At 33.8% G+C, this 144,179-nt stretch overlaps 11 protein-coding genes, 1 long non-coding RNA gene and 1 other non-coding gene across 15 annotated transcripts; 1 reads left to right on the plus strand and 12 right to left on the minus strand.

Annotated features, from left to right (window-relative positions):
- Positions 1 to 6,162: 6,162 nt before the first annotated feature.
- LOC144842048 (carbohydrate sulfotransferase 11-like) lies at positions 6,163 to 16,269 on the minus strand. 2 transcript variants are annotated; one of them, XM_078698395.1, is made up of 4 exons: positions 16,167 to 16,269; positions 9,079 to 9,190; positions 8,596 to 8,627; positions 6,163 to 7,594 (listed from the first exon to the last, which is right to left on the minus strand). In XM_078698395.1, the coding sequence occupies exons 2-4, from the start codon at positions 9,164 to 9,166 to the stop codon at positions 6,746 to 6,748; spliced, it is 969 nt and encodes a 322-aa protein (XP_078554521.1). In that variant the 5' UTR covers positions 9,167 to 9,190; positions 16,167 to 16,269; the 3' UTR covers positions 6,163 to 6,745. The 2 variants fall into 2 exon arrangements, with proteins under 2 accessions (XP_078554521.1, XP_078554520.1); XM_078698394.1 differs by lacking the exon at positions 16,167 to 16,269 and adding an exon at positions 14,648 to 14,683.
- Positions 16,270 to 16,807: 538 nt separating this feature from the next.
- Positions 16,808 to 17,832, minus strand: LOC144843533 (uncharacterized). Its single transcript, XR_013612264.1, has 2 exons — positions 17,698 to 17,832; positions 16,808 to 17,468 (listed from the first exon to the last, which is right to left on the minus strand). It is a non-coding gene; the product is annotated as an uncharacterized LOC144843533 (long non-coding RNA).
- Positions 17,833 to 18,255: 423 nt separating this feature from the next.
- Positions 18,256 to 33,367, minus strand: LOC144842039 (ATP-binding cassette sub-family C member 5-like). Its single transcript, XM_078698380.1, has 23 exons — positions 33,271 to 33,367; positions 31,562 to 31,706; positions 31,126 to 31,356; positions 30,513 to 30,686; positions 28,589 to 28,736; positions 27,970 to 28,118; positions 27,491 to 27,598; positions 26,708 to 26,917; positions 26,119 to 26,388; positions 25,669 to 25,872; positions 24,839 to 25,082; positions 24,506 to 24,690; positions 23,842 to 23,982; positions 23,113 to 23,242; positions 22,458 to 22,740; positions 22,117 to 22,303; positions 21,598 to 21,690; positions 21,015 to 21,198; positions 20,481 to 20,640; positions 20,092 to 20,170; positions 19,857 to 19,970; positions 19,541 to 19,705; positions 18,256 to 19,126 (listed from the first exon to the last, which is right to left on the minus strand). The coding sequence occupies exons 3-23, from the start codon at positions 31,351 to 31,353 to the stop codon at positions 19,028 to 19,030; spliced, it is 3,555 nt and encodes a 1,184-aa protein (XP_078554506.1). The 5' UTR covers positions 31,354 to 31,356; positions 31,562 to 31,706; positions 33,271 to 33,367; the 3' UTR covers positions 18,256 to 19,027.
- LOC144842591 (uncharacterized) lies at positions 32,015 to 32,685 on the minus strand. The gene is made up of 2 exons (XM_078699042.1): positions 32,494 to 32,685; positions 32,015 to 32,359 (listed from the first exon to the last, which is right to left on the minus strand). The coding sequence occupies exons 1-2, from the start codon at positions 32,604 to 32,606 to the stop codon at positions 32,092 to 32,094; spliced, it is 381 nt and encodes a 126-aa protein (XP_078555168.1). The 5' UTR covers positions 32,607 to 32,685; the 3' UTR covers positions 32,015 to 32,091.
- Positions 33,368 to 36,852: 3,485 nt separating the features above from the next.
- LOC144842040 (importin-5-like) lies at positions 36,853 to 58,715 on the minus strand. The gene is made up of 24 exons (XM_078698381.1): positions 58,526 to 58,715; positions 57,422 to 57,502; positions 56,815 to 57,007; positions 56,172 to 56,274; positions 55,442 to 55,538; positions 52,375 to 52,479; positions 51,715 to 51,840; positions 49,672 to 49,792; positions 49,032 to 49,226; positions 48,325 to 48,449; positions 47,650 to 47,739; positions 46,569 to 46,742; positions 45,823 to 46,041; positions 45,031 to 45,247; positions 44,816 to 44,877; positions 44,262 to 44,418; positions 43,420 to 43,592; positions 43,029 to 43,140; positions 42,654 to 42,709; positions 42,286 to 42,483; positions 41,869 to 42,013; positions 41,337 to 41,565; positions 40,823 to 40,964; positions 36,853 to 40,058 (listed from the first exon to the last, which is right to left on the minus strand). The coding sequence occupies exons 1-24, from the start codon at positions 58,604 to 58,606 to the stop codon at positions 39,969 to 39,971; spliced, it is 3,291 nt and encodes a 1,096-aa protein (XP_078554507.1). The 5' UTR covers positions 58,607 to 58,715; the 3' UTR covers positions 36,853 to 39,968.
- Positions 58,716 to 58,976: 261 nt separating this feature from the next.
- LOC144842085 (uncharacterized) lies at positions 58,977 to 79,176 on the plus strand. Of its 2 annotated transcripts, XR_013612076.1 has the most exons (17): positions 58,977 to 59,097; positions 60,974 to 61,183; positions 69,031 to 69,099; positions 69,279 to 69,541; positions 69,694 to 70,953; positions 71,455 to 71,548; positions 71,719 to 71,900; positions 72,275 to 72,985; positions 73,436 to 73,477; positions 73,789 to 73,926; positions 74,893 to 75,021; positions 75,340 to 75,569; positions 75,770 to 75,886; positions 76,168 to 76,322; positions 76,435 to 76,578; positions 77,180 to 78,247; positions 78,407 to 79,176. XR_013612076.1 is itself a non-coding variant. In XM_078698446.1 (16 exons), exons 2-16 carry the CDS (start codon positions 60,982 to 60,984, stop codon positions 77,443 to 77,445), a joined length of 4,002 nt encoding a protein of 1,333 aa, XP_078554572.1. In that variant the 5' UTR covers positions 58,977 to 59,097; positions 60,974 to 60,981; the 3' UTR covers positions 77,446 to 79,176. The 2 variants fall into 2 exon arrangements, 1 of the variants encoding a protein (XP_078554572.1); XM_078698446.1 differs by having other exon boundaries at positions 77,180 to 79,176.
- A 2,146-nt stretch (positions 79,177 to 81,322) lies between these two features.
- On the minus strand, positions 81,323 to 82,439 carry LOC144843163 (galactosylceramide sulfotransferase-like). The gene has a single exon (XM_078699887.1). It carries the CDS (start codon positions 82,391 to 82,393, stop codon positions 81,323 to 81,325), a length of 1,071 nt encoding a protein of 356 aa, XP_078556013.1. The 5' UTR covers positions 82,394 to 82,439.
- Positions 82,440 to 85,495: 3,056 nt separating this feature from the next.
- Positions 85,496 to 90,820, minus strand: LOC144842044 (uncharacterized). The gene is made up of 2 exons (XM_078698385.1): positions 90,447 to 90,820; positions 85,496 to 87,796 (listed from the first exon to the last, which is right to left on the minus strand). The coding sequence occupies exon 2, from the start codon at positions 87,763 to 87,765 to the stop codon at positions 86,410 to 86,412; it is 1,356 nt and encodes a 451-aa protein (XP_078554511.1). The 5' UTR covers positions 87,766 to 87,796; positions 90,447 to 90,820; the 3' UTR covers positions 85,496 to 86,409.
- Positions 90,821 to 91,680: 860 nt separating this feature from the next.
- LOC144842042 (uncharacterized) lies at positions 91,681 to 97,017 on the minus strand. Its single transcript, XM_078698383.1, has 14 exons — positions 96,928 to 97,017; positions 96,193 to 96,461; positions 95,553 to 96,100; positions 95,376 to 95,459; positions 95,104 to 95,291; positions 94,768 to 94,977; positions 94,418 to 94,663; positions 94,097 to 94,320; positions 93,825 to 94,003; positions 93,507 to 93,653; positions 93,239 to 93,418; positions 92,992 to 93,150; positions 92,704 to 92,887; positions 91,681 to 92,592 (listed from the first exon to the last, which is right to left on the minus strand). The coding sequence occupies exons 2-14, from the start codon at positions 96,455 to 96,457 to the stop codon at positions 92,279 to 92,281; spliced, it is 2,928 nt and encodes a 975-aa protein (XP_078554509.1). The 5' UTR covers positions 96,458 to 96,461; positions 96,928 to 97,017; the 3' UTR covers positions 91,681 to 92,278.
- Positions 97,018 to 121,943: 24,926 nt separating this feature from the next.
- LOC144843422 (uncharacterized) lies at positions 121,944 to 123,857 on the minus strand. The gene has a single exon (XM_078700207.1). It carries the CDS (start codon positions 123,855 to 123,857, stop codon positions 121,944 to 121,946), a length of 1,914 nt encoding a protein of 637 aa, XP_078556333.1.
- Positions 123,858 to 128,884: 5,027 nt separating this feature from the next.
- LOC144842049 (general transcription factor IIF subunit 2-like) lies at positions 128,885 to 134,894 on the minus strand. The gene is made up of 7 exons (XM_078698396.1): positions 134,785 to 134,894; positions 134,128 to 134,201; positions 133,866 to 134,023; positions 133,154 to 133,235; positions 132,582 to 132,678; positions 131,465 to 131,608; positions 128,885 to 130,027 (listed from the first exon to the last, which is right to left on the minus strand). The coding sequence occupies exons 1-7, from the start codon at positions 134,842 to 134,844 to the stop codon at positions 129,911 to 129,913; spliced, it is 732 nt and encodes a 243-aa protein (XP_078554522.1). The 5' UTR covers positions 134,845 to 134,894; the 3' UTR covers positions 128,885 to 129,910.
- A 317-nt stretch (positions 134,895 to 135,211) lies between these two features.
- LOC144843847 (nuclear cap-binding protein subunit 2-like) lies at positions 135,212 to 138,199 on the minus strand. Its single transcript, XM_078700810.1, has 4 exons — positions 138,087 to 138,199; positions 137,356 to 137,537; positions 136,751 to 136,889; positions 135,212 to 135,955 (listed from the first exon to the last, which is right to left on the minus strand). The coding sequence occupies exons 1-4, from the start codon at positions 138,144 to 138,146 to the stop codon at positions 135,860 to 135,862; spliced, it is 477 nt and encodes a 158-aa protein (XP_078556936.1). The 5' UTR covers positions 138,147 to 138,199; the 3' UTR covers positions 135,212 to 135,859.
- A 5,615-nt stretch (positions 138,200 to 143,814) lies between these two features.
- Trnaq-uug (transfer RNA glutamine (anticodon UUG)) lies at positions 143,815 to 143,886 on the minus strand. The gene has a single exon. It is a non-coding gene; the product is annotated as a tRNA-Gln (tRNA).
- Positions 143,887 to 144,179: the final 293 nt, after the last annotated feature.

A 144,179-nucleotide genomic window follows, 5' to 3' on the forward strand; every position in this document is an offset into this window, starting at 1 on the left:
ATATTTTTCCATAACTGGAAATTTGACTTGAATTTGACCAATTCTATTAATTTATCAATGCCATAAATGATGCAGGAATCTTTTTAAAATATTTCAATTTACTATAATAGTATAGTGTTGTCATTCGTAATAGATCTGTGCCACACAGGGCATGCGCATTCAACATGTCACACTCTACATACATTCTTTAAGCTTAGCCAAACTGGTAGACTGATCACTCTGAATCAAAACATTAAACGTTGCCGACAATCATTTGTTTATAATTATATTCACGTTTTAATAATAAGTTCGTAAGATCTCTTTAGATTCATTTGTTAAACGCCTTTTTTTGTATTCATTGAATATCGTATGTTAATCAAAATGTAAACCAACCAAGAAAATTTAATTTGTACCTTGTTGTTAAAATGAAAACAAATAATATCGTATCGTAGGCCTATGTCGTATGTAACAGTGTACTGTGATGTTTAGTAGATTGAAATGTTCTACATTGATGAAGGGGGCTAAGCATACTGTACTTCGTAAACAGTAGGCCTACAGTAGGCTTAGCATCATATCTAACGTTAGTAATGAAGTGATTTTATTAAAACGTTTACCATAACTATAAACATTTTAATAATTATGATTTTAACTGTTTGTGTGCACGTCTTAGTTTTCACTGTTATTATTATAGCTGAGGAGCACAGTTCATCACGGTGTAATTTATATACCGTTATATGCCTTTGTAAAATTTCATAAGATAAAAATATTAAGTAACTAATACTAACTCCACAATAACTCAACAGAGTTAAGTTATATAAATTGACTGTAATTCAATTCAAATTATACAATAATATCTTCTTTGTAATATTATTTACCGTCTTTATAGTAAGGCTATAAAAAAGTGAATAATTTGAGACAACAAAGAAACCGTGAGTTCAATTAGTTGGGTTTGGCCCGAGGAATCAAATAATTAACGTTCATATTTTTTATTAAATGTAGGCCTAATTTAGATTGGATAATTTATTATCATTAGGATATTACCAACAACTGATAAGACAATAGCACGGTCAGTAGCAGACACTAGTATTAGTTACGTACGGTAGTGGTATTATTATTCACGAAAAGCGTGGCATAAGCTTCGACATGACAGCAAACTTAATTGTTGCATTGTATAAGTTTGGATGTCAGAATATATCCAATTGCTGCCAACAGTTCGAAACGTATATTTAATAATAAATTCATGATCGGTTATTTGATACGAATGTTATATTTGTGAAGGTACCATCCAGAATTCATTAAGTATCAAGACAAGAAATCGGTGAGCACCATGTTACAATAAGCAGAATTCGTTTCTTCTTCGACTTAATTTAATTCAATATTTGGATTCAATTCTTTTGATATGTCATTCCCAGAGTGGCAATTCGATTTGACTACATATCAACATCGTGCCTGTATCTTTCACTCTCCGTGTTGACGATATGTATCTATATTACAACATATACATCTGTGGGCACTTATAAGAGTTATTTTTAAACATTTCAAAACATTGAGGCAGCCTAAGAATTGGCCGACGATGTAGGCATAATGTACCCCAGTTTTTAATATATTGATTTAGTGTTTTGAGAGAAATGTTTTCGTTTAACAAACGGTAAGATACGAAAGCATTCCAAATTACACGGTCCGCTTACCAATCTGTAATAGAAAATGTAATTTTTATTTTATTGTCCGTTATCTGTTTACGAGAAGTTTCAACAATTAGGCCTACTTGTCTAAGTAATACATTGTTTTGCTCTATTTTCAATTAATAAGCCTATTAGACATTAAATTCAAATTCAAATTATTTAATACATCAAAACAAATTTGATAAAATTAACATCAAGATAAATGATAAAAACAAGGAACATACAACAAAGAGAAAGAACGAAAACAAAGTTAATTATGTCTCCTAAAAAAGGCGGAGTGCACAAACTTAATAACAGGTAAAATAATGTCAAAATCTTGAGCGCCCATAAGAAATATAAATTTATCATTATTGTTAAGGAGATCAAAATGAGTTGCACCCTCTCTAACTTCTCTATTCAAATCATAACGTAAATCCGAATAATATGAACAATTGATTAGAATTTTTCCGATTTTAGAATTGTATTAAATAGAATTACGAGAGACGTAACGATAACTTCGTAATTAAAATTTAAAAATTTATCATCATCGTTACCAACAAAGTCATTGCATGTACGGGCGTTCAGATCCACAGCAATAATACAATACCCTACTTTGGTGAATTTAGCTATGTCAGACTCAATTGAGTCAAATATATTTTCCATACGAGCTGTGTAGGTGGATTTTTTTAGGCTAATATAAGTAAAGCATAAATAAATATCACGATCTGTATTGAAAAACTTATGACTAATTTTAAACAGATGTATTCAATAGATTTGCATTTAATTTCGGAGATACCCTTTATAATATCAAGTTTGATACCTATCGAGGATGCGGGGCTCTTGAGGCCATGGGTTTCAGTTTATGAATAAAGGAAAAGCCATGCATATGAATTTTGTAAGTATCACTATATTAAAATGGGTCTCAATTAAACAGACAATATCACAGTCTTTTAAAACGGTTATAATATCATTAAAATCAAGTTTACATTCACGGAATTCACCGATTCTACAATGAAGCCAGTCAATGTTCCACGAACCAAAAATGATTTATACGTAAACATAAATAAATATTCAAACTATCAAAGAAAATAATGTAGTATATCAAAGATATGTAACATTAAAAGCCTAAAGTGTAAAATACTTAGCTATAAATACGTACGCCCCTGTTACCATAGGTAATAGGTAATTCATTCTTTCAAAACGTAATTATATAATTTGATGTGTTCGTCGTCTACGCATCCTGTATCTCTCCGCTTACAAAGGAATGCAAAACAAAATCGCTAGCGTATTCCTAATTTAGGTCAACATTATCTACAGGACATTTTATCGTACATTTAAAATTGAGCCTGTAATCTTACAGTCATCTCTCATGATTTTATGTTTACGGTAATTCAGTATTTAAATAAAATAAAATACTTACAGTTCAGTATTCAATACAGAGTATGTTCTTTCGCTCAAACATAAAGGTTCAGGGACGATTCGGCCCTGAGACGATTCGGCCCGGGACTAAGTAGGCTTAGATAACAATAAAGTCTAAATAACAATATTAGGTACTGAATTATATTGTACTCAATGTATTGTTGATATTAAAAAGAAGTTTATCGAAGCAGAAAGAGGTAGGTCTACTATAAGACGAATAGCTAGAATTCCATTACAGCAGCCTCTGATATTTAATTCTTACTGAATTTCCTGATAGAGTACTTTTTTTTGTCTCTTTCGTGGGGGTCACCCACATTTATTCATTCTCTTACAAGGTACCTTTTACAAATATATATATCGTTCTTACGGTTTACTGAACCGTAAGAACGAGTTAGTCTTTACTTGTAGACATAGGAAAAATTTCTTACTAAATTGCAGATCCAAATAGTTTATCTAAATCTAAAACAATAGGCTATTGTATACGGCTTCCTGATGACTCACTTCTATTAAGCACTATGAGACAACTGTGTCACTTATGTTTTACATTTCACCTGAAGAGTGCGGCCAGCTACATGCTGGTCGTACGAAACAAATTTGTAGTGATTAAAACAATGAAGTAACCAAGTTTTCTGCTGTTATTTTATTTATGCTCTACCTTGGTATTGAGCACTCTATCCTAACGGTCTGATAATTTCAACCTGAGTATATATATATATATTAACCACCATTTTAGCTTTTTTTAGTTCCAGTCCAAAATTGTTTATATCTCTACCAAGCTACCTTCTTTGTTTTCTACTCTTATTCAGTCTCCACCCACTATTCAACACGCTGTTTCTATTGTTATATTTCTTTTATTCCTGTCCACCCAGGCAGCACTTGCCAACTCATATGCTATGACTTTATCCAAATTCCCTCACTTGCACTGATGAAGGGCTAGTGTTGCCCGAAGGCTCTGCTAACTTTTCTGGCTGTTTACTTTATCGTTTTGATTTAGCTTTTCGCTTTTTTTATTTGTATCTCCATTGAGATCCAGCCACTGATACCCACAGCATTGTCATTTTTTTCAGTAATTTGCCTTTGGATTTATATATATATATATATATATATATAAATCCAAAGGCAAATTACTGAAAAAAATGACTTTTTTTTTTGTATCTCCATTGTATATATATAAATCCAAAGGCAAATTACTGAAAAAAATGACAATGCTGTGGGTATCAGTGGCTGGATCTCAATGGAGATACCAAAAAAAAAGCGAAAAGCTAAATCAAAACGATAAAGTAAACAGCCAGAAAAGTTAGCAGAGCTTTCGGGCATATATATATATATATATATAAATCCAAAGGCAAATTACTGAAAAAATGACAATGATGACACATCAGGCAAAGCACATTAATTCTAAACCGCCCAGTGATATACTGAAATTTAATCAATTTTGATATAATAATAACTGGTGTAATATTAATAATGATACACTATTCCTGTTTTAGTAGGCTAGGTATATTACGAACGATTTTTCAGGGGCGCAGCCAGTGGGCGGGTTACGGGGATCCTGACACCCCCTTTTTTTTAGAAAAAAAATAAAAACATGAGACAACAATACAGATCAAATCATCATGGAGACACTGTGATTACTACCGAGCAGTATTACCAATTCAACTTCTTGATCATTTACAAACCGAGTTAAAAACCCGTTTTTCCACCGATAACAGGCCATGCTTTAAAATATTTGGCGTAGCACCCGAGTCTATCGTGAAGTGTAATGTTGAAGAAGTCTTCAAAGAACTTGAATTTGGTACGATGATCTGCCAAGACACGAACATCTTCATTCCGAGCTTCAGTGATGGAAGCGACTGTGTAAAATTAGCGGATCATGTTCCCGATGTGTGCGTGCACTTCTTCTAATCGCATGTATAGGCCTACTGCCCGTAACGTCTGCTGAAGCTGAGCCTGAGTTTTTCGACTTTATGGAGAATGAAAACCTGTTTGCGAAATCACATGTCTTATGAGCAGCTTTCGGGATTGTGCCTCATGAACATACACTTTAACATAATTAATACAGAGAATGTCATTCACGAATTCTTTCTCCAAAAGCCAAGAAGAATGTATGATAATAGTAATTTTAGAAGTTAGTTATTAGAATTATGTATAAGCTATCACCTATAATAGCAATGCAAATCCACCCATTTTAATGGAACACTTGGCCTCACTCACCATGGCCTTCATATAACGACCAACGTTTCTCCTTAGTTGTTTTATACCTTCATGCGATTAACCATGTACATCTCATGATTTTTACATGATCGGCATATGGCATTCCATCCATTGTTTCAAACATTTTATGAAACTTCTCCTCAACTTCCTTTAATAAAATAAATGTTTTCATTTACAAGCTATAGCAGCAATTAGTTATTCTTATAATATTTTATTTCCCATTCTGATTTGAATATGTCTAACCGACAATTAAAACCTTATACTTGATTGACTTTTAGGACATACGCTATTTAATTTTTATTACTAAGTATCGGTTTAAATAATTAACTTTATTGTTTATTTGTGTTACATGATCTTGTTGAAAGTAAGCACTTTCTTATCAGTGGTGGAATTACACACATGTTGTAAATAGGGAGGCATTTTAAATATACTATAAACAAATAAACTGTGTGGTAAAAAAATCAGATGGCTTAATATAGGTAATATAACTTGAATTTTACGTTTCTGGTGTTTTTATTAAATTTCAGATTTTTATTTTCGTGCTATAGCAAAAATTATCCACCGTATATCCACCATCTATTTAGACTCTACAGTTCACTATCTTTGTCGGTTGGTCAGTAAACATTAACTTGAGCACGCGACTGCAGCCATGTATATGGCCTTGTTAAATAACGTGAAATAAAATTGTAAACATAACAAAATAATTAATTAAACTCACAAAGTATACATTTTATTTATTTATTTATTCAAGATCCAACAGTGTAAAGAAAAAACACCAATACAGGATCGCCATAAAATATACATTTGATTTACCCAAAAAAAGAACAACGAAAACAAACAGATTTATATATTATTAAAAATGACATTAAAAGCAGAAGTATTACTACTAAAAATATCGATGTAAGGAAACATTTGAACTAAACTATTATATGAATGAGCAACCCGACAAAAAATACCGTTTTTACAAACATTAACACGAGAAAACTGCACATTTAAAAGATTATTAATCTTAATAATTATTACACGAAAATGAAATTTAGAGACAAATTCACAATCAAACTTTGAATTTAAGCATTTAAAAAGAAAAATCATGTCGGTTGGTGTGCGTCTAGTACTTGGCAAGAATTTACTGGTGTTGAGAGAACTGGCTGCTGGGCAGAGGAACTTTATGAATTTAAATCAGTTAAAAACACTTTGACATTCATGTATAAAAAAGGTCAATATCATAATATAAGAAAAGCAACATACATATTCAATCAATTGTATTTACATCTTTGAATAATATTATAAAATCATTATGAATTGATGCTTACATATTTTTACCCAATAAGCGGCAATTATTTAAGGAAAAATAAATTTAGGCATAATCATTTATTTTGTAATGTTTTCAAGTGATTTTGGAAAATTATTATTCCATTTATTTTTGGCGAAATTGATTTTAGTTGGAGGACATCTTTAAGATATTGCAGCTGTCAAGGCATGTCTTGTTCATATCCAAACAGCAAAAAATCAAGTTTGTATTTTCTATAAATACTCTTCATATCTGATCGTGGAATTGTAGCATAACTTTGTTTAATCTTAGCATGGTGCGAGCTGTTTGTAAAATGTGTTCCTGTCGATTTAGGAAATCTTATATCACTTCCCACATGTCTTAATATATAATTTGAATCCTCTTCGATATGTTCAAATCTACCAATAATGTCGTATCTAATATCACATGGAAAACATATTTGGTGCATATTCCTCCAATGAATATTATTAATGGACTCGGTAGAAACAATCATTCTTATAAATTCACTCAATGTCGGGTCATATTGTCCAGAAACATTTCCTGTTCTGAACTCTTGTAGAATTTGTGTACTTAATTGGCGTTGAAATGACAAATTGTAATCACTTTTATTCTTCGCCACTGCTTTGTCATTGAATGCTGATAAGAGTCTTGTTAACGGATTTCGCACGATCATAATTTTTGTATAATTTGACAAAATTTCTTTTTGTTTTGCGGGTGTAAACTGTGACAACTTAGATACATGTTTCTTCCAGGCAGCACTCACATTGCTCACGTCCATTTTCAAAACTTCTGTATAGTTTTTATATCCTGAAAGAACCAAAAATAGTTTACACCAGCTGTCTGTTTCTGCTTTAGGTGTTTGACAATAGACAAGTTTATGCTTTTCATCAACAAGCAAAATTGGAGATTTTTTCATCTTTGGTAATTCCTTACGATGCCTATCACACTGTGCTTTTACATAATCTGTGCGGTTTTTGTGCAAAGTGGTGTACCTATCCAAAACACTTTGAACAATCAGTCTGTATGACGGCTGTAAAACAAAATAATTAATTTCTATATAAAAATTGAAACGAACTAACGATAATGTTTGCATCACCATTCCGTGAAGAGTGGTATATTTAACAGTAATTTCCTAAACTATATACGTTCTTACGCTTCCGACGTATGGTATATCCATATTTAAATGGACTTTTGTAATACTTTCACCATAAAGACGTACAACAATTTGATTTCGCCATGCAAACCTTCAAACAATATGTTTTATATATCGTTATATTCTATGTAGCACGTGATGCAACTACCAACGTAAGTCAAAATCGCAAAAAGTTATGATATTTCCGTAAATCTCAATTTTAATGGTGAACCAGCCATCTTTTTAGTCGTAATTCAAGTAACGTACAACATTGGAATTGTCACATCTGACAATCATAATTAATATTTTCGAGGTACAGCGCTTACTGAGGTACTTACATCAAAGAATACATTATTCATATCCATTAAAGATGTATTGTCCCCCTGAAAAAATAATTCTTAAAAAAATTTTTGTTGAATATTCCATTTTAATGTAACATAATAGTTACCCACTTTGACCAAAAATTGGATCGAAAAAAAATGTATTTACCTGAGAAAAATTTAATTTAAAGCAAAAAATGGTCAAATTGGCTGCCAGCCAATGGATTTTTGGTTGAATTTAACCATTTATTTTGTCATTTTATAAGTGAAAACATTTTTTTTTTTCGTTTTTTTTCTATGGAAGTGATTAACTTGATTAAAACTACAAAATAACATATTCAAAGTCTGATTTAATTAATCTTCATTTTTCATGTTTTTGGGGGACAATACATCTTTAACTCTTGTTGATAAAGGTAAAAACAACAACAAGTAAAATGATGCGCGAGTTGTGCGCGGCTTATCTAATCTTCCAATGTTGTAACCCTACGATATAGTGTTACCCACGCAGCAATATAACCCAACTATTATGCATTATATTTAAGGGCAATACGGTAATATTGTATCTTGATAAGACCTTACCTTTCCTGCCGACTGCCTTCCTACGACATCTTCTATAAATATAAATAATTTCATAGTTGCAGTATATAATAATTATTACATATAATTTACAAAATTAATTATGTTTTATTTTTTAAGGACACTTAAAAACAACAAACACATCAAGTAAATATGAATGTATGTAAAACATATTTCAACAAACAATTTTTCTGTGCTGATCTAACAATGGCGTTTTACTACGGTTTATTTACCAGTCTGTCTGTTTGTCTATTTCTTTGTTGTCTGTCATGACTGCGGGGCGACACCCTACCCATTCAGTTCTCAAACCACGGTTTGTAAAATACAAAACAATTGTAAAAAAAAAAAGACAAACTGTGGTTTGTAAAAGATAAACATGGTTTGTAAACTATCCGTTTCTTTTTACTGTTGCCAGATGTCTTAGGCCTAATTGTTACGGTGCACAATCATCGATAAAGAGTAAACTAAAATCATATACGTACTGACCTGTGTAAGGATACCAAAGCATGATAGAATAGGTAATAACCGCGAAGGTAGCGAATCCAAAAAATAAGCTTGCTGAAATCCTAGCCATGAGGCCCGAACCTACAAATTACATCTGAAATACCGTAAAGAATAATGATAATAAGGAAGGAATTCATAATATAAAAAGATGAGAGGAAAAGACAAACATATTATAATCTAGGACAAAAATCTGAAAAAAAGCTTATAAATCAATTTGTTACAGCTTGTCAACAACAAGCCAAATATCCTAATTAATCAGACCTAAATAAGATAGATGCAAGATCTTGGTGTCTAAACACATGACACTTCTATTCAGTCTTTGCCTTGTATTGCAATGATAGCTTATTGTCTCTGTGACATGGTGTATCCTATACGTTGTTGTCTATTATTTGGAGTTCTTTTTTATAGACATTTCAAAATTATATAAAATTTGCTTCAATACGAGGCAAAATATTAAGTTTCAACAAGGTCTAGAGTGGTCAGAAGGGATTAATTACGATATCTGGTTATGTTGACTGCCTCTAACATTCCACTCCTCCCTCTAACGCTAATTTTGTGTCCACATTTTTTGCCTAGACTAATACGGTATTAGTCATAATGGATGTTTAATACAGCTATTAAGTTGAGACAATGTATGTGTATACATGTATTATTCGCACCATATCAATATTCATATAAAATAATAATATATCAAATAAAATCATATGTTTATACAGAATGGTAACTAAACATATCGTATAATTAACATAAACTAGATGGTACGCTCGCTTCGCTCGTGTACCATCTAGGTCGTGCCCACAGATGGTTCTCGAATACATAGTAATTTCAGCGTAAAAGAACTGGCAATTTCAAATGTACGTACCGCAGGACTATAAAACATTGTCGTTTACAGAAACAAATAAATAGACATAATGATTTATGTAGTCAACCAAAATTACTTCCCAAAGAGAAACTTGTCACAAAATGAATCCAAATTTTTGATTTGGATTTATTTAAACAAACCCAATTTGTATTTTGTATCTAACATTAGGGTTGGGGGTTGGGGATGAGGATAGGTACAGAGAGGAACAATTTTTTAATATATTCTTTATATTAAATTATTCTTTATATTTCTTTATTATCCACTCAGTAACAAAATATTTTTTTATAGGCCTATAAATAATATACGGTACCACTAAATAGAGTAAAACATTTCCGATTTAATACTTTGTTAAAACTGTCACTGTCATAGTCGATTGAAATAGTAAAGTACATGTAACGATACACTTGTAATTATTAATTAATACAAACGTTGAGAAGCAACTGTCAGTAAAAAAGTATTATTATGTGTTTATAATCTAAAAGTAGGGGCTACCCACACTCACAGTAATAAAGTTTATTAGTATATTTGTTTATATTATATCTAACAGTACAAACACACACAATAAGAAATTTGCGATTCAAATGGCGATCAAAAGTGGTTAATACCTATTTACAGTATTGTATAGGATTACAATACTATTTATGTTTATTCTCCAAGGGTCCATAAATTTACCTACTTTTGTTAAACCATGGAGGTATGCAAGCATGGTTAAATAAAATAATTTGGAATGTTCCATTCATTGTAAATCAATACATTTGTATAAACGTATATTAAATCTATCAAAATACCGTAGTATTTTTTAAAGAAAATCGGCCTGTCTGCAACATTATGATGCTGTACTCGAGCTGTTCAACCGGTTTTCAGCCATTAAAAATAATTATCGTAGGAGGAGATAGGAAAATGCGAAGCATCCTCGTATTATTGTATGCGGGTATTTTTGAAGATGGACATGCATTGGACAGTTTATACCACGATCGGAAAACATCCCTATTTGGGGCAAATCGTTGAACCTAAATTCGTTTTAATTGTCAATAACTAATCATCGAACTCAATTTAGTTAGTAATCAGGTGGTTAAAATCAGTATCGAAAGTACGAACCAACTTTATATACCATCGAGTAAACATTCTAGAAATAACGCGCGATTGACCGAATTTTGTCCTTACGTAAATTTATATATAGATAAATTGAGATGAATATCACAGCGAAATAAATTTCGGTGAACTGGAGGGTAAGAATACAGTAATGTAGATAGTTTAAAAAGACGTTAAGCTGTGGTTCTCGTGTTTTAGATTGCACACGGGAATAAAGAGTACACTTAGCTTATTGATAATATCTATAATATGCTTGAATAGGTACAATCCTTCACCATCCCAAATGTTTAAAATGCCGATCTTAAAAAAAAAATGTATTCTGTGACGAATTCATCATTGTAAAATAATCTTTAATCTTTAAAATATGTCTTTTTCTTCCCCTTATCCCAGACATTTCCAAAAACATAGGTGAATAAAAGAAATCTTGCCTATACTGTATATTAGTCAATGTTCTTCTATACAGTTAAGGAAATAAAAATAATGCTGTAAATAAATACAATAAATGACTGTATGTAATTTTATAAATATTTTTCTTATTTCATCACCAGGTTAAGGAACCCGCTGAAACAAACAAGTTCTCTTATTTCTGCATCTTTCAGTTTGCTTGCGAGGTGGTATACATTAGCCTATGTCCAATTCAGGGACGGAGAGAGGAGAGTTTAGAGAGGACCAGCTCTAGCTAAATTAGGAATGTATTATGTTTCTGCTCGGAGACTCTGCGGAAATTAACGAAGTCTAGTAAAACAATAACACAAATACAACCAAGTTTCTGACTCAAATTGTTTTAACTAGTAAATGAACATATACCTGTGTAAACTCTGCACATAAAAAGTTGTCAGAAAATAATGTAATATGATTAATAATTCCAATTTCTTTTTCTCGAAGAGCAAACTCGTATATATTTTCCCAGGGACTTCCTGGTTTCTTAAAACAACCGAGGTGGTGATAATTAGGCCTACCAGTGATAAGCTAATACTAAATTGGCTTATGGCACCAAAAAGATGTCCTTTAATCGCAAAAATACATACAAATCAAAGATAGTTCTTTAATTATGAATCACATGCCCATTTAAAAATGGTCAATTTTGAACTTTAATGTGCTGTGTGTGTGTGACCTCAACATGTAGGCATGCAACTGAATACCCTCTAGAGACAACGTGACTTCACGGCGGTACAAGTGAGAAATTCTTCCCAGTCTGTTGATTCGCGTCAACCAATCAAAGGGCGAGAATCCAAAATCGTTCAAACGTGAGCCTCATAGACTCTCTTTTCCCAGACGTTTTTTGGGTCCAGCAGCTGGGATCTATAAATTATAGTCGAGTTTACAAAGTCGCAAAACTTTCGGCCTTAGATACTATAACTGCTGCTTACTTTAGCTTCTGAATGAGTAGTCCTCGTGGGACGTAGCTGGCTAGAGCAGCAGCGTGAAAAAACGAAGTCTGTCTTATTGTGGAGCAATCACATGAATATTTGAATAATACTTGAAAGTTGATTGAAATTCAGTACTCTAGCTATGGTGTTGTGGTATTGGCTTCCTTTTAGCAGCTGTTCTTTAATTATTTTTTCCGTGCAAAAATACAATGTTTGAATTGTGTACAGGCTGTAGGCAATACACAACATTATGTTAGACGGCGGAGTCGTTCTCTTCAGAAGGAATTTGATGTTACGTTACGTTACGTTCCTTGATCCAATGCGCTGCCGAGCATTAACTAATTAGTAGAAGGGGTCGAATACTGCAGTGGCGAATCCAGAGGGGGATGCACCCTTCGCACGCCACCACCCCCCCACCCTATAAATCTGGAGAAATAAAAATTATTCTACCATAAGGAAAACAAAATTGGGAAAAAAGCGTAAAAAAAGAGTAAAGTACTTTCATTTTTGATTAAAACACATTGTTTCAGCGCTGTGCTAATTTACTTTTTATTAGAGGTCACCATTGCCGTAGCTGTCTGTTAATTTCTAAGAGTTGCGAAATGAATTGCCTATTTTTTTCACCTGAAAAATAAACGCATTTTGGTCCCTGGATGTAACATGATATTGACGCGTGTATTGCACCCATACTCGGGGCACGAACGATTCGTACAAAGGACAACGGCCCGTAGGCCTACCTATTGTTTAGATCTCTGGCAATCAGCAAGCATAAATAAAAGTATATATCCGTCTTAAATGGAACGCCGTGGTTACCTAGCTACAGATCATCATCATAGAGGATATGTTGATAATAATATAGTACACTAACTGTGGTAACTGTGTACTGTAGTATACATTATAGCAACCGATTTTTTTTCTAGGCCACCCACCCAACTGTATCAATACCTATTTACATTTATATATTTAATTTCTTCAACAAATTAATGTAAATAAATATTGAGCTATAATAAGCATTACATTTTGCACTTTTTTCGGGGCTTCCCCTAGATGTACGTTCGCATTGAACTTGAACGCAACGCAATCAAAACTAAATACTGAGTGAATGAAGTCGGCAACAAAATGTTATATCGTCCTGTAATTAGATAATCACGTGTGTTTATTGGAGTGAAAAAGTATGATGATTTATTATGAATTTTATGTGCGAGAGTACCATTTCCAGTCAATTAAAAAAGTTCTCTTCGCCACAGGTCCAGTCGACGGCCCTGGACAAGCACCTTTATCCGCCATGTGCAAACGCTGACTTGCGCGAAGCGCTCTGTTTTGATGCTTTTACTCAAAATAGGCCTATGGGGAAAATATCACCCTTTAATTAATAGGCTAGTACCTCAGTTTTTATATTTAAAATATCAATTGTTAATACATTTATAATAACGTGAGAGTGCCATTTCCGACCACCTAGAGGTGTTATATTTTCAAAAATCGCCTTAACTCAGCCCCAACCATTGAGGTTGATAGGGGAGGGTCTTGGCGTGGGAACTACGCACTTGCATCTGGGTATGGTTTCACCAGAAGCAAACGGAATACATGCAGTATTTTGAAATGCAAACTAAATTACTAGATACTAAAATATGTCTTATTGAAAACTAAAGAATTAAATCAACAACATTCAACAACTGGACCATGCATGGTCTTTTCGTTCATTGATTGTTTTGTGATTGGTTGTGATGTAATTAATGGTAATAGATTATTACAATTTGTAGTACTACCAATAAGACCAGTATAACTCTTAACACTGCCTATATGTCCTATTGGTATGAGAAAAAACTATGATGAGAATAGTTTCTCGAAACATGTCACATTTACATTTTAAGACAGTTTGCCTTTTTATTAAATGCCTCGCTATAGTCATCTTAACACTACTACTTTTTAACTGCAGTGCGTTCATCCCAACATTAATTATTGTGTGAAACCATATGTGTTCTCAGTCTTTGAGTGGGAGTGGTATATTCTATACATACGTATCATACAGTTTGCCTATTATTCTATTGCGTTATTGCGTACCATATTGTTTCACATGCCCGCAATTCTATTTTGTTATAATGTGCTATGCCTATAAAACACAAACGAAACTGAAGCTACGGAAACAGGAATACAATACATTTCATTTCATCTAAAGCGAAATTAAGACGATAAATCCGCCTAGCCTTTGTACTATCAGATGACTTACCAACCTTCTTGTACAGAAATCAAATCAGCAGCAAGCTTACTCATGGACAATGATGCCATAAACAATCATTCGAGTTGTTTATAAAATTACCCTCAGTTCTAGACTTGCCCCAAGTCTGTAGTTATTTCGAGGCTTTTCGATGTTTGTCTGAGCCTGAATCGGGCCTGAAATACAGACTTGTAATAAGACGCGTATAGAAATCGATTTGCAGACCGCAAACAAACATGAGATAAGAATGACATAGATTAACATATACCATATTTGGGTCTATAGGGCAGGCCGTATGTTAAATAAAGAGTAGGCTACTTGACGATCGAGTCGAGTAAGACTTTTAGTTGAACTGAAACAACAATTGTCGAAATATAAACTGTGGCAGGTATTATAAAAGTATGTTGCCCAGTGTTTGTGGTGTTTGTTACAATAACAAGTCTAGACCCGCCTACGGTCGTACTCGTATGAGCGAACTGGCAACTAAAACGTCAATATGGGCCTAGGCACTAGGTATACATGCCACCGCCGGCAATAATTACCACGCAGGGCAGGATGGATCTGCCTGGGTGGGAATTAATGATAACAATATAAGATACAGTTTTCCTTTTCTGGTGGAAAATCATATTACTCCGTAAACTGTTACACACGCGTGTGTGTCTGCACATCGTCAAAACGTAATATGGCGCATTCGCATAATCGCATCATCTTAGTTGTTCAATCTTTGACATTTCCAAAAATGCATATTCAAATATTTCCGAGTGACTAGCCAATCGTATGCGTCTGAAACTATTAAACCGGATACTGTATGTACTAAGAATTCTTGGTGTCAAACCAACCACGTGACTCGGTTAACGCTAAGAAAGCGATAGAGGAGGGCACCGCATACTTTACCGATGGCTAAATGACGACGAGGAAGTTATTACACATACTAAGCCTTGATCTTGATTACACTGTCTAAACTACAATAAGAAGTGTAAACTCTATATCACTAATTAAATAAGCTAAAATTATTAACGTTACTAGTAGTTATAGTAATGCGTATGTTGGGCATAGTGTAGCCTACCAGAAAAAAAAGTAGAAAAAACTGGATGGAGAGGTGAAGTAAAGTATTTAACAGATTTCACCAAATTAATGATTTCGCTTTGAAAAATCAACAAAAATATTACAGACCTCCCAACTTGGGAGATTTTCTGAAACTATAGATGGCGCATAATATTTTTAAATACATCAAACCATAGAGGGCACTATTTTAAAAACAATCGTAACGATATTGGCATCTAACAGTAAACATGGTATGTCAGGCGTGCCAAAAGCGGAAAATGTGATGCAACTCAGTTCACTCATTACAGTATTAGGACGCATGAATTCATTTATAAACATTTTACGGACCGATGATGGTAGGCCTACAGTATTCTACTCTCTTGTTTTTATCTATAGATAGAACAAATTCCAAATCGCCCTGTGATATACTGAAAATGTATTAATTAATTTGAAACGATAAGATGAGGAAATCAACCTAAATACGAACCCGGAACCTTCTGCTTGATATACAGATGTCCTAACCATTTAGACCACAAACTTTCATAGTATTGTTAAAACTCGATTGGATAGCGACTCTTTAACACTCTCGGCGTGGTACGGCGGAACTGCACTTCTAGCCCTTTATTGTACGCACCTGCACCATAGAGATCAAATTGATACGCCCTCATCTTTTAGTATTTTTATTCTATATTTCATCCAAAATATCGGGAAAAATTGCATGTTGGCAGGTGAGTGTGAGGACGTGACACGAAGTATATCGAGACTCCCACTTTAACTGTAATTAGATATAACCCCAGAACTTATTGACTTCCAGACAGGCAATGGAGTTCCGTTTAAAAAAGTATTTTTTTTCATATCAAACCTACGGACTCTGATATAGGAAGATAAAGGGAAGATGGACAGGAATTGAAAGGAAAAAACTAATCTGTAAAGTTTGCAAATGTAATGAGGTTGAAAATGAATATCACTTGGTTTTAGTATGTCCATACTACAACGAAATTTTTAAAACCTTATCATTTTAATCAACCAACAAATAAAAAGTTTATTTTACTAATGAAAAAAGTAATCAATAGCCTGGTAGAGATTTGCCTTAAATGAATAAATGAATGAATGATACAAACAAATATCTACCGTACTGTAATTGAAAAGGTTTATTGTGTGAACCGATCAACATAACAACATCGTTTCAGGCCAAACGTAATAGCACTGTTTTCGCGGGCTTCCAGGTCCCGTATATAAATTCCATTTTAAATTCTGGCAGAATATGCCTATGCGATTATCCCATAATAATAGTAAAAGTATGTAGAGTTATATAATATTCAAGTAGATTGTTTAAATATTTGAATGTATATTAATAATAATCTTTATCAACAGAAAGTGAATTTCAAAGTAAAGTTTCCTCGAAGTTTAAGTTCCAATTATAAACTTCATACTGCCGATACATGTTCTGTTCGTGAAATTATGTTACACCATGAAATCCATGGTTGCACCTGATGTATAAGTTAGAAAATAGATAGCCTACTCCATCTATGACGATGCACAAGCACCACCTGGGCTTAAACAATAGACCAAGGTGGCTTCCACTATTGGGCTTCCAAGACATGACAGGCAAGAAATAGGTACATCACACGTGGTACAGACCGGTGTGCACTTGCCAGAATGCAGGTCCATCAATGCGATACAGCTCAGACATGCTTGCTTTTGCGTTGCACCTTCCAGACTGCTACTGCAGGAATATGCATGTACCTTGCATGCATTGAGCTTCGATATGGGGATTTGTCCAGAGCAACTGAAATAATAGAATGATTTACACTTAAATACATGTGCGTTACTTTCATCATGTTCGTGTCCTCATTGCACAGGGTACAGAATCAGTACAGCTATACAGTATTTTAAAAATAAGAAAATTAGTGTTTAACTAACAAAATAAATTGTAACTGTATTGACCTCTGTACATTGCCTTAGTGAGGTACAATATTATTATTGGAACATTTTGAATTATTTTAGTAAATACTTACATAGGGCCGGTTTTGTCCGAGATCTTTTCTTTGCTGTATATGCCATCTATGTTGATAATGTACGTAACAAGCGTGAAGATGATAATGCGCATGTTTGCAGAATACAGGTCGAATAGGCTTACTACTGGCAGTGTGCCTCAAATAGTTGTGGCAATGAATAACCAGATTCCATTTATATGAAAGTCATGTTCCCATTAAGATGCTAAAAAGGTGAATGTTTAGTCATGACGGCGTCACTAATAACTGTAGAGTCTAGCTAAAAAGCATCCATTTTAATTGCATACAATTATTATAAGTAATTACTTTTTTTATATTGGTATTTAAAATTGTAAACATAAATAAGCAAGTTTTAGTTGTAACTCTTCTATGATACCAACCCATCCCCTCCGCATACGTACTGTATTCATCAAAACACATTTGGTTGAAATTCAAACAATAATGTTTGAAAAGACAAACAAGTATGCTATAATAAACAAAATCAATAGCTATCATCAACTGCGCATGAATAAAAAAAAAGAAAATGGTCAACAAAAAAAGAGAAAGACATTTACAACACGATTAAAGAGCTAAATTATTATTTTATAATTATATGTACAAAATGTGTAAAATGTTTATATTTATATATATTCGTATATATAATAAAACACACTTATGGACCTACTTAATAAACGTTCTACAGAGAATTCGCTGACTTATCACCAATTGTGATTAACAACTTTAGGCAACAATACTTAATACTACTGTAATATTAACTGATGTGGTGTTTTAAGTATTTCTCTTGATGTTTCAGAGTGGCTGGTTTAGTAATAATTATACTAATAATGAATAATACCAACTGGTATTCCTTGAAATGCGTATAATGAATTCGACAATTGGGCGACGCACAGATAGAAGTTTAAATATCTAATTAAACTCGTGTCTTGATCACTTCGAATAGTTCGGCAATTGGTCTAGTAGGCCTAATATAATTAATTTTAGGAAACGTTACAAAAAACGTTCACACTAAAAGTTCAGTTTAGAGAAGTGTGAAAAAAGGTTGTCTTTCTCTGTTCATGGTTTTTGTTGTATGATTTTTGGTTGATCTTAATAGCCAAGTTGACAAGTTGATTTTCCTTATACCGAAAAGTACCGTAATTATGTTCAGTGACATCTGTAAAATCTTTTGTAGGAGATGTATATTTGGGTTTTTTTTGGTCGAGTTTTAATTGTCGGAAACATCTTCATTATTCATAAAGTAATCCCTGTCGATCTTCACTGTCTTCTAGCGAAATGAAAACGGCCTGTTTATAAGTCTAGTAATATGACAGTTTACACCAATACGGTATTATTTTCACTCATTGTATACGGTGTCTAAGTACGACTTATTCAGTTTATTTAGGACAGAGTTACTGTTGGCAAGTAGCACATCAGGATTACCCATTTCAGCAACCTGAAGAACAAAATATGATAATAAAATGATGAACATAAAAACATAAACATGAATATTATAACATACGCATATTTTTTTCTGCTAAAAAATAATTTGAGATGAGATTTTTATAAACCATAATGGTAAATTATACCATATTATGTTGTGCTTTGATAAATAATATTAATCTCTACTTTCGTGTGTACATTATTGATTAAAAGTAGAAGTTTACAGTATGCTGTAAGGCAAAAAACGTAAATGTTAATACACTAGATGCATTGGTACGCTTATATTAGGTGGTTAAAATCAGTAACATAGGTATGTACCACTTTTCTATCATTAGTAAATATTCTAGAATGTTGCCATTATGTAAATTTGTTTATAGATAAAATAATATAATGCAATCAGTAATAAAGTAGTACCAATGTTACTTACACGGCCACCGTCCATCACCAGTATAGTATCGCAGTCAAGAACTGTGTTGAGTCTATGTGCTATAATGAGCAGCGTACAATTTGTGAAACACTCGCGAATCGTTTGCTGAATCTTGCTGTCCGTTTCCGTGTCAATAGCCGCGGTAGCTTCATCTAATATCAAGATCTGATTGTTGAAAAAATGAGTAGCATTAGCTAACAGTAAAATAGATGTAGGTAAAATTGCAATACAATATACTTGAGTGTATTGCACACAGTTAAAGCTCGTTTAAAACTGTTTTTGAAACAAAACAACTAATGGTGGGCCTACAACGAACCTTATTTTTACGAAGTAATGCTCTCGCCATACATATTAGTTGACGCTCTCCCACAGAAAAGTTTTCGCCGTTTTCAATGACCGGGGCCGCGAGTTGCTCTCCTAAACTACAAATCTAAAAAAAATATAATAGATGTTGATGATTTGTTTTGGTAGTTTCTAAAATTAGCGATTTTCAGTGAAATTAAATATTGTTCTAATTATTGTTAAAACATACTTAAAAAATAATAATTTACCAATTCTTTTACGTGCGTTTTTTCAAAAGCTTGCCAAATCTCGTCATCGCTAAATTCGTTGAACGGATCCAGATTGTATCTGAGGAAAATTACGGTTAATAATGTGTTTGTAACAAGTCCGTTATGTTTATCATTGTCTTTGTCGGCACCGTCAGCATTAGGCTATGACATCGTCGATCATCATCAGTGTTATATTGTCACCATCGTCATCGTGTTCATAACCAATGTAATTTTAGTATTCAAGACAAAGTTTTTTAGGCTAGAAAGGAACAGTATGTCTGCACTTGAAAAGTAGAATAAACATCAATATATTGCTCCTCCTCCTAATCAACATCATAAAATCAAGCCGGCATCATCGCTTTACCAAAGTAAATATTGTTTACACGTACCTTACTGTGCCAGCAAACAATACAGGGTCTTGTGGAATAATTGAAATTCTTCTTCGTAAATCTTTCAGTTTTATTTCATGAATTTCAGTATCATCAATTGTAATGGAACCTTCTATTCGGTCTGCCAGTCGATATAATGCAACTCCAAGAGAAGATTTACCTGAAATAAAAGATCATGTATTAACACAACCCCATGGGAAAATGGATACAACAATATACAACATATTTTTATTGTGAATTTTGAACAAAAGTAAAGTACAGAAGTAACCTTCTTTTTAAGTTTCCATAAATACAAACTAATTAATACAATACAAAAAAAAATAAAAACGTAATTTTTCATAAAGATATCAAAGACACATCCCATTATTCACAAGTAAACAATGCCTTAAAGATTTCCAAAGTTAGATTAGATAGACTATTTTCAATTTTAAAAATAACGATTTCAACAAGTAAATTGATACTTGAAGCTGCCAATGACACCTCACGTTTAGAAAGGTAGCTACTAGATTTAAGACACTTCGTAAATAATTGTACCTGAACCCGTCCTTCCAACAATTCCAACCTTTTCCCCAGCATCGAATGTGATCGTGATGTCACTCAAACTTGCTGGTACGTTTTCTCTGTACCGCATGCTGTAACCGTTAAACTGTATTCTTCCATCAACAATCCAGTCGGCTGGTTTACTGTGAACATTCAGTGTTTCCTCTGGCTTGACATTCTATATACAAGATGCACAATAATCAAAATGTTGAATGTGGAATACGCTGCCCATTTAGGCCTATTTTGGGTGTTATTTTTCAAAGAGAGTACAGCTCGTATAGTGGTTTTATCACTTTTATACAATCTGCCAGACTGTATTAAATGTTTGTTGTGCATAAAATAATAATAATCTTTCTATAAAATAAATAGCAAGGCTAATGACGTTATTTTGATTTTGCATTATTTTTATCAATACAACAATATCAAAATGAGTGCGATTGCCATTGAGGAGGTACCACCAATTAAAAACAGCTTTCAGCAAAACCCAATTTGGTATTTTAAAAAGGAAGTTGATGTCACGTTTCAATTTGCTGTCAGGTATTTTAAAATACGAATAATATATCAAAACTGAACGTACTTGAATATATTCTTCAACCCTTTCAACTGATATAAGCCTAAGAGATATTTGCAGAAAGAATTGTAACACCAACAAAGACAATCCTGTAGTCGTCTATAAAACAGAAAAATACAATATTTGTTATTTCTGCTGGTACAAAGTAAACATGTTTGATCAATGACAACATCTTTCTCTACATAGGTAAATATCAATAACATATCACAGCTCTAAATAAGATAAATAACAGTAATATGAAAGTTATAAACAATATCAGTATGTTTATTTGCAACATAAGCCTGTGACCAAATCCTATGACTCACAGAATTCAACTGTTCGGCCTACACTTAGGCCTAACTCTCCCCTGATACCTGGTAGTTTGGAACACCGCATTCATGAGGCTCGTCTCCCAAACAAAGTCAATAAGGATATCGTCCCATTTATTTAAAGTTATCCTCCTGTCCACTTATCATGTGTTCACTTGTTAAGTTTACTTTATTATTATTAACGTCAATGAAATAATATTATAAATTACATTCTTACAATGAATGATAGTGTGAGGAGAAGACCAGCCACAGATGGCGAGATTGTTCCCTGATTGAATACAACGAAGAGTGCAGTCGAAAACAGGCTAATCACCGTAAGGACCTCCAGTCGAAACCACGTCCACAGCAATGACGCCCTTTTCAGATGTACAGACGTGGTATTATCTGAGAGAAGTTTCTCAAACCTAAATGCAGAGAATACAATAATTAGTATTTTCAATGGCGGTCAATGGCAGAAATAGCCATTCCTGCCATGTATACAGTAGGCAAGATTTAAATACAGAAACTATATTAGCAACTATATGCATTATGATATTTTAAACACACAGAATTACTTACTTTCTTTGAAATTGTTCAATTTTGTTATAAGCTTGAATAGTGGCACTTCCTTGCACAGTGGCTGTTACGTGTGAAACCGTCAACGACGATGTTGTATTTTCTAGACGTTTTAAATTGAAATAACCAGGACTGAAAAATCGCGTATACATAATATACGCTGTGACCAAACACAATAGTATACATATGTATAAATTCCAGATATAAGAAATTACGAACAGAAACCCAAGTGATGTGAAGGCGAAACTGACGAAGTAGTCGATATCTCCAGGCAGACTATTGTCAACTGTAAAAACAGAATACAAACGTTGGTTAATAACGAATATAATTCATTTAGTTTGTGAAACAATGCACAAAATATAAAAATAACACCAAAACAATAAAAAAAGGCCTACATACACCCCTCATCATATATTCCGCACTGATTACATATACTTGGTAACACGACGATATTCAGAAAATATGTAGAAAATTGTAGTTTTTATTGATTGTTCAAAAACAATAAATGAAAGATTTAGTGCTAGTAAGTTACCATTATGTTTACTACGGAGGTTGGAAAAGACTTGTTTACGTTAATTAAAAGCGAAATTAAACTTAAATTTTCTAATTGCAAGACATTTGGCATTTTTTCTTCTGCTTTCAATATTATTATTCTTACTTTCGTCCATATCTTTAGAAAATCTGTTTAGTATCCGACCAACTGGAGTTGTATCAAAAAACTTCATCTTTGCACGAATTATCTTTTTGAACATTCTGCTGTGCAATTTAGTAGACGCTTTATGAAAAATCTGAAACAAATGTTACATATTGTATATACATTATTAAAATTTACTATTGAATTATTTGTAACACTTGGTAAAAAAAATGATGGGCATCATATCTGTATCTGTAATACTCCTAATTTGGATAACAAGAAGATAACAATTTTTAAACTACTTTGCTCATACTGGCTTGTTGGATAAACTTAAAACTCAGTTTTCTAAAATTAGAAAATGTGTTTAATGTATTATAGTGTATACCATCAACAGATTATCGGTAGGTATCTACAGGTCTCCATTATCATTAGGGATATTCGGTAATATAGCATTACATGTGTTTCATGTAGTATCAAAGGCCATAACCTAATACTAACCTTACATGATACACGCAACACATGTGATACAAATGAGATTCTATGAAATGCCTGTGGTACTAGGCAAAATTGTCACATTTGATATTATAAGGGTTTCACCGATGAGAATGTGGTAATAATACGGTAACTTTTATAAAATGTTTAGATTCATTCCTTAAATTTGAAAGATCAGAATTATCTATGTATTACTATAAATTATATAATAACAGTTTTATATTAAATTATGTATTTCACTTATTAAACCTTAAAACTAACCGTAATATTATATATTGTTCCAACAATACCAAAAACAAAGATAGAAATAAAAGCAACACAGTAAGCCGTCAAATATTTTGGAAAATCTGGATTGAGATGAAGGTCGCCACTACTGTAGTTGGTTCCACTTGTATTAAAACTCTTAGGGAAAAATTTATATCAAAAGTTTACAAGTAAAGCAAGTAAAAACAAGTAAAGGTATACAAATATCTACGTTTACTCAATTTTATGTTGAATAAAGATAATAAGATTAATTAGCTATAGAAGAGCATCTTCCCTTTTCTCAATGTTCTAAACTATCTGCTCTCCCACTCATGAGGCCGATCGAAACATGGGGATCGAAACGTCAAGAAGATCAAAACTTCTCTCCATAATTATATACGTAGTGTAGCCTTCTACCGCATACTATATATCAACAACTTGATTTTCGCTATGCGAACTTTTAAACAATATAGAAACTAATACCTATTAAACGTTAGTTTATTATTCATGAAAAGGAAATATAGTTTACTAATACTTACTCCTCAAAAGATATCCGTGTGGTGATGCATAATATACAGATTTTAAAGTATTTGGAAGTGTTTCAAAATCGAGTATTTAATACAGTAGTTTAGTAAAAAGTGTAGAACACAGCAGCCTTATTATTTTGTCCATGTGCACTTACCCCTGTACCCGCATCTATCCACACTGTTAATGTTAAATTAACAGCTAGAGTTGTAGAAGAAGCAGCTACACTCAACAGTATGAAAATAACTAGCGCAGGTACACCGCCAGAATAGTTGATATATTTCCAAAGGTATGACAATTTTCCAGCTCCGAATCCCGCGTCTTCTTTCGCTATTAGTTTACCTGGATGACAATACCATGTAATAATTAATCAACTTGTTATGTAATAATGTGTATAATTATAAATAACTAGCAAACTGAACGCCACATAATCCAGCTAATACCACCGATAAATAACGTTTTATTGGTGCATGAAATAAAAACAACAAACCTAATTCAGCCGGTGAATCTAGGCTTACTTGACTATTTCTTAAATTTTCAAGATAAACATGTCCATCTGAATGAGTCTTATTATTCGTTGATTGTTGTTCTTTGGTTGAAGTGTCAGCATTACTGTAATGGGCTTGTATGAGTTTCTTGTATTCTGTGTCTCTTCCCATCAGGTCTTCATGTGAACCATGCTCAGAAACTCGACCAGATCGTATATGGAAAATTTCATCGCAATACTGAAGGTACTATAGATAGATAATAAGTAATTCAATGTGAAACTTTACCTAATAACTATGCCATCTCATTTCTTCTTTAAGATAAGTCGCAGAAAAATGATAATTGAAACAGTTGGGGAAAAAACACAATAGTTCCAAATAATGAAATGCGAAGACATTAACTTTAGGCCTATTCTTTCTCTATTTCAAATCAGACCAACCAAGCGAATCATCATCATTGACTGGCTGGTATAAAACATAACTACAAAGATTATGTATTGGCAATCATAGCCTTTGACCTGGACAATTGTTTGTGGTATAGGCCTAATACGATTTTGTCATTGTGTTTTGCTTTCTTGACTTTTTCTTCCAAAGGACCCCATTGGAATTGGGTTATCCCTCTGGCTTTGCTATTTAATTATTTTGTTATTATGTTTCGATCTATGTTTCATGTATATATTAATTATTTTGTATCTGTAATTGTTTGCATGATGTTGAAATAAATCAAATTAAATCAACTTAAACCCATTTATAGTTTCAACTAATTTATAGGCATACAGTAAAAAATACATGAGTCGAAGGTAATTTCTGAGGATATAAATCAAATATCACTTACTTGCAACTGGTGAGTTATAAGAACAACAGTTTTGTCCTTCATCAACCCTCTTATACAGTGATTAAAAATGTGTTTTCCAACATGTGCGTCAACCGCACTCATCGGATCGTCCAATAGCATGATATCCCCTCCAGAATATAGAGCTCTTGCAAGATTTACACGCTGTTTCTGACCGCCACTAAGATTTATACCTCGTTCACCAATCTGTAAAATTAAGAATGTTAACCAATATTACGTGAGCGATTGAGGCAGTCGCACCGCAAATCACAGCCAGGCCGCCACGTGCACTCGGCCATAGTTTTCTGGTGGTTATAGAACCAGCCTTCTATGGTGAAAAGTTAACAAAACACTATTATCAAACTAGTTTAATAGAACGAAGAGGGTAAACTAAATTAGATAAATAAAGACACGTATTTGCGAAGCTTTAAATCATACGGTACGTTTCATCACCTCGGTTTTGTCACCCAGCTCAAGAACTGCCAAATCGTCTGTCAGACAACACGCTTCAATGATTTCAGCGTACCTGATTGGTTCAAAGTCTTCATTAAATGTTATATTTTCGCGAATAGTCGCATTCATGATCCACGCTTGCTGCGGTACATAACAAAACCGACCTGTAGCAGCAACATGTCCATTGACGATAGGTAACTGTCCCAAAAGTGCGTTCAACAAGGAGGTTTTTCCACTTCCTATTGGTCCGCAGATCCCAATCAACGAAGACTATGTTAGAAAAAAAATGGTGCATTTATCAACATTTAGAATTTGAATTGTTTTATTTGATGCAAAATGACATTTAATATGATTACTGTATAGCATAGAAAGCCTTAACAGCATCCAAGTTAAATTGTGAAAATATAGCCTTTTCGTTGACTTTCTTTAGGTTCAAGGATGTTTTAAGGATTGCCAACAAAGTGCCACTACATAGGCCTCATAAGACTGAATTGACCAACAATAATAATTCATCAGTTTATTTCTAATTGTCAACTAAATTACTATAATTTTATTAATGTTTCCCATTATAGATAAGGCAATGACCTACCTTTTTAACTTTGATATTAATGTCATTGAGCAGTAGTACAGGTGTAACTAAACTGTTCAACATAACTTTCTCATTTGAACTTTCCACATCTCTGGCTTTGTCGGTGTCTACAACGTTGTATGAAAACGAGGCACTTGAAATTTCAATAGCATTCTCAGAATCACATGGAACTCCGTACGAGAATGAGTGGTCTTTAAGCTGTAGTATTTTCTGAATCGAAATGTATACGATGTTAGAAAACTAAGTTTATTTGGAAAAAATAGCAGCGCAGAAAAAAAGTTTATGTAGGCTGGCCCAACTCAAAATGTTTATATTCTCGTGTATCAGCGTATTTCCTTTAATTGATTCCTCTCTACTTTTACAGTCATTTTAAAATGTATTCTTCTTAATCTACTTAATTTTTGTTTTCTGTTTTATAATATGATGCTAAAGGAAGAAAATTTATTATTTTTCGAAAAATGAAATGAAATGAAAAGTTTTCCTTTTTGATATTTATATTAACTGATTTTAACAGGCTTACCATAACAAATATGTTTCAATTTGTTGTTCAATAAAATGTCAGTAATCACCCTTTTATGAATATTAGGCTAATTATCAATAGGTGTAAGATGAAATGTTCTATTTTCTCTCGGCTTCGTTTCGTGAACATAACCTTTTATCTTTCACCTTTATTCATTATTTGTATACTATACGACAGTTTCAGTTTTAACATTCGGTAGGACTATCTATATATCTAGGTTTTGGTTTAACTGGCTTTAATAATCTACTTTCTTTATTTCTTACCTGTATTTTCCGAAGTGTGACGAGTGCTTCCGTTGTAGGTTTCAGTGCCACCGGAAGTGTATGAACAATATTTGCAAGAGTTGTGAAGCACACAATCAACCCAAAGAGCTGGAAAATAGTATTAGGCCTATGTTTAATTAAATACAATTGCTTTACATTATAACTGTTACCAGTAGTACATCATCTTTCAATACCTGATCATGATTACAGAATAGAAAACAATTGTAAAGACAGTCTATGATTGCATTGCGTATAGAATCGTAAAACACCGTTGATGATGTAGTTTTTGTTTTACTGTTATTTTGTATGACTTTTACACGTTTACATATTTTTTGTTTAATGCTACCGCAAACATTCTGTCTGTACGATTTTTATAAAATTCGTCAATTCTTAGTGACTTCATTGTAGTTACTGTTTTTAGTTATTATTTCACCGCATATGTATAATTGTTTATATAGTTATAAAAATAAAATTTCTACCTCAGGTACTGAAATATCACGCCCTGTAAATACCATGGTGAGCATGATGGTAACCATCGCTGTTGGATTTGCAGAGTAAACAAAGGTCAACGTCAATCCATGAAGAAAACTCACTTTTTTCAATTGTTTCAATTCTTGTTTTCTAATTTCTAAAAATAAAGGAATGGCAATTGTTTATCCTATAACAACTGTGAGGCATATCAAAGCTATCATTCAATAACAATAGATATTATTATTGATACTTTACTCATCAATTCATTCAAAAATCATATTTTGAGTATTGTAGACTCAACAACAATGCGTAGCTTTGAACTAAACAAATGTGTTATCTATTAACTGGAATTCAACACTTTGGAAACAATTTCCCTGCAATAATACAAGTTAGTTTGTTGACAAAAAATTCTGCCGAAATATGATAGTGATATGACATCATCGTGTCCATATATGAACATATCACATATTTTTGTTACAAAAAGTTTGATTGTGTAGACAGAGCTCTATAAAATAGAAATAACACTGGTAAGTTTTAGAACCACAATCGAATGCAAGATGGTGGAATAGAACAAACTCACTGGTACCACAAGACAGTAACCAAAAGAATATAATTGTAAAGGTGTACCTCTAATCTTTGCGGCAAAAGAATTCTCCCACACATACATTTTTATCAGTTTAGTATAAGTCAAAATTTCATTCATAATTTTCACGCGATTTGCAGTTATCTTTGAGTATTTTCCTCTTTGTTTTGTCATTATCTTGGCGGTAATGCTCTAAACAAGAAAAATATTGAATACAACGTTAAATAATACGTTGAAAATACTGAAGAAAATGAAAAATGTTACATTTCTGAACATGGACTAACAACTACTGGATACAAAAAAAATGAAACATGGTAATACATAATGGTTAAGATTATCATTGCTGAACATCATTGCAAAACATGGGCAAGGAAGACCAGCACTCACATACATTGATGTACTAGAGACGGATACTGGTGTGTAGAGAGATGAACTGGCTGTCACAATGGAAGATAGGAAGTTATGGAGGAATCTAGTCATATAATACCCCTTTTACACCGCCGAGCTTATAACAAACCCGGGTCGTGTCCGGATAAATGTCCCTTTCACACCGGATTCATTAACCCGGGAATGACACGGGTTGCATGCATTTACACTGCAAAATACCAACCCGTGTAAATCAAAGAACTTATAACACAAGAATCTCCTGTTCTTCAATTTGCATTCAAAACACAGTATCGGAAGTACAGGGTTAAAACTGGGCGACGCCATTTCACAGCATGGAGCAGCGCCCCCTCCAAACTAGGAAGTCAATTACTCGACCCCCCACCCCTAGAGTATTAGCAGATCCCCTCTATGATTTTGACTTTCTAATTTGATGCGGGCGCCCTACTTCTCAGTCAATTACTCTACCCCCTAGAGTATTAGCAGAACCCCTCTATGATTTTGACTTTCTAATTTGATGCGGGCGCCCTACTCCATGGCTCACAATGGCGCCACCCATAGCTCTATTCTATCCCACAATGCCTTTCGAAATTGTTACGCGCTTCGGACGAACAGGAGATTCTTGTGTTATAAGTTCTTTGGTGTAAATGTTCTAGATCATTCGAAATATCGCCCTCTCACGCACGAAGAGACCCTAGTAACGGTCTGCTCATTTAATACCTCCTACAAGTTTGTTTTATGGCAATACACACAAAAATTGAGTCTACTCGTGAAGAATAATATTTTGAAATAAAAATGAATAATAAATAACCATAAGTTTTATTTAATAAATGAGCGAATAAACAAAATCAATCTTATCTTAATTCTATGTAAAGTAAATACTATAGTGAGCGAGGATAGTAAACAAACGGGTAAAGATACGCTGAGCGTTTTACACCGCAGACACGGGTTCACCCCGGGTGCGTCCCGGGTTGACTTGACGCCGCGCTGAATACATTCCGCATCACTTACCCGGGTATTTCAGCGACCCGGGTAACTTTTTACGTCGTTTACACCGGCCTACATTTCCGCATTTTTGCGGGTTATACAATTCCGGATCAACTCCGCATTTTTACTGGCGGTGTAAAAGGGGTAGTAGTTCGGGTATGTCCCGGACAAAGTAAGTAAGTAAGTAAGTAAGTAAGTAAGTAAGTAAGTAAGATTAACAGTTACTGATGTTGGATGTGTAACTGTTTAAGAACAATGTACACAAGAAAAGTAACGACTGAGATAAAACATAGTAGAGTAACAATAGATGATTGAGTGTTAAGTAAAAGATGAAATAGCGACACGAAAATGGTTGATGAAGAGAACTGATGACGAAAATAAGTAAAAGTAAAATGCCTCTAAATGTATTTGTAAATTTATATTTCAAGTTGAGGGTGCCACAGATCAAAATCTTTTTTACTTCTTTTAATATATATGGTTATGAATTGTGTGTGAAAATAATTGAATACAAAAAACATAGTTGAGGAACAATATAAATTATCGATGATGATTATACAGAAATGATTGATGAAGTTGATACATATAACGGTTTCTTACCTGTGAAATAATTACTATGAGAAGAGCAACTACACCTCCTAGTGCCGTTACTCCAATCAGATTTATGATAAATATAAGAACGGCCGTTAAAACAAGAAGTGCTCGAAGGACGACATGGCAATTTGAAACAGCCTCGTATATTCTAGCTCCATCGTTCGTCATTATATTCAGAACCTATGTAATAAATAGATGATTTAAATTATTATGAGAGGTGTTTGTCGAGGGGGCATTGATTGGAACATGTAATCACTAAATTGACACGGTGAAATATGTTTCGTCGATTTTTAGGCTAGTTGCTTCGACAATAACCCCCGGAATGTTCCCTGTACAACCTATAGGCCCCTACAACCTCCTCTCAGCAGTATATATCATCACTATTTTTATCACAAAATAAAAAAAGGTTCAGTCCCTATATATTTAGCCGTTTAAAGTCTGAATAGAGGGCCTATGTGGGTAAATGGATTGCTTCCTCGGATGAGGTTTGTGTCATGGAACAAGGCAATCTAACCTTGCCTGCGCGGAAGGCCTAATAATGTGGGTACAGTTCAATTCAAATAACACGCTACTACTACTTATTTTGGGTACCATTATTGAGAAACGGTTGTAGCATTACCTCGCCAACTGAGACAGTCATGGACTTCAATGTTGAAATTCGCTTGTAAAGCAACATCATAATAGAAGCCTGAAGACGCACTGCAGTTTCTGAATTGGCGTACAACACAGAAATGTTGATTGTATTCCGTATTACCACAACGACGAGTAATAAGAATGCATATACGAGACCCTTGTAGGCGTTCCATTCTTGTTTTTCAACGTATTTCAGCATTTCAACGATGATCATTACCTAGAAATGTGTATTAGTGTTGATCAGTAAACGTTTCAAAATTATATTACGTTTACATTAAATCAATTCTTGCAGAAACGATTTTTTATTAGCATTTGCATGAATATCATCAATATTTTGATTATGACTTTAAAATTATGATTTCACCGACGTATTTACGGTTAGCGTAACAATGAAATTAAAATAAATAACATCAGTTGCATACCCCACCGATACGTCCAACGATTTCGCCAAACGTTGAGAAGACGCAACTAAAGAAAAACTGCAGGCGAATAAAACGGAAACAAGCACGGACAAAGGAAGCCTTTTCTTTGTTCTTACAGCAATCTTGATCCCATAGTTGCTGGAGCCTTCAAATAAAAAAAACAATACAATTACTACCAATTATAAATTTACTACTACAACAAGGTATACATTTCACCGAGGAATGCTTGGTGCTATCATTTCTTTCTTGTCGTTTTATTTTACCAGTTTCATTTTGCCTTTTGCTTATTTTGAGACAGATTTATCATATTGTCAGTAATTTGCCTTTATGTATCTATACATATTATAGGCATAGAACTATTAAACCGGCGATAACCCAGAACAACGCGATATATTGTTTATATGCAACATACATTATTCTTTCACAGAAACAAGAATAAAAACCAGACACAAATGTAATTAAAGTCAATTTATTCAGTGCTTAATATTTATATACAACATTCACTGTAAAGCCATTATATTATTAACCGGTCACGAAGATGCGCATGCACCACCGGGGCTGAGGCAACGAATGACGTTTTGTTCAACTACTGGGCTGCCGATGCACGAAACGCACGAAGGTGGAACGTCACACGAGGTGCAGATCGGCCGACACTTTGGCACGGATAGATCAGACGACTTGGATGTAATACAGGTTGCACACGATTGCTTCTGCGTTGCTGCTTTCAATTTGCTTGCACATAGAGACACATCATTCTTGCATTTCATTAAGTCCAGCATTGGTAGGCCACCAGAACAACTAAAATAAATGGAAGTTTTGTTATTCAAAGCCACAAACCAATGTCAACCAAACGAATAGATTCACTTGACATTGTTGCAAATATCCACAGCTATACTGTATTGCCTGTGTAATCACAAGATAGGCCTACTTACATAGAAGATTTTCCTAAAAGTCTTTCCAAAAGTGTGTATAGTTCTTCTTCCATGTTAGTTTCTTCGGCGGCGATGCAGGCAGCAACAAGGGCGAAGACAATGATAACACGCATGATTTTGGCTGGAATAAAGTTCGTCTGATTCGGTGTATGTAGCAATTTCAAAATGTGAAGACGTCTGAATGAACAGTAAACGGTGTATCGCTTTTTATAGAAATCCAATTTGCATAAACATTCTACCAGGTGGTACTTTACTTCACCTGAGTCGATTCCTATTGTTTCTCATGCAACAAAAACGCGTCATGTAAGCGTACCGTGGGAAATAAACGCGATACCCAATGCATAAATAGCTATTGTTCAAAGTCAAAACTTCTTTAGAGAAGTTTTAATTTAAATTCAAATTCTAGCAGTAAAAATGAGTGGCGGTGTAAGAAGCCAGAAAATGAGTGTTAAACGAAAACGATGGTCGTTTATAATGATAAACTCGTAGCATGTATGCCTCTCGCCCGCAAGTGTACCACCAAACAAATATAATATGACAATGTAAACGATACATTGCTATACGTAAGTAGAACTGGAATTAACATGATTTCTAATTATAGGCCAAATATATTTTCTCCGAACCGGATAGATCCATTCCCGAAGGCTGGATGTGTTGTGATAGTGTTGTAAATGAGCATGCGCTTTAAACGAATGCAATGACATAGCACCGAATGGATCTGTTCCAAAAGAAAACATTCTCCTCTATAACCACATTATTGCATATGTTGTACCCTACCTTGATGCCCCTTCACTTGCATATCTTTCCCCAATCGAATATTCTTCCAAGTCTTGACTATCAAGTAACTTCACCCTCGCTCTTTGTAGCAGCGAAGTTAAACCAGTCACCACTGGAAACACGTGATGAGGTTTACCCATAACTATAAGAATTCACGTGATGATAAATGAGTTTTTAATTTGAAAATAAATTAAACTAGTTTATATTTTCTTAGATTTAAATGTAAGAGATATATTCACATTTATAGATGTAGTTAATGCAATAATCTAGTATGGGGTTACAAAACTCAGACCTCTAATAGGAGTAGGCCTAAGTACTAGGCTTGGATGTTTAAAGATGCTCAAGATGGGTTTTAGTGAAAAGCCTCCAATACATAATAACATGTAAGCAAAAACTCCTCTCCACTAACAACCTCTACCTAAACAACTACATTAATAGACATGTTCCGGTACTTAAAATAGTAAGACCAGCCAAACAACGGAGACGAAGAAAGCATGAAATAAAAATGACACTACATGACCGATAGTAAAGTTGACTGTAAAATAATTATGACGGTATTTTATCTCTGACTTATCTCACGAGACATGCTTTCCTTCAATGTTTTTTTCATTAATAGCATAATATGAATAGTAGTATTCCTTACAATGAGGAAACATAATTCATGTAGACTTTATCGATTTACACAATATGCAAATCTTCGTTTTAAAATAATACTAAAATCAATTAGATTTGTTTGACGAAAAACGAGTAAGAACAGTAAAGATTAACACGGTAATACCATTGCATTATTATAAAAATGTGACGTATTTGGAAATATTTGCAAATGCATTGATACATTACAAGCCCACTCTGATAATGCAATTGCGTCTTTCTTCCAAAGTTTGCCAACAGTTTTCTAATATTCTGAATTATTGAATCAGAAAAACATTTAATCCTCATAAAACTAAGTAAAATTCAACACACTTACCTTGATCTGTTACGCTGACTGTGGTCGTAGTTGTATGTAGTATGAATCATTACTGAAGCAATACCTACCCGTTTCTATGCAGACCTACCCGTTTATTTCATATATTTATTAGTCCTAGATTAAACGTCGTTTGTGACTAAAGAAAATATAGTTCTCAATTGATTGAACTTTGTTCCCAATTGTACATTATATAATATATGAATTCATTATAAAATTTTGATCACAACACTAATATTTATGTTTGTAAGCTGTAATGTGCGGTACACCATTTTAATGTCACGTAATAGTTATTACTTCGACCAAAAATTGAATCGAAAACAAAATTACCTGAAAAAAATGTAATTTAAAGCAAAAAATTATCAAATTGACTGAAAGTTTTTGAATAATTAACTAATTATTTGATCAATGCTTTAATTAAATGTTAATTAACTGTTTATTTTGTCGTTTTAAAGGCAAAACCAAAAAAAAAAGGTTTTTTTTCTACGGAAGTGATTACCTTTATTAAAACTGCGAAATGGCCTATTTAAATTATTTTTTTTTTATTAATCTTCATTGCATTTCATGTTTTGTGGGACAATACAATATTTATAATGCAGTACGTTCATTACACGTTCATAATAGCAATTGTTCGTATCATACAGTTAGTTAATGTCCAGTATGTCTACTAACCGCTACCATGTCTATAACCTTTTTTGACATGTGATTTGGAAAAAAATATTATTGTTTTTTTACGTCAAACGAAAGGTAATTTCATTTGACACGGTATGCTGGTAAACAATTCGCCATCGAAATCTAACCTGTATCGTCGTAATCTAACTACTCTATTCTGCGGTCAAAACGAGGCACAATAGTTAAGCTTTAAACTCTTGAAAATAATTGTATTGTCCCATTCAACTCAAAACATTAAATATTTGCAGGCATATAATAATCGTCTTCGATTAATTGTGTCCAAATAATTTGGTTAAGGTTGAGAAAAATCAAATTCCTACTCAGAAGTCCAGTAACTTGCTGTCCACACACTGTAGATTGGAAAAAAAGATTGCAAACACGCTGAGCAAACTCACAGGAAACTTTATCAAACTGCAAACTAAACTGCACGGTTTTTTCGTCTTTTGTAAACTAAAGTTTGCTAGTGTATAATTTAATTCTTTTTGTAGCTGTACACCAAGTACCTGTTTTTCATCTTTTCCGGCTTTAAATGTTATCTTCTTGCACTTTCTGTTATTTAAAGTCTTGCTTTAACGAAAAATATAAGATTTGTTTATACCTCTGTGCAAATATTTTAAAAGAATCAAACTATTACAAAAATATTGTTTTCTCTATCATATAGTGATATTCTGTGATGTTAAAAGCATATTTCACTCATTCGTAAAATCTAGTAATTACATTACATTTGATGGTTTCTGTAATACACCTATCACTTATAATTATTATATTTCTTAGATAAAGTTGAAACCAATAAATATTTACGTTTGTAATAAAACTATGTTCGTATACAGGGACTTCCACCTAAAGTAAATCTTTCGTTTATATTAAATTCAGTTATAAATTTATATTATTTACAATAAATTATTTTGTCGTTTCTGTACTATTCTAATTTTAATATTCTGTTGAATGTCTTAAATGTTTCCTGTTTACATCTTAAATAAAAAGAAAAGAAGCTAGAAAATATAGTTAAGCTTGGTTCCCACTTTAGTAACACATAATATACGATATTATCTTATTTATTTCCCTAATGCTCACTCTCACCGGGGAGACATCCCGTAAGATTGGACAGATTCACCTATCTCCAGTTTTTGAAATAGGAGCGAGATCTAGTAGCGATATTATTGTAGACCGTATTACTTACTATAGTATTTGGGTAGTGAAAATCATTGAACGTTTGATCCTCGAATGCTTGCCCTATTATTCATTTAAACAATAACATTTAAAAACCAAAATAAAGAAATCTTCCACAATTGTTGAAATGTTAGTAGATTGCAAGAGCTTCCCAAGAAAAATAAGATATTGCTTTTTTTATAAAGTGAACGACATACCCGAATCTATTCCCAAAATATTTGCTGATGATTAAAATATTTACAATTCGATGAAATCACAAGACTGTTCGCAGCTGCAATGGCTTCTCAAGTTCGACTCACATGTGTATTTCTTCGCTTCCATGCTTTCTTTGAATACGCGGCGCTTACACATTAAATGGATCTGATCTCTCAGAATGAACACAAAATTAATACCTAGGAGGAGTTAGCAACAGCATAAATCCCGCATGTTTCCATATCAACAAACTATGTAATACATCCTGTCAGCTAATATGAATGATCAAGTGATGTTTTACCAATACATAAGACAATGTATCAATAATGTAAAGATCAATACAACATTTACTTGTGCATGGATTCGTTGTATGGAATCAGAACATTAAAAAAGATGTAAAGAACAAATCTTCGTGCAACCGAATGTTGAAGAAACTTTGCTATTCTTTCTCGTGATTTTAAAAAATGTCATAATAATGTCATTGGTATCATTCTAAGATTTGAAACACAGCACCGACTTGTGAGACTGAGGAACCTCCCCCTGGATTAAGGGTCAAGAACTCATGTATTAAAGTAAGCATCAAGTAACATTGTTCAGCTGTTCAATTTAATACATACAATACATTGAAAGCAACATATTATGTGGTTATTACATTACATTATTACATTTATTTAAACGAAAAAAATTAAATTAAAAGCATCGTACGGGTTCATTCGTTGCTAAGTGTGATTGTTATACAGTAGTAGTTACTATTTCAAATAATCATAGATCAGCCCATGGAATACTAAAAAAATATTTATATATCGTAGTCAATCCAAAAAGGAAACCAGTTGTCTGACAAGGAAAGGTTTGTTTTTTTTCAGATTAAAAATAAAATTTGCATTCTAAAATATTTTAATGTGTATGCTACACAAATCATTGGACCAAATTTATCACCTGAAAACATTCAGAAAATATAATTATTGAAGTATATTTTTTAAATCAGTTTATCTTACAAAAATAGAAAATGACTAAAATAGTGTTTTTTGTAATGACAGGCACTAAATAAAGTAATTATTCTTCTCAGAAGACTAGGTACAGTAATATATATTTCTGACAAGTAACTAAATAACCTTTTTTTTATTTCGCTTACTGTGCAGTGCATCTCAATACTGTAATTACAAACTCTTGTAAAATTGCCTAATAGACAACTATAAATAATAAGCATGGAATTTTAAGCTGTAGTATTTTCGAATCGTGGCAGTTGTACAATTAGCAGCTTTAGTAGTTGTGGTAGCAGTAGTAATACAGTAGTGGTGTTGTAGGATATATATTAATTATATCATGCATCGAAAAGAAAATTTAATTTCTTATTTAAAAAAAACCCAAACTTCTAATAGTTGTAATGATGTGGTTAGTGCTTAGTGGTAATTGTTGTGCTGTATTAGTGGTCTTGGAGCCAGTTGTAATCAAGAAGGGGCAGCTGTATCTATAACCAATGACCAACTATCAAGAAAAAGCAAGCCACTACCATAACTAATTCAAGGCCAGAGCAAGTATTTTAACCAATTGGCAGTTGTATCAATGACCAAGCAAAAGCAAGATCCATTACGAAAACTAATTTTTGTATACCGCTAGTGGTCAAGCCAAAGGTAGTTCTAATGAAGGGACAGTTGTATCAATGACCAACTACCAATCAAAAGCAAAAGCCACTACGATAACTGGTTGTTGTATACCGATAGTGGTCAAGCCAAAGGTAGTTCTAATGAAGGGACAGTTGTATCAATGACCAACTACCAAGCAAAAGCAAAATCCACTACAATAACTGGTTGTTGTATACCGATAGTGGTCAAGCCAAAGCTAGTTCTAATGAAGGGACAGTGGTATCAATGACCAACTACCAAGCAAAATCCACTACAAAAACTGGTTGTTGTATACCGATAATGGTCAAGCCAAAGGTAGTTCTAATCAAGGGACAGTGGTATCAATGTCCAATCAAATCCTGTACGAATCTATTGCAGGAGATAACTTATTGGTTTACAGTATTAGCAAAATCATATTTTGTATATTGTATTTTTTATAAACATGTTAAGTTAATGAATACATTAAAAATCAATTACTCTACCATAACATACTTAATTTTATGCAATTAATTTCACACACTGAAATAATTAATCATAATTTGGAAAATAAAGCAGTAAAGCAAGTTTTAAATTAATCTCTCATGTTAAGCATTAATTTTTGTTATAGTTGATTCTTAAATAATCAATACTTGAAAAAGTTATAATAAAAAATTATTTTCTTTACCATAATAATATAATATAAAAAAACATACATACACTTTTTTTGCAGCAATACTAATGATATTGTAAAGTTTTAAAGAATGTTTATGTTTTATTTTAAGCAATGTCTTCAGGTCAAGATTTGAACATGTGATCCTATAAGCAAGTGTTTAAACCACCAAGCCACAAAACCATTACGGAAAATGCCCAATGAGAGTTCAAATTAAACGTATTAAGCTGTATAGGTGGGCTGTTGGAACAACAAAGTTAAAGGCACTCAATCAAAACAAATTTTACAATCAACATTTAAAAAAAAAAAAAGAATAAAAAATGGAATGAAGTTTATCATAGCAAATAGAAATTTAAAAAATAAATAAAATCCAAACGAATACTTCTTAAATATTACACTTGTTAGTTCATTAACTAAAATTGCTAATTACAATTAAAATAATTACATTTTTATCTCTTCATTATCTTAAAAAGCTAGCTATGTGGAATTATTAGCGACTTTTGTTTCATGAGGGTAGATATAAAGGGATGAACATTAAATCTACCAACTACAGTTCACTAATGAACGGTGTATTTACTAGTAGATATATATGTATGCACATACTTCCTGAAGCGAAAGTTCACTATTATTTGTATTATGGTAGGTATGGTTGATGATACTTTACTAGGATATTGTAGCATGTAAACTCAATTGTTATGGCTAATATGCTTGAATTTAAAACATTTATGCAAAGAGATTTAAATTACTGCTGTACAAATACACTACCATACTCGCACAAATGAGCACCTGGGCGTTCAAACAATTTTTTGGCATTTCATAGGAGCATTCATTGAATCAGGGTATTTTATAAACAAATATTAATAATCAAGATTGTGTTTTGATGCGAAAAACGCAGAAATGAGACTATAAAAATTATCTATTGCTCCAAAGTTGACATACATTTCAACTCGCAAATTTATTCTAATTTCGTGCGAGTACGGTAGGTGATTGACCACTGGCAACCATTGGCTGTTGCAGATGCGACTTGCTACAGTCTGAACACAATGCAGTGTAAACAACTTTCTGGCTTTGGCATAACTATCTGGATTATCCTAATCAGTGTGGTTACCAATGTAAACATGTATAAACATAGTCTTTGGTAATTCCTGTATACAAATCCCTACATACCATAGACAATCATTCATAGTATATAGACATTTAACATACATATTGGTTGCATATTCTATAGTATTTTCACACGTCAAATCCAAAACTGGCGCAGAATGTGGCCGAGACTCGTGCAGCTATTTAGGAATCCTTGTGATGTACTATATGCTGCTTCTGTTAATGTAGTGTTTTTTACACCGCTAATTCTTTTTTACTTTCTCTAGATGAATACATGATGTAATTAATCTATTAAAATTATTTTAGTATGCCAGTGAAAATGTGTTCATTCTGTGACCTGTAACGCTTCTGCTAAGGCTGTTTGTTGCTCTGTTGATAGCTGTGATAAACAATTATTCCAGACTACTTCATTACTCTATAAATGAAAGCAGAATAAAATCTAGTATACAACAGATACTGTACTGAATTATGAAACAATTTGCAACATTGAAATGTATTCTAATTGCAAAGACAAACATATTGGCATATGGTATTGATTTTAAATGTCACCGGATGAATATATGTTTAATGTCGTTTGAATATTTTGAGGTATAATTGAGATATTATAGATTGGCTACAGTGAAAGCCAGTGTAGTTTTATTGCATATTTATGCGCATGGGATCTTCCCAACAAAAAAAATAGAAGAGTGGTTGAGAATGTGTGACAGCCAAAACATTGAAATAAACAAATGCATTATTTTCCTCAATAAAATTGAACAGAGTTAAGACAATGGAACATCAGCAAGAGTTAGAGGCTCACTCGCTCCATAGTTATATGGTGGTATAACAAATCTTTTGGATAAAGACTATAAATTGTGTTTTTCCAACAGTTAATACAAATTTCAATTACTTATATTTTTCATGATAAATTTTACCTTGAACCGTAGGTCCATTGTAAACAAAATACTTTGAAGGACCTCGTAGTGGGTTAACATGTGTACTTGTATAAAATCCACTGTGGTGGACAGATGAGAGACAGCCTGAATTAGCTAGTGTAACATCTACAGCTCCATTAATAATTATGGTTGAAATGTCTCTATACAAATAGACATTATCATGACTGACAATATTTACTGCCAGTTCATTGCTCTGGTAACACTCATCTACTTCAGGCTTTTAATAAAGTATTAAATAATTTACCTGAATGTGTCTGACAATTTCAACACAGCGCTTGAAAGTTTCTTTATCTTCGGATAGTGCATCTTTGGCAAAAGTTTCAGACAGAATCAGCAAGATGCGTGGCAGGTTTGAATTGTTCTCTCCGAGTACAACAGGATGGTTACTAAAAATAAATATCTCAATAGTTCAATTCAAAATTAAAATTTATTTACTTTCTTTGAAGATTTAAACAATAATGGAATAAATAAGAAATAACAGAAAGAAAAGGAAGGCAGGATCCAAGAAAGATACAGGATCTTGAGTCGGGTCTGCTTGGCACACAAAATGAAGGGACAAAGACAGGACAAATCAATAAAAATAGATTAATATATTAAAATAAGCAGCAAATTGGGGTATCTGTGAATTTTACAGGTAGACAGACATTTACAGGGACAAATTTCATTCTAAAATGTTGGCAATATAACAAACTAAATTTTAAAAACATAGTTTTGTATCATTCACTACACATTGAATAAGGAAAAACAGTTGAACTTACGATTCCACAAGACTGCATAGGTATTGGTACACATGGACGGCTTCTTCCTTATCTTCTGTAAGTGGCAGCCATACTAACCAGTTTGGTAGGATTTCCATCGAGTTGATATTGCTATGATTTGCTTGCAAGATCTTTGCAACAGCGGCTATTGCGTTTTCCGTGGCACTAATGTTCTCGGGGGCTCGGGAATTCTCGGCTGTGATCATTGTGGACAGTAGCGGAATGGCTTCTGTTGAGGTAAAAAGATACAAATAATTAATACTAGCTAAAACAGATTCACAAACAATAATACAAACTTAAGCTTTGTCTACACTATCAAACTAGTTTGACAAAAATATGGTAGTGATATGACATCATCGTGCCATATATGGGCACATCACATGTTTTTGTGACAAAGTTTGATAGTGTGGACAGAGCTAAAGAAATGACTGGTGTGGTCTTGAATAAGAATATTTTTTGAAAATACTAATATTAATGGTTGGTACATAAATTTTGCCATCACAACTTCTTTAGACCTTCGAAGCCAACATACCTAAACAAGCATCAGCATACTCGGGTCCTCCACATTTACCCATAATGCCACATCCGTAAGCACAAGCTTGTCGCACTTCTGGACTTTTGTCTAGTAAGAGTTCTAACAGGTGCCTCAGGAAATATGACTGGTACTTTAAGGATTGCTAAAAAATAAAGCAATTAAAAAAAAAACACAAACTGGTAATAAATTGAGTAATGTAATATACATTTGTTTAATTAGTAATACAGTATTGTGTGTATATGAATTTGGCAGGCAGTTCAAGTAAAACAATTAATGCCCCAGGTTTTTTATTTGATCGAGGGCATTTATTTTAAATGATGTTCTTTTATTTTATTTATCAAAATAAATACAGTACTTTATTTAAAACATTTTAAATAAAAAATTTCCCAAATAATAAACAGGTGTACCACATACCGATCCACAGAATTCAATGATGTCATCAAAAATACATATTGCCCATTGCCGGTCTGTCCATGGTCGGCCAGGTTCCAGTAACTTGGCGACATTCGGTAAAACGACCTCAAAGAATGGCAGTGAATCTGTGCCATGTGTTCCAATAAAGGAATGAAGAATGTCAGAGATCTTGCTCAAGACGTATACGTCATCATCATCCTGCAATAAAACATTTTTTTAACTACCAATTTATATTAGTTTAGAGTTATAAATGAATATCATTGATATAAAAAGTGTTATTACAATCCAAATGTCTATTAGCTCTTTCTGCTAATAGGTCAACGTTACAAAACAAATTGTGATGAGATTGTAAATGTATGTTCCTGTACCTCATCTTGTAGTCCTTCTTCTACTATATCATCATAATCTTCATCTTTCCTTTGCTCTAAAAATAATCAAATATATAAGGGTTATGTTCCTCTTTTCTCAAGAGAATTTGAAACTGAACAAGGCCAACAGCCATAAGTCGTGTGCTAAAACGCATAGTGATCCCGGACCGACAGACAGACCGACATAGTGAACTATAGAGTCGTGTCCACGCGACTAAAAAGTTAATAATTGAACACCAATCACACCTAAAGTAGGTTCTAGAATATTCATAAAAAGAAAAACATTTTGGCACAAATGGCACATTGTGCTCTCTCTCCAAGTTCCTTATACAATTTTGTACCAAACCTACATAATTAAGGGGTAAAAAGAATTACCCTGTCTTTCTTGTTGTCGTTTAAAATGATGCTCAAATAATTCATTGATTGCTTTCATTAGTTCTTCAATCTGCTGTTGATTCATACATCCTTTCCCAAGAAATTCTATGCACTGAAAAATAAAAAAAAAGCAAATCAGGACAACAAAAATCAATTGTGTTGGCCCCAAGCCAAGTATTTAAAATACACATCTGGCTTGTGTGAATTTTAAAAACCCTGTGCAGAGTAGGGCATTACCATTTGGCCCATCGTTGTGAACTGACAAAGAGCACAGGTTGTGAAGGGACCCATATGGGAGATGAAAGATGTTGATGTCTAGCATATTGCATTTTGAGATGGTTGTTACTGCATATTAAGCGCATTACAAATACTATACTATTATAAACGTTACCTTTGCAAATGAATCCATATGCTGTTGAAGTATATCTACCTCTGGTTCAGTTTGAATAGCTTGCATTATGTTGGGGTAGATATACTGCCACATCTCATTTAAGTATTCCTCGCCTTTTATTTTAGCACACTCTAAAAGAACAGGTAGGGACTCTGCAGCTGTGTATCTAACTAGTGTGATAGTTAAGCAAAATTAAGTTTTTCTTTTTATATTTCTATTTTACACATATTCAACTTGGGCCGTGTTTCCGCAGTCAAAACAAAATTATTGGTTAAATTTTAACCAATAAAGTGCGTATGATCAGTCATTACCAAAAACAACCAGAGACATAATTACATCGTAACAATTTGTCCTTCAGGTCAAAGATTAAAAATTCGCATTTATCCGATAATTAATGGTTAATATTTCTTGAGAGGCAGTTTATCCATTAATTGTCACACCGTCAAGAGGCTTGTTCTTTTCTGTCCAAAGTTTGTACTGTGCATGTGTGTTGTCCTGGAATTTTACTGACCAATCACAGTAATTAATAAATAGCGCCCTCAACTATGCAATGATGATACTAATAAATCATAAAATAAAACCAAGTTACACCTTGTAGCAAGTTGTAACAATTTATGCAGATGTGAAAAGGGTATAACTTGTATTTATATGGCATGCCTGGAAAAAGGGAACTCAATTTGGGCAAGATGTTTCATTATTTTATTTTGTCAAAAATCGCGAAAATTACTTAATCAATATTATCATACTTGAGGAATTACGATCCTCGCAGCGGTAGTCATGTGATGCAGTATCAACCAATCACGTTCACGTATTTACATAGGCTATGTAATATAAAAGGATATCATCATGAAAATAAAATTTGAGCAGAGGAACCATGATTTTGACAACTTGTTCCGTGTAATCTGCAAATGCTTCCTTTAATTCCTTTGCGTAACATACCAACATCTGGCAAGCTGTGCTTTTATCATCTAGACCAGATGTACGAATTCCAAAACTTTGCTGAAAATTCAAGTAAATACTTCATTATGCAATGAATAGGATCAAATATTTGCTATTCTTCTTGCTACTCAATATTAATTCCTTTAAATCCAAGTTTTAAAAACATATTCTATCGTAATTGGATTTTATATTGTAAATAGTTTAATTTAGTTAGTCGACTACCACCAGTACGGTTGATATGGTTTCAAGCCAACCACTTTTTCACAAAAGCCTTTGACAACCCTGCGGCTCACGCAGAGATAGTTCCTTGTTTTGCAACCACCGATGACTCTATTTCTCATAGCTACGGCACTGTTGACGGTTACTATACCCATTAAGATTCATTGAGATTTCCTAACATAATGGAAGTGGAAGATAATACAACATAGTAAATAAACATGATTAAGAACATGTTTACCTGGTCTCCTAAATTTACAAACTGCCATCCTTCATCCTCCCTCAGGTTTTGAGCATCTTCCGCTAAAAAAAAATATTTATATTATTTATTACTTTCAATTCAGTTCCTTAGCTATTGTTACTATGGAAATATGCACATTAAACAGTGGACCCATCACTACTGGTAGATATTGCTACTGGACATTCTGGCCCAGGTAAATATCACCCTTTACTTACTGTCTAATAATGCAACCTCAGGCTTGAGGGATGCTGTTTTTAACAGTGGACCCATCACCACAGGCAGATATTGCTGGAATTCCTTGCCTAGTAGTTTGCACATTCTGGCCCAGGCTGAAATCATGTATGAAGTTTGAGGGTCATCATCCTCTAGTTCATTGGCATCTGTCTGTGTCTTTAACAACAGTTCCATAATATCACTAGCGTCTTGCAGAAACTATAGAAAACCAATCAAAACAATGCCAGTTTCATCGATACTTATACAGGCTGCACTTATCACTAATTTTGGGACTAGGATTTCAGTTTTTGTTTTAGTCTATATTTAATGACAATTAAATGGGCTTTAGTTTGTAATTAAAGTAATCGAAGTAGATGTCTTTTAAGTTTATCATTAACATCTATGAATTGGTACACAGAATATATCAAAAGAAATAAAAATCACACTACATTATGTCAAATAACTAAATATTCATTCTTACTCTTGAGAACTCTGATAAAAGTAACCTAAAGCCTGTTTCTATTTATTTCTTTGCGCAAATTGGAAGCATTTGACTAATGTGAATGAATGGCAAGTGAAATTATGCAATACCAAACAGAACGAGGGAATGTTCAAATCGCACAAACACCAAACAGAACGAGGGAATGTTCAAATCGCACAAACACCAAACAGAACGAGAGAATATTCAAATCGCACAAACATATTCGCTAATGGAAAACTGGCTTCAGTAATATTTTTAACTAAAACACAACACATGTGAAATTATTTCATACATAACACATGTAGGTACTTACTTTTTGCTGTCCAACAGCTAAGCCAATTAGACTGATACATTCAATTGTCTTTCCTCGTAGTAATCTCAATTCTTTACTCGTGGCATGTTGTACTATGTTCTTTAACCCAGGCATAAAGTTGTCATAGTATCGAATGAATTTGTCCTCAGCCGAATCAGCAACGGCTGCTAGTGTTGTGACCATTTGTTCCAGGACAAGTTTTGTTCCTTTTTGTACAAGCTGCAACCAAAAGAGAAAGCAAGGTAGAAAAGCATGAAAAATGCTTTTGTTGACGCGATACATGCCATTCAACGTTTTTCAACATTTATTAGACCCATAAACGAAAAGATATATATAAAATAAAAAAGGTCATGACATGATCACTACCAGCTTTCTACCGTACAGTAGAGTTTACATTTTACCTACGGTACGGGACATGTAACATGCAAAACACAGGATTCAGTAAATCCAGATTGATCTTGACCTACAACCGCCAAACACATATTAATTATCTAAAGTTGTAGTAGTTATTTACCCTGCAGATAGAAAATAATAAATATACAAACATACTATTATTTATATGTATATATTATGTACACATAAAATCGAAAGAGCTTATAATTAGTTGGTAGGTCTTACTCTACACATAAATGAGTCCATAATCTGCCAATCAGAACATTAGAATGTTGTTTCAGATCTGGTTTTATTCAATTCAAGACAACCCTAATATGGACAATAAAACTAAAAATAGGATACATAAAACTTACTTCTTGTATTTTAGAAACCAAAATTGAATGAAGTTTTTGAAGAATGAGTTCCAAGTATGGCACTATGTACTCTTTAGGACAATCCTCACAGAAGTTTACCAATGCCGCTCCAGCGTGGGCCTGCACTCTGGCATGGGCAAAATCATCCAATACTGCTACTAGGCCTGGAACAACCTGGTAAATGCAAGTGAAACTTATTGAGTTAAGCTCTCTCTACACTACCATACTTTGTGATAAAAAAATGTGATGTACCCATATATGGACATGATGACATCGTATCACTACCATGTTTGGGCACATCACACTTAGTTTCATATTGTAGACAGAGTTTAACATTGCTTTCTAAATGTAAGTCAAAGGATTAGGTACCTAAATCATGGTAGAATAAGGTGGATAAAAAGCACAGAAATCTGTATTCATATTTTTGTATAATAATAGACATATATGTTTTAAAGGTTACTTTATTTTTTGTATTAATTTGTAATATAACTGAGTAATGTAATTTATATTGTTTTATGAAATACAGGTAATAAATAAAATAAAAAGCATTCATTGCAAGGTCTGTTTTAATTCATTGCCAGCAAAATACAATAATATATTTATGTTTTATTTATTTTTACAATGTTTAAAACATATTTTTGGGTAAATAAAAAGAAAGAAACTGAATATGCAATAACTCTAGTATTCTTAACAGTTAATTTGTATTGACAAAAAGGTGTGATGTGCCCAAATATGGTAATAATAATAATACTGTATAATAATATATACAAATTTTGTAAAGCGCCAATTCCAGCAACAAGTGATTAAAGGCGCTGTGGACTTAGATGTTACATCTTTTCAACAACATTCTTCTCCCCTAAGGGTCACAACGTGTGGTAGTAATATAAGATGTCATTGTGTCTATTATATGGGCACATTACATTTTCTATGCTATCAAACATAAAGTTTGATAGCATAGACAGAGCTTTAGAGTTTATTTATACCTAATTCATAAACCTCACAGGCGCAAATATAATACAAACCTTCAATGAATTACCCAAAAAGGTTGCAAATTATGTACACAAAAGCCATTGTTACCTACCTTTTCATGGAATTTTCGTTCAAATGTAGGAGCAAAATCTGTAGCCATTTGTCCTAAAGCATTACATGCCGCATACCGAACTCGCGGATGCTGATAAAAAAAAAATCAAGAAACTATTATTAAAAAATACCAAAAACCACCAATGAAACTGTACAATTTAGTACATCAGCATCGTCATTTGGGACAAACTATCGTGGGACAGCCTTATTATTAAGTGAAATTAACGGGATATTATGCCTGAAAAAAAAACATGAGGAAATACTAGTTTGATAGTATGGCAACCCCTTTTTTAGGAAGACACTTTGTTGGGTTTTACTGTAAAAAGGCAGGGAAAATAGACTCTCAAGATATCTATCAATGTTTCCATTGTATTAATGTCAAAAAAAAACATTATTATTTGGAATACCATTTCTTTGTATTTCTAAGCCATTGAAGTATTGACCTTTTTTGTTATGAAATTTTACATAATTTAATTCAGGGTGCAGAACATTCAAGAGTATAAGTGTTAAAGCATGTTGATTTTGTGATATTGTGTATGGAATGTACTTAATATAGGCTTAATTAATTTCTATAAATAATAGGAGAAACTCAACAGTTCTTTTCAGAACTAATACATGTGGTGTACCGCAAACTTTACAACAACAAATAATAATAGAAAACTAAAAATGACTGTACCGGGTCAGCAAGGTAGGGCAGAACAGAGTCAACAATATTATTAAGAACAGCCTCCATTTGTGTATGGCATCCTTCCCCAACTGCTGATATTGCCATTAACCCAGCATGACGATATTTCCAATCCTCTGCAAAAATGGTTTATAATAATATTATTCTATATTAATAATTCAATTCAATTTCATTTGGTCAAACACAGTCGCTTGAAATAATAAATAAATAATGCCATAAAATATTAGAAAATATATGTAACAATTTATCACAATATCATATCTTCATTTAGAAGAAAACCAAGTGAAGAATGCAGCAGAATACACCTTATATATCTGGCTTTGTACTGCTTTCTGGATTTTTATTGTGTTATGTACTTAACACTCTCATAGCAATACAATCTTCTATGTATTTATATGCAAACGATATATATATAAATCCAAAGGCAAATTACTGAAAACAAATGTGGCTGGATCTCGATGGAGATACAAAATAAAATAAGCAAAACCTAAATCAAAACGATAAAGTAAAACAGCCAGAAAATGAGCAGAGCTTCCGGCCAACAGTAGCCCTTCATCAGTGCAAAAGATATATATAATAAATAAACTAATTTTGCAACCCAATTGATAGTAAGTGGTAATCTATAAGTAACATCTTAAAGAATGTGGCCAGGACTGGGAAATATAATAATTGTGTGAAAAAAGTGAATATCATCTCACCATTTTGAAGCATTTGTGGCACTGTTGCTATTATGTGTGGTAGAATGAACTTGCCACCAATACCACAAGCAAACCTATCGAGGGCGCTTTCTCCTGTTACAGCGTTCGTGTCAAAATCGTCGTCATCGACCTCATCGGTATCTGCCCAATCAGGATCGTCTTCTATGTCAACCATCATTGCTAGCATTTCAGGAACTAACAACAAACATTAAAAAAGAAATTAAATATTAGGAGACTTTATAAAAGCATGGCCAATCATAGAGGGTGCTAGCATTTTAAAAATCTTAAGTATAGGGCGCCATTTCGAGGATCTTAAGCATCATCTTAAATCACATCGCATTATGGTAAACAATGGATAAGCCAGCCACGCATTTTCCACCTCTAATGCAAGAATTGCTATCATAAACAGAAATTTTTAGCAGGTGCCAAATTCAAATTTGTTTAGGTCATCGTTACCACTTAGATATACAATACAATTTCAGCAAACTTTAGAAAAGAAATCAGTTTGTCAACTCAGAGAATCAAGTGGAATCATAAACTTTAAAAGACTTGAATTTGCAAACAAAAGTTTGGTAAAGTTTGATAATGTAATCTTTTCTAGGCTTCATATCATATAGAGGAAACTCTTTAGACTATTTACCTATTGTAGGTATAAAGTCTTGCTGTTTTCTCATCATAGCTGGAGCCGTCTCTGATAATGTTACAATAACCTCTAATGCCAGTTGACGCCAGCTGTCTGGTAGATTTTTATTAGATGTGATCTACATAAACCAAGGAAATAAGAGTTCAAATAGATTAAAATAATATTAATATTTTACTTTGGTTCAACATGTAGTGATAACAGTTTAGGACACATTTCCCTACAATTTTTGACGTTTTGTAAAAATAATGCATGACATACCCTGAAATGTGGTTATGTAGTTTGCATCAACTCGTTTTTTACAAGGCGAGCCAAGAACTAGGTTACTAGGCTCTACTCGTTACTGATAACAGCAGTAATGTATAAATATATTTACACTAGCTATAGATAGTTTGTTTCTCAATTTTGTCATTCTTTTTTGGCAGAATCCGCTAAATTGGGGAAGATCCAGTATTCTAAAAGTACAGTACAGTACAGAAAGAAAGTACTGCAACTTTACCTACGAAGTAGCTTCGTAGATAGAACGTAGGCTACGTTGTTGGCTTCGTAGGTTCCATTGTTTGGCTTCGTAACCTCAATAAACAACTTTCAATGAGCTACTTTCTGAACTTCGTAGGGAGTTCGTAACCTATATAAACAACCCTGCGATGTTCTTAGTGAAGTAATTAAGAAGGTGTGAAATTAATGTGTTAAATTTAACTAGCGGAGGACCAAGTTGTAAATTACTAAAAAATAAATAATATTTTTTAATCGTAATCTTTTCCTTCGTGCGTGTTTACCTACTCAACGGCGAATATAAATTTCCCACGATGTAAACGTAGAGACACGATCCAACACAGGTGAACCGCAACGAACAGGCCAACTAATATAGCGAACGTCTAGTCCATCCAGAAACGATGCCGAGAAAAAAAGATCGTAAACAATTCATTCTAAATATAGTATCAGAACGTTCAATCGGTCGCTCAAAAAGACTGCCGACAGAAGACCGTAATTAATACAGACCTAGTTTTTTTGTCACATGGCATGAAACGCGATACTCTCTGCTTTACCGCAATCGTTCACGTGTTTTTTTAAACTTAGTACGAGAGGGTGGCTGCCGGTCTGACGACGATTAATAAGATCGTGTACCTGGATTTTGTGTCACATGACATGAAACATAATACTCTCTCTCTCTGAAACTGCTCACATGTTTTTTCCACTCCAAATTCTGGTCGGGCTTTTTTCTATACACACACATGTCGTAATCATTTTAAAAGGCCTAAGCCATGCCTATGTTAAATCTTAATATGGAATATATATTTGTTTTGCATATATTTTGTTGGGTTAGGTGTCGTTGTTTTTATAATTCGTAGGAATTCCAAGGTAGGATTAAATAATTTTTAGTGTAGGCCTAGCCTAGGCCGCCGAAACAGGCTAGCCTCGACTCTCTCTACGTGAGCTGAGGTCCACCGGCCCGATGTCATTTCGTCGGCGGATTTCCGTCCAAATTAGGATAACCGATGCGTAGGGCGGCTACAAAAATTGACGTCTACTATCTTTAGATAGGATTTTAATTAGCAAACAATACATCGTTTGTTTGCATTGTCAATGCTTTTAAAGGCGATGACAATGGTGTTTACTAACCCTACGAACCACCCTACGTAGGCGCGCCTAGATAATTATCATAACAATACATCGTAGACTACGAACAATACATCGTAGGCTATGAACAATACATCGTAGGAGAGAACAATACATCGTAGGCTACGAACAATACATCGTAGGCTACAAACAATACATCGTAGGCTACAAACAATACATCGTAGGCTACAAACAATACATCGTAGGCTACGAACAATACATCGTAGGACAGAACAATTACCTACGCGTAGGCTACGAAAGGCTACGCGTAGATACGAAGCAGTAATTTCTTTCTGTACTGTAGATCGACTATCGCACTAAAAGTGCCAAATGAAAATATCAATGCGCTCTGTGAGGCACGCTGGTATTTATAGGGGGCAGTTTAAGTTATTAGAATTGTCTTAGACAAATACAACAACTTACTACAAGGAACATGGTAAGGACTTGTGGTAGATGTGGGCGGATCATCTTTGGTACAGTCTCCACAAGTTCTATGAAGGCTTTTAGCAATGCATCGTCATCTTGCTGACCAATACACAACTCAACAGCCTAACAAAAACGAAATATTTAAAGTCAGACAAAAATAAACTGCACAATGTCAGAGATGGTAAACAACCACAAAAGTGGAAATCAAACCAAATTGGAAAAATCTAAAGATACTGGCATCTTTGTGGAGCACTGTGGCGCAGTGGTTAGAGCATTGGACTTGCAATCAAGAGGTTGTCGGTTCAAGCCCCGGCTTGGTCACTGCAGTGTTGAGTCCTTGCGCAAGATTCTTTATCCACATTGTTCCTCCCCACCCAGGTGATAGAAATGGGTACCGGTATGTAAAAAGTACTGGGAAGGTAAATCAGACTCGTTTGTGCGGGAGTGGCGTACCCCCACAAACATACACACTTAGTGGAGTCTAGCCCAAACGATAAATAAATGGAGATGAGCACCACGGCCGTTAGCATTAGCTTAGGTTTGGACATTTTTTTTTTTTTACTTAATAGTTAACATGGAATGTCAGTAATGACATTTTAGTTAATGACATGAAATATCGGGAGACCCCCATGATTGTTGGGAGTGCTGTAAACTTACCTTTAACAGCCCTGGTGTTAGGTATAGAAAATGTTTTTGAGTAGCTACATCCTTTCCTTGATAGAGAACGAATGAAATAGTAGCCCTTGCAGCCATTACTTGTACCTAAAACAATGAGTATATAGTTAGAATTTTACAATACCTAGGCCTATGCCAAGTTAGCTAGAATATTGATGAATAAGTGCTCATCTCAAGATTCGTTATTACAAATATGAACACTATGTTCCACACTAATGGTGTACACATTTTTGTATGTGAAATAGGTCATATAAGATGGTAAGCCTGTTTCCCACTAAATTAATTTGTTTGTGCAAATCAAAAGCATCAGCATATTCATATTTCCATCTCTCCTTTCTTTAACCAAGTTTCTTGAGTTTTTCACTAGTTTAAATAGTTTCTACTTTTGGGCAAGCAAAAAATTGCTTAACACAAATAAGGGCTCTGGAAATGGCACTTTCATAAGCACTCATGCGAATCGAAAAGCTCAGTAGAATGCGAAGATCACAGATATTGCTCTTGTAAATTTGCCTAGTGGAAAACAGGCTTTAGACTAGTCTAACAGGAAACACTGCATTTAGTCCAGATCCCTATGTCAAAAAAAGTGCCTTCGTGTGCAGATCATGGGGAAAGTGTAAACATTGTGTTTTATGAATATTTGAATCATGCTGGTTATAAAAACCCATGTTGTCAAATTTCTAAAATTCATCTTTGACCTCTGACCTCAATTTGAATGTTTTGACCCATTGAAAAAAAAATGTTCATATCTTTGCAACGCTTAGATTAAATGAAATAATTTTAGTGTCAAATTATTTGGGAGATGCATATTTATATTCGTTCTAATGGAAAAGTTTGTCCAAAAATGGCCAGAAGTATGATTTTTGGCTTTTTTGACCTTTGACCTACATATCATATAACTCCGTAACTAACAGTTGGACAAACTTTAAATACGACTCAAATTAATCTCAAGGTATAAGTTTCTATTCAGCCTAATAAGAACTTTTTCACGAAAATGACCCAAAATGTTCTTATTGACCTTTGACCTGTACTGGTAGTACACATTCCTATAATCTTAAAAACTATTGGCCGTAAAAGGGTTTTTTGTGAAATTGTTCGAAAAATTTACATTTATATGTTGTATAATAACAACATTTTATAGAAATGTAAAAGAGTTCTATTTATGATCACTAACTTTGCAATTTATTAACATTACTAGCGTTTGTTATAGTATTATTATTGTAGTATATTTGCTGATTTTAAGCACTTCACATGAATTTATCAGAATTATGTGTATTTAATATAAAGTTTTATTTTTTTGATATAAAGAAAACTTAATTATCTATCAAATAAGACCATTTTTCAAATTATTATGGCTAAAACTTAATTAGATACAGGGAAAAAGGTGTATTTTTACTTGTGTGAACAGCGCCCTCAATCTTAATTTTTTTTTCCAAAAGTACCACATTTTTATGGTTTCATAAACTTGACTGGTTATAACTTTGTTTTAAAGATTTTTTACAGTAACCTGTAATTTACATACCACTTTTATAACGTACTAGGTCAGTTTCTGAAAAAAATTGAGAAAAATATTCCGATAGCTTGATATTTTTGTTGAGGTTATTAATTGATACACACCAAAAAAATATTTTAATTTTGTGCTAAAAGTCCATATTTTTGGTTTAATAAAAGCTATCTAGCAGATATTAATACACAAAATTCATATTTTATTGGATAGATATTATGATTATCTTTCCAATAAAATATGCCGTTTGTGTAAGAATGTCTGTACAAGATTGTTTGTACTGGACCAAAAAGATGGATTTTAGCAAAAAATCTAAATCTTTTTTAGCGTGTACCATGTAATAACCTCAAGAAAAATATCAAGCTATAAAAATATTGATTTCATTTTATCTCAGAAACTTACTTAGTATATGGTAGAAGGGGTATTTAAATTACATGTCACTGACAACAAATCTTTTAAAAAGTTACAACCAGCTAAGTTTATGAAACCACATAAAAATGTGGTATTTTGAGAGAAAAAATGAAGATTGAGGGCGCTGTTCACACAAGTAAAAATACATCTTTTTCCCTGTATCTAATTAAGTTTTAGCCATAATAATTTGAAAATGGTCTTATTTGATAGATAATTAAATTTTCTTTATATCAAAAAAATAAAACTTTATATTAAATACACATAATTCTGATAAATTCATGTGAAGTGCTTAAAATTAGCAAATATAACACATGTTAATACTATAACAAATGCTAGTGATGTTAATAAATTACAAAGTTAGGGATCATAAATAGAATTCTTTTACATTTCTATAAAATGTTGTTATTATACAACATATAACTGTAATTTTTTCGAACAGTTTCATAAAAATAACCTCTTTACGGCCAGTAGTTTTTAAGATTATAGGAATGTGTACTACCAGTACAGGTCAAAGGTCAATAAGAACATTTTGGGTCATTTTCGTGAAAAAGTTCTTATTAGACTGAATAGAAACTTATACCTTGAGATTTATTTGAGCCGTATTTAAAGTTTGTCCAACTGTTAGTTACGGAGTTATATGATATGTAGGTCAAAGGTCAAAAAAGCCAAAAATCATACTTCTGGCCATTTTTGGACAAACTTTTCCATTAGAACGAATATAAATATGCATCTCCCAAATAATTTGACACTAAAATTATTTCATTTAATCTAAGCGTTGCAAAGATATGACCATTTTTTTTTCAATGGGTCAAAACATTCAAATTGAGGTCAGAGGTCAAAGATGAATTTTAGAAATTTGACAACATGGGTTTTTATAACCAGCATGATTCAAATATTTATAAAACACAATGTTTACACTTTCCCCATGATCTGCACACGAAAATACATAGGGATCTGGACTAATTGTTTTACAGTGACTAAATCATCCTCACCATAAATTTGTTACAGATAATCTTAACTGTCACAGTTAGACTCTAGCTGTCGAGATGCATGAAAATTGCTATAAATGGATACAATCAACCTCTAGCATCCTAGTATTGACATGCAAATTGATAAAGATGAATACAAGTTACTTACTTCTAAAGAACCAGTATCCTTAAGACTCTGTTCCAACATTTGTTTAATCACTTCGATGTAATGGCTTTGCTTATTGCCAAATATTCCAGGGAAATTACTAAATTTAAAAAAAAACGTTCTTAAAATTGTATTTAAAAATATATAGTAAAATCAGAATGACATTTAACTTTTAATTTGAGGGCGTACTGTACTGGGTCGTCCTGATTTTTTGTACATTTTATAGATTTGATTTGATTTCTTAACTGATTTTTTCCACAAAATAGAAGAAAAATAATTGTCTTTGTCCCTTCAAAAGGACGCTTAAGTTCCTCCTCTCTTCCTTCCCTCTACCCACACTCTCCCTCACCTATAAGGTAAATATTAACCGCTTTCTGCCCTCCCGGATGACATTAAAATGTATAGTATGGATTTATAATGTATTGTCTGTTTATGCAGATATTTGCCCTTGACAAAATTGAAATTGAATAAACTCAATAAATGCAGATAATAAGAAATCTGGAACTATAAAAAAAAAATATTTGTTTGAAAAAACTTCTTCAATGGAAAGAAATGCAGTAAAAAGGGCAAGTCAATTGACTAGTCCACATTGAACTTCTACAACAATTAGCAAGTATGGCCTATGACAATTCTTGTTTAAGAATAAGTAGTTTGGTGGTAGGAACTGCCCTTCACCATCAATGAGCCTGTCAAAGGAAGGTGGCTGGAAATAGCCTAAAACAATATTGCTTACTTAAACACATTCAGGGCACACTCTCTGTTGACAGGACTACTTGATGATGCATTCTCAAAGAGAAACTGAAGAACTTCCGGCCAAGTATTATTTCCATCATCATCTAAAAAAAAAACTATAGTCCTTATTTGAACTTTCATACTGTACAGAAAGAAAATAAACCTGCAACTTTTCCTATGAGTTGGAGGTAGAATGTAAGCCATGTTATTAACATTTGAAAGCTACGTTTTAGCTTCGTAAAATCTTTCAATGGACTTGGTTCTATAAATTTTAACCTCAATAAACAAACCTTTCAAAAGAGTTTTCTGTAAATTACTCAAAAAACATCATAACAATAGTTTTTATCTTCTTAAAATGTTTATGTAATTTTTGTTGTTATGCTACAATCCTCTTCCGGAGAAAAGTATGTTTTGGATAATTGAATGAGAATGTTTGTAATTGTTTTTTTAAATTTGTTTTGTGATGTAATATTAAAAATAAAATCATAATGTGCCATTGGTGAATTTCAGTTAGCGAATGTCCAGTTAATCACAGAAAGGGTTGCTGGCATATTAACATTATACCTAGAATATGATGGTCACATGAAACTGGACACTGTGCCACCTTCTGGTCAACTACATACAATTTGAACATTGTCTCTCACCTATAAGACTTCTTGACAATTCTGCAATCGTGTCACAGATTCTTCGTCTCACAAGCGGCTGAGTTTCGCGTTGTAAAGCAGCCAGCAACTGAACTTTGGTTGCATTTTGTGTTTCAGGTGGCAAGGTTGGCCAGTCACTTTCAAAACTTGTGCTAAGAAATCGGCGCAAGAGAACGGCAGCAAATTGCTGAAGCTAATGTAGAATAAAAGTTTTAAAATACAATTGTTCTTACGCAAAGGCTGGGTATGATAAAACACATTAATAATCAAATAATAATTTATATATTGTTCACCAACTTTTAAAAAAACGATCCAGTTGGTAAATATAAAAGTTTTTCAATTAATTTTAACGAATCAAAAGTGGGTGAAGTTTGAAAAAGTTGAGAGTTCGTTCCAAAGAGAGGATGCAACAACGGAAACATGCATCCACTGTAAGTCTTAGTCCAGAACAAGGAAACAGATAGCAAAGATTTGTCAGAGGAGCAGATGCGATGAGATGGAACATATTAATAAGGAACAAAGTTAAACAAACATATCAAGCATTTATACGGTTATATTAATAGGTTATAGTAAAAAATATTATTGAATTGTAGTTAGCATATATTACCTCTGGTGCCAATGAGTCTGTCTGAAGTGCAGTGACAAGGTATGGGATTTTCTTGTTTGCTGGTATTGTTTCATAGGTTTTCTAAGAAAAAATTATAAAATATTAAAATAATATGGTATTTTTTTCCACCATTAGTTTTTATCGGCATGATTGATCATCCGTATATTAGGTATGGTGGCTATTGGCAGGGTCAACTCATGGAGTAAACTTAGGCTGTGTTCGGACGTAAAATCAGTTACATGTGTAATCAGTGATCGTTCGGACGATGAACAATTTACACATGTAAACGGTCATATTTCATGCATCTCACTATTAAGGTCAAATTGCTCCTTCTTGCGGTTATTAATCAGATTGCGGTTTAAGGTGTAATTGAAAAATCCACCTCATAAGGTGGATTTTTGAAACAGCAAGTTTATCTCAAAATTTACACCACACACGACCATTACACATGTAAATTTGTTCCGTTCCGAACGGGCTCTTAATGGTAAGTTAATTTTGTTATCTTATTTCATTGTCCAGCCAGCCAAATCATTATTACCATGCTAAGTAAGCTACTTATTATCTATATTTTTAACCTAGCTAGAGAACTAGACCAAAATGATTATAAATAAGTTTATTTTAACTGACATTTATGGTAATGTACTGTCTCTATAATAATAAGATAATAATATGGCCTACTACTGGGCCCTAGGCCTAAATAAACTTTATTATTAATATAATATTCTAATAAAAAATAAGAAAAATGCTGTTTATTTGTAATTGTATAACTGTAAACTGTGTTCTTTGATTTTCCATATTTTTATTTATGAATATGCAGCCGATTATTGTTAGAGACATCCATGCATGGTTAGAGGCTGTAAGTATATAATCGCTCTTAAGCACACCATAGTCAGGCCCATGCCTTGATTTAGGCCTAATGTCTGTCGCATGGCATGTGTCATCTTTCGTCAGAGAACACCCCCACACTCGCTATCATATCAAGAAACGCGCATGGGCACCACCAAAATATGACCACATGATGCCAGAGAAAATCAACTTTAACAAAGTTTCCATGATTTTTTTATTATCAAATTTAAGTAGTCAATAGAATTAAGATAATATTACCTCTGAGTTTGATCTGATATCATTGTCTGGGGACATAAGTGTCCCCAAAAGTTGATTAAATTGAGGCTGTTGGTCTGCCATACTTTCGCGGTTTTACCTTTGACCACCAAAAAGGAGACTGCTGCGCAATTGAGATCACCACTAAGTTTATTTATGACATACACATATTGAGATAAAACAAGCTAAAATTTAATAAAACTTATACGATAATTAGTTTTATGAGTTATATTTATAATATAACTGACAAATACTGTTTCAATAACACGTTTTACTAATAAAGTTAACAGCAGTGTAAACTAATACTGAACGAGGTAAATTTCCGGGAAAATAATACTGATTGTAACATGCGGAACAAAGAGTGGCACTGCCTATATACCATCACGGTTTAGAGAGCAGCAAGTTCCATGTTTTACATTATTTCTATGAACCGCGAATTTGAGGAAAAAAGGAGTGAAGACATCGAAAACAGAGAATGTATACACAAAAACAATTTGATTAATCATTGTTTTATGGATCGTTGCTAATATTGACAGTTTTAGAACATTTGGCGAATTCATCAATTATATACCAAGGTATTTATTGAGTAAACAAATTGTATTTTTTTATACCATTATCATTATGGGTTTCCAAAAATCACAAACAAAAGTAAACTAAACAGAACGACGTCGTGCGCGGTGTGGTGTGTGGGGATCAATGGGGAACCCCGGTGTTTGGATCGGAGTGTGTTAAATTGCCAATGAGAGGCCTAGGTATCCCCTAGTTTATACTATAATAGATGGTATCGGTGTTCGACGTAGCGTAGGCCTACAAACAAGCCTAGCCTAGCTAGGCCTAGTCGTTAATTCAATCAAGCATTCATTCAAAACTACAATTAAATCACAATACAAAACAAAAAATCAAAAGTACAACTTCAACTTCTTTGTTTTTTTTATGTATGCCTAGGCCTACAGTAAGCCTGTGCTGTAGTGTAGGCCTACTAGTACTAGTCTAGTGTAGTAGTAGGTGTCCCGCCTACAGTTCAGTAAGCCTTCCGTGTAGAGCCTCTGCTGTAATGGGATGATTCAAATGGATTCAAATCGGCCCATTTAATAATAATACTATTTTCTTTGCAGTGATTCATTTTATAAACATGATACTGTAATAATTTTTGTTTAATTTTCAGAAAGACTGTGAGTAATATTAAAAATAGTCATAAACTATGCAATAGAAGCTGACTTGTTTTTAAAATATACTGTTCCAACATTTTACGGTTGTGAGGATCAATCACAATACACACGGTTGACTCTAACTGAAAGTTTGAAAATCCCTTCACTGATTAGTATTAACTATTAGTAATCCTTGAATTAACTGAATTCTCCCCTACTGACCTGTACCTAAAGAAATTCGTACTGTAAGTGTAACAACATTGAAATAAATGAAGTCTTAATTCTAAAATCTGATGCACACTCCCTAAAATAAAAATGTTGGCACCTACTCTCCTTACCTGTGTGATAATGACTGGAAATATGGTAATGAGTACTCTTATTTTTTAAGTAAAAGCAGTTTATCGAAGGAACTAAATGCAGCATTACAATAAATGAAAGATCCTAATTCAAAATTAATAATAATAATATACCACATTTAGCGCCCTTTTCATGAAAAAAACATGCCCAAAGGCGCTTTATAGAAAATACATCAAGACAGACAAAAAGTTAGTTATACATAGATGTATAAAAATATGGATGCAGTTTAAAAATAAATCTATTATTAGGTAGTTAAATTTATATTCAGTTTCCATTATTAAAAAATTGGCTTATATAAAAATATGTTAACCAAAACCTCTTAAAAAAAAACATTATTATAAAAATCATTAACAAAAAAACTGTTTATACACAATATATTAAAACATCAAAAATACAACATTAAAAAGTACGACAAATTAGATTATAATAAGCATCACAACCATTATTATATAAATTATTAAAATTTAAAATACAGTTTATATATTCAACATAAAATAATACAACATTTAAAAGTACAAAAAATAGATTCTTAAAAATACCATTGTTATCTAAATAATTAAAAATATTAATCATATATTTATACTGTATATTATTATTTTTACAACATTAAAAAAAAATGAATTCACTGATCGGTACCATAGTTCATGACAAAAAGGTGTGTTTTCAATAATTCTTTAAAAATGCTCAAAGTAGTAGTACAACGTAACTCAAAAGGCAAATTATTCCAGAGAGTTGGTGCAGCCTTTAAAAAACATATCTCTGTAGGATCTCGTTTTTATCCTAGGAACGCATAAAGTGTTTGTGAAAAAAAAAAATTGGCCACCCTCAACTAACTGCCCACTCAAATCCTCTTAATTTTCTGCTAAATTGACATGTGTATTATTATTATGCCTTTCATGGGGAAATGCTTTAATTTCGCTGAATTTGTTGTCAATTTTTTTTTTAGGTTTAAACATGGAAGCACATGATGATCCAGCCCAGGCTAGCAGTACTAGCAATACTATGGACTCTTCAGGAGAAACCTCTGATCCATTGTCTACATCAATGGATAGTGCTGCATGTGAACCCAGAGATTCTGATGTAACAACAGACTTTCTTTCGTTGTCAACAGAAATGTTAACTTATGAACATCAATTCCCTCAAAATTTTGATACAGGTGAGAATGAAATGGTTAAAATGCAATAATGAATGTTTATGAGTGCAATGCCCTTTGCAAAAAAGCCGTATACGATTCGTATACGCTGAAAACGTATACGACGTATACGGATCGTATACGATTTCACTGTTTACATTATTTCCACTCTGTTGCTCCACAAAGAGTTGGCGTCGTATACGTTTAGCATACGTAACGTATACGTTGTTTATTCATGATAAGAATATCGTATACGGGACGTATACGAATCATATACGAACAAACTAGGCCATTTTATAAATTATAACAGTAGTAATGAGTAGAATAGAGCTAAATAAAACATTTAAATTGTCATTACAACAAATACGTACGTAGGCTGGCTCTCTGGCCTAGCTAGGGGATCCAGTCAAGTCGCCCCATCGCAAAGTCGCCCCATACAAAGTCGCCCAATACAAAGTCGCCCCATCGCAAAGTCGCCGCATAACAAAGTCGCCCCGGCACAGTCGCCCCATCGCAAAGTCGCCCCATCGCAAAGTCGCCCCAACGCAAAGTCGCCCCATCGCAAAGTCGCCCCAACGCAAAGTCGCCCCAACGCAAAGTCGCCCCATCGCAAAGTCGCCCACGGTTTTATTTTGGTAGTTAGTACTATACGCTGTTTTAATCATATCGGTTGCGTTTGACATTGATCGCGTTGTTACTTTGGTCGCGCTAAATGTCGTATACATTATAATGTTTATCCTATTATATACATAATTTGTGGTTTAATTTTTATTTTACAGGTTTTAATGGAGTGATGTGCTTTTTAAAAATCATTAAAAAAATAGTTCCTTGTTTGAAAGTTCTAAAAAGATTATCCCTGATTTATAGTTTCGAAAATTTTAATTTAATATGATTTTAAAATTAGTTACCAGAGCCACAATTACGAAAAGTGGAATTATCTTGGTAAAGAAATTGAAATAGTAAAATCTCTTAAATATCTTGGAGTCACTTTCGATTGTTCAGGAAATTGGGAAAAGGCCAGAGAACAAAATAATACACAGGCTAATAAAGCACTTTTCTCACTCAAAAATATAGTATATCAGAAATATGGACATCTACCAGTGAATATTTGGAACTACTTATTTGATGTTAAAATAAACCCAATTATACTGTATGGTAGTGAAATATGGGGAAAACTAAACAACAAAAAAATTGATGATATTCAAAATAATTTCTGTAGATATGTTTTAGGGGTCGGGAAATCAGCCACAAATGTTTCAATTAGAGGAGAATGTGGACGATTCTCTTTATCAATCGAAAGTGTACTCAATGTTATTCGTTATTGGGTAAGACTAGTAAATATGAACGAGGACAAATATGCGAAGAAATGTTATAAATCTCAACTTCATAAAGCGCAAAATAATAGTAATTGTTGGGTAAGCGATGTAAAGCATATGTTATGCTCTATTGGTCATGGAAACATATGGTTTTCACAAAATAATGTCCTTGATAAATTTTATATAATTAATAAAATAAAAGAAAGGCTAACCGATATGGAACGCTAATAGTAAACTGAATGTTTATAAATAAATTGTTTTAGGTAATTTGTTGCATATAAAATAAAAGACACAGACGTAGCCTACGTTCCCAATCAAATATTTCACATTTAAATAATTATGTACTGTTAAATGACATTATGCTGAATAATACTATAATATAATCTTAAACTATGTTTACAAATTGTCAAGGCACACATCTTTCTCATCATAAACCTGTAAAATAAAAAAAAATCAATTATTAATATAGCCCTAATAATAATAATAATAAATATTCATCGACCAAAGTAAAAATAATCTAGATCGTAACATCATTTTATCGCAACCAAAATTAAACACGACCGATTTCAAACGCGACGCGACTGATATCATCGTAAAACTCCGGTGGGGTTTCCCCCCATCTTCAGATGGTGCGTTGTATAGTGCGACAACGGCTGAGTAATTACGGGGGTTTCCCTCTGGGTGGTGAGCTCAGTGCGACCGCGGAGTGATTAGTCGGGGGCTTCCTCTCTGCTGATGATGGGGGGGAGCGTGCCGATCGTGTGACCTGAGACTACATGGCGGGGCTTCCCATTTTATGCCTACACGTTCCGTGTTTTTTTTTGTATCATTGCGACATTTTACGCACTTGTAAACTATTTTAACGTTTTGGGGCGACTTTGCGATGGGGCGACTTTGTGTTGGGGCGACTTTGCAATGGGGCGACTTTGAGTTGGGGCGACTTTGCGATGGGGCGACTGTGTCGGGGCGACTTTGATTTGGGGCGACTTTGCGATGGGGCGACTGTGTAAGGGGCGACTTTGTATGGGGCGACTTTGCGATGGGGCGACTTGACTAGCATCCCTAGCTAGCACCATGCAGCCACTAGTCTAGTACTAGTAGTATTATTATTAGTATAGTAGGAGCTAGGACATAAGACCATATTTATTTCTATTATAGATAGCCTAGGCTACCGATAACATTCAAACAACGTTTTTCGCAAGTCAATAAAATACGCTAAACAGGTATAATACTAGGTAGGCCTAGAAAGGACAAGACAAGGGGCCATTTTCACGATGTTGTTTGCAGTTTTCCTTTATAAAATATGACAGAGGTCAGTAAGTTCAGCCGCCGACGACGACCGAGCGTCGCTCGGTTGCCTACAGTTGCAACTCGTGGTCGACTCGGCTCTCTGGTGGCCAATCATGCATATCATCGGTCGGGTACGTCGTTCGATTTTCTCAATTCGTCACACCACGTGCGAGCTTTGGGTGGTCAAATTACATCGTTTATGTTAAGCGATATTATTCCGCGACATGTGTTGTAGTATAGCATGGAGATGGAGTAACAATAATTTGGCAAATAATGCCGAAGAGGAAAACCATGATCCAAAACAGAAGTGGGATGTGTTGATATGTACATTAACATTATATAATAATAATTATTATTTAACGATGAATACAATCGGATTTTGAATATGAAGTTGATCACTTCCGTAGAAAAAAAAATTAAAAAACAAAATTAGTGGTTATAGTAAATACAATTATATCGAATTTCAATTTTTTCCCGGTTAAGCGAACAGATGGAATTGCTTTCATTTATCTCAGCGGTATTTCTGCTTGGTGATTAAGAAATCATAAAACATGTCTTTCTTTATTTTTATGGTATTCCAATATGTTTAAAAAATAACCACCCTCAACTGTAAATAACAAATTAAATAAGTCTACTAAACATTGTTGATTTCCCATGGACCCAACAATACCCCAACTATTTCATTCATAATTGTTTATTTGTAACAGTTTATTTGAAATCCTTGTCCTTTGTTAATTCAATTGTGTGACAATTAAATTAGATTGTACATGCTGATGCTGTATATTATGTAAAAAGATGAGTCATGTTTATCAGATTCTTGAAAAAGATCAAAACTTTGAATTCTCAAAATGTGTTCTATATCTTTATTTGGAGTTAGACTCGTACTACATTCATTAAAATGATAAACAAATATCCAGCTGCAGCCGTGTGTACAGAGGGGGCACAAAAAAACTATTAGCTACTAATATTGTACACAATTTATTACATCCTTTTTTAAGTAACACATATTCAATATTATAGTAAAACGTCTATACGTCAATACGTGGTTACGAGGCGGTATGCTCGCAACAGGCTCATAGTTGTTTACCACTTCATCACATATGATATGAATAAAGCCTATAATCTTATTAAATAGTATCTCGCGCCCGCGCATATACAACAAAAAGTTACAAAGGTTCACATATTTATATTAACGTTTTTTTTTAAATTTACGAATTAAATAAAAATATAATTAAATACCGCTTGGCCTGTCAATGATGGAGGCATAAAAATGGGGGCGTGGGGTAGGCCTACCTTTTTAGTTTATCAGAGAGATGTAAAATAAGTATTTATTAACATTTACCTGGTTTTACTACGTTCGCGTACAATTTATCATTTGGATTTTACATATAGGTTATGTTAAATTGTATTCATCAGTGACAACTCTAGGAAATTTACAGCAATATTAGTTCTGATGCCTAAAATAGTAAAATGCTTTAAAACGTCGGAGCTTCTTTTTTTGTATTTTTGGCTGTTGAATGTTTTGTTGGCACCCCCTAACTCTGCAACGATGATATCCATAATGCATCGTGTTTCCATTTCACCGTTGTTGATTTACTAGCTAGAGTAGGTTATTAAAATAATACAATATAACCAAATCTAATATATAGGGGAAAGCTAGCTAGCTTATTTTCACAATGAGTGTACCACAGACTCTTTTCCTTGGCGTATTTTTCCCAGGCCTAGTTACTCTTTAGTTTACTAGAGCTGCTGCAGTATACTGCATGTTCGATCTATACAATTACAGTACAATATGCCTATAGCCTAGCTAGCTAGAAGTCATCGGATTTACTATCTACTTTGGCCTACTGTAACTAGGCCTACATCCCATTTTTTTATGGCGAGTTAAAACCCGTAGCAAAAAAAATCCTGTTGGACAACAACAATGATGATTGAAAATGAATGAAATGTGATCCATCCATGTGATGCATGCATGCAGCACACACAACACAGGCACGTTTTAAGCGAATTTATTTGGATCATTCCATATATATAATAGGGAGCCACATGTATTCTACATTTTTATTACATCGTAATTTATGGATTTTACTTACTCGTTTTAAATTTAATATACTGCGGGCCCAATTTAATATTTATTTATTTATTTCCAAGTACATTAATATTAATTAAAGCACTTTCAAATTAATAACAGCACATTTTGTATGATTCACTTATTAATGGAACGTACCAAAGGTAAAGAAATAGCAGAGGGGATAAACAAGGCGGAACAGCCTGGGTGGGTTTTTATGCTTGATAGAAAAATAACGTCTCGTAAAATACAGCACCAATTTTTTTCATTACCGAAAACTATGAACTAAATCATCATAGGGAATTTAATGTACATATGAAAGACTGAAAAAAAAACAAATTATACACACTAATTATTGAAGTCAAGATGCTCCTGCCATCGTAAACGTATGCTATCGTCGTCTTGTAAAAAGAGGGACAGTCCCTTTTCGCTTGGTAATATGATGCAGTTTGTATACACGCGTCGTATCGTATACGGATCGTATACGGATCGTATAATTAGGAAATTGTTTATAAATGATCGTATACGGTTCGTATATGTTTATTATGCGGGCAGGAACTTCCGAATTGACGTATACGTTTCGTATACGAAGTGGACTTCCTATACGAAACATATACGAAACGTATGTAAATCGTATACGTTCGTATACGGCTTTTTTGCAAAGGGTGGTACAAATAATTCCATTCGGTGAAAAAAATTAAAATCTTTCATCAAATGAAATTATTTGTACCATTGCACGAATATAAAACATTTATTATTTGTTTTATAATACACCTACTTTTAACGAGAGGCTAGGCCAGTCTAGAAGGCAGCAATACAATTGAACACAAAGTACATGTATATTACGATTCACACTGATTTTCGGCCTTTTTTAACCAACCCACAAGATCTGGGTAAGCTTTGAATAATAAATTTAATATGTGTGTGTCGTACACATACTTACCAATCTAAAACAGTCTACTTTAAAAAAAAAATTACAATGTCTTGATATTCTGGTAACTTTTATTTTGGTAACGGAATTACACAGAAAATTGACAATTCAATTTTTAACTTGAAACATGAGATTCCGTCTGAATACTATAAACAACTGAAGATTATGATTGGTATTACAGTGTAGACATAAGATGTGGCTAATTTATTAATACAAGTTTACTTCGGATATTTTCATAGTTTATCTGCACTTGGTTAGTTTTGTCTGGTAACGGAATTACATGACATGGTAATGGAATTACGCGTCTGATAATTGATTCGAATACAACATCAAATAATAATTTTTTCTATGTTTTTTAGTGTTCTCATGAAACTTTAACAATGATTGATGTCTATTTAAACCAGATTTTATAAAAATCATTACATGAATTCGTTGGATCTACCTACTATAAAAATAAACAAATGCGCCTATCTGTGGTTCACAGAGCTTAGTAAATATATCCATGATTTTCCCACTGTATTTAAGTCATATACACTATAACTAGAAACAAAATGTTCCAAATTTTAAAATGTTAACAAATTGAATTGTGAAGCTTAATTTTCATTGTCATATTCAAAAGCCTGGCCAAAATTTCTCTAATATTATTCTGGCCGAAGTGCCTAAAACTACTCACTTTAAGCTTAGATCGTCAGTGTTATCACTATTGAAGTTTAACTAGCTGTTGTATACACTGTACTACAGCCATCATCAAAATAATCATTATTAAATATAAGTTTATTCACTACTGTCATCAGCTTTATGATTATTAACCTTCATCAACTTATTTTGATTCAGATAGATCCTTAAAGTGGTGCCCGTATAGGGAATGAATTTGAATGATTTTAGCATCGATCGGAAATATAGTATCTACCGTTTACTGTACTATGACTCTATATACTATGGATTTGTTTTGGAATTGGATTCATTATTTATTAATTAATTGTTGATTAGCTTCATTTAGAAACAATTTATACAGTACTAAGACATATGTAGTGAATTAAGGTATATTACTTTATACATAACCCAATATAATTCCGTTACCATGTAATACCATTAATTTATACCAAAATTTAATTATGTTACCCAGGCTTTCTAAAAAAACTAGAGGAGACATAACTGGTTACTGATAATGATATTGGTTTGAGCATACCTAGTATTAGGATAATATAAAGTAATTTAAGTTTTAATAAGCATTGGTTAGCTCATAGAAAGTATGTTTTATAAACGTTTTAAGTGATTTTGTGCATCAATAGTAAATTTCTACTATTAGTAACTCCATGGAACTGTTTTGGCCACTAGGAATTGGATTTATTATAAATAATTAATTAATTGTTGATTCCCTTCACTTAAAAACAATTTTATGTGATTACAGAGACATTTATTATAGTGAATTAAGATACATTATTTTATACCTATACCTCCATGTAATTCCGTTACCAAATGTAATTCCGTTACCAAGTTTTCTACAAAACTAGAGAAGACCAAACAAAATGTGTAATTGATATAGGTAAATGGACATACCTAATAAGAGAATTTAAAGTAACTCAAGTTTATAAGCATTGGTTAGCTCACAGGAAAACTTTAATCAATTTTTTGGTAACGGAATTACAAACCAATTTACTAGAAAATGAATGATTTCTTATAGAAAGTGGGAGATGCGACATGAAAATTTATATTAATATTAGTGTTCTAGAGACCATGAACTCAAATAATTAGAATAATTAAAGTCAACAAGGGTTGAGTTAATTACATAGTTCAGGATTGTCTAATTTCAGCTATTTTTTCAGTTTCAAATTTTAAATTGCACATTCGACAAGGAAAGCAATTTTTGAAAAAATGTGAATTAATAAAACAAACATTTTAGTTGGAACTAAATTCCACAATATTAGTAAACAAAAAATAACACTTAAGTGTAGGTTCATGTAGATTTAAAAAATGATGATTTTGGTCTTCCAATGGAGAATTGCCCATATAGACAGCGTGACACTAAAGGTTGATTTTTGAAAAGTCTCGGCAGGTTGCTCAATGTGTAACACAAAAATATTGCACTTTGACAAAAGAGTTCAATAGTATAATGTCTCTTGAATATCCAGTGACCCACAATCCTCCGACAAAAATCTATTTAGGTGTGTAAGAATAAAGATTGCTTAGCACAATAACTCTTTGCCTGTTAGTAGTATTTTTTTTTATTATGTTTAAAGAACAGTAAGACATTTTTTTTTCACAGGCCATGCAAACAGTCCGAACTACCCAGACTACTCAGGAATTGAAGATTCTTATGATTGTGATATGAGAGGTACAGTATAAGATCTTCTTTTTTCTTTTTTTTTTAAATTCTTTAATATGCTTAGTACACTTTACAAAATATTAGGGAATGGCTGTCTGTGGCTTGGCTATAAGGTAGTAGAAGGCAGTGCTCAAGTGTTTACAGTAAAATCCAGTATATATTCAGAACATTTGTTTTTTCTTCAACAGATCCAAATTCTAAAAAGGGTGTGTGTGGACTACGTAACATTGGCAACACTTGTTTTATGAATACTGGTCTACAGTGTCTCATGAATATTTCACATTTGTGCAAATTTATATTGGAACATGATGAGTTTCAAGAGGCAACGTTAGCCAGAAAATTTAGTGATCTTATGAAAAAGATTTGGAGTGGTGAATTCTCTGTATTAAAACCTTTGATGTTCAAGAATGCTCTAAGTGATATGCATTCACAATTCAGGGGTTTTCGTCAGGTGAGCCTTTTTCTCTAAAAATGCACAATAGTTTCTATTGTTCATGCTTTTAAAAATATACTATAATGACATGTACACTTGTAGAAAATGTTTTAAGAAAAGTGATTTGTTCCAAAATAAAAACTGAATTGAATTATCTTCCTCGTCTACAGCATGATGGTCAGGAATTTCTAGCTCTTCTTCTAGACACATTACATGAGGAACTGAATCAGGCAAATGTTGTACATAAATCAATCTCGCCAATAGAAGATGTATCAGAGGAGTCGTGTGACTCTCAGAATGTATCTGAAGCTTCAACCTCTAAGTTAAGCGAACTTGAAGCTCTGGATATAGACTCTGGGAAAGAGGAAGCAACATGTAGCAACAATCTTGTTGCCACGGACCAAACGAAGGCAGTACTTCAAAAACATGAAAACGCTGAGAAAATTCAAACTCTTGAAGATTTTTATATGAAAGATGTTAAAACACTAAACACCAATGTTCTAACAGAAGAAGAGTCAATGCCTGTTACAACCGACAGTGAAAAATTCCCGAAATCACCTGGCCGTCGAGGAAGACGGCCTGAATATCAATCTAGTGTTGAACATGTCACTGAAGGAAATAATAGAGTTAAGACGAGGGAGAAGAGAACCAATGTTCTAGCAGATATAAATAGTCAAAAAGATGTAATTCATGAAAATTCACAAGGGACAAAGCTGCAACTGGATGAAACCAACAGTTGTATGGATGTTGACACTAGTAAAAGGATGAAAATGGATGATTGTTCCAAACCGGAGTTTATAAAGGATTTTTCTAAATACAATGCTATACCAGACTCGAGCAGTGAATACAGTGTGTATTCCGTGATGAATACAACCCAAAAGAACTTTGACCAGATAACCTCAGAAAAACTTTGCAGCAAATTAATGTTTTCCGAGGCATTGAAGTGTGACATGACAAAGCAATCAAAGTATGAAGATGAAGCAAAACAATTAAACACTTCCAAAGAAAAACTTGTGAATGTTTTACACAATGTAGATATAGTAACGGAAAGTTGTGTTGATGAAAATCTTCCAACTGAAAAGGTAGCATTAACCTTTGAACGGAGGTCTTCAGAAGATGTATGTGGAAATATGGTTACATCTTCATCAGATGACTTTGGTGCTACTACAGATGACTCAAGCAGTTGCCAGTTGTCAGAGGCATCTGCTGCCAGTGATAACATGTCTCAGCAGTCTTTCCTTCCAAATAACAGGAATGTGTGGAAGAATGATGGTGATGATGCTTTGAAATCTAAGGATGTTGGAGCAGGCTCTGAATCAAACCCATTGCCTCTAGATCCAGAAGCTGAAGCTGATAGGGAATGGGCTAAGTACTTAAAGCAGAATAAATCTGTTATAACAGAGACTTTCCAAGGACAGTTCAAGAGTACAGTAAGTAATCATCTACTACTGTAGAACTACTACTATGTAGACATTGATGAATGTCATGCTTTAGTACTAAATCATAAACATAACCAATATACAGTGACGTAAAGCTTTGAGCGCTCACTTGCTTAAGGGACCCCAGAGCATGAACAGCCCTAATGCAATTACCCAGTATTGGAGGGCCCATTAGGAGCACTAAATCAGGGGGCCTTTGCCCTATGCTTTATGCCGCTCTGCCAATATATATATATATACGGTTAGATTTTAAAGTCTTTTACAGAACAGTAGATGCTAAGTGAAATTGAAGCTGGATGGAAGGAATTATTTAAATCACAGTAGATTACCTTACCTTAGGTAGATTACTTTACCTTACCTTATTCATTTGTTTTATTATTGATTGAAAGAAAGAAAATAAATGTTTACGTTGAATTGAATTGAGACTGAATCGGACAAACTAATTGTAAAGCCAAAGTTTGTCTCAAAAATTACTTTTTTTTGTCATTTCAGGTTGTATGTAATGTCTGCAATCATGTGTCAGTGACATACGAGCCATTCATGTACTTATCTGTTCCACTGCCCAGAGCCATGGAAAAACAGTTAGGTAGGTACCGTAATGTACCACACATATTAAAACAAAAATAACATGAATTTTCTAAAAGTACTTTGAATTTACCTCTTATAATCTAAATCTCTTGTTTAGACTTTAATTGTTCATTCTAATATTTTTTTGTGACTAACTGAATAAATTGTTTTCTTTTTCTTTTTTTTTAGTTGTAACATTTGTACCAATAGACAAGTATCCTCCAACTCGTTTTTTGGTAACTCTTAACAGACAAGATCTTGTAGCAAATTTGAGACAGATTGTTGGTGCAGCATTCCTCAAGGAAAATCCCATTGAGGCTACAGAAATTCTGCTAGCAGAGGTTCTTGATAACCACATCTCACGATTTCTTGTAATAATATTTTGTTATATTTTAATTTCATTTTATTCTGCAGTGACATATACAGGGTCCTCAAAAACAAAACTCACCTATATCGATGGTTTGGTTTATTAGTATTCACCACTTTGAAACAAATCTCTCCATAACTAGTAAATATTGTATCCACTAATTCTTAAAGCAAGAGAGATATCAAATATTTAATGGATCTAAAGTGCATGCATTATTGATGTTAAAATATTTTTATAAAATATACTGTTTCCTAATTATTTCAGTTATCTGCTAAGTAATTTTTTGCCTATAGGTAACCATCTTAAGTTTGTAAATTACACACACAATGAAGCAAATATGTGTATATGTATTGTCATGTAAGGTTATATATCTTTCAGGATGATGGTATTCAGATTAGTTATATCAACGATTCTTGCAGACTACTCTATGCAATAGAAACTGAATCTAAGCAATCAATAGAGCAACGATACCTTTTAGATGCTTCTTCAGACATTCCTTCTGAGTTCAGAACTGACGCTACTAGGTCAGAAGAAGAGGAAAAAGTATACATGTCTTTGACAAATGTTCAGATTCTGCAATCGATGGAAAACGATGTAGATGAAAACATTGTTAATCCCCAAGTCATCAGTTCTGCTGATAACGTAATCAGTTGTGACAAAGTTTCCAGTTCCAATAGTTTAATTACTGAAACTGGTTCTCATAGTCTGACTGAAGAGATGATCAATAATGCATCAATGAACTGTGATGGGTTTGGTGCAACCTCTTTGGATCCTACCAGTTCTGGACAACAGTTAAACAATGAAGTTGGAGAAAGAATTGTTGATATTCAACACCCATTTGATGGTGTGATAAATAACCATGATGTATTACCAGATAAACTGGACAATATCAGTAACCTTGAAAGTTACAGATGTTTAGAGGAAGCTGATAAACTTTATCCTTTGACGCCATCTAATGGTGATCAATCAACAGGGGCACCAATCAGTGTGGGCTGGAAACCATGTGTTATATGTCTTGATGATTTCCCAGAAAATGAACTGCTTTTGCACACTGTTTGCCAAGGAGTTCTTTGCCATACATGTAGAGAGGTAAGAACAAAAACCTGTGGTGTTTTAAGAATGTTTTGTACTTAGCCATAAAATCATAAAAAAGTTAGATCTCGCGGTACGAACTAAGAGATCAATTCACAAATATAACCTTTATCAAGGATGTACCAAGCTTCCAGGTTAGGTTTTTTTTAAATTTATTTTTAGACGATGACATAGAAAAAAATGTAAAAAAAACAGAAAGCATGAGGATCGGATTGAGGATTTAAATAATGTGCATGACACGACGAAGAGAGATGGCAAAAAAAACATGGAAAGAGACACATTCAATAATAAGATGGAGACAACTTAATTTAAAAGAAAACAGTTGATTAGGTTATTTGCAAGAAAAATACTGTGATTATAAAAAGCATCAAAATAATCCGACGATGGAGATTGCAGATCTTCTAAGTGTATTTGATTTTTGTCACTAATGATGTTTTATTCTTTTAGAGAGTTACTGCTCACTGTGGGTTTGAAGCAATGAAATGTCCAGTAAGTGTCTTCTATCCAATCTAAATAAATACAATAAATAGTTATTATTCAATAAATATTTTAGCATTATTCATTGAAAGAGAATTGAAAATTTTATAGCATTAGCAGTAACCTCCGAAGAGTTCTGTTTGATATGATAAAAAATGTCAGGCCTTATGATTGACTGCATAAAGGTGTTTGTATGTATTTTATGGAGTTTGGGACCACAAGAAACATTTTATATAGTTTTTGGTTTCAGTATGCATAATACTGTACTGTAGTCAAGAAGCAGAATCTCGTTTCACTAAACAACAATTCTCTTTTTTAATAAGGTGTGTTCACAAGAAATTGACCCGATTGTAGATTATGTTCCAGTTGTTAGCAGCTGTCGGACAGTTATCATCAATAAGCGTATATTACTTTTACCCATACAATTCCAGTTTTTATATGAAGAAGACTCAATACAAAAGGTAAAGTTAAGCTCTGTCTATGCTACCAAACTTAATGTGACAAAAAATATATGGACTCGATGATGTCATATTACTACCATTGAGCACATCAAACTTCTTTTGGTTCTAGTTGGATAGTTTACAAAGGCTCAAATCTTTCTTCTCCCTAAAAGCCTTCTGGGTTTATTTAACTGCACTTTTTTACTGGCCCTTATGTTAATACTAAAATTATAAACTGCTTATTTATTCAAAGATATTTCATTGGAACTCCATTCTGTAGTTTTCCACAATATCATTAGACTCCAAGATTGCAAATAAATTTGCGAGCTTAGTGTCGTTTTTACTAGACAATAGAGAGGTTTCGCAATCTTACGAATACGATAACGAAAACGGATACGTCACGCACACGTATTCGTTTTCGTAAGCCAGTAAAAATCTGTTTCGCATGGCAACAAAATATTGAGGGCGCCGTCGAAAATATAACTGCGGTAAATGTGAGCGAAGCACAGGTACGTGTTGCTTGGCTGCCTAGGCCTAGCGTAACATCAAAGCGAGTGAAGACTTTAAAAACTTCTATTTATCAAAATTGACCTGGCATTTTAGTAAATTACTTTAGTAAATTACTTTCAATAAATCTATAATTATATTATAATCATGAATCATTCATGATTCAAATGCAAAATGTGCAAAATAGGTCAAAAACTATACTCGTTTTGTAGTTACGAATATGACTGGTGATATTCGTCAACACAAATACGCTTTACGAATATGAAATGGGGATCAGCTCAAAAGTTTCACAAATGTGTGACGTATCCGTTTTCGTTATCGTATTCGTAAGGTTGCAAAACCTCCCTATTATGTCCTGAGCTACCATTGCCCAATAACATTCTTCCATCAATAATAGTGAGATTTCATCCTAAATACCTAGGAAAAAATAGAATAGGTGTCCAAACAGTTTGATTACAATACTACTATTATTTTGTGTAGGCTTGTCTGTTTGGCCATCCACGTGCAATGTATATTCCAAATGAAATAGATGCTGAGATGCTTTACCGTCGCATTCAAGATATGCTACTGGTGGATGCTCCTTTCAAATTGGTTTTGTCTGATGGACAGGTAACATTAAAAAAATAGCAAAGATTTATAAGAACACTATTTGAAAACAAACATAACAGAACACAACACAAACATACGGTTTATAGTCCGATAAGACTTGTTCCACCACCGTAACTAGGAGCAAATCAGCATCAACCCCATGCCAATTTTGATTGCTCTTTAAGTACACTAAACCCTGCCTTAAGCGCTCGGCCATTTGACTCGCTCAAATTATACTGATGTTCTTACTATGAATTCTATAAATTTCCTTTTTTACCAATGTTTTTTGTTCATGTTTCTCCACTCTTTAGTCAGTTTGATGTTATTGTCTTTCTCTAGGGATATCAATGTAGTCGATGTAGCTATGAGGTGCACTGCCGAGGTTGTGAGATTTCTTGCGAAGGAGTGATCACTCTCCAATCCAGTGACACCATCATGGTGGTCTTTGATAACCTACTTCCAGAGCAGATTGAGATCACCAGTGCCTGTCATGAGGATCCCATGTTGACGGATCTCCGTCAGGATGACTCCATCACATTAAAGCAATGTTTTGAGGCATTTTCCAAGAGGTAAGTCGTTGTGTGGGCTCGAGTCATAAATAATATTAACCTGAATATTTTGAGGCGCTCTTTATCAAATAACAGTTAATATAAATATTTGTGTTTTTAATTTAAATTACTGATTATATTTGTAGTGTAGACAGAGCTTAACTTTACCTTTTTGTATTGAGTCTTCTTCATATAAAAACTTTAAATGTTCTGTTCACCAGTGAATACTTAGATGAACATAATCCTTGGTTCTGCCCTTGTTGTCGAAAGCCTCAGTGTGCAAGCAAGACTTTGTCAATATGCCGTTATCCAAATGTTCTTATTGTCTACCTCAAAAGGTAAGAATCTTGTAAACTTCATTCTACATATTTATACAAAACTGTGTGATGTCCAGCTTCCAGCACCAGGACAATTTCCATTATTTTATGTGCAGATGATGGTGGTGTTGTTGGCAAAAGACTGTTTAAATTATTTTGAAAACATAAATATTTCGCCTCATTTGTTTCACAGACAAGAATCTCCTTAATAGTGGTGTATACCCTAAGTATGGGGTGTCCCAATTGAGGAATTCTAAGGTATTGAATGTCATACATACATTGTTTCTAAATTATATTATCAGATTTGTCTTCCATAACTTGATGAGTACCAAACTGGAGAACAACGTTTTGTTTCCATTGGAAGATCTTAATGTCAGTTCATATCTATGCCCTGCCATCAGTGCTGACAAGGTCCAGTTGCTGTATGACCTTCAGGGATGTGTATGTCACTTCGGAGGTGAGGATTACCCTTTATATCTTGTGTTCCGCATTGAAATCCTGCAATGGATTCAATTACACATACACCAATACTGTCAACATCTGAGCAAGCTTGTTGATTATTTTTTTAGGTGTGAATGCAGGTCACTATACCTCGTATGTTAGGAACCCATTGACTCAGGAATGGTATTACTGTAACGATGAAACAGTACAAGAACAAACGCCAACAGAAAAGGATGCTGCCAGTATTTATATACTCTTCTATTGTAGAAAAGGTGACTTTTCACACTAATTCTTCACAAAGCATATGATAGTCTTAATAAATATAAATATGTATAGACATATTGTTCAAAAACAGTATTCAATTAATGTAATAAAGTTTTGAATTGATTTATTGACTGACCTAAATTATGTGAAATATCATAAACACTGAAAGTGTTGCATCATAAAAAGACAATAGAATTAAAAAAAGGCAAAATTATCATTAAAATAATATCTTAAAAGGATAAAAATACTGACAATTAGTAGACTATCATTTAAAAAAGGTAAACATACTGACACTAAAATTATATAAAAATATTCAATGTTTTTGAAAATATGGGGGTGGTTACGGTAGGCCTACTATTGTCTGTTGAATATTGCATGCATGAATGATTTGGATGCAGACACTCTCCAAAACGCAGTATCTGTCGAGTCATTAAAAAAAATGTGTAATTCTTACCAGCCCTTGTTGATGGAATCCATTTACGACTTTTAAAACCTGAACTGACTATAGAAAATAGGACATGGAGAAAATATTAGAAGTAGGCCTACTACTTAATAAACAAATCTCATTGGGCATTCACATGTATAGAATATATTTGGGTTCTTTTTCAGGTTCAAATGTGGACTTTAAATTCCCCAAAAGTTTGCAAGAAATCGAGACAATTACCTCAACAACATCAACCTCTGGAATAACATCAAGAGATATGCCATCAGATGCAGGAGATATGGCATCAGATCACAAAAAGACCACAATGAATATTGATGAGAATATGACGATGCTATACAACTCGGACCTAGATGATTTATTGAAGGAGTTGCAAAACAGAAAAGAAAAAAATGAAAATGATGAAGATATGAAGGAAGATTTCTATCAATGACAAGTTTGAACATTTTTGAAAGAAAAAGTTAGTTTTTCTAGAAATCATTGGAAGACAAGTGTGACATTTGTAGACTAAAGATGAAGAGTGATTGTAGAGTACCACATTTTCACTGTTTTATAAAGTTTTGTTTATTAAGTTGCTAAACTTTTTTTTAAATTAATAATAAAGGAATGATCCTCATATCACATTTATATTTTTAGTTACCATCTAGAAATGCATCCCTTTTCCATTTGTTTTAAAGAACTGTGGTTTATTAAATTGTTTATAAACATCTGCAAAATAAAATTATGTACTGTATAAGATAAATGTTATTCTAGATAAAGTGTAGTAACAGTCTCATCCAATAGTTTATTTCATATTTGTTTTATTTTTTGTAATAACTTTAATTTCTTTTATTTTCTAAATGTATTGATACATCCTCAAAAATATTTTTAGTTGACAATATTTTTTCAAAGTAAAGTTTTGTTATGCAATGTTATATATACAAATGTTTCAGGTGTAGATGTGGTTTGCTAATAGATGAATCGGGGCAGAGGAAACACTTTCATAGTTTACCCTTCTGGATGAAACCATTACTCAACTTAATTTTGTACCAATCATGTCCAAGCTTTAGTTAAAACTGACTAAAACCTAGTTTTACCATAGAGATAAAATACAATGTTTTTTTTTTATGCAAATAATAAACACTTAAAGCAAACTCAAAGAGAGATTTAAACTTGAAGAGTGAAATAAAATTAATGGACATACATTATACTGAAATTGCTGAAACATCCACACCAATTCATGTTCTTGTTTTACTGTTTAAAGGCTGAGAACATGCTACTCGTCTTTGCTCTGCCATATGGATTTCCCACAATTTTAGTTAATGTTTGAACTTACATTATTCTACTGAGGTTACTACATTTTATTACTGCAATAACCAAATTTAGTTTAGTTTCAATGTCAGTTTATGAGGCAGTCACTGCAATAAAAAGTGTGTTATGATAGCTAAGCTTGATAAATAATGGCATATAAAGGTTAAAGGTTATACAAAATATAGATAACTGCAGGAGAATAATTTTGACAAAGTATTCAAACATTTTCTTTCTGTACACAACAAATTTTCACAAATTTATATTTGAAATATTACCATTGAAATGGTGTTGAATTATTGTGATTGGTGATCGGAGGTGGAAAGAAAGATATTATATACAGTAATGTCATTAAAAAAATAATAGATAATATTAATGTAAACTAAACAAGATAGTTCATTTCTCTTGCCATCGTTTTTTCAGCAAATTTCTTTAAGCATTGCAATATTTATAATAATTATTATATTTTGAGTAAGGCTATACAGTCAATAGTTTGATATCATTCTATCTAGCCATTTGATTCGTTTAGTGCATTAAAGATACAATGCTACTTTATACAATTGTCATGCATAACAAGTATATTTAATAGTAACACTTTTATTCTAACATAATTAAGTAGTGTTGGATCAAGATTTATTCAGATTCAGGGCTTGGGGTTCAGTCTACTTACATAATAAAACAGTCTATTCAGTTTTTTTTATTCATCAATGGGTTTTGTATTGATAATGATATCAATAGATTTGTATCTATTACAGATTTTTATAAAGCATGTAGACCTAGTTTGAATAATAATTATTGTTTCTTGAAAAAAATAAACTAGCTATTTCAATACAATGTATACATTTAAAAACTTGATTATTAAAATCAATGAAACTGATGAGAATCTAGTACTCTGCACTTATTATTTGTGTCGATTTAATACCTACTATTTATGGACGAGAAATATATATATAAATACCGAAAAATAAATTCTGGTATTTCAAGTTTTTAGTTGAAATGAAGTGGATTACCTGAATGTCTGCCACAAGCTTTTTGCTTTTTTGAACATGCCTTCTTCAATCATATTACCTTTCTTTACACCATTTTGTATCCTGTTTTTATTTGAAGAAAATAAATGTTACTTTGAATGAATGAATGAATGAATATTGAGTGTAGGCCTATAGGCCTACCAGCTAGTCCATTTCTTGGTGGGTGATGGTTACATGTGAAATCTTCCTATAAACCATCTCTTTTATTGTAATATTCAAGAAAAGTAAAATATTGTTATTGCTCTTGTACAACATGGCATTCTATAACAAATTGAATTTGGATTATATTAAATTAAAAAGTAAAGTATATTTTAATCTATATTGTGCCCTCACGGTTTTGCATAATAATTATGGCTGAATGAAAAGCGAGTGTACTTTACTAGGCCTAGAGTAGTAACCATACTTACCGTACCTTGGGCCGGCAGCTTGGTGTAAAAAATATATAATTAGGCCTAGTAGTAGTACGGTAAAGCACAACATTTCAATCTACTAAACATACTGTTTAACATTTCTAATTTACTTTAGTATAATAATTATACAATACATTCACTAATTTGATACAAACAAAAGTGTGTACTTCCCATTCTTTTTACTTAAAATAAGGTTTATAAATAAAAGTGTCATTATGTCATACCCGGTATCATACCTTACATCATACCTCACCTTGGCTAACTTTATTCAAAAACTTGAATTAGGCTACCTGCGCGCGGACTAGTAATTTGACTAATTAGGTTTAACTAACTGACTAGGTTTAGTTAGTCCAGGTCGGCCCTGGAAGTTCTCTATTCTGGGGTAAACCTAGTCTAGTTATAATATGCGCTTTCCAAGACGTATAATTATAATAGGGGTATGAAAAAAAGTGTCCGCTCATATAATAGTATAGTCTGTAAGATACCACGGTAAATAATTGTGCCACACCGACCATTACATGGTAATTTTTTATTTCATTACAACAGCAAAACAAAAAAATACAAATCAAAACAAAAACAACGAGCTGACACTAAAGAAGAGCGTATCTATCGTTATTTTTTTTCGTAAATACACTCAACGTACGTTGAGACATATTCTAAAAATATGTAGGAGGATTACGAATTCATTTTATATTTTATTTAAATATTCAGGTTGCTTTTATAACTTGCAGTAGTAGTCATAAAGCAGTAAAAAATAGTGAAATTCAGAATAAATGTCCGTTCGATTTCGGCGATTTCAGTGAAAGAAAAATAAAGACGTCTTAGGCCCAAATCTTAGGAGTGGAATGGCAGGCGAATCCGAATCAGGAGGCTAATAGACCTACTAGCAGTAGTTATTTCATTTTTGTATTTGAAGGTTCAAATCAATATTATTAATTACGCCAACACCATGTGTTGCAAATAATAGCTCAGAACACAATGCAAACAGGGTGCAACAGTTGTACAATTATATGCTATGCACAACGGCTGTGAACAAATAATGTAGAGGCTACTGTATTATGTAATAACTACTTTAATAACATCACATTAACGAAATAAGTGACCTATAACAAACATTAAAGATGTATTGTCTCCCAAAAAACATCCCAATACGTCATTTTGTAGTCCTCTTTAGAAACAAAAAATAATGACAAATAAAAAACCTCATTGGCAGATAATTTGACTATTTTTTTGCTTTAAATTACAGTTTTTTCAGGTAATTTTTTTTCCGATCCTATTTTTTGATCAAAGTGAATAACTATTAAGTGATATTAAAATGGCATATTCAACAAAACACAATTATTTGTATATACAATATTATTATTAAGATTATTATACTTATATTTATCTTTTTCCTTTTCAGAACAAAAAAAAACCCACATAGCCTGACATACATTAATATTGATCAGTCTGATGCACCATTTTGTTTGTTCTTTTAAAACTAAAAACAACAAAATAATGTTTTTTTAAAGGCTAATACAAATATCAGAACTAAACTACGTGCAATGTTTTCCATTGTTTCAACAACGTCTTGTACCAGTTATAGCTAGTTAGCACCTTGTCGTTTGCGTATCAACGCCGTATACTGTACATCGTTTAAAGCAAGCGCTTTGCAAATGTCTCTTGCCTCCTCTTTAACAACGATGTTATCTTCACGATAGTCACTGACATCACGCTTTGACGTATCTATACACTCGTCTTGAATTGCCCCAAGCCGACCTTCAAACTCCGCCAAATCATTCCAAAAACCTGGCCCATATTCCGTAATCTTCTTCCAAAGTGTTTGGTTGTAATAATCGTAAAGTTGTTTATCGAGTGCGTTCCAGTTTTGTATTTGTAATTTAGTTTCTGGACTAATTTGATAACGAATGCGGGAATTACGAATTCCTTTAGAGATGTACAAAATGTCATCCCAATTCCAACATAAAGTGTTTTTCATTAAAACCAACGAATGGTTGAAATATTCTGATATTAATACAAAATCGAGTTCTTGTTTTAACGATGTAAATACGTTATGAAATATAATTTTATCAGTCTGTAAATTTGTGTCCAACCCTAAATCATATATCTGACCATTTTTAGCTTGATTTTTAAAGTAGAAACCGGGTGTGTTGTAAAATTTATCAGGGTCTTGAAAAAACGTACCAATGGGGTCATCAACATCTTTAATTCCCGCACTGTGTGCGAAATCAAAATATCCAAATGAAGATTCAAATTGAGACACTGGGTTTCGGAGGATCGTGACGTATGTTGCATTTGGGAATACCGCTTCCATTTCTTCGCGATTGTATCTCACGTGATTGGTTAAAAAATGGTATTGATGTTGAGTATTGCTTCGATGGATCATGTCACGTTGGAAGTGGTTATAGCTTGATATAACATGAGTACCAACTCCTACACCAAAACTTAGATTACGTGAATAGCCATATCGTTCGAATATGGAAGCTAAAGTTGTGCTTGCAGTTTTGTGTGTTTTTATAAATACGATTCTGTTTGTTGGTCTACATTGTGATATGCCTAAACGGGACTGTGTAGGCCTACTGACAAAATCGTTAGGACGCCCATCTGCCATGTGTAATCTGAAATTAAGTAAACATGATATTGTCAAATATTGCATGGACTTGTTGGTACTCCATGGATATTGTAAGCTTACACCACATCACAATATGTGAAGCTGTACCGCGAGTCAAACTGAAACCCCAACGACTTCGATTGTTTAATCAACTGGCTTCGCTCCTTACCAATGAGGACTTCAAATCTAATCGATGTTGGCCAATTATGTTCATTCATTATGTTGTTTACATTACATTTAAATGAACAGAATATCAGATTATGAAGTACTATTTCTGACCCCTGGCAGGCCTCTCTGATATTATCAGAGCATAAAAACTCTATTTTCGAAAATAGGCCTTACTCGTTTAATATCTGGGCGGCTATGATCAAACATTGTTCATTACATTATTGAAATTAACATTTCTTTGATTGAAGAAACATTAGCAAATGTCAAATACAATTTAGCGTAGGGCCTACATTATTAGTGATAGACTATACTATATACGATAAATAAATAACTTGAAAATAATTGTTCCTTCTTTTTTCTACATATGTAATTTTTTAAAGTTTTAAACTTGCTAATTGGATGTATTTATTGTAAAATAGTATACTGATTAAGTTTAAATTAAAAAATATTATAATGAAATGTTTACAATTGTTATTGTAATGAGTAAATGTGATTAATACACAAAATAAAAAATAGGGCCTATATATTTAATAATAATCGTACTTTCGTGCTTTTCAAAATGTTGGCCTAATTCTTGGACACATTTGTCGAATAGGCATACACGAAAAGCAACAGTTTTAGGCCTATAACGGAGTAATAATAAAATATAATATGTATAATAATGTAATGTTAAGGTAATGTAGGCCAATCAGCCCAAAGTACCTAACTTGCACACTTAGTTCTGATAAATATTTGGATATTGTGTCTTTTCCTATCCTTCACTATTTACAAATCCTCCAGCAACATTTATTTTGCCGAAACAATTTCATGGGTCTCTAAGAAACATTATTAACTTACCTGTACCGGATATCAGAATCTGCATAATACGGTTCAACATAATGAGAAATCAACGTGTAAAAAAACATTACACAAAGTGCAACGAAAATTAAAATCCGTATTTGCCGTCGCATTGTGTCTGATTGATGGTGATGGTCTGATTGAAAACTTCATCAATTGACAATGACGGTTGATTATTTGGACTGTACCATTGTTACAATACGGGTAATACCATCCTGAATGAATCATTATTTTTTTTTTAATACGGTATGCCTTATTCCTTATTCTTTCTATTCATCGTAAATCTTTCAATAAAAACCTACTACTTTGGATAAACCTTGAAGTAACCCATCCTAAATTAAATATAATATAAATATATATATATATATAATAAAATACAATATAACCCACTTTAAGTCAATAGTAGACATAACCATTGAATGGAGCATGGATTAATGAGTGATGATGAGACTAAATAATGTTTTTTTTTTTTATATTTTATGTTAACCATCTTTAAAGAGGGTATTCCCTTCCAGTTTAGCCTAGTGGGTAACTGATATTCAGGCCCAAAATTTTTATTAAATATCGTCCCATGTTTTATAGTAAAAATCGTCCCAGTTTTCTGCACAAAAGCTATTACAGTTCACTTCAATGTAAGACAATACCAGACAGCGCCTGTAAGTGCTTATTTTATAGAATAGTAACCCGGGTTACGGCGTAGAGTCTTTACGGTATTGAGTCGGGAAACAAAATGCATATTATACGGGGGTTTTTTGCCATCATACTTTAATTTGGTTGTCAACAAGTCTTACTTACAAAACGAACATTATAGTGGTTCAGCAATAAAATGCTTATATTGATAATACAAGATGGTTGCTTCATTTTATATTCCAGTCAAACACACATTACATAGTTTGAAATTGTAGTCGTTGAAGATAATGCTAATGCCACTAGAGACGCAACACAACGGCGTAACGCAACGTAAGGGGTTTGACCAATCACAAGCGATGGATTTATTCGACTGTTGCTTGTCATTGGTCAACTCGTGCGGCGTTACGTCTACGTCCTTGCGTTACGTCCTAGTGGGAACCAAGCATAAAACACAAATAAACACAGAAATACACAACAAAGATGGGTATTGTTTGTTACCAACACCGACAAGACCACCAGTTAACTATGGCATTAGCTTAATTCATCCTCTTCCGTCAGTTGACCATGTTTATGCAGTGTTGAGTCCTTGAGCAAGATTCTTTATCCACATTGTTCCTCCTCACCCAGGTGATAGAAATGGGTACCGGTATGTAAAAGGTACTGGGAAGGTAAATCAGACTCGTTTGTGCGGGAGGAGTGGCGTACCCCCCACAAACATACACACTTAGTGGAGTCTGGCCCAAACGCTAAGGAAATGGAAATGGGCACCACGGCCGTTAGCATCATTAGCTTAGGTTTCGACTTCACCTTACCTATGGTTAAATTGGAGGCGCGAAAGTGCTCCAAAATCTGCTAAATTTACTACATTCTCCATTTGGAAGATATTTCCACCGCTTATCATTTAGAATTAGCTCAGTACCGGAAATATTCCAGAAACGCATGTCGCAAATACTTGATGGTTTAACTGGAGTAGTCGTCTGTATTATTGAAGACATCCTCGTGTAGGAAAGATCACGCCAACAATTACCAACGGTTGTCATCAATCGCTTGAAGTCAATATTCGCACGTCATGAAATTCCTCAAGAAGTTGTCTCCGATAACGGACCACAATGGATAAAATGTAAAAAATACAATTGTCGACTAGCAACATCATCGCTTAAAGGATCTTCCACACCTGTTACGGCACGGTTTGGGTCAATGTTTCGTTTTCACACGGCTACGTCGTGCATATATCGATTGGCACATAGCCGAGTGACATTCGATTCGCCGGACCAGAACCGTGTCGGGAACAGGCGTGAAAGACCCTTAAATCTCAGAATTTGCGTTGATTTGAGAATAGTTCTTTGCGAAATAAGGAGGAATCACAGAGAAAAGATGATCTGCTGAAATTGATCAATTTAAGTTCATATTTAAGATTTTATTTCAACCGTACAGTTAAATTCAATGCTGAATCACCTAGGATATTGATTGGAAATGTCACTGTCCAGCTTTATAGAAGTTTTAAACCACTTCTACAAAAAAGTACTACTGTATAATAAATTACAGTACCTTTACTTCTATTTGATTGGTAGATTAATTGGGCACAGTATAGCATTGTTCTGAATGAGCTCAGATTATCCGTGTTCATAAGTAATATGTTATCAGTAATGAGTGATACTTTCTATAGCCTGTAAAGATAGTGTATGCTAGTAAGATGTTTTGGTTATTTTCACAATCACCATCACGACGGAATTTATATTTGTTAGGATTATTTTGGACTTGATGAATTCTCTGTCATCAAATTACGCGCGCTAAAACCCAAAACAAAACGTTTCAGGTGCTCTTTTGCACCCAATGCAATTTATTTGTATACAGTAACTCTAAAGTTAAAAGATAAATAGGTGGATGTATGTTTTAAATTAGACAGTAGGCCTACTTTTGTAAATATATAAACTTTTAATTATCTGTATTTTTCTGTGTATTTTTACCGTTTTATTATGATATGCCAGTTTTCAAAATAAATTTCTTTAATTTTCTGAACGAAAGCTGGCGTCCTATTGATGAACCCAGGCTATAACCCGTACTGTATAATTAAAAGCTTTTCATTAAAATAACCAATAAAAATCAATTCACAGTTTGCAATTATAATTTGATTGAAATTCACTTTACTAAATTCCTAGAAAATCATCGCGAGATTATTCTCGGCTATGATTTTGGTAGACTTATTCAGCAAAAAGACATAAAATAATTTTTTCCACATGATTTTACAATCAAATAGCATTCTCTTCTTAAATCAAATTCAAATAATCTTAATTGCAGAATTTCTTCTTATAATTAATCATATTCAGCATCATGGCTTCTCATGTAATATGAAATGTTTTTACATGTTTTTTATCACAATGTTCTAATTTAAACAGAGTCTCTACTGTGTATTTTCAAATACCCATTCAAATCTCCACTATTGCAATTTCACTTTCCTCCTTTTTCACATCTAACATCAACTTTCGTGAATGCATTTTCCTATGCTTTTTCAAGTAATCATTATCAATAAATGTTTTGCCACAATGTTCACATAGAAATGATTTTACCTCTGAATGTAATCTTAAATGTCTTCTTAAATGACTATTTCGTTTAAATTCCTTACCACAGTGTTCACAAATAAAAAGGATTTCTCCTGTATGTACACTTAAATGGCTTTTTAAATAGACACTTTCACGAAATGTTTTACCACAATGTTCACATTGAAAAGGCATCTCTCCTGTGTGTATTTTAAAATGCTTTTTTAAATAGCTCCTATCACGAAATTTTTTCCCACAATCTTCACATTCAAGCGTTTCTTCTGTATGCGTTATTAAGTGTCTTTTTAAATTAGTACCTCGGTTAAATTTCTTTCCACAATGTTCACACTCAAATGGCATCTCTCCAGTGTGTATTTTCAAATGCCTATTCAAATCACCTTGGCTGCCAAAATTCTTCTTACAATTTTCACATTCAAACTGTGTGTTTGCCGTTTTTAATGTTGCATGTGATATCTCTTCATGTTTTTTCAAATGTTTTTTTAAGTACTCAATATCACGAAATTTCTTTCCACATTGTTCACACTCACATTTTTGCTCAGCTTCTCTATTGTGTGTTCTTATATGTCTTTTTAAATTACTGCTTAGGCTAAATTTCTTCCCACAATGTTCGCATTCATGTGGCTTCTCTCCAGTGTGTATTCTCAAATGTCTTTTCAAATCACCACTATTGTAAAATTTCTTTTCACAATGTTCACACTCAAATGACATCACTCCTGTATGTATTCTCAAATGCTTTACCAAACCACAGCTATCTCGAAACTTCTTCCCACAATGTTCACAATTATATGGCATCTCTGCAGGACTAGTAATAGTATGTGTTTTTAAATGTCTTTTCAAATTAAATTTGTGACTAAATTTTTTTCCACAATGTTCACATTCGAATGGCATGTTTCCTGTGTGTATTTTTAAATGTCTATTAAAATCACCAACTAGGATAAACTTTTTTCCACACTGTTCACATATATATGGCATCTTTTCTTTATGTTTTTTCAAATCACAACCATTTTGAGTTGCATTCTCCACTAGCTGCCCATAATCTTCAAGAACTTCTTTCTTAACGTATACCGACAAATGAATTTTTAAACTTGGCTCAAAACTGTCATCAGACTGTTCAGAATTATGTTGATTTCCTTGCCTTTCAGTTTCTGAATTGATTTTAGAATTCTGATTCGATATTTCACCGAAATCTAAAGGCACATTTGTCCTCAATTCCATTGTTGTCATGGCTGTTCTTCCATCACAATTGTAAAAATCACTGTAAAATTTTGTAAACAAGGTTTATTAAAAAATATCATTTATCATTGATAAATAAACGTGCAATTCCACGGTAACAGAATTACACATTTTCCATAATTTGATAATTGAATTACTTGTAATGTATGCTTTATTTTGTAATTGGTATGTACGCACTATCTACGCATGTGTGCCACTGTTAAAAAAGTGTTGTTCCAAATAAATATTATTATTATTATTATGGTGGTTGATTTTATGTTATGTTCCTTTTTGCTTGTAAAATATACCGTCTAGCAGAAACTGGCCTATCAGCACAACAAACACCATGTACACACAGAAATGTGAAACGTTGATAAAACTATTCTTAAATATAAAATAGGCTATTTCATAATTCTTTTACATACTGTAGTTTATTACATTTGTATCACGAACTCAACTCGTGGAAAGAACACATTTAATTTATTTATTGTGAACAATTATAAATCAAATTCATTTTCGTGGACCCGATCATCTTTCCATTATTTTTATAATGGGCCCAATCAACAAATTAATTTCGAATTTTGGTTTTCAACGTGATTTTGTATTATGGATTATAAGTTTTCTTACGAACAGATGTCAGAGGGTCTTAGTTAACCAAAGACACTCGAATGTACGTATGACAAGTATTGGATCCCCCCAGGGTTGCGTCCTCTCTCCTCTCCTGTATATTATATACACGGATGACTGTCGCAGCAAACAGGACAATAGTCATCTTGTTAAATTTGCTGACGACACTGTCTTGCTGTCTCTCCTTCAAAATTCACAGGACGGCCATGGTTCCGCTTTAGATGATTTTATCCAATTTTGTGGAAACTCCTACTTGGAACTCAATGTGACCAAAACCAAGGAGATGATTGTAGATTTTAGGAAGGAGAAAGGACGCAACCCTTGGGTATCCATTATAAATGACGAACCAGTCGATATTGTCCATTCCTTTAAATACCTAGGTACTATATTTGAGGACAATCTCGGCTGGGAATTAAACACAGAGGCAATAGTAAAGAAAGGACACCAGAGACTTTATCTGTTAAGGAAGCTGAACCATTTTAATGTCGATAAAGTAATTCTTAGGGTTTTTTATAATTCCTTTATTGAGAACGTTTTAACTTTTTCCTTTATATGCTGGTTTTTTAGTCTTAGGGTCAAAGAGAAAAACTCACTACAAAGAATTGTTAACTTAAGTTCTAAATTAATAGGTTGTCAACTTCGTAGCTTATCTTCTTTCTGTGACATGCAAACTCTAGAAAAAAGTAGAGCTATTCTAAAAAATATTAACCATGCCTTGTTCAGTGATTTCGAGCTCATGCCTCATGGGCGTCGCTTTCGAGGGTCCTCCTAAATACCAAGACCTACCAAGACCTACCAAGAACTACCAAGACCTACCAAGAACTACCAAGACCTGTCAATTTAAAGTGTTAATTTAACGAAATATGATATATATAGACTTCTAATAGCATTTCCAACAATAAAACCTTAATTTTAGCGCGATATAGACACCAAAAATGTTAAATAATCGACAAGCTTCGCGTTCGCGAAACGAACTGAGTTGATGCATACATTGCGTCACAAATGTCCGTATTGCGTCAACTAGTATGACCAACCAAGACCTACCAAGACCTGTCAATTTAAAGTGTTATTTTAACGAAATATGATATATATAGACTTCTAATAGCATTTCCAACAATTTCAGCGCGATATAGACACCAAAAAATGTTACGAAAATGTTAAATAATCGACAAGCTTCGTGAAATGAACTGAGTTGTTGATGCATACATTGCGTCACAAATGTCCGTATTGCGTCAACTAGTATGGCTCACTGACACTCGACGCAGTTCTCCTGTCATAGGCCACTGGGTCGTAGGCCTACATTTAACATTTTTGGTGTCTATATCGCGCTACAATTGAGGTTTTATTGTTTGAAAAGCTATTAGAAGTCTATATATATTATATTTCGTTAAAATAACACTTTAAATTGACAGGTCTTGGTAGGTCTTGGTTGGTCATACTAGTTGACGCAATACGGACATTTGTGACGCAATGTATGCATCAACTCAGTTCGTTTCGCGAACGCGAAGCTTGTCGATTATTTAACATTTTTGGTGTCTATATAGCGCTAAAATTGAGGTTTTATTGTTGGAAATGCTATTAGAAGTCTATATATATCATATTTCGTTAAATTAACACTTTAAATTGACAGGTCTTGGTAGGTCTTGGTAGTTCTTGGTAGGTCTTGGTAGGTCTTGGTATTTAGGAGGACCCGCTTTCGATGCCCGGCATGTAGAACAAACCGGAAAAGGAATTCGTTTTTGCCAGTGGCTATTCGACTCTTAAATTCTTGAACCTTGACTTGACTTTTTTTCTATTTTGTACTGTGTATTGTGATATTTTGTATATTTTGTAAGATCATTTTAATCCAGACCTTTTTATTTGAATTGCCCCGTGTGGGATGATTAAAGAATTTTGAATTGAATTGAATCGTCTAATTATGTTGGGCCCGAACGTCCACGCACGCGTTGGTACCCGATCGTCTTGGAATAAGCCCGATCGTGTCTACTAAAAGCCATAGTTAGAGAGGCCTACGCCTACGGAACATTAGCGCCAGGGATCTCCAACGCCAGAAGTGATATACTTACTACAGAATTGTTACAGCTGTAATAATAGAAACGCTATATTTCTTGATTAGGCCTTGTCTATCACTGTTTATCAGATTCTTCGGTGATGAGGGGCGAAGGCGGGAGGGGAGAGAGAGGAGGAGGACGACAAGTTACAACACGTATCCGCGAAGTATGCGAAGCGCAGACAGAGTCTGTAATCTCTTTGAATTGCGCCCTCTATTGAGCACGTGACTGACATTCAGTTGACATTTAAAATCCGTTACTTCCGTTTCTCTCCCACGTTGTTTTCGTCACTTGAGGTTGGCATAACAATAAAATAACGAATTTGTTAGGCTTGTCATCAACACTTTAACTTATAAACATTCTAAATAACATTTAAAAAATACTATGAACACATTTTAAAGCAAAAATAATATTGTTTGAATATTGCTGTTTTTTTTGGTACAAAATAACATAATTTTTGTATGTTATTTAATTTTTTATAATACCAATTATTAGAAGTTTTTTGAAAATGGACTATGGTCTTATGGGTAATATGGATAGTTTCACTATGGATTGCACATGGTCATAACCGGGAAATAATTGAATATACGGAATGGGAACCGGGCAAAATGTGAACTTTTACTGATATTTACATGGAATATGAGCATTTACCAATTTGTATAAACATTCATTTTTTCAAGACGAAACTTGATATTGCTTACATCCGACACAATGAAGATGGCAATTGAGTATTTATAATTATAATTATCGGTTTGTCAAATTAAAACGCCATTTTTTAAAGATTGCGCAATCAACAGAATACTGCCGACCTCATTAAATAGTCGCATGTCTTATCTGTAAATACATACTTATCAGCGAGGAAATTGTTACCACACATTCTAAAAGTATTTTCTGTAATAGAGTGTTTTTTTTATAAACTAAAATATGTTTACGATTGTGTTTGATGCAAGTATATTATATATTTTTAAAAATGCAATTGTACTTACCCCTAATAAAACAAATGGAACGATCCAATTTACACTATGTGATTGGTTGTTGTGGATTATACCATTGTCAAATAGGTAAGTAATTATACAACATTGTTATTGTTAATCAAATATATTGAATGGCATGTAATCCAGTTTTTAAAAATAATTAAACATAATTTATTGATTTATAGACTGTTTTATAAGAATTGTTAACACTATTAAAATATAATATAATATAACAAAATAACAGAGAACAAAATGATTGATATAGGTCATCAAATAAATCAAAGAATTTGATCGATGACATTGACGACATTTATTTCTAATGAGGTATTTGTTATCAGTAACTGATAATCTAAGATTGGAAAAATATTTGAATAGTTAGTTGTACATTCAGCTTTCAACAGAGATAGGAAATCTGTAAACTAATTCACATTACTTTCATATTTGGACAAGAAAGAAAGAATGTTCTTAAACTTCCTACTTAAATCCAGTAACGTAATACAGTACTTAGTAGTAGATGTATTGTCCTCAAAAAACATGAAAAATAAAGATAAAGCCAATTTGACTATTTTTTGCTTTAAATTACAGTTTTTTAGGTAAATACATTTTCTTTCGATCCAATTTTTGGTCAAAGTGGATACTATTAGGTGACATTCAAATGGCATATTCAACAAAAAATGTTTTAATAATTATTTTTTTCAGGAAGACAATACATCTTTAATAATTTGTTGTTGGGCACAAAGATTGCACATGAGATTTTTTGTTTTCTGTATTATCACAAATTTTATACTCTATCCATTAAAAAAACATTATTAAGATCAACTTCAAAACCTGTGAAGATACAACAATCTGTGAAGATACAACAGTGCCAGTACATTATTCCTCAATTTTCCTTTTATTGGCCTTCTTTTCAGGAATCGCCTTTAGAGTTGATGGACTGCACGAAACCCAGTGATTTTTCACCACTGACAGCAAAATGGTTAATCTGTCTGTTGTTCTGCCACGGTAGTCACGTTGGATGCCATTCAATCTTGCGTGCATTGACTCACCACCTTGTTCGCCATGGAATCCTAATCCCACCCCCCATTTCTTGATCCATGGTATGATATGCTCGCACAATATGTGAAATTTTGGAGGCTGCGTTTCATGGAATGTGGCGAAAATCTCTTTATAGATTGATATATTTTGTTCTGTAGGTAACAAAAGCAAAGTTGTCATTTATATTCTGAATGCTTAATATTTATTTAATAATAAATATGCAATTATTTAAAATTTAACAAAGATTTCTGTACTGTACATACGCAACTGATCAATTTCAGCATTCCCGAATTGTTCTGCTGAATTGTATAATCTGTGGCAGGCTCCAAATGCATTAAATAACTTTGTGTAGGCCACAGCTACATCTTCAGCCTCCTTCAAAAGAGTTGGACAAATGGCTTGGACAGTGTGGGTTATTCCATCCATTAAATATTTAATATTTGTTGTCTGAAATGATTTAATTTATTGTTTATTCAAAATGCAATTATTAAAAAAAAACTGAAACAGCCCATGCCACATTTGTAAGTCATCAACGTCAGCTTTATACCTACCATGTACAATTTATGGATATGGTTCCCAACAAAACACTGTCCCCAGTATGCCTGCCTTGTTATGCCCATTTTGATCAAGCGTTTGTCCAACTCCTCACAAATGGGACCCGTTCTCTTCAAAAAAGTTGGAGACGGTGGCGTGGCTTCAATATGTTCATTCTACAAAATAATCATGACATAATTCACATAGTTTTCTCATTCAATTTGCTTTGTTCAATAATAACAATAAAATATTTCTTATACTTACATGAGCATTTAATTTCTCCATTTTCTGATTAATCTGTGTAATCAGTTCAATTGCACAATCATCATTTCCATGACCAAGTAAATTAAAAGCATTAAAATAATCAGTCATTTGGCCTATCTCCTGTTCCAGATTTTCCTTTTCATTTAAATGGTAACGCAAACATTCATTATGTTCCACTAACTGAAAAATAGGGTTAAAAGGGTCATTGTAAGTAACATGGATGGAATGCTCTGTATACAGGGTACCAACAAATGAAATTATGATGTACCTTAATGTACTCTTTACGAGCAATGCTTGCATTGATGCCGTCAGCTTGTTGGGCCATCTTTTTATCGAGTGTGTGGCATGCATCCTCTAAACTTTGATAATGCTTCAACCCAAGGCCTAAGCTAATATGCAGTCCAGGTGGACAAACCTAATTGTAATGAAACATTCTTTATTTAAAACTGATGATGGTATATTTATTCAAACATTAATCATACAAGGCAGAAATTATATATATAATTTTTCTGATATAAAAAGCATCAACTTATCAACTCTTATCAAACAAACAGTTTGATCAATCTATGAGCTTTACAGTACTTACATGATCAATGTCAATGTCGAGTATTGGTGAACTTATTACGTTGTTGTGAAACTTTGCATTTTTCAACATGCTTCCATTGCTTGCAAAACTGTCCAAATCTTTCTTCATAGATTCTAGAGATCTTTTTGTTAAATCCACTTTACCCTTCGAACTCAGGCAATATAAGCAAAAGTGTCGTCCTATAAAAAATACATTTTTTTAGTATTAAACTATTTATGAGATATTGCCTAATATAATACTAGGTTCCAGTGTATTAGAATTACAGTACTTACCACTTGCTCCGGATAATCCGTAAACACGGCATTCATATTCGTAATCCCCGAAAGCAAACAATTCAATTTCTTTTCCACTGAAATAAAGGAAGAGGTATATATTATGTACAGAATTATGAAACATAAAAAATACATACTTACCACTTTGCTTCAGACAATCCATAAACACGACATTTGTATTTATAGTACTGTAGCTGAATGCAAATAATTCAATTTCTTCTCCACTGAAATAAAATAAAAATAAATCAAAACATATAGTGAAATCATAAATAGTAAATACTTTTATAAATTGTCAGAACTGTTATGATATAAACTACTTACTTCCACACCAATGTCTTGAGGTCTTCAACTTGGTTCCTAATTCTCTCCATTCCTGTTTTTAAATTGTAGGTGCAATCGCCTGCTTCCCATATCAAAATTGTAACTGTATTTTTCAAAGAATTGGGCCGGTCAACATTGCCAATTTGCAGCATAAATTTGTAAGTTCCTCCTCCTTTGTCTCCGCCTAGTTTAATCCATATTTTATTTTCTGGTATCAAACCATTGTGCCAAGTAAGCATATCAAGACTAAAAGCAATAATAAAACAATATTGTGTTCATATTTCAAATGCTTTGAAAAAAAAATCTAATGAAAAAAAGAAAGAACATTTGATAAACGTGTGTATTTATACCTTTGTAGCTCATCTAACAATTGTGTTACTTTCACTCTTAAGTTTTTCACTACAACTAATGGCACATCTGTGAGCAACAACTCATCTGTCTTGGTATCTTTCACTAGCAATGGCACATACTCAGATGTCAGATTGTCGCCTATGATCTCATCAACTTGACAGCCAATACTGGCTTCGCATTCACAAATGACCCGGTACTTTGCTAACCATCTAAAAATAGAAGAAATAATAGTTTGGAACGGATGCTTATTTTAAATGAAGTAGATTGAATAATAGGTTGAAATAATAATTTGGTTTTATTTCAGAATAAATAAATGTCTAAATAATAAAATATACCTTTTTAATAATCTTGTTCTAGAGCCACTTAGTCCAAGGTGAGTTCTCATTGAGAGTATATCTCCTTGGGGCATCCTAATGGGTGTTCGAAGCATAGTCTTTAATTCTTCATTTAATTGGGAAAATTCGTGTCTGTGTTGTTCTAATTCAGCATCTTCTCCACTTATCAGTTTTCTGAATTGTTGAATCTGTGAAAGCAAAGGTATCAGTTGTTGAAATTGACGATTGATTCAGAAGTTCCCTTATAAAACATTAACAATCAACTTTTGTACCTGGTGTGTCCTCCTGTCTTTGGTTTTTTTTGATGCTGTATTTGACGACACTCTAACTGCAGGTATCTTCATATACCTAACCGTCTTCAAAACAAAAAAGAAAATATGAATAAATTTAACAGTATAGTATGTACACGGTCAATTGTAATTATGAGAAAATAAAGAAATGTATTGTACCTGCCCCTTTGATCTGAAGGTAGCTATACCATTTTCTGCTGTTTTGGCAGACAGTAGTTGGTGCCCTAAAACTTCGACATTCGCTTGCACAGGGCTTGTGGAAGGTTGTTTTGCATAAGTGTGTTCTTTTAAGACACACACATGTGTATTACACTGTCGACATTCAAACTGACACTGACATTTCTTACATTTGACAGCAACAGACATATAACATTGAATGAAAAGATCAGGTACAGCAGTGACAGACAAGTAGTGTACATTAGTTAAACAGGTAGGACAAATCATGAACTCGACATCAACAAAACAAGTATTAACACATGCTTTACAAGCAACATGATGACATGGTAACTCGACAGGACATTCACACAATACATTACAGATGCAACACATGAATGGTCTTAGAGAACCGATAATGTTGTAAGAATCGGGAATAGTTGTTAGTGTTGTGTTTATTGGTTCAAAATGCTTGGTAACTGATGAGGTATGAGCCATTTTTCTTTGACACTCTGCATTTCCACGTCCCCTCTTCTTTTTCTTTGGCCTTCCACCTATGTGATAACAATTAACAATGGCTTTAAAAGTATTTGCTGTACATTAAAAATATAAACAAAATAAATTTTCTCTACCAGTATTAACTAACCTTTTCGTAGTTTATCTTCACAGATGTTACATCCTATTCGTTTATGTGGCGGCCAGTCCTTGCAGGAAATTTGTTGTTTTTGGACAACACACTTGATGTAGCAGAGATTACAGAATGACGATGGAGTTACGCTACTATCTTCATCTCTGCTAACATTAAGCTGTTCCCAATAGTCTGCCACTTTCTTTGACCGAGAGCCGGCTTTGTTTAATTTAATACCACACACTCTGCAGAGTGTACACAGTATTTGTTTGTGGTTTTCCATCAATCTGCCAAAAAAAAAAAAAATTATGATTACTCTATTCTAATGTACTTATCTGGTATACAGGTACAGGTCTGGTATGTCTATACAAAGCACATAGTAGGCCTACTTATGTTGATTAATACTATGCCTAGGCCTAAAATACTAATTATAGGCTTATTAAATAGCAGTAAAACATTCTAACATAATTATAAAAAAATAATTATTTCCCAAGTCTTACTAGGATATTTTGTCTCTATTTTAATACAAATTTAATTTAAACCATTTCATTTATTACCAAAAACTTCGTGTAAAGAAATATAAGCAGATACTTAAGTACCTAGATTAGTTTTGCGGACTTCGTCATTGACGAAATCTAGGCCTATCACTAAATAAAATGATCAAACTTTTCCAACATTATAAAGTTGAGATAAATTATAAATTTTACACGTATGTGTAAATCTTGTTTAATATATTTTAAAAATATAACTTACGTTGAGTTTGTTGATTTACTTTGTCTTAAAACAGGGAAACAAACAGGGGGTACTATTGATATTATACGAATCGGCGACGAAATTTCAAAACAAACCAGTGAAGCGTATCGCGATACGCGCTAACTGCCAAACCTGAGGGCGCTGTCGCTGAATGCGTCCGTCGCGGATACGTGACAACAACACAATAAACATGCACAAAAAAAAACGGACGCGACGTGTCGATGATGGCAGCAGATTCGGTAACAGAGTGAGAAAGTTTTTTTTGTACGAGGCGCCAAACACGGCATTAGGGCTTGTTAATTTACGGGCTTGATTGATCAATGAATAATTTGTGTTTTCACGCTGCTGCTTTAGCCAGCTACGTCCCAAGAGGACTACTCATTCAGAAGCTAAAGCAAGTAGCAGTTATAGTTCTAAAGGCCGACGTTTTTGGTAATTTGTAAATTAGGATGAGTCATGCTAAAATTACAAACCCCAAAGCACGTCTGGGAGAAGAGAGTATATTACAAAATTTGCTGATAATACAGTATTATAGATTATATAAGTAATATTATTTAGATATCATTTTTATTTAAATTATTTAATACGCACATTATCTTTTACAGATTCAGTATTTTTTATTTTTCAATTTCAATTGCACAATTATGACATATCAAAGTATGAATTCTTGTTGTATTTTACTTCAAATACAAAAGTTATTCACTTCTGTAAAAAAAAATAATATCTATTCACGTATAAAAAGAGAAAAGAAACGTTTAATTATAACCCAAAAACCATTGTCTGACAGACAATTTAAGTATTTCTTGCTTTAAATTACATTTTTTTCAGGTAAATAATCGTTGGTTAACATGAATAGCTATTATGTGACAATAAAATGACACATACAAAAACAGTCCCGCACGTGAGCATGGATCACGGCAAGAAGAACATTCCAATTGGATGCTATAAAAGCCAATGGATGCCATCTGAAATGGCATCCTGCAGCTCAGTAAGTGAGGCGTGATGTCGTGACTTAAGAGCAATGCGCCTGGTGTTTTTATCTATTATTAAGCAATTTAGACAATGGCAACCCCAATGCGCCTAAGTGTGTAGAACACGTATTGACACTGGTGTTGTTATTAGTTATCCGCACTCAGCGGATAACTCCTTGGAACTGTCCTGTTTCATCTTTTTTTTTTTTTTTTTTCTGTATTATTCTTTCTTTCTGTCATTTTTGTGCAGAGCGTATCTCTAAAACTTGTAAAGTTAACATTTCATAACTTTGTTAACATGTGGGCATTCACGTGAAGTTGTGCTTTTTTATTTTTGAATGACGTCAGAGTTGCGCAACATGACTTACGCGCGTTTTAACGAATTTCGCGTATTTAACATAAATCGAAAACCATATAACATTTGAATTTAAAACTTAGTAAAAGTTTAATTTATATCTTGCGCTAACTGACTGTGAAAAAAAAATGGCATGTTTCACACAAAGTTACGCGCGCACGCGCGTTTAAAATTTCGAAATGCGAAAAATCAATTTCTAATCAACTTTCTACGCGTTTCATGTCATTTTAAGCATGTAAAAAATTCCCACGCGCGCGCATATTTTTACGCGCGCGGTGCGCACGTAGCATTGAAAACAATTTTTTTCGCGTGATTTATGTTTTTTTAGCCTTTTCTAGTAATTTTACCAACTTTTAAACATTTTTTACTTAAAATTACGTCATACGGGCACGTTGAATTGGATAACTTACGTGCGTTTTTGATGAAAAAGTTCAAAAATTTTGTCAAAATTTGTCAAAATTATACCTTTTTTTAAACAGTCGTAGTTTCTAAACTAAACGGTAAAAGTTATTTTTATTACGTATTCTGGAAGTTGATGAGTTGTAGATATTGGATCATGCATTAATATGGCTAACCGGACATTGTGACGTCATCGTGTGGCCACGCGAATATAAAATATAGGATTTTTGTATCTTTCGTCTTAGCGTATCACATTTAATTGAGCGCATCTTCACTTATCCGTTTTCCAATTTCACCCCGATTTTGATATTTTGTAGGTAAATGAACTATCTTTCGTATGAGTTAAAAATATTTTAATTCTATGACGTCATCATGTTGAAAAAATTTAAATAACGTGGGTCACTTATTTTCTTCTTTAAAGTAACTTTCAATCTGTTATAGCTCGTCAGAATAAAAAGCTATAATCATGATTAAAACGTTTTCTGGAAGCTATTGGATTGTAGATACGAATTCATGTGAACATTTTTCCAATCCGACGTTGTGACGTCATTATATGGCCAGTTGAATAAAAAAAGTTGTATTTTCATCTTTTGCGTCATAGTTCATCACATTTAAAAGAGCGCGCATCTACATTTTACGTATTCAAATTTCTTCTACACGTTAACATGTTGTTGCTGAGATAATGTACTTCCGAAATTGCTATCTTAGTGTTTCATTTTGATACCGTCGCCATGTTAAAAATAAGAATAAACGGGGGGTCCCGTAATTTCACCTATTCTACACTGTATGTAACATGTATACAGATTATACCGTTTGCACTGTATATACTATATGACACAAAATTGACAGAATTCGGCACTAACAGCATATGATATTCTTCAGTTCAGCTCATAATGCCATAATCTTTTTCCGTGTGCAAAATTCCAACGTATGACGTGCGCGTGGCGTTTGTCGTGCGGATAACTAACTCGTCAAAGTGACGAGTTCAAGTCTAGTTGTTATTGCAATTTAGACAATAGCAACAATAATACGCCAACAAAGGTATTTCATTTCAATTTTATTTCGTCAATACAATATTACAAATAAACATAACAAAACCCATGACGGCGACAGGATTAAACAAAACCAAACTTAATTCCCGTCACGGGTGGCATGTAGGTAATAGACATCAATTAAAATCATTAGAGTTATTTAAATATACAAATATTATCACAGAAATATTACAAAGCTATATACAATAAAAAGATACACAATAAACAGTTGTAGCGTGCGTAATGACACGTACTGATGTTCTTAGTTATTCAGCAATTTAGACAATATCAACTATAAAGACAAATTTTTTTGTGATTTTATTGGATCTATTTTTATATACACATCGGTAACAGTCGCGAATGTTTACATTTGTGTTAGCGCCATTGTGATAAGATCATTGGGTTGTGATCCTAAGACGCGCACGCAAGAGTCAGTTGATGTAGAGACAAGACGTAAGAGATAGGAAGCTAACTTCATGATCAAAATGTATTCTATTTAATTTAATGAGACCTGGCTGTTTGATGAATGACTAGCCTGTGTATTTACTACTGTATAACGCTACCAGACAGCATTGTAGGGGTTGTTGTTTGCTCATGTTGTTCTTCCGTTTGAAAGTTACAGTATTCAATAAACGTTTAACACTACACGTTACTTTGGACTTTGGATTCCTTGAACTCAGTTTCCAGCCCACGACAAATTGGTGGCAGCAGTGGAATCAAGCTGTGACGGACGCGGATAAACAACGAAGAAGGGACAAGATATGAGGCTATGACTAAGCCAAGAGGTGGTGTTACGTTTGAGAATGCTCATCAGTAGTTATCTACTCTTGCAGACTGAAGATGCTTATGCTCAAGCAAAAAACAAGCTTAAGACAAGATATGGTCATTCCACCGTGGTAGCCACTGCATTGTTAACAAAGTTGAATGAATGGCCAAAGATAAGTGGCAAAGATAATTTAGGATTGAGAAGATATTCAGATTGTCTCACGGAAGTGGTAGCAGCCAAGAAGACCATCAAAGACTTGGCTTTATTAGATTATCCCCAGGTCAGTTTTCCTACAGCGTAGCAGTTCTGTGAGTTTATTAAAAATAAATCTAAAGAAGCCAACATACCTATGTTTCATACACAGAACACAATCCAAGTTAATCAAGAGCATACAAAGCATTCTAAAAAACCTGTGCAGCCACAGTGGCAGTATGTTATGAGTTGAGGAATTGTAATGGTTTCTCAAGGCTGAATAATGAAGATAAGGTTAAATTAATTAGATAATATAATATAATAATAAGATTGATTAAACAATGGAGACTCTGCTTACGAGAAGGACATCGATCCAAAGAATGCAAAACCGGCTTCATTGTGAAAGGTGTAAGGGCAGGCATCCTTCGGTTCTGCATATGGAAATAAGCCTAAAGCTATCCCATCGACCACCAGATCTAAAGAGGCTGTTACAGCCAAAGCAGAAAAAAAGGAGTAATTTCGTCTAAGGCAACTCCTGCCGAAGCAGCAGAAGCGGTGAAACAACCAAGTCCTTCTTCTGCTTGCACTAATAATGAAGGAGTTATTACTTCCTACGGCCATAATTCCAGTCATCGTGAAATCACAGAAGAACGACCGAGCAGTCTAAACATATGCATTCTTAAATCCATGCTCTAGCATATCGTTCTGCACTGAAAGGTTAAGAAATCAAATAGGCATTAGCGGCCGCAAGGCACAAATGGAAATCGACACAATGTCTAATCCATACAAATTGCAAACTCGTATCATAACCAACTTAGCAATTAGTAATTTAGAAGGTGGATGAGATATCGACCTACCTAATGTCTACACTAAGGCCACCTTACCTTTAACAAAGGAACACATTCCTACGCAAAGTGATATTGATAAATGGGACCATCTAAGGAACCGGGGTTGCAGTAAGGATTATAGACGAAGATATTGGATTGCTGATTGGCAATGCAGTGGCGGATGCATACACCCCACTGGAGGTTGTTTCAGATAAAAATGTCCCAGGATCACCCTATGGAGTCAGGTCTTTGCTGGGATGGATCCCTTGGTCAATCGTTCGACAAGACGCTACAACTAAAGTACTGTAAGTAAAGTAAATAGTAAACCGTGTTGAATTAAGAGCCATTGAAGAACATCAGCAGTTAACTCAATTAATGAAAGATTCAATCAAAATTGCCTTTCCGGAGATCGGATCATCAGAAAAAAGAAGCCTGTCTGTAGAGGACAAGACATTTATACAGTTAATAGGAGAGAATATAAAATTCGAAAATGGTCATTATGTAGTCCCTTTGCCGTGGAGAGATCACCAATCATCTTTACCAGACAATCAAAGTCAAGCTCAGCGACGTTATGACTTACTAGAGAAGCGATTAGCTAGAGATCCTGGACTAAAAAGGCAGTGAAAGGCTGAATTCATGAATAACATGATGAGTAGGTTGATGTTTTCCTCACCACCCAGTCGTAAGTGATAAGAAGCCAGGAAAAGTCAGAGTTGTCTTTGACTGTGCTGCCAAATATGCGAAAAAAAAAAAATTTCCACCCTTAAGACAAGAAGATCAGGTTGGAAATATAGCAGTTTCACTTGTCAAAGTGGCGAGAAGTAGAGTTACGCTGTCAAGGCCCATGGGGTCATATTTGACCCGTCACATGACTTACAGTAGTCATGTGATTTTACTAGGCAAATGTTTTAACAAAAAAATCACTGCAAGACCCATAGGCACAGATAAGGCACAGTTTGAGGTCAACAGGAAGTCAATTGAGCCTAGAGTTTTTTGTTACAGTGTTTATACAATGGCTTCTTCAAGCAGGTAAGCATGCTTTGTTGTCTTTGGATCTTCTAAAGCCTATAACATCTAAAATATTGTGTTATTATTTGTTTTAAAAACTAGATAGATATTATCAATAGACTTTATAGTTTTAAAAAATGGGGACATATATGCCCATATGGCCCTCTCTGTTGTGGAACATGAGTCATGTATGTCCCAATGGGTTACCATGCTTGTATTGTGTTATAATTACCCAAATTCATATGTCAATAATTTACAGAATGTTTAATCTTATTATGACTTCAAAAATACGAGACCATAATATTATTCATTTTCAAAACATTTTCTTATAAAATTATTTTTATTGTGTCTAATTTATAATTGTAATGTTTTATTATATTTTTTTTTTATAGTAATCGTCAAAGACGTTTTAAATGCAATTGATGGAAATGAAAGCGAGTATCTAGCAGTGACGATGATGGTGATACAGAAAATAAAGATTTATCTTTTGAGTAGGCCCAGGGAGTTAGTTGTTATAACAACTCTCTAGTAGGCCTAAATCAAGATGAGATCAGTGGTGATGAAAGTAACGAAAGCGGTAGTAGCGACTCGACAACAGTGAGGATGAGCAAATTTTGCTGGGCCTGAAAAGAAGGGTGGAAAACAAAAAAAAAGCAAAAAAAAAACATACAAATGGCAAAAGAAACAATTTGAACCAGAAGACACCGCATTTGCAGGGCCAGCTTCTATCCAGATATTGTGGGTGTTGCTACGCCATACGGATATTTTAGAAGGTTTTTTACTGCAGCTGCAGCAGCAGCTATTGACATGATTGTTGAAAACACTAACATTTACAGCATGGGTAAAACCGGAAAGTGTGTCAACACAAATAAAAAAGAAATCGAACAGTTAATTGGAATTTACTTCAGGATGGGCATCGTACAAATGCCGGGTGTAATTAGGGTATATTGGGAGAATGAAACCCAGTATGTTCCTGTAGCCGATTTTATGAGTCGTAATCGCTTTCAGATGTTCCTAACAACAATACACTTTGTAAACAACAATGCCGTAACTGAAGAGGAGAAGAAAAATAAACTGTGGAAAATAAACCCCTTCCTCGAAATGCTTCGTACTGAATGTACAAAAGCTGTCGGAAGAACATAACTCTGTGGATGAAATGATGGCTTTATCTTTACCTCAGAGAGTATTACCAAACGGAAGAAAATGGTGCCTTCAAACCTGGACCTCTAGGTATTAATTTACCCGTTCTGCTGTGGCAAAAACTTTTTAACAATATTGATTTAATTCTCCAGTCACTGGACGACTTACAAAGAGACTTCAACATGGTGGAGGGGCATTCCACAGTATTTGGTCCGTGGGTTTAAAAATTTCATTTACTGATTTTGATGTAACTCTTGGCCATTTCTCAAAGTAGACATGTTGAAGTTTATTAAATAACATTTTTTTTATTTTTCTGATATTGATTTTTTAAGTTATTGAATATTAAATATGAAAAAGTCATATTTGGCGTTACGGACGGGACATTTTTAATCTTATTTATTTCATAAACTATGCATCTTATTACTGTTTTTTCAACAGATATAGTTACTTTATGTCTCAATAATACATAATCAAGTATTTAATTAAAATTTTGTTGTTTATTAATTTCATACATCCATTTCAAATTCATAAATGTCCCGTCCGCGACGTTTTAGGCGGTTTTTTTACATTTATTTTAAAAGTAATGATGCAAAAATCTTGATATTTCATTTTCTCCTCCTGAGGACTATATCTCATTATATTATGAACAAATTTTTTGAAAATTTTAGATTTTGATGAAAATATCATATTTCAAAAATATATTGTTACGGACGGGACATTTTTGTTACGGACGGGACGTATCATTTAAATCCTAATTATTTCACAAACCATGCATCTTTTGAACATTTTTTTGCCAGATATAGTTACTCTATGTCCCTATTGTACATATTCAAGCATTTTATAACACATATTTTGTTTATTAAATTTCATATATACATTTCAAAATTCATAATTGTCCCATCCGCGACATTTTAATAGTAGTTTTATGGTGGTTTTTACATTTCAGTTAAAAGTATTGATACCACAATTTAATATTTTGTTTTCTCCTTTTAAAACTATATGCAATACATTATAAACAAATATTTTGAAACTTTTGGTGAAAATATCATATTCAAAAATATATTGATGACATTTTTCGTAGGCACGGGACAGACATTTTTGGGACGGGATATATCATTTAAACCCTTTTTATTTCATAATAAAACCATGCATCTTGTTAACATTTTTGCCCATAAATATACTGCAGTTATTTTTTTTTCAAAGTAAGCTCCAATTATTCATAATAAAGTATTTTATTAAAATTGTTTATTAATTTCATACTTGCATTTCAAAATTGATAATTGTTACTTCTGAGACATTTCGATTGGGGGTTTTTGCCTCACTTGTGTTTATTGAAGTAATGGCTTTAAAATTGTTATTTAAATCCTAATTTTAAATCCTAAGGATATTAAATTGCAATAGATTTAAACAAGTTTTTTAAAAGTTGTATTTTTTTATTAAAAAAACATTACTATCAAAATTTATTGAATGTTACGGATGGGACATTTTTTTTATGGATGTGATGACAATATTGTAAGAATTAAAAAGTATTTTTGTACTGTAGGCTGAGAAGTACTGTACAAAGGTGTTAACTGTTGTTTATTAATCACAAAACATTGTGGTCTGTATTTAAAATAACAATCCACAAAAGAACAATTAACCTAAATCCAAAACAACATGACCAGTATGAATGGGAGTATTGGGTGCGGTCATCGCTTTGTAGATTTCATTCTTTGGTGAATTTGCAACCAAGAACCTTCTATAAATCAGATACTAAATAATTAAGATTGAATTTTAATAGAAGTAGGCCTACAGTTATTAAATCGAAGCAAGGATAGAAGAAAATTTCAGATGCAACTTGGATCCACTAACAAATTCAGACGTCAAACGCCAACGCCAATTTTTAAAGATTCGCCTTAAATGTGTTAATATCTTGAAGTCTTGTTTAATATGCCAAGCATAACTTTTATATTAGTGTAAATAAATATTTTGATAACATTTTACAATATTGCTTCTCGTTATAACTCTTCGAATAATTAATTTTATAAATAATATTTCATATTTATGAATTTTAATATTTTCACTTGACATAAACTTTTAAACAGTGTTTCAAAGGTTGAATTATATTTTGATTTGTAAATAAAAGATTACATATTTTTAAATATTTTTAATTGCAAAATTATACAATTTTTTAGCGTGGACAAAGTTGTCCTGTCCGCGACGTTAGAAATGTCCCGTCCGTAACGACATATAAATCATATTTATTAATAAATTTGCAGTTCAATTTTTATAATTAACATTCAGTTATCTAAAACAACTATCTGGCAACATAATAATACAAAACAAATTTTAAAATCTCTTTTAAATGAGGAGAAATATTACAATACGTAAACCTTCTCAAAAGTCATGTCCATTTGCCGTCCTGTCCGCGACGCATACAATTTTCATAATAAAATTTTTTTTGTACAGTCTTTTTTCTTTTTTTGACTTTCATAATAAACATTGGCCATATATGTATACATTTATTCTACTTTGAATCTTGTATTCTTTTTTATTTCTAAGATATGTCTAGTTATATTCTCAAAAATGTCCCGTCCGTAACAAAAAAATACTGTGGAATGCCCCTGGAAGCAGCAAGAATCCCACTTTCGGACAAAATACATGTGGTAGTAAGTAGATGGAAAGAAGAACAGTTTGTGTGTACTCGCCGCTATTACCAGTCTGAAGAAGAAGGCAAGTTTAAACCCGGTAAAAAAGGTGTAAACCTTCCAAAGAGGCAGTGGTACAAGTTAATTGAAAAACACGGTGAAGTTCAAAAGATGATTGAGGAGGTTGACTATTCAGACAATGATAATACGGTTACTGTTTATGGTGGTGTTGACGAAAACGATAATGGAGGACGTTCACCATGATGCTGAAGTGGTTCAGCGCCATTACAAGTGGTTAACGTAGAAAACAGATACGAAGCATCAGTTACCCTATTGGACAGATTACCCACGTTACTCGGTAAGAACGAATCATCGATTCCTCAAGGATCTAGTATGCCCGGTTCTAGACCCGCTTACATTCATCAGCTCCATAAAGCAGCAGCTATTGAATGTAGTGATGACGGCATAATTAAGATGGTCCTATTATTAATGGGCTGTTATTATGTTTGGGACTTGGTTTATCCCCAACAGTACCAATTACTTGGGTTCTTACAGGAACAAGTTTTTAAAGATTTTGACAATAAGATACTTAAAAGTACCAATTTCAAAAATTTTGAAAAGCGATTTGAGCTAAAAAAAAAAATGATGGTGAATAAATTATTCCCTCATGCTTAAACTCACTATCGTATGCACTTTGCACTTTTGTTATTATAAGTAAAACTATCTTCATATTTGGTGTAAATTAATTGTGCTATAAAACAGATAGTTTTACTTTCATTTTAAGCTGGATTTATTTGTTTGTAAGTAAGATTTATGCCTGTAAGTACATTTTCCAATTTGTAAAGATTTTCGTTTTGTTTATTTATACTGATTGTTTTTCCTGAAATCTATAGTAGTCTTATATAACACATATATTAGGGTAAAATATTATATGATAAGCTTCTTGGTTGAGCCACGTATTTTTTTTCTATGACACGAATTAATGCTGTCTGTGCCTATGGGGTTGGTTGAATCAGGTGATGCAACCTACCCCATCACGTGATGCAACCAACCCCAAGATAATAATGTGCATTGTTTATGTTAATTTATGTAGTTTTAAACTTTTTCAACTCAATAATATTAACTATAGAAATGTTCTTCTTGTAAATTGTAAGAAATTAAACTACTACTACACTAGGCCTAGCCTAAAATTACAGTATTATTATTATTAGGTATAGTAAAAATATAAATAAACATCCAATGAAACTATCAACACCCAATGAAATTTTAGAGGATGAACCGTCCACATCTGTTGCATGCCGAAGATTGCCATTTAGCCCGGAAACTATTCGCCCATTTCCAGTTGCTCCAAAAACAAAGGCCATGGCAGAAAAACTTTAAAATCTGCAATTCTGACTGACACCCCAGAAAAAGAGGCAATAAAGAAAAGGAAATCTGCAAGTAAAAGTAAGGGTAAATCAAAATCAAAGTCTAAAACGCCAAACAACACTCAAAAAGAAAAACCAAGTAAGGGAACTGACTGGTATTGTGAAATTTGTGGAGAAAGCTACTCAAATAGCAAACAGGGAGAAAAGTGGGTAAAGTGTTTTGCGGAGGGTTGTGAAGAATGGTCACATGTGGAGTGCACCGAAAATAGTAAACATTTACTGTATATATTTAATTATATTTCGTTGTTGTTGTGCCAAGTTTGTGCCTGTAATTCTAATATATTATTTTAAACAACTCAAATAAACAACTTTTACGTGTAATAATAACCAACATTTTAAAAACATAATAGTGCAGCAGCTTTATATATCATGAAATAGTTTTTTTAATAGTAGTTTATTAATTAATATATATTTTTTATAATGTTGTTTTCATCTTAATAAATATATATTAAAGATATCATTGTATTTATTACATATTATTTCATGATTCAACCAACCCCACTATGTGATTCAACCTACCCCGATGAAGGACTCATCTTGGTAATTTGCTTCTAACTTTTAAATATGTTTTCTGATGTCCATATAATTCACTGTGTTGCCTGAAGGAATGTTAGTGAACATACACTGTTAATTACAGCTTAACCAATGCAACCAAAAAAAAATTATGGTCCATAATAGAAAATTTGATTCAACCAACCCCACTCTCCCCTACTGTAACGAGCTACTTCCTCACTGAACTGTATATATATTGGAGCTGATTAAAGCGTATCATTCAGAACTGTCAGCAATCATTCGTCTCACTCTCTGTACCTCTCTACAGCTGTTAAATTATAATCATGAGTTTCAACTGTTACCTACTCCAAAACAAGGACAAGTTGACGAGTGTAGCAGTTTTAAAATACCAACGATGGCTTCTACATCAGCGAATATATTGGATCCGATTTATTTAACGGTCAAACTGACGATTGTAAAGGTTTTAACAAACCAATGATAAAAGGTAAACCGAACCCATGGGGACTAAAGATATGGTGGCGTCAGGGTTTCTTTATAACTGTGAGGTATACCAAGAAAAGTCACAAGATAGACAAATAGTAGGTAGGGCTACAAGCAGTATATTTACGTACGTAGACGAGGTGGACAGGGAATTTTTGTTGAAAATGGAATGGTTAACCAGAGAACTGTTTGTTTCTCAAGTTTTAAACAAGTGTTGGTTGCTAAGTACAGCGGCTTGTTGGCTGTGAATTTGATAGTTTCAGTCAAAAAGACCATGATTTCTATGATTTCTGTTGTATGAAATCTCTAGAAGAACAGATTAACTATTTGTATAGGGATGTTCTCGATAAAGAGTATGTTACAGACGATACCGTGTACAGTGAACTAAATATGCACGGGGAATATTCATTGCCTCGGTATAGACATTTTGTTTATTTTCTTGTAAATACCATGGTTAATTCAGAGACTATTTTTAAGTTGCTGTGCGAGGATATCTAAAATGTGTTTCGCCCGTGTCACGGAAACGATTGGCTGGAAAAAAAACAATTAATATCTCTTTAATCAGTGTAACAGGCTACTTCCAATACGGAACTGTATATATATCGGAGCTGATTCAATCGTAATCATTCAAAACTGTCAGCAATCATTCGTCTCACTCTCTCTACAGCCGTTAACACATTGACTGCCAAGGCATTTTCCGTAATTTCTGTCCCAGTGCCAAGTCCCGTTTACATATATCTAAAATGTGTTTCGCCCGTGTCACGGAAACGATTGGCTGGAAAAAAAACAATTAATATCTCTTTAATCAGTGTAACAGGCTACTTCCAATACGGAACTGTATATATATCGGAGCTGATTCAATCGTAATCATTCAAAACTGTCAGCAATCATTCGTCTCACTCTCTCTACAGCCGTTAACACATTGACTGCCAAGGCATTTTCCGTAATTTCTGTCCCAGTGCCAAGTCCCGTTTACATATTAAATTACAGTTTGAAAGTGTAACATCTGGTCACAGACTATCATGATGTCATTCAAAATACGATGGCGGGAAAAACCGTTGAGACGTATAAATACGTCACTGGCAATGGTCCAACAATTTTATTGACTTTGCCAGGAACGTAAATATACATCGGGGATTTTCCGCGCTAAAATCGGTCAAACTGTTCATATACGTCATTGTCCACGCTCATACGTCATTGTCCACGTGCATGCGGTACATCATTGCCCACATTGCTGTTCACAATGGCGGAAAACATTAGTGCTGACCAAGCTATAGCTATACTTATGGCAGACGATGAAGATGATGTAGATACAGATTCTGATATGCGATCAATTGATGAATATAGTGAAGATGACATGAGTAGTGATTATGCAGATAGTGATCATAGTATCACTTCTTCGGATGACACAGACGTAGGCCCAGCAGTGGTGATGCGTGGTAGACCTGTACCCCGCGGGCGTGGCCCAAGAATGAGAGGAGGGCGCGGACGAGCAGTCGGTCGCGGAAGGAATGCATCTCCAGTAGGAAGTCCAAGACGTGGTCGTGCACCTCGTCGTGTGCCGCGTGGTGCTGCTGCTCGCCGTGGTGCTGCTGCTCGCCGTGGTGGTGGGCATCATGTATGGACAGACGTTGCAGAGGACCCACCAGATTTTATATTTTCAGAGATCCCTGGATTAAAAATCCAAATGCCAGATGATGCATCACCCTTTGATTTTTTTGAATTGTTTATTACGCCACCGATAATAGATATGATGGTTACCGAAATGAACAAATATGCTATATCGGAGATCAATAAAAACAGACCGTTGAAACGTTCTTCACGTATGCATGCCTGGTACAATACGAACGCAGTTGAGATGAAGAAGTTCCTTGCTCTAATGATTCAACTTGGTCCAAATAATAAACCAACATTGGAGCACTACTGGAGCTCTAATGTCTTGTACAAGAACACATTATTCGGCGGTGTTATGTCCCGTAACCGTTTTCAACTAATGTTACGATTCTGGCACTTCGTTGATAATGAAGCACATCATGATGATAGATTATACAAGATACGACCTCTTGTGGATCATTTCAATGACACGATGAAGAACATTTATTATCCAACAAAGAAATTGTGCATTGACGAATCAATGGTACTTTGGCGCAGCAGGCTACTATTTCGACAGTACATAAAGAATAAACGCCACAAGTATGGGGTGAAATTTTATGAACTATGTGAATCGCGAGGTATGATCATAAAAATCGCTATATACACTGGAGCTGGGTTTATTGAAGATAATGAAGACCTAGGACTGACTGCAGCTATAGTTTTAGAACTTATGAAAGATTACCTGGACAAAGGCCATGTTTTGTATACGGACAATTATTATAATTCTGTAGGGCTGACAAAACACCTAACCCAGCATTCTACATACTTATGTGGAACGCTCAGATTTGATCGCACCGAAAACCCCAAGGATGTGGTAAACAAAAAATTGAAGAAAGGAGAAATTGAATGGAAACGGTCCGAATCAGTAGTCGTTTGTAAATGGAAGGACAAACGAGACGTGCTAACAATATCGAACATGCACAGAGTTGAGATGGTCGATGTTACGAATCGAAATGGTAAAATTCAGAACAACCCAAATATTATTGGCGACTACAACATGGGAATGTCCGGTATTGACACGTCCGACCAGATGTTGTCTTATTATTCTTCTTTACGTAAGACGCTTCGCTGGTATAAAAAGATAGGCCTACATATAATCGAGATGTGTATTATAAATTCCCATATAATGTATAAAGATAAAACCGGGAAAAATATGTCACTTTTGGAATTTCGTGACAGTCTGGCAGTTAGTTTGTTAGGAGATGCATATACTGCTCTTCAGGAGAAAGGGGACCCAGTCCCAATCCCACCTGCCCCGGCCGGGGCCGCATTTCATTACCTTGATGTGCTGCCAGCTTCGGAAAAGAAAGCCAATCGTGCCAAAAGATGCGTTGTCTATGCAAAAAATGATTATTATTATTATAGCGTAATTATAGTATTTATTTCCAATGACGTCACAAGCTGGGGTCAATATCTGACCCCCATCCTCGAGAGATAAAAACAGTAAACCACACTGAATCATTTCATCCTTTATTATTTTTATTTACTATTAGCGCAATTTATGACATGTTTGAGATGATTATATTGAGTGTGAGGGCGCCATCGTATCAACCATATTCAATGCATGAGGGAATAAACACAAACAAACATATGACATTTATTTTTAGATTATCGTTTACGTACATCATTCATAAACTGCCATGCGATAATTCCTGTTCCAATCACCACTGCCAGCGATTCTACATACAATACAAAAGTGCTACGATTTTGACGTAGTATTACGTCTTGGCAAGTAGCGACACGCAATTTTTGACGTATAAATACGCCGTGGCAGTGAACGTGTTAAATTATAATCATGAGTTTCAACTTTTACCTACTCCAAAACAAGGACAAGTTGACGAGTGTAGCAGTTTTAAAATACCAACAATGGCTTCTACATCAGCGAATATATTGGATCCGAGAAAGCCTTTTAACGGTCAAACTGACGATTGTAAAGATTTTTAAAAACCAATGATGCCGTCTACTTCAGCCTACAAAAAGACATTTCACTCAGGAATGAGCGCCAGGAATTATGCCGTAATGACCAGTGTTGTGCCAAAGAATACCATAACTTCAACGAATCGGGTTTTTCTGTCTGAAAAACATCATGTGGTTGCCCAACAATGGGGTGATGATGTTTATGTTTGCCGCAGAGAGTATTACCAAATAGAAGAAAATGGTGCCTTCAAACCTGGACCTCTAGGTATTAATTTACCTGTTCTGTTGTGGCAAAAACTGTTTAACAATATCGATTTAATTCTCCAGTCACTGGACGAGTTACAAAGAGACTTCAACATAGTGGAAGCAGCAAGAATCCCACTTTCGGACAAAATACATGTGGTAGTAAATAGATGGAAAGAAGAACAGTTTGTGTGTATTCGCCGCTATTACCAGTCTGAAGAAGAAGGCAAATTTTAAACTTGGTAAAAAAAGCTGTAAACCTTCTAAAGAGGCAGTGGTACAAGTTAATTGAAAAACACGGTGAAGTTCAAAAGATGATTGAGGAGGTTGACTATTCAGACAATGATAATAAGGTTACTGTTGATGGTGGTGTTGACGAAAACGATAATGGAGGACGTTTACCAATGATGCTGAAGTGGTTCAGTGCCATTACAGAATTGGTTAACGTAGAAAACAGCTACAAAGCATCAGTTACCCTATTGGACGGATTACCCACATTACTCGGTATTGACGAATCATCGATTCCTCAAGGATCTAGTACGCACGGTTCTAGACCTGCTTACATTCATCAGCTCCATAAAGCAGTACATAAAAGGTAAACCGAACCCATGGGGACTAAAGATATGGATACGATGTGGGGCGTCAGGGTTTCTTTATGACTGTGAGGTATACCAAGGAAAGTCACAAGATAGACAAATAGTAGGTAGGGCTAAAAGCAGTATATTTGTGTACGTCGACGAGGTGGACAGGGAATTTTTGTTGAAAATGGAACGGTTAACCAGAGAACTGTTTGTTTCTCAAGTTTTAAACAAGTGTTGGTCGCTAAGTACAGCGGCTTGTTGGCTGTGAATTTGATAGTTGCAGTCAAAAAGACCATGATTTCTGTTGTATGAAATCTCTAGAAGAACAGATTGACTATTTGTATAGGGATGTTCTCGATAAAGAGTATGTTACAGACGATACCGTGTACAGTGAACTAAATATGCACGGGGAATATGCATTACCTCGGTATAGACATTTTGTTTATTTTCTTGTAAATACCTTGGTTAATTCAGAGACTATTTTTAAGTTGCTGTGCGAGGATATCTAAAATGTGTTTCGCCTGTGTCACTGAAATGATTGACCGGAAACACACAATTAATAGCTCTTTAATTACTGTAACTGGCTACTTCCTTACTGAACTGTATATGTATATATATCGGAGCTGATTCAAGTATAATCATTCAGAACTGTCAGCAATCATTCGTCTCACTCTCTGTACCTCTCTACAGCTGTTAAATTATAATCATGAGTTTCAACTGTTACCTACTCCAAAAGTAGTAATTAGTGAGAAGGCCCATAGGGCTATGAAAAGGATTATGGGGAGTTCTAATGGACAAGTTGACGAGTGTACCAGTTTTAAAATACCAACGATGGCTTCTACATCAGCGAATATATTGGATCAGATAATGTTTACCGGTCAAACTGACGATTGTAAAGGTTTTAAAAAACCAATGATGCCGTCTACTTCAGCCTACAAAAAGACATTTCACTCTGCTTCAGGAATGAGCGCCAGGGATTATGCCGTATTGACCGATGTTGTGCCAAAGATTACCATAACTTCAATGAATCAAGTTTTTCTGTCTGAAAAACGCCATGTGGTGGCCCAACGATGGGGTGATGATGTTTATCTATAACCTCAGAGAGTATTACCAAACGCAAGAAAATGGTGCCTTCAAACCTGAACCTCTAGGTATTAATTTACCCGTTCTGTTGTGGCAAAAACTTTTAACAATATCGATTTAATTCTCCAGTCACTGGACGACTTACAAAGAGACTTTGTGAGACAATATGGTGGAAGCAGCAAATCGAATCCCAAAATACATGTGGTAGTAAGTAGATGGAAAGAAGAACAGTTTGTGTGTATTCGCCGCTATTACCAGTCTGAAGAAGGAGGCAAGTTTAAGCCCCGGTAAAAAAAGCTGTAAACCTTCCAGAGAGGCAGTGGTACAAGTTAATTGAAAAACATGGTGAAGTTCAAAAGATGATTGAGGAGGTTGACTATTCAGACAATGATAATAGAGTTACTGTTGATGGTGGTGTTGACGAAAACCATAATGGAGGATGTTCACCAATGATGCTGAAGTGGTTCAGTGCCATTACAGAAGTGGTGAATGTAGAGAACAGCTCTATGAAACACCAGTTACTTGGTATGGACGAATCATCATCATAGGTGTTAATGTGGAGTTTCAAAATTAAAACAAACAATTTTGTTAGCTTTATTTTGATACCAAACTTGTGCGTGTACAGCTGAATTAAATCTATAAAAATCACAATTTGTTGCTTTAATATCTGCTTTACTTCGAGTATTTTACAGTTCGTAGTATTTTGTTTTTCTTGGGTTTTGAGCCTACATATTATTTGTTTGATTTTAACCGTATTTTTGAAAAAATGTAGGCCTAGACCAGCTTTTTTGAGGTAGGTTCTAAAATTATTATTTTTAAATTTAAGAATTTTCAATAAAAAAAAATTAGTCATGTTAATTGTGGCGGAGTTGTTATAATTTTTGCTATGGTAACTACACTACAGTGGCTTTGAAAGTTCCATAAAATAAGGCTTAATTTGCCAAAATAAATTAGATTTATGGTATCAGCATCCTAAAATATATATTTGTTAAATAATTTCCCCAAAAATATACATATTTTCATATTATTAAATATTATTTTTAAAGATCAGCGATTGAGAGACAGCCTCACTGCTAATGCTCCACCCAATACACTTTTTAGTGTAAGCAAGTCGTCCTTTGTTGATACGGATTTGTTTGAAACATGGTTTAAGAAATCTTTTATCAAAGAAATAGGATCCAAGCGCCCAGTTCTACTTGTCCTTGATGGTCATGCTTCACACATCAGTATCACAACAATAAAAACTGCTAGACAGAATGAAATTCATTCATACTATCTGCCACCACACACGACCAATCACCCCCAACCCCTGGACAAATGTGTATTTTAGTCTGTAAAAGCTCAGTCAACATATCTTGTGAGGCATTCCTGAAGAAAAATCCGGGGAAAGTAATCACCCGATATGACTTTTGTGGAATTTTTAAGTGGCTTTGAAGCTACCGGTATCTATCCATTCGATCCGAGCAAAGTGAAACGGTATTTGCAAACGCACATGAACCCACTGTTATTGCTCCTCAGCCAGTGAACGATGAGCCCACCATTATGGAGCCTAGCACATCTAAGCAGACGGATCATGTAAACGTCTTTCTGAAATTGTAAATGCATCCCAATCTTCTGATAGCGTACAGGTAGGAATGTTTGACAATATCCTCAAAAGACCTAGTGTGGATAAAATATTCAATGGCAAGAAGTCCAGAAGAATCACAAAATCACGCTGCCTGACTTTTCTAGTTACACTAAAAAAATGCCTTAAGTGGCCCACTTGCCCAGATCTACCCTATAGATATAAGAAACGACACGGGAGAAAAGATATCATTTCAACGAGGAAGGGTTCTCGCTAAACTACATTTCAGACAAGTCAGATCATCATATCTCGTCTAAAGTAATAATAATAAAAATGGTACAGATGATTACGAAGATTACTACATCAGACAGGCAGGAGGTGGCGATATACCGGTGTTCCAGGGGTTCGTATATCAAAGGAGATTCGGACTGGGATGTATCTTGTCCGGTCTCTTCAAACAGGCTTTATTTCATGATGCTAAAAGAAAGGTGCAAAGGTTCAAGGAAAACAAGCATTGCGCACGGGAGGTGAATTAGTGGGAGATGTTCTGAGCGGTAAAAATGTTAAACAATCTGCTATAAGTAGATTTACTCAGGCGGGCCAATGTTAGGGTGAATAAAAACCTTAGAAGTAAAGGCATCAGTCGATCGAATGCAAAGAGAGTAAGAAGATCCTTCGATATATTCGATATCTAAAAATCTGATTCGGATAAGTTACTTTTGCAATCGTTGTTTAGCGAAGTTTACGTTTCTTTGAACGAGAGATTGATTACCTCTTCGACTAATACGTATTCGTATAGGGCCATGATTGAAACATTACTGACTTACGGATCTGATGCAAAGGATACTCACCTCACGGGTGGGCTGTTTCATAAAGACACGGCTGGTAAAATGGATAGCGGACCCTACCCTAGCCAAAAATGCGGTGAATAAACTGGCTCAATACATCGGTGGTCGACTTGATTGGACCTATTCATTGCGATGTATTTTATCAATCGGATGATGCTCAACGGTGTAGATGTTAAAATTAAACTGCATCGAAGTAAAAACGCATTTAGTCTCATGTCTTTAGATACAATTACAATTTACAAAAATATATAATTGCTTCAACTACAAAAAAAAACGATATCGACTTAAGAATTGAAGTGGAAAAATCTTAAAATTACAAAATATATTTGCTTAATCTACAAAAAGAGAAACGGTATCGATTTTATAAACAAAATTGAGTGCAAGAAATTTTGATTGAAAACAAGTATAAAAATATTTACATTAAAACTACAAAATATATTTTGCTTAACCTACAAAAAAAAGAGAAAGAATTTAAAAAGTAAATTGAGTGCAAGAAATTACATAAAAAGTAACAATTAATTAACTATAAAAATTGTGTTTACATTAAAAAAGAGAAGAAATTTATTGCAATGATTCACCAAACATAACCGTAAGGAACTGTGCGATAATTTTCGAAACGATTCGATAGTCTTTAGTTGACGTTTCGCTGACTTTTACAAGTTTTAGGCTTACCGTATGCGTTATACGAGTCTTCTCAACTGTCTTAATTGTATCAGGGCCAATACCCCTTACCATATTGGAGACGGTGTCAACATTTAATTTCTGCGCGTTTGTAAAATTGAGAGTAAAACCCTTAACTTTACAAACAATGATTTCAGGATGCCCTGTGGGGTAGGTACCGTATTTATTAACAAAAGGGTACAAGGACATATAATTGATGTTTTTACCTTATAGAACAAACAGCTGGCATTAGTCCTCCCACCGCAAAATGCGTCTCTTCAAAGTTTGCCTAATGAAAGGGACTTTGGAGACAATAGATTTAACGTCGGGTGCCAGCGATTGTTTGATCCGTTTCCAATCGTGTTCCCAAATTTCGACGTATTCGAAATCTGGAAATTGTTCCTTCAGAAACCATGTTTTCTTGCTTGTCTTGACAAAGATTTCCAACATGGTGAAGGGTTTAATGGAATCGGATATATAACAATCTTTACAACCGTGGAATAAACAACCCATATATTCGAAAATAATGTTTTTTTCTAAACATACGCCGTCGACAATGTAAGGCCCAAACATTCTTTCCCCTCCATTTCTTGCATGATGGATAAAGACCCCCCACACCGCCCCCTTTTATGCGACTCGTAGCACAGCCATTCCATGCTAGAGTGAGAATGATTAACGGTTGTTAGGTACCCTGAAGGTGGAAATAGAGCGATGGTGTATGGTTTAAAACAATTTCTAGAAAAGACGTGAGGCAATTGTCAATACATTATTTGAAAAGTGGTCAACACCTCCGAGTAGAGGGTTTTTCGGCGATGTAGTTACTTTAAAAAAAAGATGCCTAAAAGTAAGACAACATTTTCTGAGAATATATAAATAAATCAATCTCAATATCCGACTAGTTCGAATACTTCATTAGTTTCAATTTTCTGGTTATACCATTTAAAGAATGATTCTCGGCCTGAAGTAGTCATTTTATCGGGGAATAAGTGGAAGACTTGGGGTAAGGACCTAAGTAATTTTGATTTTCTAAAGAATTGAAATAATGAGAAAAGTAACACTTTTTTAGTTCGGAGATGCCAAAAGTTTTCGCTTTTGTTAGCTATCATAACCCTGGAAGTTGTGAGCGATACACGTAATATTGTCATTATATTTGTACTTTCTAAATACATAATACGATACAATTAAGATACGTTTTCTGAAGAAAGCATAAATTTGATTTGTGCTCGCCAGTTTCTTGCGTACATTCAAAATCGAAAAGAACTATTTAGTGACAGCCCTTTTTGGTCCTCCTGATTCTTAAACTTTTATTCAGTATGCTTAGGGGCTACAACCGGTTCCATGTAGCATTGATGATCGTATGAAACGAAAGTCCTACAAATTCTATAAAAACGATTTTGACAACTGTGATCTTTTTGAACGATCCTATTACAATTTGAACAATTTTGTCACATACTGAAACTTTTTTAGAAACAGGAGATTTTCTTATGATTGGCGAAACATTGCTTATGCGTAAAAAATCTATTGCACTCTTTACACTCTACAGTATTTACAGATGTGTTAGTAGAGGGACAGTCGTTGTGCTACGCATGTGAATTGTACTGTACAATTGTGAGAATACTTGTGTTTAGACCCCTTAAACAAAAATAAACAAACTTTAGAAATCCTATGACAGTTGTTATAAGATCGTATATCAGCTAATCTGTTTATGTAGCAGAAATAAGATAAATCTACCTCGTCTAGATTCTTCTATTTCACCTTCGTCCACGACTTTTTCTTCCTCAACGAGTCTTAGCCTTTTTCTACTACATCTTTTTCCGTATTGCACCGGAACAGACTAGGGGGGAAAAGAGTAAAACGGTAAAGAAATAGAAATAAAAGACGCAATAAAACATTAAAGAACAAGAAAAATAAACGATAGTTACCTCAATATCCGAAGCCTCCAGGGAATCACTAACCTTAACAGTTACCCCCATTTGGTGTGAGCACCAACACCGTACTAAAGAAAAAAAAAGAATAAATTAGAAAGGAAACGCATAGAAACTGTAAACGCAGAAAAACGTTGTAAACACATAGTCGATTACACAAGCTACTTTATGACCTTTACGGGAATTAAAATTATTAAGATAAAGATAAAATATAAAAACACTTACTTCTACGTGACCATTTGGTAAACTTTCCGATAGATCTTGTACAATCTCTATGGCGTTACCGCATACATCCATAAGAGAAAGGCTACCGGCCTCAGAAAAACTTTGACCGGTAAGTCAAAGTCCTGGTCGCAAAATCTTCGAGCAACCCAACATCTGGGATATCGAGTCATTATTAATAGCATTAGCCTGTGAAAGGTTAACTATAGCAGCTCTTTGACATTCGATACATAAACTATCATTAGAATCTGATGAGGTTGAAGCGTATTGAGACATTGCAAAACTTGGAAAATCAGTAACAAAACCTGGAAAATCAGTAACGAATAAAACATTAAATCAAATAACACTATTTTTATACCACCCCTTCTTTAAAAGAAAAAAACAAAGGCAATAAGTACTTCCTTTAAAAAACGTAGACACTATTACGATTGGTCAAACACCCCTTTAATAATTAGGAAGCCCCTCCCATAACAGTGACCAATAGATTAAACCTTCACTCAAAACGAAAAACATGGAACCAGGAAACACCTTAATTAATAAACAAAGGGGATAAGGACAAATCATGAATTCGTAATGGTCAACCAAAAAATATGCACCAGAAAAATATATATATAAGAAGCACTGAAACAATAGAAAAAAGAAAAACAACCGAAAACAAATGTGAACAGCGGCACACATAATAATGGTGCATTCTTAAAACAATTAAACATGCAATATAAAAATATATGAGTATAAAAATAAAGGTAGACTAAATTAAAACAGATAATACTCAGATAAAACGGAAATTCGATAAAACCACCATCTTCTAAACCAAATTAAAAATATAATACCAATAAAATGCAACCCACATACATAACCTTGGACACTAAATTAGCATATCAATTAGTGTAAATTAGCATATCAATTAGTGTATGAACAAAGGAATATACTGTACTCAGAATCTATGTTAAGATATCACATATATACATACATACATACATACTCTACCAGCTAAAAAAAAGGAACAATTGGAACCCAAATTAGGGACATCAATAAACAGGAAATCATAGATTAGATTATTTCAGCTCTAGGGAATTAAACAACATCTCGTGTAAGGACAACTTCCCTACCTGCACATTCAGTACCATAGGAAGGTGAAATTGCATCAACATCTACTACAGTTGCATCACGAGGCTTAGATTTTTCACCAGTAGAAGTTAGACCTTTACCTAAAGCATGCACCACCTAGGAAACCAATGAAATGCGCTATTCTAAACAGACACTCCTGTCAAGAATACATTAAAGGAAGCACAAAAATCCAAAAACAATCTAAACAAGAATGTTGGTGCTAAGAACAAAGTAAAAGTGCTGATAAATCTGTAGAAGAGGATGAACGTTATTGTCTTGTTTGTGATGAAACACACAGTTCAAGTAGACCTGGAGAATTCTGGGTCATGTCATAGAGACTATAATATCTCTATGGTCATGTGCATTTATTGTCTTGAATGGACACCAGTATAGAGCGAGGAGCAGCATATGCTTGCCATCATTGCAAGTAAAAAACGGTGTACTGTACATATTTTGATTGACACTAGAATATGATTTAGCTGTCTTGTTGACACTGAATTATTAGAATATAATGTAACTCACAATGTACTCTAATAATGTAATCTACAGGGTACTAGATATGTTAGTAACTTTAGGTAGTAATTGTATGCACTTATGAAAATGAATGCAACTGACCCCACACTCCTCTACTTGTCCAAAGACCACCGCATGGTACTCATCCCAAAGAGCAAACATATTTTTCTTCCCACAAGAACTACAGATCAAACAGGTCCAAGACTTCCTTTCATAACCATTTATTTTGGATTAGGCTGAACTGTGCCTCTAGGTTTTGGACCGACGGTTTGCCCATTTCAAGTTGTTTCTATTTCAAACCTAAACAAACTGTCGCAACAACGTGTACACCTTAACAATAACATCTTAGAAGAGAAAATTGGTTGCCTCAATTGTTTATACTGTATTGAGAAACAGGCAGATCCAACCTGATTTAAAGAACAATACAAAGACTCCACAGTCCACACTAAGGATGCGAGAACCAAATCACTCGCATATCTCAAACATAAATCATCACATGGTGCAGTTCAATCACACCCCAGACTGGCTAAACACACACATATTACAAACAGAAAAAAAGACGCATTACTAAAGGCTAAGCCATCTGGATCAATACAAAAAACACAGAGAAGGAGGTGCAATAAATGACAGTACAGTATCTAACATTTGAAATTAGTTTCTAAAACGACTGGTAGCAGGTGCTATTTAGCATTATCATCTGATCATGGACAGTTTAGACTACAGTAATTCCTCCATAGTAATTCCGTCGTACGTATTTATATTATATTTGTTTGACTTCCAATTATAAAGTTAATACAGTAAAACCCTAAAAAAAGGTTTCTTTTTTTAGATTACTTAAAATTGCAAACTAAAGAGGGGACTTACACTAATCACATTCATGGCTTCTCCAGTATAATGTAAAAAAAAGTATCACAATGTTTCAATTTAAACAGCATCTCTACCATGTATTTTCAAAAAAACCCATTCAAATTGCAATTTCGTTTTCCTCATTTTTCACATCTAACAGCAACTTCTGTGAATGTATTTTCTTATGCTTTTTCAAGTAATCATTATCAGTAAATGTTTTGCCACAATGTTCACATAGAAATGATTTTACCTCTGAATGTAATCTTAAATGTCTTCTTAAATGACTATTTCGTTTAAATTTCTTACCACAGTGTTCACAAATAAAAAGGATTTCTCCTGTATGTACAGTTAAATGGTTTTTTAAATAGACACTTTCACGAAATGTTTTACCACAATGTTCACATTGAAAAGGCATCTCTCTTGTATGTATTTTTAAATGCTTTTTCAAATAGCTCCTATCACGAAATTTCTTTCCACAATTTTCACATTCATGCGTTTCTTCTGTATGCGTTATTAAGTGTCTTTTTAAATTAGTATATCGGTTAAATTTCTTTCCACAATGTTCACACTCAAATGGCATCTCTCCAGTGTGTATTATTAAATGCCTTTTCAAATCACCTTGGCTGCCAAATTTCTTCTTACAATTTTCACATTCAAACTGTGTGTTTGCCGTTTTTAATGTTGCATGTGATTTCTCTGCATGTTTTTTCAAATGTTTTTTTAAGTACTCAATATCACGAAATTTCTTTCCACATTTTTCACATTCTTGCATAGCTTCTGTTGTGTGCGTTTTTAAATGTCTTTTCAAATTACTACGCCGGTTAAATTTTTTTCCACAAACATCACATTCAAACATTGTCTCTCCTGTGTGTATTTTTAAATGCCTGTTAAAATCTCCACTATTGCTAATTTGCTTACCACAATGTTCACATTGGAATGGAGTATTTCCTGTATGTATTTTCAAATGCTTTGTTAATGCACCATTATTGTGAAATTTCTTTCCACATTTTCCACATTCAAATGGCATCTCTCCAGTATGTATTCTCAAATGCCTTTTCAAATCACCACTGTTGGCAAATTTGTTCTCACAATGTTTACATTTATGTAGCATTTCTCCTGTATGTAATTTCAAATGGTATTTTAAAGCAGCAGTACTGCGACATTGTTTCATACAATGCTCACATTCATATAACATAATATTTCTTGTATGTATTCTCAAATGCTTTTTGAAATGGCCACCATTGCGAAATTTCTTTCCACAATTCTCACATTCAAATGGCACCTTTCCTGTGTGTATTTTCAAGTGCTTTTTCAAATATTCCTTATCTCGAAATTTCTTTCTACAGTGTTCACATTCATACAGCATTTCTTCTGTATGCGTTACTAAATGTCTTTTCAAATTACTGCTTAGGCTAAATTTCTTCCCACAATGTTCGCATTCATGTGGCTTCTCTCCAGTGTGTATTCTCAAATGTCTTTTCAAATCACCACTATTGTAAAATTTCTTCTCACAATGTTCACACTCAAATGACATCACTCCTGTATGTATTCTCAAATGCTTTACCAAATAACAACTATCTCGAAACTTCTTCCCACAATGTTCACATCCATATGGCTTCTCTGCAGTACTAGTATGAGTTTTTAAATGTCTTTTCAAATTAAAATCGCGATTAAATTTTTTTCCACAATGTTCACATTCGAATGGCTTCTTTCCTGTGTGTATTTTTAAATGTCTATTAAAATCACCAACTAGGATAAACTTCTTTCCACACTCTTCACATACATATGGCATCTTTTCTTTATGTTTTTTCAAATCACTATCCTTGTGAGTTGCATTCTCCACTAACTGCCCATATTCTTCAAGAACCTCTTTCTTAATGTATACTGACATTTTTAAACTTGGCTCAAAACTGTCTTCACACTGTTTACAATTATGCTTTAGAGTATTTTCTTGCGTTTCTGTTTCAGATTGTTTAGAATTCTGATTGGATAGTTCACCGGAATCTGCAGGCACATTTTCCCTCAATTCCATTGTTGCAATGACTGTTCTTTCATTAACATTGTGAAAATCACTGTAAAATTATGAACAAGGTTTACTAAAAGTAACTGATAACATTTTTTCATTGATATATAGACTGAGGTACAGTAGGTGAACGATGTGTAACAATTACAGTATATATACTGTAGGCCAAAGAATTTTAATATTTCAGTTTAACATTTTTATACAATGTTGTCATCCTTTTTTTGACGTTTCCTAAGGAAGTGTAATAAAGTGTGTTGTGAGGTACTGACTTGTAATGAGGACTCTTACTCGCTTGACTGTAGTAACACATATATTGTTTATTCAATAATACTTGATACAATAATACTTCAGTACAATATTCAGGATAATGCAACTATAACTAAGGAACAGAGGATCAGTGATGCTGTCGGTGAGATGTGAGTGTAGGTGTTCTTCTGGAGAAGTGGCTGTGAGGTGTGTCTGTGGGTATATTGGCTTCGGTTCATTATGTCATTACATCATCTTTGAAGTTAATGATTGGTCCTAAGTTGATCAAGGGGTGTTTAGGTAGAAGTGATTAACGAAAGGTATTTTAATGATGGATAACACTGTCAAACTTAAATAGTGTCAACCTCTCCTGGTTTAATGCGATGGGAAAGGTCGTAAGGTTAAGCTAAGTGTTTTCTTTAGGGGTTCAATTATAAACTAAATGGACTTTAAAACATCTGGATAATTTCTCCACTGGACTTTCTGGGCCAAGTTCATTACATTACAGAAGAATGTGATTGTGCAAGTTTTGTATTTGTATGTATTTTTTTAAATATTTATATCTGTCAGAAGGCATTAATTGTTTTTATGTTGAGGATTTAAATCCCCAGGGGATTTAGAGGGCTATCCCTAGGGGATTTAGAGGGCTTTCCCTATGTTTTGAATGCCCATAACCATACATCAGACGATCGGGATGAAGGACAGTCGGACAGTTATGATTTTATATGTGTTTAGCTCATCATTATCATCTGGTGTGTGTGTCTAATGCGTTCAGAGCAATGTTAGTCCTATTATTAGTATTAGTTGGGCCTAATCGTCCGTGGTACCGATTCCCTGTCTGTTCCCCTTATTTAGCTATAGTAGACCCCTACCTACATGCACGGCCTAGCTACTACTGTAGGACTTTCGCATAACTGGGCATAAAACTCACTCAATCACCGCCACAGGTGGGTAACCGATAATTTCGGTCGCGTTTCACAGCGGTCGCAGTGTTATGCATTTCGGTCGCTGCACAACTTGACTTCGTATGTAAATGGAGATAGTATGGAGCGCCGTTCGCCAATAATTATATAATGGCCAGTGTCGCCTTTAGGAGTACTAATTACATTCTTTATACAGTAATTAATTTTAAAATGTATGGATGTTAAACTTAATGGACTTTTTCTCATTACATAACTAAGAAATATACCAACATTTTTTAGAAAGAAGAATAACAATTAGTTTGAAATCTAATAGTATTAGATTTTGATTATTTGTTAGAAATATAATGTATACGGAAATAAGCCATCTGAGAATAAATATTGAGAACAATGAAATTTGAAAAATACTTGTGTTTAACACAAATACTTTAAAAATGACATACAGTACATTGACATTGTCATGTTGGATTTTACGAGCTGCGTGTTGTGACAAGAAGTTCACTGGTTCCTCTTCCATATGTTTTACTGATCAAATCCAGGGGATTCCCCTTTTAAATCTATGCATGCCAGAGATGGTTTCGACTCCACAAGGCAATGACGTCGTATAGTACGGTAAATAAACACTGATAACTCGCTTTTTCACAAGGTGCGTAGCGTACAGTACATCCACTTTATATTCAATATTCATATATTTTGGAATTAAATACTGCTTAGAGATTAAATATAAGATTTGACATCCTCCAGGGAATGATATTTTGGTTGAGGGAAATATATATTCCCCGAGAACATAATATCATTCCCGAGTGGATGTCAAATGTTATTTATTTAAAATTTATATTTTACCAAAGGCAAATTACTGAAAAAAATGACAATGCTGTGGGTATCAGTGGCTGGATCTCAATGGAGATACAAATAAAAAAAGCGAAAAGCTAAATCAAAACGATAAAGTGAACAGCCAGAAAAGTTAGCAGAGCTTTCGGGCAACACTAGCCCTTCATCCGTGCAAATTTATATTTTACCGATATAAAAGGCAATATCAGTTATATTACATATCCAACAACAAGTTGAATATCTACTGCTGGGTCGGGTGTAGCTAGGCCTCCTTTGTAATAAGCCTGCCTAGTTAGGCATTGTATTCACCTTACCTTGCGAAAAATAATATACCGATAATTACTAATTAATGATTCCTTGGCAATAAAATATTCACTTAGGCCTAGGTCGTTTAAATTAACAGAAGAATTTCCATCAATAAGCCTACATTAACAATAATATTATTATCACTATCAGGTAGGCCGAATAATTCGTCTTCTTTGAGGAGCCGAATCACCGGATGTTCAGCGCGCCACGCGTAACAGGTTACTACCGTGAGTATTAACCAATCACAAACGGTCTTTCATCACATCTAGGTAGGACTAATAGCAAATGGGGGCGCTATGTATGCATAGTTTAGTTGATTAATTTCTTCAAGCAAGTTGCGTGGCGCAACGAATGAAACATTGTCTTGTAATGGTGTGACAAATCATCGCATGTTCAAGTCCCAGTAGATGACTTTTGTCTATTTATCGTCAAACGCGAGTGTTGCCACACAAAAATTACAGTCAATATCATTGTACTCAAGGATATATACAATTTACGATCCCTCTCAGAGGTAGTCATGTGATGCAGTTTCAACCAATCACGTTCACGTATTTACATAGGCTATGATGTAATATATAATATTATTTAAAGCTAATTTTTCAGAAGATTAATAGTAATATATAATATATTATTATTGTGTAAATGACCTAGGCCTATATATATCACATTTTCGTCTCTTTGTTTTTGTACAGGTCTACTTTTTTTCCCTTGAATCATGTCGCGAATAAGGTACGATCCTGGATGAATAAGCAACGAAAAATATACATAAGGTAAATTTGGCATGCCATAGCCTATGGCATAGGCCTATACGCGACCGATTAGAAACGCGACCGATTTCAAACGACGCGACCGAAATGATCTGTAACCCACATGGCACAGGTGAATGTTGTTAAATTGGGTAAGCTCGAAAGTGCAGAAGCACCCTACTAGGCTAGTTATTAGTAGCTAGGTATTTACTACATAATTTAGCCCCAAGTGATGTACTGTACTTACTTATAAACAATTTTTACAGAAGCAGTAATAGAAACACTATATTTCTTGATTAAAAGCTACGCCTAGGTCAGAGTCTTCAGTTGATAATTCTGCCGAGGATCGGAGCACGCGTGTGTATTATTAGCACACACACGCTGCGCTGCATGCACCAAAAGCAAAGAATAATAATTACACTGGTAGTACACACAAACGATGATGGCAGCAGATTCCAAAAAGTTTGTAGTTTATCAAAAAATACTAACATCACAGGAACCCATCCCAGGCACAGAATAAATTCAAACCGCCAGGTGATATACTGAAATTTGATTATAATTAATTTGAAACGATTAAGATGAGAGACATCCCAGGCACAGAATAAATTCTAAACCGCCCGGTGATATACTGAAATTTGATTTGAAACGATAAAGATGAGTAGCCTAAATCTGTGAGAATGAGACCAATCGAGATTCGAACCCGGAACCTTCTGCTTGATATGCAGATGATGCCCTAACCATTTTCAAACCCGATTTGAGTTTATGAACGAGGCATTGGGCTTAGGCCCTACTTAATTTACCGGCTAAGTTGGCTTTTAAATGGACTAATGGGCAGGATCTGGTTTGAGAGGCAAACGAGGCATTGGGACTAATTAGTTAATTTACCGGCTAAGTAGGCTTACAAGTGGAGCAATGGGCAGTCTTGTTTCTCATTGAGGCATGTATTTTTTTTATCAATTCATCAAAATCGCATTACGGAAAGTTTAACCACCGCAGAATCAAAATAATATGTAATTTTTATTTCTCCTAAAGTCATGCTAATTTTTGAATAACCTAGGGCGCGCCCCATTAGTTTTTGTCATGATCTTCCTAAATTATATATTTTATGCTGATTGGATGCCATTGATTTTAGTATCACTTGTAATTGTAATAATTATCCCCATCGACTAAAACGTTATAGACGCGTCGCGTGTCCAGTTTTTGAGGACGAAATTATGATTTGAAAATTAGGGGTCCTACTGAAATAGGCCTACACACAATAAGAACTGAGCGGATATACGTACGTCATGAATAATTAAATCAAAAGGCCGGTGGTCTGCTGCATGCTGCTGCACCGCACGCACATAATAAGCGCAAACGCGCGCTTGTAGGACACGCACAGCACATTGCTCGCAACAACAGTAACTATAGGAAACAAAACATTGAACATTACTTTTATGACATACGTACGTAATAGGGAGGAAGGCCTGAGAGTTTATAAGAAGACAATAATATTAGGACTGTTTGTGCTCAATTGGAGGGAACATCATGAATTGGTCGAATTATGTTAAAAAACAACTAATTGGAACAGGTAATGTTAAAAAAGAGCAATTTTTGGATTGGATGGAAGCACTTGGGCTGCATCTAAGCTGGCTGCCAACAAACTAGGACACAGTTACACCAGCTTCTTGTGGTAGACCTACCGGTGCTTATGCAATTGTATAATATATAAGCTTTGTCAATAACTGCAACTTTCAAAGTCCATGTTACAAGTTTATTTTTAAAAAATCCAATTCTATAGGTAAATAAAAATGATTACAAGCTCTGGTACAAGCGTTTGCCAACCCTGCAGGTTTGCACTCAACTGGAGTGAAAATAGCTGGTGATAAATACACATTTTTAAGATCAGATGGAGAAATGATCTACACTAAGAAAGGTGGAGATGTGGGATGTTGCGTGGCAAAAGCTAAGCAAAGTAAGTCACAGGTGCACAAAGAATAGACAGGGATTAATGATTCAATTACATTTTATTTTCATAAGATACATCATTACAGATTAATAACAAAAATGAGAGTCTTTTTTAAAAAGGTAGAATGCACTTATGCTGGAGAAACTTGAAGGCTATATTATGTTCCACCCGCTCCCCTCTGTCGCCACTTCTCCCTTGACAGTAACAAATGAATTTATAATGAACTTATAGCGTTAGTTTGAATAGGCCCTACTGTATTTTGTAATTGAGACTGCGCGGGTGTTAATCTCATATGGCATATGCTTGCTAGCTTGTGGATGAGCACACGCACTAAAAGCGATATAAACGAGAATATATTATTAATAGCAGTAATAATAATTACCACATTTCTATAGCGCTGTTTTCATGAATAATCATGCTCAAAGGTCATTTTTTTTATCAAACAACAATACTCCTATAATGCAGCTAGTAATCAGCGAAAAGTTGTGTCTTGATCTAACCGGGTACCCATTGTATACACCTGGGTGGAGAGAGAGGCAAATGTAAGTAAAGAGTCTTAAGTATCTTGCCTAAGGATAAAATTATAGCAATGCGGTGAGATCAGTAATCCAACGTCCATGGTCCAACACACTGTGCCACAAGCTCTTGTTTATTAGCATTAAATAAGCCACATTATTATACAGGTGAAAATGTAAAAGCGGACATGGCCAGTTATGAAAAAACAGTTTCATTCACCACAGCGGGAAGCAAATAACTGGAATTGTACATTACATTACTGGCTTGCCGCGCCTTTCTATAAATTATTAAACTACAGTCAATAGTATGATACTCAATAATTTTTGAGTTTTCGATCACAAGAGGTCAATCATGACATGTATTTCATGGTTACAGTAAAGAAATGTTAAGCTGTACAAAGACTGAAGATCGCTATGTTGTTGCATAGTGAGAGAATCATACATACTCTCCAATACCAAATCTGGCTTTAATAACCGAGTACCTTTCTTATTATTTACATGCATACATGCGCAGGTGAAGGCAATCTAGTATTTTTTCCTCATTTATAGTTCATGTACTATCAGCCTTTTCATAATGTCTGTATTCATGTTTAAGTTCCCACATATATTTGTGTGGTGCTTTCAGATTATAAATAGCAACTTCTTTCAGAATCTCCTTCAGATATGTCTGTGAAATAAGAACATATTATTTATATATCAAATGAAAAAAATAATTTATATATCTACCCAGCACTAATATTTCGAATGATCTCCATTCTCCAGCTAAACGTGCAATTGCTTTTTTTTTGGTATACAAAAAACACCCAGATAGTGCATAGATTGCCATATTTAAAAGCATGGTGGTAATTCATCGCTTATGATTGGTCAAATCACTTACGTTACGTTATGTCCTTGCATTGCATCTTTAGTTGCAAATAGCTTAAATGACTACCAGATCTCTTTAGTTAACTATTTATCAAATATAATACTGACAATGCATTTCCACAATACACATCGGCACAATATATGTCATGTTGGAAGACGCCTGGTATACCATTATTTAAATAGATGCAGATGCCTAAGATTGTTTAAATAGAGCTCTCTATGTTTGGATGTACAGTATTTAAAAAAAACTATGGCAGTGTTATTTAATGGCAGCGATATTTTATGGCAGTTTTATGTTAGTGTTATTCGATGGTAGTGTGTTGATGGCATTGTTACTCAATACCAATACCAGTGTTACTCGATGGCAGTTTTATTTGACGGCAGTATTATTTGATGGTAGTGTTATTTGATGGTAGTATCATTTAATGGAAGTGCTACTTGATGCATGGAGTTATAAAATTACTCCATTATTATTATTCGATGACAGTGTTACTCAATGGCAGTGTTATTTGATGGTAGTATTATTTGATGTCAGTGTTATTTGATGTCAGTGTTATTTGATGGCAGTTTTATTTGATGGTAGTATTATTTGATGGTAGTATTATTTGATGGTAGTATTATTTGATGGTAGTATTATTTGATGTCAGTGTTATTTGATGTCAGTGTTATTTGATGGCAGTGTTATTTGATGGCAGTTTTATTTGATGGTAGTATTATTTGATGGTAGTATTATTTGATGGTAGTATTATTTGATGTCAGTGTTATTTGATGTCAGTGTTATTTGATGTCAGTGTTATTTGATGGTAGTATTATTTGATGGTAGTATTATTTGATTGGTAGTATTATTTGATGGTAGTATTATTTGATGTCAGTGTTATTTGATGGTAGTTTTATTTGATGGTAGTATTATTTGATTGGTAGTATTATTTGATGGTAGTATTATTTGATGGTAGTATTATTTGATGTCAGTGTTATTTGATGGCAGTTTTATTTGATGCTAGTATTATTTGATGGTAGTGTTATTTGATGGTAGTGTTATGTGATGGTAGTGTTATTTGATGGCAGTGTTATTTGATGGTAGTATTATTCAATGACAGTGTTACTCAATGGCAGTGTTATTTGATGGCAGCAATAAATCATGGCAGTTTGATGGTAGTGTTATTTGATGGTAGTATCATTTAATGGCAGTGTTACCTGGCAGTATTAATTAAGAATAAAATATTAAATTTGATATACTTACAACAGGCTGATTAGTAAGCTTGACTAAATCTTTTAGTTGGTAATACTGATGTTTTTCAAATGCTTGATACAATTTTTCTAGAACATAATCTTTATCAGCTCTGGATCTCTTTCCTTGTTCTTTTTTGCGAGCTTCATATTCTTTCTAAGAAAAAAATAAAAATGAATCTGTATTAGGAAAGTGGAGGTGTAGCTTGGTGGTTAACTTTCTTGCCCTCCAAACCCGTCCAGGGTGCGTAATTTTTTTTTCTAGGACGAACGTGGGCAATTTACATAAATGGGCGTGGCTTAACCCCCCACCCCCCAACTACTCTCGCGCATGCGCGTATTGTCTACTTTCAGCAGAGAGAGTATGCAGAGAGATTAAATCATTTGTGTAAACAGCGTTTGCCAACCGAAATGTTTGGTCTAGTGGTAAAGTCGTTAACCTATTAGACTGTAGCCCTCGGTTCGAGGTCTTTTAAGAACATGTTTTTTTTAATAGTTGAGAGAGATTATTTAGAGGGTTAGGTTTAGTATATTTAGAAAGTAGATCAGCTATCTTGCAATTCTTTATAATAGAAAATAATTAAGGTAATGAATTATTCATGATTTCTGCCCACGTTCGTCCTGGAAATAAAAAATATGCGTCCAGGGTTCAATTCTGATCAGGGTTGTAACTCATGACTCCACTAAGACTCAAGACTTTGTTAAAAATAGTTTATCCATCCTGTAATTGCCGAGTTAGTCACTGTTGGATGTGTACAAAAAAAAAATAGTTCAAAAGAAAAAATAATAATAAGCTGTGAGGAGCTCATTGTACTAGCCACAGCATTATGTGGTAGAGTGGCCAGTTCCTTTCCACACAGCCTCCTTATCCTACCTGTAGTATTTTCAACCAACCAGGTACTTATTTTACAGCTGAGTGGACTGGGAGTTACAGTTAGAACTTTGGGACAACCCTCCTACTAATGAGACACTTTTTTTGTGAAATGAATGAGGGAAAACTGACTGTATGTTTTTATAACATGACCGACCACTGTTCAGGGGACAACACTTATTAAGGGGACAATGGGTTGGACCCTGAAGGTATAATGTATATGTAATTTGATATTATACATTTCATGTTGTTAACTTACATTACTTGCATGGTCCGACACTGGTTTGTATCTACTCCCCACTCTAGTAACCTGTACCACTGTTCGACCAGGCTTAGAAGCATTTTGCATTTGCTGTCTAAAAGAAAAATTTAGATCTATCTTTTACCACGGATAAATGTAGATGTAACATGTAACTTTGATAGAGCAGCGTATACATTTTACAATAACTGATCTGCCATTTAGTGCCTCAAATGTTCTCACCTCAGCCCCAACCCAACCATAGTTGCATCCAGGTAAATAATGACTGTCCATCTACCTACCCTCTGACCTATCAGGTCTTTGCCATTATCCCATGGCTTAATTTCTTACTATAGCAACATTATACATTGAATGAAATATCTTTGAATACATGATACATAATTAACAATATACATTTCACATCAAAATTGTGTGCTCGCAATTGGAAATTTGAGGTGTAAAAATGTGCTGCATATGCAGAAATCATGAAAACGTTAAAGTCCCATAATGCAAGTTGGAAAGCTAATTTTTGCATTGAAACATTGTCTGACGATTGAGACGCAATATAATTGGATGGTAATCTGCATATTTACTTTTTAAGTCGCATATAACCTTCTGTTACAACTGGTCTGCACTCTCCCTTTTCAACAACTTTTCCTTCTATTGCCACTTTCCCTATTAAAAGAGGTGCATGTTAAATAGAATCATTTCCTTTAAGTCTACGACTTGTAAAATAGTGAACTGATAACAGCATTGATGTCTTCCGTTTCGTTAAAAAAGGCCTATTGCAAGCCTGTATGTTTTGTTACACTTTACAGGGGTTCTTATACCTACTGAAGATGACCAATTCAGGTCTCACCTAGTAAATGAAATTTGTATTTCATAGGTAGGATTTGCCTAAAATTAGCTAGGCATATTCACTTTCACTGTTGCTCTATGGTTTGAAGAGTCAGGATATACTGTATGAGCTTTTGTTAAAAAACCCTACAAAACACCCTTAAGGGTCTTTCACACCTGTTCCGGCACGATTCCGTTCCGGCGAATTGAACGGCAATGTTTTTCACGACGCTCCACATGGCTATGCGCCAATCGATATGCAGGTCAAAATGAAACATTGACATTCGACTGGATTTGCCAGTGCTGGACCAGAACCGTGCCGGAACAGGTGTGAAAAGACCCTTTTATAATCCGGGATTGTATTTTAGAAGCTCCTTCTTTAGCATACTCGTCAATCATCACAACCAACTCACTTACTCTCCCTCAATTCTTTCCACTCTATAATTTTGTATTTCTTTTCATTATTACCACTTGAAGTTGCCTCTGAGAAAACATTCAGCATTTGTTGTCCTGTACTGGACAACTGAAAGTTATGGTCAACTGGGGCATCTAAATCCCCTGGACTTTTCTTCTTCTTGGCAAGATCAGCATCTAATGCAAACGATACTGAAGCTTTGCCCATTTTCCTGATAAATAAATGAATAAATAGTCATCATGTGGAAACGCACCTGTAGGTACTGTCTGTACTCATACTACTTTGTACTAATTACAAATAAAGTTTCTTTATTACTTTCCAATTCGAAGTTTTCCAACAATTCCACTTTCTCCTACTTGTTCCCATTGTTCAGATAAATATTTTGGTACCTAAAAATTATATTTGAAAAAAAATAGTGTTGCAAATGACTGTGTTAGTGTTACAATTACCGTACTATTAAACCATGGAGGTATACAAAATTTAATAATTAATTTATACCTTCATGATTAAAAATTCAATAACAAACTGTATGAATGTAGTCTACAGGACAGGTACCTGACTTAGGTAGGCCTCTAGTAGTAGAGTTCACCATGAGTTCACTTAATTATTAATTTTAAGAGTTTCCTTATCAAAATGGTATGCGTCTGAACTAAATAGAATATTAATAGGGCCTAGGCCTAGGTTAATTAAATACCAGTTCATTCAATTTACAAAATAATATACAGTAGCCTACAATATTGCCTCTCCTCCTCTACCTATTGTATTTGTAGGCCTAGGCTAGTATTATTACGCTCTCCTTCTATTCATCCACGCCACAGGTTTTCCCTCTTTAGAGTGACATGGTAGATGGCTAGTCCGGGATCTGGTACGCCTAGCTAGCTAGTATGAGACTACTAAGTACTAGTCTACTTAGGTAAGAAACTGTCATTACTCACATATACCTGCACTAGTAGTATATGAAACCATACATACCTTTACTAACCAAACCCCTCGTTCGGCTCCACTCAAGTCCAATTCACCCTCAGAAGTCATTGTTTTTGTACCTCTCTCTCTCCCCTGCTTTGTGTGCGAAGTTAGCGAAAAATGTCTGCGGTCGTGTATGGAACGCCAACATGGAAAACATCGAGTACTCATGTACTGTACCTTTATTTTATTGCCAAATATTCCGAGAAAATTAAACAAAACAGATGAGCAAAAGGACATAACTACTAGGCCTATGAGTTAAGCCTTGAGTTACTATCATAAATGTATGTTACTACCAGAAGTTCAATTGGCACTGATGGACAAACAATAGTAAGCCTACTGCAACAATGGAAGATATAGAGTACACAAATGATGAATAACATACAGTATTTATAAGGTTAAAACCAAGCAATAAATTAACTACACTACAAAATAGTACTTAATGCATTAATGCATATTTTTTTATTCAACAATAAAATACAAACAAATCAAAATGTACAATTCTTTAAAAATACTTTTGTATTTATAGGCAACAGAAACAATGATAAAGAAATATTTAATTACCACATACAACATAAGATACTGGGGTTATGACATGAAGAAAGTGTCCCCTTAAGTTCCTGGAATAGGGGTTGTTCAGAGTGTGTTAAAACATAATATGTTATAATATATTATACTTCCCCTTGTCAGTATCACATGATATTTTCCCCTTATAGAGGTGTCCCTGAATAGGTGTCCCAAAGGAGGGGGTTCTATCTAAAGTTAATTTAATACTTGATGGCCTTCTTTTATACCAAACAATAATAATCTACAGTTAGCTCTAATTTTCAACTTTTTTTTATTATGGCATGCCAATATACTGGACTGTATTCCAACAAAAAATTGAAATTAAATGAATCAGTATATTTGATAGCATACCAATGCAGATCAAACTGATAACTGTGCTGTTTATGTTCGAATCTGCACATTAAAAAACGTCTGTCAAGAACAAGCCAACTCCAACTCCTCCCCACCCACCACAATCCCCTTCTGTATCAACATGGACTGCAGTAGTAGTAAGCATGAAACTCCACTCCAAATTAGACTATCTTCTGAAAGATTGTTCTTGAGAGTTTTTGTTTCCCATTTTACTGAATCCACCTCTGCCTGGATCAAACTCTGTTCTGTACTCATCTCGTACCTGTAGAGAAGAAATGAAGAAACAAGTTTGTTATCAAAGACAAGTACAGCCTACATGTATCTGGAAAGTAAGGTGCCTAAAAATGTTATGTGAAACAAGCCCTAACAGATAGGGTATAATAGGTAAATTACAGATAAAACTACCGGTATATTGAGGTACCGAGTAATCATTCTTTGCTTGAGTTAACACGATAATAACAGTAGTAATTTCCCAAAAGTGGTTATAATAAAGAAACAAATCTATTCAATCAATTTATTTGGAGATTACACCTTTACTGTACATTGGTGGCACACACACAAACAGTTGTGCATCCATACGCAAACATGTAAACTGAATGTTTTAACTGGATAATGTTAATTATCCTATATGACAATATATTTGTACAGTAGTACCAGACTGATATTGTTAAACTTATGAAACCTCAAAACATATATCAATATGCAAGCCCATGCTTTTAACATGCATTTTGAAACATTTTAGAAAATCAGACATTGACCCCTGACCTAGGTAAACCACAAGATCATTATTATATATACAAAGGACTCACTGCTAGATTGGATTTACTAATGTCATCTGTATAACTGCTAATTTTCAAAGATGATGAGGTAAGCGGAAAACAAAATATATAGAATCAATGTTATTTCTTATGACACAAAATGCTGAGAAGACGGATTTTATCAGAAACAGATTCTTCCCAGTGAGCGATCACATTCCCTACACACGCACACAAGTTTCACTGACAGTGGTCTGTACATGACCTGTGTATTATATAACACAGTTTAATAATACACCTACCTGTCCCCCACTTTTGCCTCTACCATATTGTCTACCTTCAACAAACCCTGCATCCCAATCTGTTCTAACAATTCTGTCGTCTAAACGTGTACCATTCACATAGCGAAGTGCGTTCTCTGCGTGTATCCGTGTGTAATATCTGATGGTCGCATGTTAAGGTCGAAAATGTTGTTTATTATGACTATTCTATATTTATTACAATTATAAACGCTACACTACGTCCATTGATATTAAAGAACAAATATTAATTAATTTTAAAAAGCAGTCAATGATAAAGTTAAAAGCAATGAATACCAAATAATATAGATTGTAACATTTGTTTGATTGACATACTAAAAAAAAAATTGCTCCAAAGGCTAAATTACTTCATCAATTAAATCTGTTAAAAATGTAAAGTAGATAATGTACACTCACTGTCACAGTGGTGTGAGGAGGTGCTCAACTATAGCCTAATGTACTTATTATCTTTGGCAATTGTTTGATATCAAAATACATGCAAAATGACTGTATCATCTACTTATTGTGGCCTTAAGTTCAACACTTCAACTTTAGTGAGATTGACAATTAATACACATTGTTATTAATTGTTTAAACTTAAAGGATACTCAAGAAAACAAAAACCACAAGGTGTCTTGTTTATTTTGTCTAGCCCCATAATGATGCGCTTGATATCACCACATTTCGAAAAGAGTTCATAGATTTGTTCTTCGGTTGTGTAGAATGATAAGTTTCCAACATATAATGTGGTACTTTTACTTAGTCGATATTCTTGGTCATTTAATGTACCCTGTATAGACAAAAAGTAAGTAGGAAAATATTTATTTTTAAATGAGAAATTCTACAAAAAAATCAAAGTATAAACATATATTAATATACAAGCCCATGCTTTTAACATGCATTTTAAAACATTTTATTTTAGACTAACAATAACATGTGTATCATTATTGTTTTGTACTAGACACATCCTGGACGAATGCACGAAAAACAAAGTTTTCGAAGTAATAAATTGAATATAAAATTACGTTTTTTAGTAATTTATCTTATATATCAAGATTTTCAATATCATTATAAAATACGGATTGTTAAACACATTTAAAAACTTGATAAATACCAAAAAAATGATTATGAATTTGGTCTAAAGTGAGACGTTTCGGCCCTCAAAGTCGAATCGTCCAACCAAAAGTGGGCCGAATCTTCCCGGGCCGAATCGTCTCAGGGCCGAATCGTCCCGGATTCTAACTAGGCTAGTAGTAGTAGGCTAGGCCTAGCTTATTTCTCATATTTAATTTGAATCCAGTATTACTAAAACCTTAACGATAGTAAGAAGTTATATTACCTTAAAATGTTGATCTCTATATGCACTAAGTTCAGTCATACGATCGGAACGGAGAGACATTTTAACAGGTTTTATTTGTAAGCTTTTGTAGGCTAGGATAAAACAACGCGAGAAAGGAGTAAAAATTAAATAGAACATACTGCCCTCAACAGGTTCTGGGCCCAAAACGCATTATATACACACGAAATAGAACTTCGGCAAACAGAAAATAAAAATGTATAATTTCCCACGAACCTCCGTCGTAGGCCTACTGTCCGTCAACAAACGTACTAAATCAAACAAGTCTTTATCTATAGGCCTACCCACATTCGTAAAAAACATTGACCAATAGAAGAAGGATTGATTTGACCATTATTCAATGATAATTATATCTGAGCCGTGAAATTTGCAAAAATTCACATTTGTGCAAAACCACATTGTGTAAACATGGCATCCTAAACTGTGCAAATATGTAAACATTCGTAATTAAATGTGCAAAAATCACGCCGTTAAATGTAAAAACGATCAGTTTTGACGTAAAATGTGCAAAAGAAATTCTACAAATGTGCAAATCATTTAATTTTCTTTTTAAAAAACAGTTAATCAACATCAAGAATGTGTTATTTGAAAATGCGCAAGGAAATCTTTGCTCAATTTTAATAACGTTTAAATAATCTTTTACATTTTTAATAATGTATGCGTAACAGATTAATTTGAGTTGATTTGAAATTGCCTAACCTAACCCTAAATGTTAATAGTTTTATTAGCGGCTTTCGACGAGAAAGTTCAACTATACATTATGTTTGTTTTGCAAGCTAGCATAGGAAACGCGAGTCTCTTCGTTGGGATTGGTTAAGCGTGATGCTGTTAGCCATCCTTGGTATCATTTTGTGTTGATACCAATGATGTTGACACCAGTCTACCACGATGAGGTAGCATCTCCGACTTCAGACTGGAAATTTTGTTTTCTTTCCAAATTGGCCAAATTAGTGAAATAATATTTGAAAAGAACTATTAGGCCTACTTTTGCAATTTGAAATGTGATCATTTTAATAATACTGTAGTTTAAAAAAAAGAATGTTTCAGTACGTAAAAGAACAACATCAGAAAAAATAATAAATATTATGTGATTATAAGTAGGCCTAATCCATAATCTCGAAAATTTAAATCTACTATTCGGTATAATATTGTAAGACCTAAAAGTATCTATCAGCACAGTGGCCTATTCGCATGTCTATATACGTATATCAAGAGGTGGTAGGTTTCCTCATGTACTGTATCAAATAATAAAAGTGTATTTCAGTGTTTGGTTGCCTTGTTTTTATGTAGCCATGGCTTTCAATAAATGTTAAGACCTACACGCGCGTGTATACCACCCTTACAGGATACGCCTACTACCTAGTGAATACTACATACCTTAATGTCTGACAATGGATTTAGATCTAGTGACTAAATATCCTTCTTATATTTATGTTCGTTATGTTAAGTTTAAAAATCTTCCGTAGTTCAATTAGCCACTGATATTGCATCTTAACTAAACATGTAGCCTTACTGTATCAAACTACTTACGCAATGGAACCTCTCCTGCAAATCCGAAACATTACATCATGTCTAGTAGAGTTAGGTATGATCGTTGGTGATGGTACTACAGCTCTCACCTTTGCTACGCAGTGGCACTTTTCTTTGGCAACTCCGATCAGCATCAAGCATTTCATCAATTGATGGTAGCTCTGGTGTGTCGTGAATGTTAAAACACACTCGTTTAGATTGCCTAGTTGAGCTGCTATACAGGAGTGTTGGTATCATGATGGTACTGCAGATTACATTGGACCCCTTACGCAGTGGCAACTTTCTCCTGCAACTCCGATCAGCATCAAGCATTTCATCAACTGATGGTAGCTCTGGTGTGTCATGAATGCTGAAACATATCCGTTTTGATCTCCTGGTATGGTTACTAGAAACTGTTGGCTGCCTAACACTGTTTTCATTACAGAGCACATCAATGTTACCAATGTTTATACCTACTTCTTGAGTTTCCGACTTGCAGTGAGGAGATGCATACTTACCAGCCATCCTTTCAGCATTCAATTTAGCAATGTCTTCAATACTACTCATCAACGTACGTATGGACTTTCTGTTTGGTTTGGTACCAGCCACATGATGTCTCAGCAAGCTCCAGTACGGTGAGTTAGTCTTAAAACATTTCCTCGACTTCTGGATGGAGTGGATGGTTCTATCGTAGCGTTTCTTGCAACGCGAAGCTCGAGAGAGTGGCGATAAAGATCTGTAATAAAAAGTAAGATGAACTATATTTGTAATTATTATATCTTTTTTTACATTTAAATTGTTACCATCATAATGACTCTTAGCTGGCGAACGAGAGGATGCACATAAATTGTTATCACTTCCGTCACTGTAGACAAAACTCGGCTTCTCCTCATGGATACCTAAAATAAACAATTTTTTAATGGCATTTTGGTCGTACAACAAGATAGTTACACATGAGAGACGAGATTAGATTAGAGCTGCCAAACAAAATATCCTAAATTGCCATGATTTAAAAAGAAATAAAAATGTCACTGTAAGGCGCCATCGAAGTTATGACTAATTTACAGTAGTAGATTGTATAAGCAATGAAAACAAAATGTATAAATATTATATATTATTATATGTTAGTATACTATTGTTATACAAATACAGTTTACATTATAAAGACTTTACTGTAACTTACTGTCAGAAAGTTGTGGAAGGTCGTCAATATTGTAAGAAGCTGCGCGGTACATCTTTAATGTTTCTTCAACAACATGACTTATAGATTCATTTTTCTACAATAAAAACTTTTTTTTTTCTATTTTCCCTGTTTTTTCAATTGTATTTTCTATGTATTCATAAATAACCTTTAAATAAATTAACTAATAAGACATAAAAGCTTTAAGAATTACAATGGAAATAATACCTTTTACATTATATAACCTTATGTTAAAATAATGTTCCACATTTGGGAAACATTCTTACTGTTTGTCGACTGTACAATCTTTCTATAAAATTGAATGCATGCTAAAAACCACTCACCTTCAGTTTAGTTGTTGAACTTCTTAATTCATTGGTAATGTTGATTTCCCGCCATGGTCGCTTGATTTTGATTGGACCTTTGTGGCTTATGGCTGATGTTAATGGCTTTAAGTTTCGCCATTTTCGCTTCTTTCTGAGGGCAATATCAGAATGTGACTTTCCATCATCCGTTGAAGGAACATCACGGAACTCTCCAGAATCTGTCACATGTCAATATATCAATTTTTTATAAATAAATATTTAAGACTATAGTTTTTTTTAAGGTAGGTCAGGCTAATTAAAATTTTAATTTATATGAATAAGACTGAAACCCAAACTTGCATGGATAATCAATGTCAATAAACAATGCTAATGATGTAAATCACAATTTTGAAAATTGATAGGCCTAGGCTAGGCCTACTAGGTAGGCCCTAGGCCTAGAATATATTAATAATTGATACATATTTTGAGCATTGTGGGTATAGGCCTAGCCTACGTTATATACAGTATATACAACACATTGTAGGCCAATGTAAATTTTGGAGGGCGGGGATATGGGGGCTGTGGGCGAGGGATGTAATTCGTGCGGGCGTGAGTTTGAGTGCCAACCCCCGAAGGGCGTCTAGTGGCACGGTACGTAGGCCTATGCGATGTTGGAAATTAAATCAGTGGTGCTACAAAAATTGTATATTAAAATTTGCAATTTAAGATATTGTTCACTACCTTTTGAAGTAGTTGTACCATTAAAGATGTTCTTGATCTTTTTCTTGTTACTTTCGATCATATTTCTTAGTATGATATTAAAAATATATCGATAATATATAAATAATTTAAGAGCTTTTTTGAAACAATCTTTCTGTGAGAAATATCAAACAGAAAATGGCGTCCGTTTATTCTACGGTTACCTTAGATATAGAATAAACGTCACAATGCATTGTCTACGCGAGCGTAATTTGCGCGTTATTGCTATGGTGAGCAATGCGCCTTTCTCATTGAGAGCAAACATACAGGCGCTGTGCTTAAACTGGTGGTCTACTTACCTGTTTTGTTGAAATGAATTTTAAACCAAGCAAATGCACGTAAGAAAGAAGAAACGTTTTAGTTAAAACATCGGAGACTTGATTTGGGTTTAACTAAGTCACTAGTTAGATAGTCGCATTCTTACACACCCTTAAAACCTTACCACTTGTGCTCATATTGCTTGTAATTCAACAAAATATCAGGTTCTACCGAGACTGTTTTTTAACTGTGTTTGTTAAGGCCTATTTACACTAGGACGATAACGATCGACGATAAATAAAAAAATATGCATTGTTCATACATAAAACAAAAGAAATCTAAAAAGTGTTTATTTTAGAATTATTTAGGAACCTTTGATAAAAATGATATTTTCACACGTCCAACCAAATGAAGTCATGATTAGTAAGAGCAATAATATCGTGACAATACAAGGATTTTTTTGCTTTATTGATCATGACTTCATTTGATTGGATTTTTTAAAATATTATTTTTATCAAAGACAGCATAAATAAGTATTCCATAATTCTAGAACGAAAACCTTTCTAAATTCTTTTGTTTTATGTAAGAAATGCATGATCTCATGATATCCTTTTATCGTCGATCGTTATCGTCCAAGCCATTGAATTGTCTTTTAAACTAAGCAAATGCACATTAAGAAAGAAGAAACGTATTAGTTAAAACACCGGAGACGTGAATTGGGTTTAAGTAGTCATGACTAGTTAGATTGTCGCGTTCTTACAAACCATTAAAACCTTACCATTTGTGCTCATATTTGGTTGTACTTCAATCAGGTTCTACCGAGACTTGAACTCGAATCACTGGATTCAAAGTCCAGAGTGCTAACCAATAGAACCGATGCTTGACGACCAAAGCAGAAGTAAACATAATTCGAGACGCATTACGAAATATAATTTGGTTTACCACTGGCGATAATTGGTTGTAATTCTTTTGAAAAAGAATAACATCATCATCTATATTATGGTAATGCCCTACAAAATGTTTCGCGTATTTTACGTATCTCCTCCAAAACCACTGAACGGTACATGCTCACTTTTTGCACACTGATGTCTATTGATGGGCAGCACACGATAGGCTAAAAGTTAAAAGTACACGTGACGTGAAAGTTACAAGCAACAGAACGATACGGAAGCAATGTTGTTTGTACCGTAACGAAGGATCCATTTTTTTAACGTGTATAATAACAAGATCAATGGCCGTAAATTGTTCCGAATTGTATTCTTGACAATTTGTTTGTTTTTTTAAAATAATTTATCAGGGCCGGGAAGAGTGCGCTTTTATTATACTTAATCATGCCATGACAATTATTATTAAGGCAGACAAACCGACCACAATTGAATTACAAAAACAGCAAGTAGGTAACAAATCTTCCATACAAAAAAATTGCAAATAATATCAAAACCAATGAAATAAAAATTAAATGTAAATGTGTCAACTTCTTTTATTTGTCTTTATGTATCAAATATATTAATACACCACTAAAACACCCAAAATAATATAGTTTGGCATTCTATACTTTCGTTATGTGCGCGTATCATCTAATTCACACAGCACAATTTTTCTTTAACGTCTTTTATAAAGTCTAAAGTTGCATATCCAGAAGCACAGGTTACTGCTAGTACTTCATTTTGTTTTAAAAAGGCATGACCAAGAAAATATCAGGTTCTACCGAGACTTGAACTCGGATCGCTGGATTCAAAGTCCAGAGTGCTAACCATTACACCATAGAACCGATGATTGATTAAAGTGAAAGTCAAACGAATTCGACGAAACGCATTACGACGAAATGGAATTTGGTTTACCACTGGCTCTCATATTTGGTTGTAATTCTTTTGAAAAAAAAATAACATTATGCTTAATTATTTTGTTTAAACAATCAGTATTTCTGAGCATAACTAAAAACAAAGCTCTCACAAAAAACAGCCAAATATCGTTATTGTCCGCGCGCATCATCTTATTTCGACTACCATGCCTGATTGACAGAGTTCAACGTGCATGTCCCTCTCATCTACTTTTTGCCCTCAT

The sequence above is a fragment of the Antedon bifida genome, chromosome 5, assembly GCF_963402885.1.
Source record: "Antedon bifida chromosome 5, ecAntBifi1.1, whole genome shotgun sequence".
NCBI classification, from domain to species: domain Eukaryota; kingdom Metazoa; phylum Echinodermata; class Crinoidea; order Comatulida; family Antedonidae; genus Antedon; species Antedon bifida.

What these genes read in the sequence shown, in the direction of transcription:
- LOC144842048 (XM_078698395.1), bottom strand. Translation starts at nt 9,166, where the DNA reads ATGGCTAGGATTTCAGCAAGCTTATTTTTTGGATTCGCTACCTTCGCG. An exon ending in GCTTTGGTATCCTTACACAG is followed by an intron (nt 8,628 to 9,078) that starts GTCAGTACGTAT and finishes TTATATTTATAG; the next exon opens with AAGATGTCGTAGGAAGGCAG. An exon ending in GAAGGCAGTCGGCAGGAAAG is followed by an intron (nt 7,595 to 8,595) that starts GTAAGGTCTTAT and finishes TTTGTTTTACAG; the next exon opens with CCGTCATACAGACTGATTGT.
- LOC144842085 (XM_078698446.1), top strand. Translation starts at nt 60,982, where the DNA reads ATGGAAGCACATGATGATCCAGCCCAGGCTAGCAGTACTAGCAATACT. An exon ending in AGCCATGGAAAAACAGTTAG is followed by an intron (nt 71,549 to 71,718) that starts GTAGGTACCGTA and finishes CTTTTTTTTTAG; the next exon opens with TTGTAACATTTGTACCAATA. An exon ending in TTGAAGCAATGAAATGTCCA is followed by an intron (nt 73,478 to 73,788) that starts GTAAGTGTCTTC and finishes TTTTTTAATAAG; the next exon opens with GTGTGTTCACAAGAAATTGA.
- LOC144843163 (XM_078699887.1), bottom strand. Translation starts at nt 82,393, where the DNA reads ATGCAATATTTGACAATATCATGTTTACTTAATTTCAGATTACACATG.
- LOC144842039 (XM_078698380.1), bottom strand. Translation starts at nt 31,353, where the DNA reads ATGATCATCGTTGAAATGCTGAAATACGTTGAAAAACAAGAATGGAAC. An exon ending in TCATAGTAATTATTTCACAG is followed by an intron (nt 28,737 to 30,512) that starts GTAAGAAACCGT and finishes TTTCTTGTTTAG; the next exon opens with AGCATTACCGCCAAGATAAT. An exon ending in AAACGCACGTAAAAGAATTG is followed by an intron (nt 19,971 to 20,091) that starts GTAAATTATTAT and finishes TATTTTTTTTAG; the next exon opens with ATTTGTAGTTTAGGAGAGCA.
- LOC144842044 (XM_078698385.1), bottom strand. Translation starts at nt 87,765, where the DNA reads ATGACAACAATGGAATTGAGGACAAATGTGCCTTTAGATTTCGGTGAA.
- LOC144842042 (XM_078698383.1), bottom strand. Translation starts at nt 96,457, where the DNA reads ATGGAAAACCACAAACAAATACTGTGTACACTCTGCAGAGTGTGTGGT. An exon ending in AAGACAGGAGGACACACCAG is followed by an intron (nt 95,292 to 95,375) that starts GTACAAAAGTTG and finishes TTGCTTTCACAG; the next exon opens with ATTCAACAATTCAGAAAACT. An exon ending in ATATCCATAAATTGTACATG is followed by an intron (nt 92,888 to 92,991) that starts GTAGGTATAAAG and finishes AAATCATTTCAG; the next exon opens with ACAACAAATATTAAATATTT.
- LOC144842049 (XM_078698396.1), bottom strand. Translation starts at nt 134,844, where the DNA reads ATGACTTCTGAGGGTGAATTGGACTTGAGTGGAGCCGAACGAGGGGTT. An exon ending in GAGGGGTTTGGTTAGTAAAG is followed by an intron (nt 134,202 to 134,784) that starts GTATGTATGGTT and finishes TATAATTTTTAG; the next exon opens with GTACCAAAATATTTATCTGA. An exon ending in GGAAAACTTCGAATTGGAAA is followed by an intron (nt 134,024 to 134,127) that starts GTAATAAAGAAA and finishes TTTATTTATCAG; the next exon opens with GAAAATGGGCAAAGCTTCAG.
- LOC144843422 (XM_078700207.1), bottom strand. Translation starts at nt 123,857, where the DNA reads ATGGAATTGAGGGAAAATGTGCCTGCAGATTCCGGTGAACTATCCAAT.
- LOC144843847 (XM_078700810.1), bottom strand. Translation starts at nt 138,146, where the DNA reads ATGTCTCTCCGTTCCGATCGTATGACTGAACTTAGTGCATATAGAGAT. An exon ending in TGTGGTTTTTGTTTTCTTGA is followed by an intron (nt 136,890 to 137,355) that starts GTATCCTTTAAG and finishes TGCGACCATCAG; the next exon opens with ATATTACACACGGATACACG. An exon ending in GAGGCAAAAGTGGGGGACAG is followed by an intron (nt 135,956 to 136,750) that starts GTAGGTGTATTA and finishes TCTTCTCTACAG; the next exon opens with GTACGAGATGAGTACAGAAC.
- LOC144842040 (XM_078698381.1), bottom strand. Translation starts at nt 58,606, where the DNA reads ATGGCAGACCAACAGCCTCAATTTAATCAACTTTTGGGGACACTTATG. An exon ending in GCCACAAATGCTTCAAAATG is followed by an intron (nt 48,450 to 49,031) that starts GTGAGATGATAT and finishes CCATTTTTGCAG; the next exon opens with AGGATTGGAAATATCGTCAT. An exon ending in ATATGGATTCATTTGCAAAG is followed by an intron (nt 43,141 to 43,419) that starts GTAACGTTTATA and finishes TTTATTTTTCAG; the next exon opens with TGCATAGAATTTCTTGGGAA.
- LOC144842591 (XM_078699042.1), bottom strand. Translation starts at nt 32,606, where the DNA reads ATGCGTGTTATCATTGTCTTCGCCCTTGTTGCTGCCTGCATCGCCGCC. An exon ending in CTTTTAGGAAAATCTTCTAT is followed by an intron (nt 32,360 to 32,493) that starts GTAAGTAGGCCT and finishes CATTTATTTTAG; the next exon opens with TTGTTCTGGTGGCCTACCAA.